At 35.0% G+C, this 144179-nt stretch overlaps 2 protein-coding genes and 3 long non-coding RNA genes across 11 annotated transcripts; 4 read left to right on the top strand and 1 right to left on the bottom strand.

Annotated features, from left to right (window-relative positions):
- Positions 1-30955: 30955 nt before the first annotated feature.
- Positions 30956-40209, top strand: LOC140010404 (uncharacterized). Of its 3 annotated transcripts, XR_011817721.1 has the most exons (3): positions 30956-34609; positions 34710-34756; positions 34870-40209. It is a non-coding gene; the product is annotated as an uncharacterized lncRNA (long non-coding RNA). The 3 variants fall into 3 exon arrangements; XR_011817720.1 differs by having other exon boundaries at positions 30956-32954; positions 34710-40209; XR_011817706.1 differs by having other exon boundaries at positions 34710-40209.
- A 3044-nt stretch (positions 40210-43253) lies between these two features.
- On the top strand, positions 43254-45222 carry LOC140006302 (uncharacterized). Its single transcript, XR_011813941.1, has 3 exons — positions 43254-43445; positions 44556-44613; positions 45209-45222. It is a non-coding gene; the product is annotated as an uncharacterized lncRNA (long non-coding RNA).
- Positions 45223-72458: 27236 nt separating this feature from the next.
- On the top strand, positions 72459-90339 carry LOC113714645 (uncharacterized). Its single transcript, XM_027238656.2, has 9 exons — positions 72459-72935; positions 75750-75848; positions 81255-81466; positions 81890-82092; positions 82186-82633; positions 82707-83066; positions 83140-83318; positions 83413-86379; positions 87612-90339. Exons 3-9 carry the CDS (start codon positions 81265-81267, stop codon positions 90177-90179), a joined length of 6927 nt encoding a protein of 2308 aa, XP_027094457.2. The 5' UTR covers positions 72459-72935; positions 75750-75848; positions 81255-81264; the 3' UTR covers positions 90180-90339.
- LOC113714718 (DNA topoisomerase 6 subunit B-like) lies at positions 90309-98649 on the bottom strand. Of its 4 annotated transcripts, XM_072057201.1 has the most exons (19): positions 98257-98645; positions 98032-98084; positions 97426-97523; positions 97214-97319; positions 96903-97040; positions 96696-96747; positions 96424-96488; positions 96071-96177; positions 95859-95961; positions 95547-95632; positions 95191-95387; positions 94411-94526; positions 94201-94286; positions 94031-94103; positions 92238-92329; positions 91917-92055; positions 91747-91841; positions 91498-91672; positions 90309-90690 (listed from the first exon to the last, which is right to left on the bottom strand). In XM_072057201.1, exons 1-19 carry the CDS (start codon positions 98348-98350, stop codon positions 90544-90546), a joined length of 2022 nt encoding a protein of 673 aa, XP_071913302.1. In that variant the 5' UTR covers positions 98351-98645; the 3' UTR covers positions 90309-90543. The 4 variants fall into 4 exon arrangements, with proteins under 4 accessions (XP_071913302.1, XP_071913341.1, XP_071913384.1 ...); XM_072057240.1 differs by lacking the exon at positions 92238-92329 and having other exon boundaries at positions 94031-94123; positions 98257-98649; XM_072057283.1 differs by lacking the exon at positions 98032-98084 and having other exon boundaries at positions 98257-98646.
- Positions 98650-110695: 12046 nt separating this feature from the next.
- On the top strand, positions 110696-114009 carry LOC140010357 (uncharacterized). Of its 2 annotated transcripts, XR_011817636.1 has the most exons (3): positions 110696-111148; positions 111449-111717; positions 113777-114009. It is a non-coding gene; the product is annotated as an uncharacterized lncRNA (long non-coding RNA). The 2 variants fall into 2 exon arrangements; XR_011817632.1 differs by lacking the exon at positions 113777-114009 and having other exon boundaries at positions 111449-111881.
- The last annotated feature ends 30170 nt before the right edge of the window (positions 114010-144179 follow it).

Genomic DNA, 144179 nt, shown 5'->3' with positions numbered 1-144179 from the left:
CGTTGACACTCCGTCAACCACATAAATATCAAATCCGTAGATACACCACTTTTCTTTGAATCCCGTCACCGTTACACCTCCTTACTGGGCCCGCTCATCAAATTTTTGATAATACTCGAGTATATCATGGCAATACTGCGCGAGTAATTCCGAGCAAGATCTCTCCAATAGATCATGCTCTACGAATATCTCATGGTTTGCTAAGCTTATCGACTAAACCCATGCTGGCTCGATTCGTAAAGTTAGCCAACGAGTTTGGGCGTCCTCCGAATACGAATACGAATATAAGTCGACGAGCAACGTTCAAATCGACAATTCCAAATAAGAATCACAAATACGGATCACATATACGAATCAAAACAAATACGAATCATATCCACATTACCATGTACAAGTCGAATATGAATTCACATAGCAAAATTTGAATATAATTTCATTTGAAAGAGTACGAGTGCGGTAAAATACACCCTCGTCTCAAAATTTCAAATTTTCATAACGGATAAGAAACAGATAACCACTTAACATCAAGTTCATGCACTTGACACTCACCAATCAAAACAAGGGAGTAAGTGCGTAAACAAGCCTTTAGGTGGTCCCTTCGAGATCCTCTTGAAGGTCTCCTTGAGCACCTGAGCAAATAGTAATTGTCTATTACACACTATCGCTTAAAACCCCTAATTATCGAGGAAGATTGCACACTTGGACAATCTACGAAAATTTCACGAAAATTAGCCTTAATTACTCGTAAATTGAGGCTCAAAAAATGGAGTTTTAAAACACAAGCAAAATCTGATTTTCATCTTTGAAATCAAGTGTAAAACGGTTTAGCAATATCGAAGGAAAATAGAGAGTTCGCAACCCTCAATTTCCTTTAAGTTCGGAAATTTCAGATTTGTCACCCATACTTTGAAAAATCGTATCTCATTCTCTACAAGTCCAAAATTGGAAAAATCAGTGCCATTGGAAATTATTTCCAAAGTGCTAAAAGTTCCTAGAAGACACTTTTCCATGATTCTAATTGAAAAATATTCGAAATTTAGCCCAAAGTTGTTGTTTTAGAAAGTCAAGACAGATTTGGGTTGATTTTCGACAAAGTTTAAAAATTTGGCAAAATTCATACAATTCGAGCTAGCCTCTGAAATTTGGAACTCTATTAGAGTTGTAATCCAGGTTTAAAACAAAACAAGCAAAATGAGAATTGAAATTTCGAGCACCAAGATATGGTAGCTCAAAGTTACCCAAATTTCCTTGTTAAACAAGGATTTTCCAAAATCAAGTCACGAACTTTGGAAGTTTAGTTGAGCAATGAAACGGCCTCAGAATAACACCAAAATTAGCATTATAATACTACCATATAAGGGTTGTTCCTCTACCAAATTTCATGGAGAAATAAGCACAGAAGTGGGTTAACAAAACCGTTGAAATCACAAGAAATTCTAAGGCTAAGCTGCCTTTGAACTTCCGTTTTGCCGTTTCCAAACATTTGGTCAAGGAACATCTCCAACATGGTTCATTCCAGTAGGAAATGTCCAAAATATGTTCAAGGTACATTCGATAGATGATTTACAATAAGAGGCTTTGGATAACAAGTCCCAAACCATAGTTAGTTTCAAATCTGTCCAAATGCATGGTTTTCCTTCACAAAACCAGTTTCGAATTTTGATCATAAATTACTCAATTCAACTCCGAATTGAACTTGGTTGGTGGCGTTGGAAAATAGATTCATAAGGTTACATTTTCTCAGAAGAAACCATTTTCAAAATCTATCCATAACCAGCTCATACGTGAGCATCAAATTGCAGTTCATAATCTGCCTCCCAGTGACAAACGAAACAGGATAGAAATTTTCAAATGAATGGTTTGGCTCACTCGAGTGGAACCAGAATGTGAATTTTATACCAAATGAAAGCTGGGAATGTCTAGTTTCCAGTGCTGCAAATGGCACTTGATTCCGACATCGGAGCAATGAATTATAGCCAAAACAAGATGACTGTCTGGTAGTGACGGGAATCATTTTCCAGTTTTCTAAACTTTGGAAATCACTTGATTTAACCAAATCATATTATTTTTCCATGAAACTTTTTACACAATTAGTATAACATGTAAACAACATAAACGAGCCATTAGAATCTCAAAATCTTGCACGAAAGTGGTCGAACAAATCAGGGGCAAAATGGTCACTTTTTCCCATTGCACCTCATTTGAGTTTCCATCAATAACCCAACATTAATCCACTAGTTTAAGCACTAAATAAACATTATTACCATAAAAACATCACAAATCAGTCCATATATCCAAGGTGGGAGTTCATAGAGCCCACACAACCAAATTCTCCATCAAAACAAACTACCCATATGCAAGTAAGAGTTTAAAGGTACACTAGAACTTCCATAAATTAAGTTTCCGAGGTTTGATCGTTACCTACTTGCTTTGATGTGTACAACAGAAATTTTTGGTCCTCTCCTTGGCCAAGAAAATCGTGAAAAGCTCCCCCTTTTTCTTAACTAGATGTAATCTCCAAGAGTTAAGCTAGGTGCGGTCAAATTTTGAAGTGAAACGGAGGAAGTTTGGTGGAGGAATTTGAAGAAGAAAGTTGAAGCTTGGAGCTCTCTCTTCTCTTTGTGTTGTTCGGCTGATGAGAGCAGAAAAAGAAGAGCAATTGCTGATAATAAGCTTCCATGAGAAGCTTTAAGATTTGGCCAAAGTTTGTTTCAAAAGTCAACTAGGAATAGTGTGCGTACGCGGGCGTTTTGTGCTCGATTCCTCTCGAGTTTATTTCACTAGTGCACTAAACCTCTAATGCACTTATATTCATATAAATATTATTCACTCTTAATTGTCCCAAAATAATGGTCTAAAGGCCCTCAATTAAATGCGCACGTGAAAACGCGTACTTCCGATTTATACGTGATAGAGTGAAATTTCTAAGAAATTCTTATAACGATAATATTACTAACTAATAGTTGAGAATTTAAACATAAAAATACCTATTTTGAGACTAATGTACAAGTTTCCAATTTTTTTCAAACTTATTGTATCCTCAATTCAATTATTTATTCCAATCGCGTATTCACTATTTTCACTTAACGAGTCTTCAGAAATTAAATTTTGAAACGAGTCACTTTAAAAATATAACTAAGCCATAGATCCCTTTAATTAGGTCTAAAAAGGTTAGAAAATAATATTTGGGGCAATTGGCCAAATAAATAATTAAATGGGCTAGAATTTGGAGTTTAAAATAGGTAAATTTTTGTGAGTCTTTACATGAATCGAATATTAATTCCTCAATGAACCTTTCTTAATCTACCATTGATCATTCTTAACTCTCTAATATTAATACACTCTCAATTCAAATATAATCTCAAAAAACGTGCACTTGTTGTTCCGAACTAAATGAGTTTTCGAAAAGTGAATTTTTCCAACAAAACGCTTTAAAAAATATAAAAGAGTCTTCGTTCCATATAAATAGATTTTAAATGATCAAAATAAATAATTTGGAGAAAAATGAGTAAATAAGTATTTAAGTAAACTACTAATATTCGAGAAAAAAAAAATTCGGGTCCTCACATCCTCTCATCCTTAAAAAAATTTCGTCCTCGAAATTCACACTTAGGATAATAGTCATACCCCTTAATAGTCATGCCTTTCAAATTAATCACTAACTTACACCCTCCGATCCATATTTCACAATTTCTATTTACCCAATTAGTAGTCAAACTTTGATTCTATCTTATGAATCTAGGGTTTTGTAAAAAGTGTGTACGGTACTAGATCACTGAGAACCTTAGATAGACAAATAAAAGAAAGAATCATACCTCCAATGACTTTAGTAGAATCGGAAACGTGTTGATAGCCTAATGCATAAACCCTAGCTGGTGCTTTAGATCGACTTCCTCTAACACTAGGCTGCTTAGCGGCTGACTTTTCAGGCCTTTGGGTACTACCTCCTTCTTTTGGTACGATCGGACATTTCGATATCTGGTGCTCGATACTATCACAATACAAGCACTTCCCTTGTTTCCTAAAACAATCATTCTCCGTATGGTTGAACTTGCCACAATAACCACAAACGACTTGAGGAGCCACAGATTGACCACTTGGAGGTGTCCCACTCGATTGACCTCGTCCATTGCGATCTCCTCTTGATTGAGTCCCTTTTGGCATGTTAGATATCTCTACTCCACCCATTCCTTTTCCCTTTTTAAAAGGTGGGGCCCTCTTATCTGCCTATCCCGAAGGGTTACTAGAAGTGCCCCTCTTCTTAGCATAAAGGTCTTTAACTTGCTGCCTTGCACTCTCGACTCTCTGTACTTTTTCTAAAACTTCAGTGAACATAGAGATTTGGGTTGCGACCAAGCCCTCCTGGATTTCTATATTAAGTCCCTGCACGAACCGTCTAATCCTCTTCCGTTCATTGATCACCAATTCAGAAGCATACTTAGAAAGCTTAGTGAACTTTCCCTCGTACTCCGTTACACTAAGGGTTCCTTGTTTCAACTTGATGAATTCATCCTCCTTTTTCTCTTGGATTAAGGGCGGAAGAAATTTCTCATTAAATTTTCTCGTGAAATTCTCCCAAATCCAAGGGGTTTGAGCTCTCTCCCACTTTCCCTTTATCAGGTCCCACCAAACGCGTGCCACTCCCTCAAATTGGAATGCAGCAAAATTCACTCGCCTATTCTCGGTACAGTCTAAGGCGGCGAATATATTAGTCATTCTCTCTAACCAGTTTTCAGCTGCCTCAGGGTCGGGCTCTCCAGTGAACTTAGGCGGGTTAAATTTAAGGAAACTCTCCAAGGCTCTATCTTCTCCTCTATCTTGTCCCCTAGGTTGGTTAAGCGGCCCTGGACCCTGTCTTTCAGCTAAGCGTTCTAGGATATCAGTCATCCTATTGATGGCAGTAGCCATTTGGTTAACCTCTATATTCTCTTGTCTTTGGGTCGGTCCAGTTGCCGATCCTTGTTCATCCCCTTGAGGTTGGTTCTGTTTAGTCCCTCGCCCACGGTTTCGACCACTCCTTAGTCCTTCCATTATCTTAAGGGTGCCTAATGCAAGAAATAAAAGCGATCACGCAAGCAATTTCTTAAAACAAGAGTCGATCTTGAAAACATCAGAGATAACAATAATTAACATGTATTTACACTTTTAAAATTCATACAATTAGCAAGTTGGGGGGATATTACAAAAAATACAGCACACAGATGCCACAAAAGTACTTTTAATCACATACGACTAAAGTAAAGTCAAGTGCATCAAAAGTAGGCCACACAGTCATACAAAAGGCAATGACCTCAGTACTAGCATCACCCCAACTAATTCTAACTACATCAGTCAAAAGGGGCTAGTAAATTTTTTTTTCTCGTTCATTTCCAACTCATATCAAACACTTGGATCCTATTGAGTTACATAGGACCATCCATCAATCTTTCTCTATCTCTCTCTCTTAGACTCAACTACATTCCACTTCTCTCTAGTCAATAGTGTCCCACACTCAGTTAAAATATTCTCCGCCAGATGTCTCACTTCTTTCACTACTCGAACTAGACGTCCGTTAACCTCTTACACTTGCTCTCACAAAACATTAACCCGTTCTTATTCCCCACAAATGGAGATCTCAAGTCCAATACAAAAATCCTCCGTGCTCTGACCTTTGCCATCAGAACTTATCTCAAAACCACTCATGATTTCTATTCACATCGTAATACACGTGATTATATCCCTTCCTAAGTCACAGGTATTTCCTCAGGAAAAGTATTTAGTACTCAAGTACAAGAATCCAAAACTAAGAGAATTTACAACTCAGGCCGTACGCTCCCAAGTGCAAGTCAATATAGTTTAAGATTCCTAACTGACGTACATCTCTATCTACCTCAAGTAGCATGATAAAGGTTTTACGCTTACCACTTTCATAGTTCACAACTTACGCACAAGAAGAGCAATTAGTCCTTTATAGATATTCACATAATTGGGACCATATCACCATTTGGCCCAAGTTCACTCCTCCCAGACACCACGTGAAACTGCTTTGATTTTTATCCTTATAAGTGGTCACTTAACTTTCAAACCAGTCCCACAATTCGGCATCCTAAATTTCAAACCTAGGATACACTACAAAGATCTAAACCCTAAACTCTGATACCAATTGTGATGCCCCCACTTCTCCCAAAGGCAAACCCAAGGGTATCCGCGAGACGCCTGCCCAACTCTCGCCAGGACTCAAGACAATTCAAATTGAACTTAACAATACATACCAAATACTACAAGTCGAAATAAAGAAAAGTCGCTTCCTTAACTAAATATTCAAATCTTACATCATGTTCACAAAAGATACATCAAGTCCCAAAATACAACCATTAAAAGTCGACTACACATTTACAGCCCAGATTCCAATCAAAAGTATAATCTAGTCGGCTTTTCCAAAATCTTCCAATCCAACCTGTTAAGGAAAACAAACTAATGGAATGAGCCAATACTCAGTGAGACCAAGAAACACACATGCAAACACATAATCCAAATAGTCACAAATTACATAGTAAGTAAAGCTATAACGTTCGAATAATTAACATTTCGAATAGGAAAAATAAACAGAAACAATTCAAGGATACTGTAGCTCTCAGGGGCTAAATTCCACGTAGTCGAGTCGAAGTCTTGATCACATCTCACGTTGATACTCCGTCAACCACATAAATATCAAATCCTTAGATACACCACTTTTCTTCGAATCCTATCACCGTTACACCCCCTTACCGGGCCCGCTCATCAAATTTTTGATAATACTCGAGTATATCATGGCAATACTGCGGGAGTAATGCCGAGCAAGATCTCTCCAATAGATCAGGCTCTACGAATATCTCATGGTTTGCTAAGCTTATCGACCAAACCCATGCTGGCTCGATTCGCAAAGTTAGCCAACGAGTTTGGGCGACTCCCGAATACGAATACGAATACAAATACGAATGCGAATATAAGTCGACGAGCAACGCTCAAATCGACGATTCCAAATAAGAATCACAAATACGGATCACATATACGAATCAAAACAAATACGAATCACATCACATTACCATATACAAGTCGGATATGAATTCACATAGCAAAATTCGAATATAATTTCATTTGAAAGAGCACGAGTGCAGTAAAGTACACCCTCGTCTCAAAATTTCAAATTTTCATAACGGATAAGAAACAGATAACCACTTAACATCAAGTTCATGCACTTGACACTCACTAATCAAAACAAGGGAGTAAATGCGTAAACAAGCCTTTAGGTGGTCCCTTCGAGATCCTCTTGAAGGTCTCCTTGAGCACCTGAGCAAATAGTAATTGTCTATTACACATTATCGCTTAAAACCCCTAATTATCGAGGAAGATTGTACACTTGGACAATCTAAAAAAATTTCACAAAAATGAGTCTTAATTACTCGTAAATTGAGACTCAAAAATGGAGTTTTAAAACACAAGCAAAATCTGATTTTCATCTTTGAAATCAAGTGTAAAACAGTTTAGCAATATCGAAGAAAAATAGAGAGTTCGCAACTCTCAATTTCCTTTAAGTTCGGAAATTTCAGATTTGTCACCCATACTTTGAAAATGGTATCTCATTCTCTACAAGTCCAAAATTAGAAAAATCAGTGCCATTGGAAACTATTTCCAAAGTACTAAAAGTTCCTAGAAGACACTTTTCCATTATTCTAATTGGAAAATATTCGAAATTTAGCCAAAGTTGCTGTTTTAGAAAGTCAAGACAGATTTGAGTTGATTTTCGACAAAGTTTGAAAATTTGGCAAAATTCATACAATTCGAGCTAGCATCTGAAATTTGGAACTCTATTAGAGTTGTAATCCAGGTTTAAAACTTGGCCGGATTCTGGGTCGGATTCCACGAACAGTAACTTCTCCAAAATGTTTCTTTCCTTGATCGATCTTCGTACTCAACCGAAACACAACCGAAACAAGTACACTTTATCCAACACTCATGAAAACACTAAAGAAAATAGTTCACATATACAAGAGTAAACACTTTTATAAATCCACGTTCATAAGCTTTACAAATCAGAGGGAACTTGGAATCAAAATATATTTAGGGTTTTCAACTACCGAGGAGCTATACAAAAGAACAATTGAATGCCTAACTAGCTCAACTCGCTTCTCAAAACATGGTTCCGAAAGTTGTTCATGTAAAGAAAACAAATTAACGAGAACGGGGTGAGTTAGAAACTCAGTGAGGTACCAAAAGTATAACAGCCACAAATCATGATATTTCTCTTTAAGACACATAGACACATCAAATAAAAGAAATGAATGAACACCACAAATTAAAGGATACAGGTGACTCTCAGGAGCCAAATCTCCGTAGCAGTACTTGATCCAACTACGTTGACCCTCCGTCAACTTTCAAATAAGGAAACCAGTCCAATAGAACACTACTTTAACGCCAAATCCCATTCACCAATCATACTCCCTTTGGCCCAAATAATAATGGAAATAGCCCAATGGCCCAATTTCTTAAGTGATCGGATGATGAATTTGCTGTTTGGTCCCTGTACTTTTACTTTATTGTATTGTGACCTTAAATGCTTTAGGTTTCTTTCAATTAGGTCCTTAATTAATTGCATATAGGTCCCTAAATTTTATTTTTCTTTAATTTGGACCCTGAATTTTTGTAGTAATTATAATTTGACCTCAAAACTTTGTTAATCTATGCAATTAGGTCCCTGACAGATTTGATTTCTTAAATAGAAGTTGCTTTTCTTCTTAGATTATTAATTATATTTCATTTGAATACTTCAATTGATAGATTTCATGTTATTTTCATTTTTCATGATTTGTTTGTTAATTAAATTGGTGCCTTAATCATTTTGTTCATTTTGGAGCCTAAATAGAGCCAATTTCACCACCACTTAGTCACCACTTCAAGTGAGGTAACATCTTTTGTTATTTTAAATTTTTTTATGTGCTCCAACGTGTTTTATGTGCAATTACATGTTTTGAGTGTTTTCCTTTTATTTATTATTATTCACTTTTAATTTCATTTATTTTATTTAATTTAATTTTTGATTATTTGAGAGGTATTTAAATGCCAAATTGTAATAGTTAGATTACTATTATTATTTTTTATTCTTCTTTATCCCTTTAGATTGTAGTTAGGGTCTCCGAATGTAATAGTTAGGTCTTTATTTATTTTTATTTGTTTATGTGTTTGCATGCTCGTGTGCTTATGTGTGTACTCGCTTTCTTAGAATCTTTGCATCTAGATATCATGTTTACGTGTTATGTGCTATGTGCTCTTGTGTGTTTATTTGTTTTAATTTATTTCTTATTTGTTTTACTGTGTATTATGAATGTATGATGTCACTACACTAGTCCAACGCTAGTTGTGGCTTCTCCCTCCATTTACTTGTTAGTCCAACGCTAGTAAGAACTTTTAGAAATGGGTTAGTCGAACGCTAGACCCTTAGATTGTTCATGCATTAGATTCATTTTTGTGTGATATTCATTACATTTTCATACATATTTCATTTTTTTTTTTGGATCTTTTCCCATTTGCATGATATTCCCTATTATCTACTATTCCCCTATCCTCTATATGTGTTAATTATATCATTTAGAATTGCATCTCATTTAAGAAATTGTGGAATAAATTAGTTCATTTGTTTGTTCATATTAGGAAAATTATTCTTTGAACATGGGAAATAGGTGATTATAACTTTTTAATTTAAATACCCCATTAATCCCTGTATAAGAAAATTATGTCACAAATTTTTGCCCCCCGTACCCATTATGTTGCATTTTCTTTTTCTTTGATCACTTATACTTATATATACAATTTAATTTTCTTTTCTTTTCGTTGATTTCATCATTCGCATACTCGTGACCCTTCAAGGAATTATTTTGGCTTTCGCAATTAATGCGATTGGTACCAATTAAACCCTTGAATGGACATTTTGTCCCTCTCAATATTTTTATTTGCATCCATATAGGAAACATTCAAATGTGATAAATTTAAGGGTTAGATTAAGAAAATTTTGACTAAACCACGCAACTAGCTTAGACTAGGTTGAAATGGTGCCTTAGGTTTGAGTTAATCAAACATTTGCCTTCCCTTTCTTCAACCGTGACTCCCAAACCCATTTTTCTCTGGTTTTTCAAAAATCTGGAGTTGTCAAAAAGGGTTTTATTTTATTTTTGTTAAAAAATATTTTTTGGGTGATTTGGTACACCCAAACTTAACACCAAGTGGTGACTCCTATTTTTTCTTAAAAACCCTTTTAAACTAAATTTTGGACCCAAATTGTCGCATTCTTTAAAGTTCTATTCTAGGTCCTTTTTCACTTATTTTTAAATAAAATCACATCTTTTATAAGCACCTACTTTTATTTGCCCATCGCGAAAAAAATGGGGCGCGACAGCTTGACGACTCCACTGGGGACGCTAGAGAGTCCAAGAATTCGGTTTAATTGTCTTTTCTCTTTTTAACCCTTTTTATTTATCATATTTGGATGTTTTAGGTTGCATTTTTCTAAGATGTTTTGCATTTCACAGTCGTATTCGTTTATCGTTTCTCATGTATGTGATGAATGGTTTATTTATTTACTTATTCGTATCGCGCTTTGCATTTGGGGTGGGAAATATTACCTTAGAGTCTTCACGTGCATTTAATGTTAATCCCTCCCCTCAAAGGAGCACTTTATACGTGCATACGTTATTTATTTATAACCCTACATCTTATTTTCTTTTTAGTGGTTGTCACACCACTCCTCCCTGTTAGGATTAGGATCGATTCACTTGGACATGTGGCCGTAGTACGACGTGCACGTAACAATGTTTGAGGGATCACTCAAACCACCGACCGAAGGCCTTGGGATTAATAACCCTTCGCCTTTTGGTCTGAAGGCTTGGGAGCCTAAACTTTATCGAGTTTAGATGCATTAGTGAACCCAACCTCATGCATCCATGATAGAAAATTGCCTAAGTTAGAGTCAACCTTATCCGAATAGGAACACCAGGCACGAGGGGAAGGATTACACCCTTCTCGATTTAATTGCCTTCTATTTTTGTTCGCACCAATGTGTTATGTGTCATATATCAATTGAACTAACCATTCTATGTTTCTTATTATATTGCACTCATAAATCTTAGAAATAACAGTCCTGACATGATACTCGTTTAGGACAAGACCGCCTTTTATATCAAACACGTTTAAATTTTAGTTAATTGCATATGCATATGTATTGCACATTATTTTAGGCTTACCCCGGCATTTCAATGGGGCACTTTTAGGTCATATTTCAATTATTTCATTGCATATTTACTCGCTTTAATAAACTGGCATCATGTATCAACTTTAGAGGGAATGCCGCATAGGGGATCTCACGTTAGGAATAAGCCACCTTTTGTCTCGAATATATAATCCAATGAGACTTGTACGTTTATATTTTTTGTATCATCCAAAGGGGTAGTGCACAAGGTAAGGTATTGATTCGATCCCTTCCAAGATGACGACATTGAGAATGATGGAACAGTTTTTGTGCATTAGAATATGAGCCTTTAATAATCACTTTTTGGCCATTTTGTCAAAGCTAGTAAAATCCCTTGCATAAAGGACATTAAATTGAAGAAATTCACAAATAATTCCTCATTGTTGGGATGATAAATATATCAAGGCCAAATCTTGATTTTAGAATGCTCATAAACTAATATATTGCAACAAATTTTGTGAGTTTTGAAACTATGAATGGGTAGCAATCCAGTCGATTTTTGAATAAACCGTCAATTCTATCCAATCCATTTGACCAATTTATTCATTTGTAGGACAATATAATCAATTTTATATAAATCATCAATTCCATCCAATTCATTTATTCATTTATTCATTTAGTCAATTTTTTTTTGAATAAATACTCAATTTTAGTCAATCCATTTGATCAGTTTTATTCACTTTTAGAATAATCCAATCAATTTTTGAACTAACCATCAATTTCATTCGATTCATTTAACCCGTTTATTCTCTTTTAAAGTCTCGATCTATGGTTCACCAAAGAAACTAGTCGAGACATTTCAATCCTTTCAAAAATAAGTTTTTCATACTAAATTGATTTTTAATATCACTTTATGTGTAAATCAAAACCATCAATCCATTCGGACTTTGTCCTCATTTTGTTAGTTATCTATCATTTCTGAAAAAAAAATCCAATTAGTCCGAATTTTTTCAAATGCTCTTCAATTGAATCTCAATAAGTCGATCGGATCCATTAGGTATTGTATGCTGCCTACCCCAGAGGATTGCATTTTTCATGTTAGGCCAACCCTTGGCATAAAAGGGCTCCCCCATAGGACATGCATACTGATTACTGATTTTACAGTTTTGCTTACTAACTCTGGATATTTTTCTTTTTTCCCCCTCCCCTGCATTTATAAAAGTTGTTTCAACAAGGTAAAAATATTTTTCTTATATCTGATAATATTTTTGGTCTGATAAATTTTGAAAATTACAAGTGTTACTTGATTTTTGGACAGATCCTACAATGAAAAAAAGAATAAAAAATCCATCTAAAAATGCCAGTCTAAAGTATCTCAAAAATCTCTTGATTCATTGTTTCTAATACATTTTGTCTCAAAAGATAGAAAGAGAAAGTGTGTATATATTTGAAAGTGTATTCTTTAGTGATTTTTATTTTCTCACGTGTATTATATTTGAGGAAAAAAAATTTTAAACATTTGAATAATAAAGTTTTATTTAGACAATTATTGTTTTGTATATATTTATTCTTTATTTGTTCATTGGGAGATTTCATGATAGATTTTAAGAAATAAGGTTAAATTGAGATTTTTCAACCTCTTGTTCGAAAATTCATGAGTGTATGTCCAATTTCCAAAATCCTTTGTATATACTAGATTTGTAGTCTAAATTACTCAATGAGAGTAGTCAAAAATAAAGAAGGGTCATTCAAATTTGATAGTTTGTCATAAAATATCAATCCCGACACTTTTCTTTTTCATTTTTTGTTCACTTTTATTGAACCTCCAAAGTTAGTCGCATTGATTGACTAGTGTCAAAGTGAGACAATTTTTTACCGTGAAAATGTCCTGGGTGTCTAACCAGATTCAATCTATATCTGAGTGAAAACAAAAATGTACATTACTTCTTATTTGTTTTGAAAATTTGGAATGATACTTTAGGATTTCATTTCTCTATCTATATAGATTTTATCATTTGTTTACCCATTTGAGACTTAAAAAAAAATAGAATTTCGTTTCAAATAAAAGCCTAAATGATCATGACCCTACATGAAGAAAATTTTCGAATGTCAAAAGGAAATGGGTTTTCCCAACGGACTATTCTTTACTTTGGTTGTTATGAAAAATAAGAATGATGCTTTGGCTGTCGTTTCTACCATGTAAACATTTTTTATCCTTTGCATCCTTATTTGAGCCTAAATTGGTGGTTCGTTTTAAAAGCACTTATGATCGCACCCCCACACCGGAAAAGGAGATTTTGAAAAAAAAAAGAAGAAGAAAAGAGAAAAACTACAAGTTGGGGGAATTTGACTCTACCATTGATATTTGGTATTCAATAACGGAAAGAAAGAGGGGCCATCTACACTCCAAAATTAGGGAGTTTTCAATTCTATCATTGACGTTTGAGATCTTAGTATTGGTAAAAAAAAAAAAAAAGAGAGAGAAAGAAACAAAGAAAAATGAAAAAAATGATGAAATGAAAAGAAAAATGCAAAGACATCCAATGCTGCATTCCTCTTAGTGATTAAAAAAAAAGAGGATTGATAAGAAAAAGGGAGTCAAAATGGGATTCCGGATTTTAAGTCCAAAACTGGGGCAATTTTTTAGAAAGAAATGTGATCTTAAGTACATTGTCCTTGAAAATTCTATTTTTTTTAGCTATCGTTGTCAAGCCACATTACAATCTCATAAAGTCCACTGCTGACTTATTTTTCATGACAATTTGAAGAAAGAATCATGTCTATAAGGAATCTACCAATCACTCATTATCATAAGGTCATAACCTATTTTCATATATTTAGTTATCGCTTCTACCTATACATTACAAGCCTATAGAACTTATATATTGACTAAGTTTTTTCAAGAAATAAGAGTGATAAACCATTTGCTTTCACTAAAATGTGATATTGAATGTGTTGGATACAATTTGGGCAAAAAAAAAAAACAAATCCTGATATACCATCTCTTTGAATCGCCTCAAAATCATGAATAATATCCATTTGATTGATCCTAAAAAATGAGCTAACAAGAAAGGGACCCATTTTTCCTCAACACCGATCCCAAAATGAGGAAGAGATCTTTTACAATTTGATTTTATTTTGAGAGATTTATCATGGAATCTTCTATATGATTTTGGATATGACATTTAAATTCTTCATTTGAAAAATGTTGTTTCTATTCACATTACATGTGATTATTTTGCAACTAAAAAAAGCCCAAATCGGGGCAAATTTTTTGTAATATATCTATGAGAATTCACCAAATAAGTTCAAATTGAGGCAAAAATTTTATAATACATTTGTAGGGTATGTCCAAGATCAAGTATATATTTTTTAAATCTTGATAAGTTAACACTTTGCATGAATCTTAATTGTTATATCATTAGTTAAAAAAAAGAACTTTGAAAAATTCAGGTGCTTTGAAAAATCCCCCTTGTGCAGGTGTTTACGGTTAAGATCGAGAAAAATACGTAAGTCAAAATCTTGCAAATTTGGAGATTAATCACGAATAAAAATGGAGCAATAATGCTGTGACGCCCCCACTACTCCCTAAGGCGAACCAAAGGTTATCCGCGTGACGCCTACCCAACTCTCGCCAGGACTCACTACAATCCATAATTCAAAAGTTTGGAATATTTCAAATAACTTCAATACATAATTAAAGTACTCTAAAATATCTCACACTTACAATTAATCAGCTTTCAAGCTTAATACAACCCAAAAGAATATTTACTACAGCAATCTGCTGTAATACAACTTAAAATTTTCAAAAGAAGGCAATCTAGTACTATTCACGAGTACTCTCGGTTTCGAACCCTGTTAAAGAAAATAAAATCGTGGAATGAGCTATACAGCCCAGTGAGGTTCCAAGACACTCTAGCAGTTCTAATAAATCAAGTAATTGAACATACTGCATGTATGGTTCAAGGTTGTACATTGGCATATTAACATGAGATAATAATCATTGTACGAGTAATTTGAGCATATCACAGGTATGGCACATTTGCATGAAACGGTTATCATTATGTAAAATAAACACACATTGAAGGATACGGTGTTCCATTGGAACTATTTTGGTCAATTGTACCTTATAACTTCCGATCCCCACGGTACTGTTTGGCTATCACCTTATCCCTCCAGTGGTAATACTCGAGTATACTGAAACGGTGGCCCAGGGTTCCAACCTACCCGACCGAGTCCAGTCTTGGCTCGAGTAGGTCAGTAACCAAGGGTATAACCCAAGTTCAGCTTAGAGCTTACAACATGCACAAGTAATCAAATAACTTGGCTAACGGTAAAAATTTATTCTTTTGGTAGGTCAAGTGAGATAACGTACACACTCGCCTTAAAATGGTGGACAATTTCATATGAGCAATTACTAGCAACAATTAATACAAAAACACATAAGCAATATTTGATAATTTCATGTGAACATGTAATTTACGGTAATCAAGTAATCAAGTACCAGGTAATCAAGTAGATAGGAAAGCGGTAAATAATTACGGTAAACGGTTAACGGTTGACGGTTAACGGTAGTAATCACGATTAATTGGTAGACATTAGTCATTTTAATAGGCCGCCATTGGCCGTTTCCCACTTTTACCACTTAAGAGTCGAGGAGATTCACTTCAACCGACTTATGCAGCCATAGCATAATTAATCCTTTAAACACATCGCATAAATATGCAATTCAAGTATTTCATGTTGAGTAATTCAAATATACATTACTTAAATATGCATGAGTATGGTAAATATTTGACATGTAGCATTCAACACTTAATGATCATGGAATAAACATGTCATAGATTTATTGAAATTACGTACTCCTATATGGAACACTCACCTAGTTAAAACAAGTGAGTAAGCGCTCAAACAAGTGTTTAGGCGTCCGCTCCGAGTCCCTCTTGAAGGTACCCTTGAGCGCCTGAGCAAATAACCATAAATTATTATACACTATCACTTAGAACCCCTACTTATCAAAGAAAGTTGTACTAGTGTACAATCTAAGAAGAATTCACGAATTGAGTCTTAATTATTCATAATCGAGGCTTGGAAGTAGGTTTCAAAAATACAAGAGAAATCTGATTTTCGCCTTTGAAATCAAGTGTAAAACGGTCTAGCAATATCGGAGGAAAATGGAGAGTTTGAAACCCTCAATTTCCTTTAAGTTCGGGAATTTCAGATTCGGCAAGAAAACTTTGAAACATCAGCTCTCACTCTCTATGAGTCCAAAATTGGAAAACTTGGTACCGTTGGAAATTAATTCCAAAGTACTAAAAGTTTCTAGAAGACACTTTTCCATGATTCCAAACGGAAGGTATTCAAAATTTGTCTCAAAGTTGCTATTTTGGCTTGCGAGACAGTTTCGGGGTTGGTTTTCGACAAAGTTTGAAAATTCAGAAAAATTCACACAATTCGAACTAGCCTCTCAAATTTGAAACTCAACTAGAGTTGCAATCAAAGTTTAAAATGGAACAAGCGGAATGAGAATTAAAGTTTTGAGCACCAAGATATGGTAGTTCAAGGTTACCCAAATTTTTTTGTTAAACAAGGGTTTTCCAAAATCAAGTCATGAACTTTGGAAGTTTAGTTGAGTAGTGAAACGGACTCGGAATGGCACCAAAATTAGCAGTATAATACTACAATATAAGGAGTATTTCTCTGCCAAAGTTCATGGAAAAATACATATGGAAAGTCGGTTAACAAAGTCACGAAACGTTTTTAAATTTTCAAGGCAAAGTTGCCTTGTGCTACCATTTCCCTTTCCTAAATCATTTGGCTAATGAAATATTTTCAAACATGGTTCATTTGTGTAGACAATGTCTAAGTAACATTCAAGATACATTTTCTTAGGTGATTAACACCAAGAATTTTGAAATAACAAGTCTCAAGTCAAGATTGGTCATTCGGCTAAGAGAAAAGGAAAAGTTTTCCAGATTCGAAGAGTAATTTTGGGACATCATTTGCATATCAAAATGGTCTTAAAATATCACCAAATTTTGCACAATTAAACCCCCATATGAGAACTACTCCTCTATCAAATTTCATTTTAAAATTCACATGGAAAGATAGTTAACTAAACCATCAAAGTTCAAGAAATTTCCCAAGGCAAAACTGTCTTCTAGCTCTTCTTTCCTTTTTAAACATTTTGTCCAATGCAACCAACCCAAATCTGGTTTATTTGTGAAACAAAGTCCAAGGAACATCTAATATAAAGTTTGGTAGATGTTGGACATCAAATTTTCCAAAACAACAAATCCCAAATCAAGCTAGGCCATTTAACTAGCCAAAAGAGGATTTTCAAGCAAAAATCCAGGTCTGTAATTTGGCCATATCTCACTCAATTCGACTTGGAATTGAACGTAGTTGGTGGCGTTGAAAACTAGATTCATAAAGCTACAAGTTCTAAGAAGAAATCATTATCAAAATCCGTCCACAACTAGCTCACATTTGAGCATCAATTTGTAGTTCGTGTTCTGCCCTGTAGTGAACCAATGAAACAGGACAGCAAACTTCAAAGGAATGGTTTGTGTCACACAAATGGAACCAGAATGTGCATTTTAAATAGAAAGCTGGGAATGTCTAGTTTCCAGTGCTGCAAACGGCACTCGATTTTGACATCGAGTAAAAAGTTATAGTTGAAACAACGGGACTGCCGGGCAATCTGGGAAAATTTTGCAGTTCTGCCATAGTTTGAAAATCAACACATTTGACCAACCAAATCATGTTATTTTTCAACGAAACTTTCTACACTATCCATATAACATGTATACATCATAAACAAGCCATTAGAACCTCAAAATTTCGCACCAAACATGGCAGGGGCAGATTCGGAAGTTTTTTGCTTTTCACCTCCTTTGAGCTTCCTTTCAACAATACAACTTATTTCCACTAATTTAAGCACTAAACCAACATTAACAACATCAAAACTCATGAAATCAGTCCATCAAGTCATTGTGGGAGTTCATAAAGCCCACACACCAAGATCCAATATAAATAAAGCTACCCATGTGAATATACAAGCTTATAAGTGCAATACTACTTCCATAAATCAAGATTTGGAGGGTTGATCGTCCATTACCTCTCTTGAGGAACTAAACAGAAATTTTCAATCCTTATGAGCCAAAGAAAAACTATGAGAGCAGCCTCCTTTCCTAGCTTGAAGTGCTCTCCAAATGTTTAGTAAGGCGTGGTTAAAATTTGAGGTGATTTGGTGGAGGATTAGTGAAGATTTGATGGAGGAAAATTGAAGAACTTGGTGTTCTTCCTCTTGGAGTGATGCACGGCTGTTTAGAGGAAAAAGAAAGAGTTGCATAGCCGTTTGAGGTGATAAAGTGGAGATTTTTGATCTGGTGTGATGCTCCTATGAGAAGCCTAAGAATGTGTGGCCCAAAACGCTCCAAAAGTCAACTAACGAGAGTGCGCATGCGCGTGCGTTTTGTGCTCGATTCCTCTTAAGTTTGTTATACTAGTGCACTAAACCTCTAATGCACTTACATTCATATAAATATTATTCACTCTTAATTGTCCTAAAATGAGGGTCTAAAGTCCCTCAATTAAATCGCACGTGTGAAAATGCGTATTTCCAATTTAAGCGCGATAAAGTGAAATCTCCAAGAAATTCTTATAACGATGGTACTAATAACTATCACTTGAATACTTAAACATAAAAATACCTATTTTAAGACCATTGTGTAAGTTTCCAATTTTTCAAACTCACTATATTCTCAAATCGATCACTGTCTCCAAACGCGTATTCACTATTTTCACTAAACGAGTTTCCAAAAATTAATTTTCGTAACAAGTCATTTTAAAAATACATGTAAGTCATAGTTCCATGTAATTGGGTCTAAAAAGGTTAGAAAATAATATTCGGGACAAACAGGCAATTAAATATTTAAATAAACTCATAACAGGAGTTTAAAATAAATATATTTTGCGAGTCCTCACAACTTTTCTTAATTCACTATTGATCATTCTTACTTTCCAAAATTAATACACTCTCAATTCAAATATAATCTTGAAAAACGTGTACTTGTTGTTCCAAATTAAACGAATTTTTGAAAAATAACTTTTCTAACAAAACACTTTAAAAACATAAGAGAGGCATTTTTCCATATAAATGAATTTTACATAGTCGAATTAAATAATTAATTAAACCAGTAAAATAAAATAAAATAAAATAAGAAAATTTTCGGGTCCTCACAACCTCCCCTCTTTAAAAGAATTTCGTTTTCGAAATTCATACCTTCTGTAATCTCAGATAACCCTGAACCTTATTGTGTGATCATGTCATATGTTCTTGTAGATGGCATTGGTCGGTTTTCTTTTCCATTGACTTGTCGAGGGCTAGTTTTATTTCCTTGTTGAGTGGTAGTCTCTCGGAGATACCACCTTGGACAATCGTGAAATTTATGGTTGGTACTCCCACATCCCATACACTTTCGTCCCTTTAGCCAACAGTTTTCTTCGGTATGGTTTATCCTTCCACAATATCCACAGGTCGGACGATACATTTTGACTTGACTTGCTTGTGAGGTTTCCTTTGATCGTATCTGTCCGACTGGAGTTCCTCGTGACATAGTTCCTTTTTGTTCCTTTATCATAAGTGGTGCGGGGAGTGATAGTCTTACCCCATCCTCTCCTTTTCTAACTTTAGGTGGTGGTCCAATTTCTTTGGGTCTATTATCGGATGTATCTCTTTTCTTCGCTTGAAAGGCTCTCAGTTGAATTTTTGCGCTCTCTACCCTTTGCGCTTTCTCGAGAGCGTCAATAAATGTTTCAATCTGTGTTGCGGCAAAGGCATCTTGGATTTCTAAATCTAATCCCTCGATAAACCGTCTTATTTTCTTCCGTTCAGTAGCACCAATTCTGGAGCATATGTAGATAACTTCGTAAAGCGTGTTTTGTACTCAGCCACACTTAAAGTTCCTTGACGAAGTTTTATAAAATCATCTTCTCTCTTTTCTTGGACAAGCGGAGGGAGAAATTTCTCATTAAACTCACGCACAAAGTTTATCCAAGTTCTTAGAGTTTGACCTCTTTCCCACTTATTTCTTATAACATTCCACCAGGCTTGGGCCGCTCATTCAAGTTGAAATACAGCAAAAGTGACTTGTCTTTCTTCTGTGTAATCCAAGGCATCGAATATATTTCTTATATTTTCTAACCAATTTTCAGTCACTTCCGGATCAGACCCTCCAGAAAATTTGGGCGAAAAGAATTTCTGAAACCATTCCAAAGATCGATCCTCCCCTATCTCTTGGTTTCCACGTTGGTTCTCTTGTCCAATCCCTTGACTTTGTTGAGCTACTAAGAGCTCTAGTATATCTGTCATGCGAGTTAAAACTAACCCCATTTGATCATTTCCTTCCCCAACTCTTGGTTCGGCGTTTTGATCAATATCAGACCCATTACCTACTCTTTGATTTCGGAGTTGTCTAGGTTGACGTCCCTTTCGTTGTCCTCTAGTTTTCATGTTCAAAGCTAATCTATACGCATATGCATAAATCTCACACTAAGCCATAATATGAACTACTCACACATACCAGTAACAACTCTTAAAGAAAAGGAAATCACTTACACAAATAACATTATCACTATGCAAGTAAACACAAATTAGAGCTCATTAAATCATAACACAAGTTTTAGTCAAGTAAAACTCATACCAAATCAAAGTCAATAAACAAAAGTAAACGAGTGATTATTAAAAGTACATTCATCTCCAGGGCATAAACTCCTAAGTTCTATTCCCATCGTCCCACTACGAAAGATCACAAGTAGTGTTTCACTAGATTAATTGGAACTAGATGATTCCTGTTCCCTAACATGTTCAACTTCAATCTCAACATAGGGATCTTTTGGGTTACGATCTTTTCCGCGTCCCACTCTTAATTATTGTACTGTCCTAGCCAAACAATTATTGGTTTCCTGTAACTATTCACGTAAAATATCGATTCATTCTTATTTCCCACAAATAAAGATTTCAAGTCCTTAGGATTGCCCTCAACTCTCAAGTATTCGGGTACAAGAATCCGAAACAAGGTAATTCACAACTCGAGCCGGCCGGTCCCAAGAGTAAATCGCCACATTCGAAATTCCTACCCAACATACATATCAAATTTCCTCCAAGGATCAAGATAAAGGTTTTACAACCTATCGTATTCATGATTCACAGCTTACATTTCTAGAAGGGCACTTAAGCCTTTACTCACTCACATAGTAAGGATCATAACACCACTTGGTCCAAACTCCCCCTACGCAGAGACCACATAAAGTGGCTCTGATTTTTCATTCCTACAAATAGTCATTTAACTTTCAAATCAGTCCCACAGTCCGGCATCCTAAACTTTTAAGTCTAGAATACACTACAAAGATCTGAAACCTAAGCTCTGATACCAACTGTGACGCCCCCACTTCTCCCTAAGGCGAACCAAAGGTTATCCGCGGGACGCCTGCCCAACTCTCACCAGGACTCACTACAATCCATAATTCAAAAGTTCGGAATACTTCAAATAACTTCAATACATAATTAAAGTACTCCAATATATCTCACACTTACAATTAATCAGCTTTCAAACTTAATACAATCCAAAAGAATATTTACTACAGTCATCTGCTGTAATACAACTTAAAGTCTTCAAAAGAAGGCAATCTAGTACTATTCACGAGTACTCTTGGTCTCGAACCTTGTTAAATAAAATAAAATCGTGGAATAAGCTACACAGCCCAGTGAGGTTCCAAGACACTCTAGCAGTTCTAATAAATCAAGTAATTGAGCATACTGCATGTATGGTTCAAGATTGCACATTGGCATATTAACATGAGATAATAATCATTGTACGAGTAATTTGAGCATATCACAGGTATGGCACATTTGCATGAAACGGTTATCATTATGTAAAATAAACACACATTGAAGGATACGGTGTTCCATTGGAACTATTTTGGTCAACTGCACCTTACAACTTCCGGTCCCCACGGTACTGTCTGGTCATCACCTTATCCCTCCAGTGGTAATATTCGAGTATACCGAAACGGTGGTCCAAAATTTCAACCTACCCGACCGAGTCCAGTCCTGACTCGAGTAGGTCAGTAACCAAGGGCAGGGCCCAAGTTCAGTTTAGATCTTACAACATGCACAAGTAATCATATAATTTGGCTAACGGTAAAATTTTATTCTTTTGGTAGGTCGAGTGAGATAAAGTACACACTCGCCTTAAAATGGTGAACAATTTCATATGAGCAATTACTAGCAACAATTAACACATAAACACATAAGCAATATTTGATAATTTCATGTGAACATGTAATTTATGGTAATCAAATAATCAAGTACCAGGTAATCAAGTAGATAGGAATGCGGTAAGTAATTACAGTAAACGGTTAACAGTAGACGGTTAACGGTTAACGGTTGACGATTAACGGTAGTAATCACGGTTAATTGGTAGACATTAGTCATTTTAATAGACCGCCATTGGCCGTTTCCCACTTTTACCACTTAAGAGTCGAGGAGATTCACTCCAACCGACTTATGCAGCTATAGCATAATTAATCCTTTAAACACATCACATAAATATGCAATTCAAGTATTTTATGTTAAGTAATTCAAGTATACATTACTTAAATATGCATGAGTGTGGTAAATATTTGACATGTAGCATTTAACACTTAATGATCATGGAATAAGCATGTCATAGACTTATTGAAATTACGTACTCATATATAGAACACTCACCTAGTCAAAACAAGTGAGTAAGTGCCCAAACAAGTTATTAGGCGTCCGCTCCGAGTCCCTCTTGAAGTTGAAGGTCCCCTTGAGCGCCTGAGCAAATAACCATCAATTATTATACACTATCACTTAGAACCCCTACTTATCAAAGAAAGTTGTACTAGTGTACAATCTAAGGAGAATTCAGGAATTGAATCTTAATTATTCATAATCGAGGCTCGGAAGTAGGTTTAAAAAACACAAGAGAAATCTGATTTTTGCCTTTGAAATCAAGTGTAAAACGTTCTAGCAATATCGGAGGAAAATGGAGAGTTTGAAACCCTCAATTTCCTTTAAGTTCAGAAATTTCAGATTCGGCAAGCAAATTTTGAAAAATCAGATCTCACTCTCTATGAGTCCAAAATTGGAAAGCTTGGTACCGTTGAAAACTATTTCCAAAGTACTAAAAGTTTCTAGAAGATACTTTTCCATGATTCCAAACGGAAGGTATTCAAAATTTGTCTCAAAGTTGCTGTTTTGGCTTGCGAGACAGTTTCGGGGTTGGTTTTCGGCAAAGTTTGGAAATTCAATAAAATTCACACAATTGGAATTAGCCTTTCAAATTTGAAACTCAACTAGAGTCGCAATCAAAGTTTAAAATGGAACAAGTGGAATGAGAATTGAAGTTTTGAGCACCAAGATATGGTAGTTCAAGGTTACCCAAATTTCTTTGTTAAACAAGGGTTTTCCAAAATCAAGTCATGAACTTTGAAGGTTTAGTTGGGCAGCGAAACGAACTCGGAATGGCACCAAAATTAGCAATATAATACTACCATATAAGGAGTATTTATCTGCCAAATTTCATGGACAAATACGTACGGAAAGTCGGTTAACAAAGTCACGAAAAGTTTTTAAATTTTCAAGGAAAAGTTGCCTTGTGTTACCATTTCCCTTTTCTAAATCATTTGGCTAATGAAATATTTTCAAACATGATTCATTTGTGTAGACAATGTCTAAGTAACATTCGAGATACATTTTCTTAGGTGATTAACACCAAGAATTTCGAAATAACAAGTCTCAAGTCAAGATTGGCCATTCGGCTAAGAGAAAAGGAAAAGTTTTCCAGATTCGAAGTGCAATTTCGGGACATCATTTGCATATCAAAATGGTCTTAAAATATCACCAAATTTTTCACAATTAAACCCCCATATGAGGACTACTCCTCTATCAAATTTCATTTGAAAATTCACACGGGAAAGTAGTTAACTAAACCATCAAAATTCAAGAAATTTCTCAAGGCAAAACTGTCTTCTAGCTCTTCTTTCCTTTTTAAACATTTTGTCCAATGCAACCAACCCAAATCTGGTTTATTTGTGAAACAAAGTCCAAGGAACATCTAATATAAAGTTTGGTAGATGTTGCACATCAAAGTTTCAAAAACAACAAGTCCCAAATCAAGCTAGGCCATTTAACTAGCCAAAAGAGGATTTTCAAGCAAAAATCCAGGTCTGTAATTTGGCCATATGTCACTCAATTCGACTTGGAATTAAACGTAGTTGGTGGCGTTGAAAACTAGATTCATAAAGCTACAAGTTCTCAGAAGAAATCATTTTCAAAATCTGTCCGCAACTAGCTCACATTTGAGCATCAATTTATAGTTCGTGTTCTGCCCTATAGTGAACCAATGAAACAGGACAGCAAACTTCAAAGGAACGGTTTGTCTCACACAAATGGAACTAGGATGTGAATTTTATACCAATAGAAAGCTGGAACCAAATGGAACCAAGATGTGCATTTTAAATAGAAAGCTGGGAATGTCTAGTTTCCAGTGCCGCAAACGGCACTCGATTTCGACATCGAGTAAAAAGTTATAGTTGAAACAACAGGACTGCCGGGCAATCCGGGAAAATTTTGCAGTTCTGCCATACTTTGGAAATCAACACATTTGACCAACCAAATCATGTTATTTTTCAACGAAACTTTCTACACTATCCATATAACATGTATACATCATAAACAAGCCATTAGAACCTCAAAATTTCGCACCAAACATGGCAGGGGCAGATTCGGAAGTTTTTTGCTTTTCACCTCCTTTGAGCTTCCTTTCAACAATACAACTTATTTCCACTAATTTAAGCACTAAACCAACATTAACAACATCAAAACTCATGAAATCAGTCCATCAAGTCATTGTGGGAGTTCATAAAGCCCACACACCAAGATCCAATATAAATAAAGCTACCCATGTGAATATACAAGCTTATAAGTGCAATACTACTTCCATAAATCAAGATTTGGAGGGTTGATCGTCCATTACCTCTCTTGAGGAACTAAACAGAAATTTTCGGTCCTTGTGAGCCAAAGAAAAACCGTGAGAGTAGCCTCCTTTCCTAGTTTGAAGTGCTCTCCAAATGTTTAGCAAGGTGTGGTTAAAATTTGAGGTGATTTGGTGGAGGATTAGTGCAGATTTGATGGAGAAAATTTGAAGAACTTGGTGTTCTTCCTCTTGAAGTGATGCACGGCTGTTTAGAAGAAAAAGAAAGAGTTGCACGGCAGTTTGAGGTGATAAAGTGGAGAGTTTTGATCTGGTGTGATGCTCCTATGAGAAGCCTAAGAATGTGTGGCCCAAAACACTCCAAAAGCCAACTAAGGAGAGTGCGCATACGCATGCGTTTTGTGCTCGATTTCTCTTAAGTTTGTTACACTAGTGCACTAAACCTCTAATGCACTTACATTCATATAAATATTATTCACTCTTAATTATCCTAAAATAAGGGTCTAAAGTCCCTCAATTAAATCGCACGTGTGAAAATGCGTATTTTCAATTTAAGCGCGATAAAGTGAAATCTCCAAGAAATTCTTATAACGATGGTACTAATAACTATCACTTGAATACTTAAGCATAAAAATACCTATTTTAAGACCATTGTGCAAGTTTCCAATTTTTCAAACTCACTATATTCTCAAATCGATCACTGTCTCCAAACGCGTATTCACTATTTTCACTAAACGAGCTTCCAAAAATTAATTTTCGTAACAAGTCATTTTAAAAATACATGTAAGTCATAGTTCCATATAATTGGGTCTAAAAAGGTTAGAAAATAATGTTCGGGGCAAACAGGCAATTAAATATTTAAATAAACTCATAACAGGAGTTTAAAATAAATAAATTTTGCGAGTCCTCACAACTTTTTTTAATTCACTATTGATCATTCTTACTTTTCAAAATTAATACACTCTCAATTCAAATATAGTCTCGAAAAATGTGTACTTGTTGTTCCAAATTAAACGAGTTTTCGAAAAGTAACTTTTCTAACAAAACGCTTTAAAAACATAAGAGAGACATTTTTTCATATAAATGAATTTTAAATAGTCGAATTAAATAATTAATTAAGCCAGTAAAATAAAATAAAATAAGAAAATTTTCGGGTTCTCACAAATGCTACATTGCAAAGTGGAGAATCGGCTATTTACTCAAAAGGAGTACATACTTTAGTAGCCAACTTGAAAAAAAAAGAGAGAGAGAAAAGAAAAAGGGGGAATAAAAAGAGAAAAGAAAAAATAAAAAAAAAAGAAGAAAAAAAAGAAAACAGGGGGATAAAATAAAAAAGTGAAAAGAAAAAGGGGAATAAAGAAAGTGAAAAGAAAAAGAAAAAAAGAAGAGAAAAAAAAGAAGAGAAAAGAAAAGGGGGGAGTGAGCAGAAAAAAAGAAAAAAAAAGAGAATTTTTTTTTCTATTGAACTTTGGGAGCATTTCACCTGGAGATTACATTTCTAAGTTGGGGCAACACATTATGCTTTGAATGGAAGTGATAATACCCGCCAAAATTTAGATCCCGTCCTTGCACATTTGGACGAAAGCTCAGGTAGAAGAAATTAAATGGATCAAGGAGCACAATGAGTTGCTATCTCCGATGAAAAAAAAAAAGTTGAATGTTACCTGCCATGGACAATGCTGTCAGCAAAGGATGGTTCATTGTTTATGACAAGAAAGAGAAATCTCGCCTATTTGAGGAAGGAGATACAATTTTGAAACGAATTCTTCCCATTCAAGATAAAGCTAAAGGAAAATTTGCTCCAAATTGGCAAGGGCCTTTCATTGTCAAGAAAATGTTACCCGAAGGAGCATTCATTCTTACAGAAATGGATGGATAGGTTTTTCCTCAACCAGTCAATTCAGATATGTGTAAGAAATTCTTTATCTGATTATGTGATTTTTCTTTTCGGGATACTACCTAAGGTGGATTAAAGGCGGACCTTCTTCTTTTCTTTTTGAACATCTTATCCCTAGTTTCTCCCTTTGAACCTCCAAAATAATTTAATCATTCATTTGATAGCCCTCCCTAAAGATTGCAAACCACACTCTGGGGTAAATTTTTATCTCCTATTTGTCATAAAAAAAAAGAAAAAAAAGAGAAGAAAAAGAAAAAAAAGATTCAAAAGCCAAATTGGGGCAATTTTTTCGATTTTAATACCCTCATACTGGGGCAAATATTGATAGAATACGGTCTTAGGGTTTTTGAAACCCCTTTGAAGATTTTGCTTTGAAGCCTTAACACTTCTTCTACACCCCACATAACCCCATCATAAAAATCATAAAGTCTCGACCTCCGCCTTAGTGGTATTTCTAATAAAAATCACTTAATCAAATGGCAAATGATATCAATACACCTTCACCATTTTTACATGGGAAGGGTTGTCGCGCTGATGTCATCCTTTCTTTAAATACATTTCTGAGTTGATAAAGGTCGTTGACAAGATTTATTCATTAGGTAAAAACCTGAAAGGGTGTCTTCTCAAGAAAAGAAAAAACAAAGAAAGAAAAGAAAAAATAAAAAAAATAAAAAGAAAAAAATAAAAAGAAAAAGAAAAAAGAGAAGAAAAAACAAAAACAAAAAGAAAAAAGGAAAGAAAAAAGAAAAAAGAAAAAAAAGAAAAAAGGAAAAAAATAGAAAATGAAAACAAAATAAAATAAAAATGTGTGACCTTTGTGAAAATCCGAAAGGTTAAGGTCATCAAGGTGAGATTTTGGAGCACAAGAGAATCATGAACGAAAAGCGGGATGCCGATACTTGAAATACTAGCCATTCATTCAAATCTGGTCATTAGAAAAGTTGATTTGTGGTACAAAGTGTGGTATGGCTAACTGATGCTAAAAAATTGAGAAGATTCAAAACAAGTTGCAGCACAACTCTTGAGGAGCAGTTTTGACATCGAAATATCATGCTTGCATAGTTCTCAGGGCCAAAAGGAGCACAAGGAATCACATGGTATTGGTATCATATGATCACTCTTTTTGCTTTTTCGAAAGCACGAAAAATGTGGCCTTCGTTAAATATGATTTACACTGAGGCAAATATCAAAAGGAATAAGGTCCAATTTTGGTAATACATTTTAAATCGGTTTTGGGAAAAAAAAAGTCTTTTAAAATCGAGAGGATAGTGACATATGTATGTACCTCTCAAATCTCTTGAAGAGAGACTTGTCAATGGTATTCTTCAAGTTTTAGAATTAGTCACTTTTGATTTTTTCAAAAAAAAAAATGTGTGTGTTTCTTTAATTTCTTCTAAAGTTTGAAAAAAAAAAGATTACAAATCCACCAACTTGAGCAACAATGTCAAAATGCAAAGCAGATGATTGGTTGTATAAAATTGATTCAAACTGAGTCAATTTTTGAAATGATTTTTCAGGTAAGTATTCAAGAACTTTTTCATGCAATAACGCGTGTTTTTCTATCACCGTTAGCATCGAGTACAAACTCACTAACGTGTGTTTTATTTTTTCATATCCGTTAGCATCGGGTCCAACCCACTAACGTGATCTTTATCACTGTTAGCATCGAGTACAACTCACTAACGTATGTTTTATTTTTTCATATCCGTTAGCATCGAGTCCAACCCAATAACGTGATCTTCCGTTAGCATCGGGTCCAACCCACTAATGTGATCTTTATCACCGTTAGCATCGAGTACAACTCACTAACGCGTGTTTTATTTTTTTCATATCCTTTAGCATCGGGTCCAACCCACTAACGTGATCTTTAGGGTTCAACCCACTAACGTATTTTTTATCATCACGGCAAGCTTGGGTTTTATCCCATTGATCATTTTTTATCTTTGTTGGACTTGGGTTGTATCCCACCAACTCGACAGGTTTGGGTTTTATCCCGCTGACAGTTTTTATTTTGCTGGAGTTGGGTCTTATCCCACCAATCTATTATTTCTTAACAAATTTAAATTCTTGTTGGTGAGTCTCAGCGTCCACCGCACACTCTTCTATCTCCCTTCTATCAAATTTAATTTCCTGTTGGTGAGTCTCAGCGTTCACCGCGCATCCTTCTATCTCTACTTCTTGACAATTTAATTTCCTGTTGGAGCGTAATCGCATCCCTCCGCGCATTTTTTTCTCGAAAATCAAATTTATTTTTTTGTTGGTGAGTCTCAGCGTCCACCGCGCACCTTTCTATCTCCCGTTCTTGAAAATTTAATTTCCTGTTGGTGAGTCTCCGCGTCCACCGCGCACCCCTCTATCCCTTTGCTTGACAATCAAATTTCATTCGAAAATATTTCATTTCACTTGGGCTCAGGTCTTGCCTAACCAATGTATCATTCAATTGAGTTCGGGTTGTATCCTACCAATCTATTAATTGGGTTTGGATCATATCCCACCAATCTATTATCTCTTGATGATCAAATTTAAATTTTTGTTGGTGAGCCTTAACGTCCACCGCGCACCCTTCTATCTCCTATCTATCAAATTTAAATTTCTGTTGGTGAGTTTTAGTGTCCACCGCGCACCCTTCTTGACAGATCAGAAGATCAAATTTAAATTCTTGTTGGTGAGTCTCAGCGTCTACCCTGCACCCTTCTATCTTCCTTCTTGATAAATTTAATTTTCTGTTGGTGAGTCTCAACGTCCACCGCGCACCCTTCCATCTCCCGTTCTTGAAAATTTAAATTTCTATTGGTGAGTCTCAACGTCCACCGCGCACCCTTCTATCTCTCTTCTACCAAATTTAATTTCCTATTGGTAAGTCTCGGCGTCCATCGCATACCCTTCTATCTCCCTTCTAACAAATTTAAATTCCTGTTGGTGAGTTTCAGCATCCACCGTGCACCCTTCTATCTCCCTTCTACCAAATTTAAATTTCTGTTGGTGTGTCTCAGCGTCCATCGTGCACTCTTCTATCTCCTTTTTATCAAATTTAATTTTCGCTGGTGAGTCTCAGTGTCCACCGCGCACCCTTCTACCCTCCTTCTTAACAATCAAATTTAATTTTTTATTGGCGAATCTCAGTGTCCGCCACTCACCCTTCTGCCCCCCTGCTTGGAGTGTAACCGCGTCCCTCCACACACCGTTTTCTAATTATGACAATATACTTTTCTTGACTATTTTGATTAATAATTGTGCTTTATCATTCATTTTGTATTTCATGTTTAGAAGTTCTGACAACTCAGACTTTTTTGACTTTGCAAAAATCACAAACAGTCAATGCACTTCTTTCATTGTGATTCATTTGTATTCGAACTATGTTTGACCTGATTCCCATGGCGGGGTATGTAGGCAACTTTACATGAGTTCAATCACGTGTCTTGTAATTTCATTACATCTTGTGTTTAATAATTTCAGCCAAGTGTTGGCTTGTTTCTTTTAACTCATGTGCAGTTAGAAGAGACATGTAAGTAATTTGGTGTCTACGTCTTTGTCTTGAGTTTCTCCGAAACCCTAGATAAAGAGGGGCAAGCTGTAGATACCAAATTTTTGTCAGTTTTTAAATATTTTCTTGATTATTTTCTATTTAATGAGTTATTTATTTTCTTACATTTACTATGCATTTTTCTTATATTTGCAGGTTTGTTTTAGCAAAAGAAAAAATAACAAAAAGAAAAATCGATTTTGTAAAAACAAAAATTTTTAAAAATTAAATTAAATAAAAAAAATAAAAATAAAAAAAGAAAAGGTGGAAGACATCATGATGTCTCTAGCCCCCATTCTTTTTTGACCAAGAAACGGAACAAAAGAAAGGAGGGAAGAAGAAATTTGCAGAGGAAGTCCCTGGAACTCCCAACGGACAAAACAGAGAAGAAAAGAAAAACTCTCTCGGGGACTTACTCTCAGAGGTCCTTAGGCTGCGAGGTAGAAAACACAAAGAAGCCCTGGCTCATCTCCCTTACTCACTCTCGGACTCTCTCTCGGGCAGAAGAAAAAATTGCTCCAAGGTCCTCAAGGGGGCAGAAGCAGAAAACATAGAAGGAAGAAAAATTCCTTCTGGCTCCTCACTCTCTCCCTCTCTGGGGGACTCTCCTTCTCGACTCTCTCCAAGCATCAGACGAAAAGAACGAAGTTCTCCAAATTTGCTACACAAGTCCTCGGTCTCCATTGGCTCATTCTCTTGGCATCGGACAGAAGAAAGAAAAGACAGGAGAAGAAGAAAAAGGCTAGCAATTGGACAACACATTTGCACAACAAAAAAGGTGGCAGCAACTGGACAATTGGAGCTAGAAATTGCATCGAAGCCTCAGCCAAGAGAAGGTATTTCTTTCTTTTTATTTTTCTAGTTTTTTTTTCTTTCTTAATTAACTAGATTTAATGCATGTTTGGTGGTTTCTATGTTTTTCTTTGGCTGGTCTTGTTATTATTGTCTTGTGGGATAAGTTATAAACTAGATTAAAGGAGAAGGAAATGATTTTTGTATATGCATATTAAATGTTTGACAAAATCCAAACAGAAGAGAAAAATGAAGAGTTGAATTAAATTAGATTATTTTTTCTTTAAGATCATGGTTAGATTGTAGAAGCCACGAGTAATGTTTCGGTATAAAATTTATATTTTTTGAGTGAGTTTTGAGTTATTTTGGAAGTAAAACTGTGGCTATTTTTGGCGTTTTGTCCACCTTCGGGTCGTTTTTCGTAAAAATCAATTCCAGAAATGGAATCCACGCGAAAAATCGAGTGAGGGGGTGTATTTTGAGAATTTTGGTGATCGGAAAAATCGCCGGTCATTGGCAACCGGTGGCACCGTCAGTGGTAGCCATTGCCACCGACAGAATGTTGTAGGATAGAGTTGCAGAAGATGATTTCCGAAGCTTTGCATGATAATCTGAAAATTTTGCAGTTTAGCCCCCCAACTTTCAAATAATTACATTGTGGCCCAAAAGCTTTTGTAATTGAACCAGTCATGTCCCTATTGAGTTTTTATCTTCTTTTTCATATTTTAAGTGTATTTCTAAGCATGTTGTTTATGTGATTTGGGGTATAATTAAACCTTAATTTATTTTAGTGAATTTATTATCTTATTGGGTTTGGTGAATAAGTTTAAATTTTGGATTAAGGGTTATTTGCTTGTGTTTTGATAATGGATTTTGGTTATTTTAGTTGGGTTTGTGATTTGGGTTTAGAGGCCTAAAGCCCACAACTTTGCAGGAACTTGATTGGTGAAAAGATGGGCTGACCTGCTGATTTTTATTGGGGTTTAGGTTAGACCTGTTTGGATAAAATATGGGCTGGCTTGTATATTTTTCCTTAAACCTTTGTGCTGGTTTGATGGCCTTTGGCCCAAAAATAATAATGGGAATAGCCCAATGGCCCAATTTCTTAAGTGATCGGATGATGAATTTGCTGTTTGGTCCCTGTACTTTTACTTTATTGTATTGTGACCTTAAATGCTTTAGGTTTCTTTCAATTAGGTCCTTAATTAATTGCAAATAGGTTCCTAAATTTTATTTTTCTTTAATGTGGACCCTGAATTTTTGTAGTAATTATAATTTGACCTCAAAACTTTGTTAATCTTTGCAATTGGGTCCCTGCCAGATTTGATTTCTTAAATAAAAGTTGTTTTTCTTCTTAGATTATTAATTATATTTCATTTGAATACTTCAATTGATAGATTTCATGTTATTTTCATTTTTTCTGATTTGTTTATTAATTAAATTGGTGCCTTAATCATTTTGTTCATTTTGGAGCCTAAATAGAGCCAATTTCACCACCACTTAGTCACCACTTCAAGAGAGGTAACATCTTTTGTTATTTTAAATTTCTTTATGTGCTCCAACGTGTTTTATGTGCAATTACATGTTTTGAGTGTTTTCCTTTTATTTATTATTATTCACTTTTAATTTCATTTATTTTATCTAATTTAATTTTTAATTATTTGAGAGGTATTTAAATGCCAAATTGTAATAGTTAGATTATTATTATTATTATTATTTTTTATTCTTCTTTATCCCTTTAGATTGTAGTTAGGTGTTTATTCGTTTTTATTTGTTTAAGTGTTTGCATGCTCATGTGCTTATGTGTGTACTCGCTTTCTTAGGATCTTTGTATCTAAATATCATACTTACGTGTTATGTGCTATGTGCTCTTTGTGTGTTTATTTGTTTTAATTTATTTCTTATTTGTTTTACTGTGTATTATGAATGCATGACATCACCACACTAGTCCAATGCTAGTTGTGGTTTCTCCCTCTATTTACTTGCTAGTCCAACGCTAGTAAGGACTTTTAGAAATGGGTTAGTCCAACGCTAGACCCTTAGATTGTTCATGCATTAGATTCATTTTTGTGTGATATTCATTACATTTTCATGCATATTTTATTTTTTTTAGGATTTTTTCCCATTTGCATGATATTCCCTATTATCTACTATCTCCCTATCCTCTATATGTGTTAATTATATCATTTAGAATTGCATCTCATTTAAGAAATTGTGGAATAAATTAGTTTATTTTCTTGTTCATATTAGGAGAATTATTCTTTGAATATGGGAAATGGGTGATTATAACTTTTTAGTTTAAATGCCCAATTAATCCCTGTATAAGAAAATTATGTCACGAGTTTTTGCCTCCCATACCCATTATGTTGCATTTCCTCTTTCTTTGATCACTTATACTTATATATACAATTTAATTTTCTTTTCTTTTCTTTGATTTCATCATTTGCATACTCGTGATCCTTCAAGGAATTATTTTGACTTTCGCAATTAATGCGATTGGTACCAATTAAACCCTTGAATGGACATTTTGTCTCTCTCAATATTTTTATTTGCATCAATGTAGGAAACATTCAAATGTGATAAATTCAAGGGTTAGATTAAGAAAATTTTGACTAAACCACGCAACTAACTTAGACTAGGTTGAAAGGGTGCCTTAAGTTTGAGTTAATCGAACCTTTGCCTTCCCTTTCTTCAACCGTGACTCCCGAACCCATTTTTCTCTTGTTTTTCAAAGATCTAGAGTTGTCGAAAAGGGTTTTATTTTATTTTATTTATTTTATTTTTGTTAAAAAATATTTTTCGGATGACTTGGTACACCCAAATTGAATACCAAGTGGTGACTCTTATTTTTTCTTAAAAACCCTTTTAGACTAAATTTTGAACCCAAATTGTCGCATTCTTTAAAGTCCCATTCTAGGTCCTTTTTTACTTATTTTTGAATAAAATCACATCTTTTATAAACACCTACTTTTATTTGCCCATCGCGAAAAAAATGGGGCGCGACAAAATATTTTTTCATGTGTTTCATAATCTCACTTATCGTGTTGGGTTATCAAATGGCAATCCCTGTGATTTATTGAATGTGCCTGAATGCTAAATGGCATGTTCCATCAGCATTGAAAGTTATGAAAATTTAAGGCAGTTCGTAGAGCAAAGTTGAGTTTTTGCAACAGCGGGTAAGAACGTTTAAAGACTCATGTTTGCACATTTTTCGAAAGTTGATTTGATCAAATGGTGGTAGCATTATTTGTTGTTATGATTATTTTTGTTTTACAGGTCCAAATGTCAAAAACATCACACCGAGGCAATTTTCTTTGAGTAGAGTTAGCTTCCTTCATCAGAATCTTCAAAGTTTTACAGAAAAGCATTCTGCAAAAATCTTTCCGATTATCAAGGCAAACTTGGATTGTATCCTACTGATTGATTATCATGGCAGGTTTGGGTTTTATCCCACTGACCGATTATCAAGGTAGGATCGGATTTTATCCCACTGACCTATCATCACGGCAGGCTCGGGTTATATCCCAATGACCGATCATCACGGCAGGCTCCTACTGACCGATTATCACGGCAGGTTCAGGTTTTATCCCACTGACCGATTATCAAGGCAGACTCGAGTTTTATTCCACTGACCGATGTTATTTACGACAAGCTCGGGTTTTTATTCCACTGACCGATGCTTTGGCAGGTTAGGGTTTTATCCCACTGATTTTTATGTTTACATGTTTCAGCTCACTGCAGAACAAGTACAGGTAAATATTTGGTGTCTACCTCTTTGTCTCAAATTTCTTCGAAACTCAGACAAAGAGGGGCAAGCTATAGACACCAAAATTTTAATTTTTAATTCAATTTAAACTTTATTTTTATTATTTATTATTTATCATTATTTATTATTTATTATTTATCATTATTTATTATTTATTCTTGTTTTTATTTTATTTTATTTTATTTGATTAAGTTTGCCAAGATGATAGTTAGTCTTTATTTATTTTAGTAAATTAGGTTAATCATTTTTGTTTGTCAAAACGTTTTTGCATTAAATTTCTGAAAAGGAAAATTTTCACAAAAATTCAAAAAAAAATTTGTCTTTGATCCTTTAACCTTTTAAGATTCAAATTCTTTAAAATAAATGAAAATTTTGCAATTATCCAATTTCAATTAGGAATTTATATTTTTGTTTACTTAAATTGATTTTGAAAAAAAAATAAATAAATAAAAGAGGATAGATGGAGGCCATGCATCATGGCTAGGTGGAGGGCATGCATGTTAGACAAGTGTGTTAAGGGAATATTAGACAAGTGTCTTGGATTTTATCACAACACATGTAAAGGGAGGGGGTAAGTGGCAAGACAAGTGTTGAACCCAGAAGAATTTGAACAAAAAACAAACAAAAGAAAATGAAAAAAGAAAGAGCTGGCGGCGGGGTAAAAAAAAAGGGAGCAAAAAGCAAAGGAAAAAAGGAAGAAAAGGGTGAGCTGCAAAAACAGAGCAAGGAAAAAGAGGGAAACCTGTGAAAATTGACAAGGGAGCTTCGGGACTAAAACAAGAGAGGAAAATGGGATGCTTCAGAGAGGGAAAGAGGTAAACAAGAAAAAACAGAGGAAATGGGGGAAGAAACCGGAAAGAAAAGAAAGAACAGAGGCGGGGAGAAGCAAGAAAAACCAGAAACTGAGCAAGAAGGAAAGTAGGGGAGAGCGAAAGAAAGCTAAGGAATGGAGGAAAAGATAGAGTTGCAGTCGCTCACCGGAATCCACCATCATCACCGACGAATCTTCACCGAGAGAGAGCATTGTAAGCTGTTCTTTTCCTTTAAATTTCAGTTTTCCTTCAAGCACAGATTCTTGAAGCTCTCAAAGCACATCTTCCGTGACTTTATTTATTGCAATTTCCCTGATTGGTTATCCACGAATTTGGGGTATACATGCTTTATGTGTTGATTGGATTGAAACCCCTTTTGTTTCTAACAATTTTAAGGCTAGCCATAACCTCAATTGAGTAGGGAATCATTGAACTTTTTCATGCCCATTTATTGTTTGATAAAATGCCCAACTGAAAGTTTTACCTGAAGGATGATTGACCTGCATTTTGCATGTGAGAAAAATGAATATTCGACCAGTTCAATGTTTGTCTAAACATAATAGTTGATTTTCAGGGTGGAAACGAGAGTTTTGAAAAAATCTTGATGTGCTTTCTTTTCGCGCCTTTCCTGTTTTTCTTTTTCTTATCCTTTCCTTTGTATGAATTCGAGTTGCATCTTGAATTTGTGTGAGAGAGAGCTTGTGCGAGTTTCGTTTCTTTTGGGAGTGACCAGAGTTGAGCTTTCTGGTGTTCTTCGTCTGCAAAGCATGACGAAAACCACAGCTGATGATTAATCTGTTTAGAGAAGATGACTACTTGTCTAAATTTATAGTTTCAGTCCCTCCATTTTCTTTTTTTTTTGTGATTTAGCCCCAGAGTTTCAGAATTTCATAATTTGCCCCCCAAAATTGTGATTTATGAAATTTTCCAAAACTTTTGCAGTTTAACCTCTCAATTTTTGCCTAATTATACTATGATCCTAAAAACTTTAGTTTCTTTCGATTAAGTCCTTTTTTAATTGCAATTTGGTCCTTTCATTTTAGTTTTCTTTAATTTTGACTCCTAAGATTTTGTAATACTAATTTGACCCTTAAAACTTTTATAATTGTTCAATTAGACCCTTGCTTGTATTCAAATTCTTAAATATAAGTTGTTTACTTTCGTTTAAATGTTTTGATTTTTCAATGTCATGTTTATTTCCATTTCTTGTGATTATTTGTTAATTAAAATGATGCATTGACCATTTTTTTTGGTTTTGGAGAGTAAATAAGAAAATTGTATTTCATTAGGTCACCAAATCAAGAGAGGTATACTCTACTCCTTTATTTTGATTTTACTTGATCCTATGTGCTCCTATGTGATTTTATGTGTGTAATTGCATGCTTGTATGAATTTTTTTTATTATTTCATTTATTCTCTTTATTTATTTTAATTTTGTATATTTATTTTAATTTAATTTTGGTTATTTGAGAGGCATTTAAATGCCAAAATGTAATAGTTAGGTTTTATTTTATTATTTATTTTATTCCTTCCCCCTTTAGATTGTAGTTAGAACCCCCTCAATGTAATAGTCAGGTCTTTATTTGCTTTGTGTGTTTTGCATGCCTATGTGTTTACGTGTTTTGCCCGCTTTCTTAGATGCTTGTATCTAGATATCATGCTTATGTGCTATGAGCTATATGTGATTATGTGTTTATTTGCTTTATATGATTTATTTGATTATAATAAATGCATGACGTCACCACATTAATCCAACGCTAGTTGTGGCCCTCTTTTTCCGATTTCATACTAGTCCAACGCTAGTTGTGACCCTTTTTTCGATTTCTCACTAGTCCAATGCTAGTGAGAACTTATTGGCATGGGCTAGTCCAACGCTAGACCCTTTGGGACCATCCACGCGTTATATCATGTTGTGTGACAATCACTACATTTCCATGCATATTTTCTATTTTTTAGGGTTTTTTTCATTTTGCATGACATTTCCCTTATATATATATATATATATTCCTTAACCCATATTTCCCACATATATATATATATTACCTACCCCTATGTGTGAAACATGATCTGTAGACTTGCATTCCATTTAAGAAAATTAAAACTAGATAAGATCATTTGCTTGGTTAGATAGGGAAACACCCCTCGAATATGGGATATGGACGAGTGTGGCTCTTTAGTCTTAGCACGTTCATATTCCCTCTATAAAAAGGAAAATCTAGTCACGAATTTTAGCCTCCCTACACCCGTTATGATGCATTCCTCTAGGTCATATATATTTGTATAATTATTATTTTCTTTTCTTCTTCTCTTCGAGTCTCATATCTTGCACATTCGTGACCTCTTCAAATAATCACTTTTGAGCATCGCAATTAATGCGATTTGCACCAACTACAATTTGAAGAGACATGTTGACCCCCCGATATCCTCCCAGATTTAGGTTTTGCGTCAATTTAGTAACATTCAAATGTGATAAATTTTTAGGTTAAAATAAGAAAATTTTTTATTAAATCACGCAACTAGCCTTGGCTAAGTTGAAAAGGTGCCTTGGATTTTATTCTTGCCTTCCCTTTCGTCAAATGTGACTCCCGATCCCTTTTTCTCTTGATTTTCGCAGACTTGGAGTAGTTTAAAACGGGTTTTCTCTATTTTTTTATTTTATTTATTTAAAATTTCATTTTTAGATGACTTGGTACACCTTAACTCTATATGAAGTGGCAACTCCTACTTTTCATTAAAAATCCTTTTTAAACTATTATTTTTGGATCAAAATCGTCGTATTTTTTAAGTCCCATTTAGGCCCTTTTTTTATTTTCTAAAAATCAAAAGCTTATTTTTCACTCAAAAATTAAATCAAAAATCATTTTATATAAAACCTTGTAATCGTAATTATTTATTTTCATTCAAAAAAAATGGGGCGCAACAGCTGACCTATTCTTTAAGGAAATTGTTAGACTACATGGAATGCCACGCACCATTATTAGTAATAGAGATGTCAAGTTCTTTAGTTATTTTTGAAAATCTTTATGAGTAAACTAGGAACTAAACTCTTATTCTCTACTTCTAGTTACCCTCAAACCGATGATTAAATTGAAGTAGTTAATAGGACACTTTCTACTTTGTTGCGTGAAATTATCCAAAAGAATCTAAAGTCATGGGAAGATTGTTTGCCATATGTTGAGTTTGCCTATAATCGCACAGTCCATAGCACCACACACTACTCACCATTTGAAGTCGTTTATGGTTTTAGCCCTCTCACACCTTTGGATTTATCACCTTTACCTATAACTGAGCAAGCTAACTTGGATGGGTTGAAACGATCTGAGCAAGTGCGTGCCTTGCACCAAAAGGTAAGAGATAATATTAAGAAACGCACATTTCAATTTATTCGTCATGCTAATAAGGGTCGTCGCAAGATGATTTTTGAACCAGGTGACTGGGTGTAGATTCACATGCGCAAAGAGAGGTTCCCCGTACAACGATGCAACAAACTCTTGCCTAGGGGAGATGGACCTTTCCAAGTGGTGGAGCGCATCAATGATAATACTTACAAATTAGATTTGCCAGGTGAGTACGGTGTCCACACTACTTTTAATGTGGCTGACTTAAGTCCTTTTCTTGCAGATGATGAGCTTGATTTGGGGACAAATCGCCTTCAAGAGGAGGGGAATGATGCAAGAGGGATGGCTAACCATGAGTCTGTGAAGGTGGACCAAACCGAGTTAAGTGGTCCAATGACAAAGGTACGTGCGAAGAAGCTCAAAGAGTCCATGCAAACACTAGTTTGTACCACCTACGAGGGAGTTGACCATGCACACATTAAAACCGAGCTTGAGCAAGACAAAACAATCCGCTATACTCTCATTCAAGCTCTTGAGCCAAGCGAAGTGGAATTAGGAGCTCCATCCAAAGTTGTTTGAGTGTCAAATTTCTATTTTAGTGAGTCGTGTGTAATAAGGGCTTAATGGCCCATTGCCTTGCCTTATTTAATTGTTAGTTAAGTTCGGCCAAAGCCCACATATCCACAAGGGCTGAATTGAGTCCTTAGTTTTAGGAAATAAGTGATTACAAATCACTTTAGGATTTCTAGACCAATTCCACATCACTTTAGGTTTTCTTCTCTATGTAAGGCTATAAATAGCCCACACCTCCAACCGTTTTTTTCATTCAATAATACATCAGAAATTTGAGTGTTTACACTTTTCTCTTGCCTAAGAGAGTCCCTTTTGAATACTTGAGAATTGTTCGAGAGTATTCAACGAACTTATCAATCAAGTACACACCTTGATTGTGGCGTTCTTCTACTCGTAACATCGTTTCACTTACTCGAGTGCTTGTGGGTTGAGGTTAAGTCCAAGGTTCACATCATAGAGGTAGCAATTCTAGGGTTGCTTCGCAAGCCAACTTGATTCCTTCGTCTAGATCGGGGACTATGTGGGATACAAGTTCATACCTCAGGGCGGGTTAGTATCATACTGCATAATTAAAGGTGGGGTTATTCTTCTATCCTTGAGTGTACATGTTCGAATAAGGATCAAATCTCCTTTGGAGGGGATTTGCAAAGCCTCCAATAGCATTCATATGAGTATTCAAGTCTTCTTGGAGTATGGGACACATATCAGTGGGATGACTCTATGTATAGCAAATTTCACATGTTTTAACTTGCTGTCCTTGCCTTATAACCAATTTTTTCACAAGAGATATCAGAGAATCTAATCTTTGTTCAATTGAAGAAGCACTTACCTCATTAACTTTACAGGAAATATAATCTTGTCTATCAGCAAACTATTGATTATCGACAGCCATACTCGAAATTAGTCTCCTAGCTTCCATGAGCATTTTATTTGCTAATGCTCCTCCACTGGTAACATCAACTGTCTTCCTATCCATTGATGATAATTCCTCGAAGAAGTACTAGATGAGAAGCTAATCATGAATTTGATGATGCGGACAATTTGCACATAACTATTTAAATCTTTCCCAATATTTGTGCAGGGTCTCTCTATTGAACTATCTGATCTCACAAATATCTTTCCTAATGCTTACAGGTCAAAAGCAGGAAAAAGTTTTTCAAGAAACTAATTCTTCATCTCAGTTCAATTGGTTATTGATTTAAAGGGCAAATAATAGAGCCAATTTTTAGCTTTATCAACTAAGGAAAATGGAAAAGTTCTGAATTTAATTTGCTCCTTAGTGACTCCTTGAGACATTATAGTCGGACACACCACATGAAATTTCTTGAGATACTTGTGAGGATCTTCACCTGGAAACCCATGAAAACAAGGAAATTTTTTTTTAAAAAAAAAAATCTAGTTTTTATTCATAAAAGAATCGAATACAAGACATAGGCACACAAAGTTCGAAACACAAGGAAAACTTTCTCCTGTCACAGCTAAATGTCTCCTCTCACGGCCCTTCTCCCTCTTCTAATAGCTGGTACTCCCAATTGATCAAGTCGAATTGCCCCCCTAGCCAATCCCGGAGCCGCCTGTAGGGTGTCATAAATTCTAAGCGGATCCTGGACATGCCCACATTAGCCAATACATCTGCTACTTTGTTCGTCTCTCGAAACAATGCGAAAACCTGCCCACCTCCGTAACCATTTGCCATATCTGCTCTACCTCGGCCCGGGCATGCCACGGGCAATGAAATCGTCGTTGTAGAACTCCCACTAAGACTGTAGAGTCTAATTGAACAAAAGGAGTGGCCACTCCCCTTCCTACACACAACCGGAGCCCTATTAATAACGCTAGAATCTCTGCCCATAAGCTGGTTTCTTCACCAAGAAAGGCTGAGAATGCAAACACTAGGTGACCATCGGAATCCCTAATTACTCCACCTCCACCACTCATGCCAGGATTCCCTTTGGAATACCCATCAGTGTTGAGTGTTAGCTGCCCAATTTGTGAGGGCTCGAATTTTTACTTATTTTAATTTTATTTTACTGACTTATTTAATTATTTATTCACCCGTTTACCCCAAATAATTTATTTCACCCGTTTTAAGTTCATTTGTATGCAAAAATGTCCCTTTATAATTTTAAAATGTTTCGTTAGTAAATTTAATTTTTCTACCACTCGTTTAGCTAGAAATAGCGAATACATGTTTTTCGAGGCTATATTTGATCCAAGAGTGCAATAATCATGAAAAATTAAGAATGATCATTAGTAGACTAAGAAAAGTTAATTGAGAGATTGGATGTGAGTGAATTCAAATGTTCGCCCTATCGCGCGCAAGTTGGAGGTTCGCGTTTTTCACGTCGGAACCGATAAGTGGAGATTTAAGAAACTAATACTAGGCTACTAAGAGTGGATAATTACCATATTAAAGAAACTACATTGGAGGTTTAGTGTACAATTGAAACAAACCCGAGAGAAAACGGTGGTACGAAACCCTATTGAGCACTAGTGAAGGATTGACTTTTTGCCGAACACATGCTACTATTTCATTCTTTTCCTCCAAGAAAACTAAACCACCAAACTCCCTCACTCTCGGCCAGCCTCAAGACAAGAAAATGAACAAGAAAACCAAATCACAAAACCACTCCCTCACTCTCTGTCTTGGTCGGCAGCCATAGGAAGAAAAAGGAAGAAGGAAAACTCCATTTCTTTGGCTTCAAGCTTGCTTGTTCTTCATCCTCCAACCATTAAACTCCTTGGATTCTTGCTCTAGCTTGAAAGAAAGTGATGGGGATGGCTGGATAGGGGCTGTTTTAAGGGGTATTTCACGCCAAAATTTCTGGTTTCTTCAAGAACTAGGGAAGTAACCACAACTCTTGATTTCATGTTGCAATTTTTTGTTTTGAAGATTGTAGCTTCTTTATTGTTGTTGTTGCTTGGGTTGGAATGGTTGAAATAGGCTCTATGAATTCCCACCTTGGGTATATGTGCTGATATGATGATTGTGACGCCCCGAAAAGTAGGGTTTTCATTTTATGGATATTTTTGTTGGACGAGCGGAGTAGCACAGTTTTTCAACTCGGACAAGAAAAGAAAAGTTTCGAAAAATGGCAAGGGCCAAATCCGGCCGGAAATCCGGCCAGTTTCTGGCCGGATAGATGGCCGGATTGCCTTGCAATTTTGAAAAAAAATTGGTTTCGATTCTGCCTTGAATCCGGCCGGAAATCCGGCCAGATTCCGGCCGGATTGTGACGTGTCATGTCCGGCAGCCACTTTTGACCAGCTTTTGTGCTTGATAAATATCTTGTTTTGGATGTGTTTGCTCGTCATTTTGCACCCTCCTTGCCCGGCTGTCTTGGAGAGAAAACAAGAAAAGAAAAACTCCATTTCTTCCCTTTGATTTCCTTCTTTGAATCTTGAGTTTTAATCGGTGGTTTTGCCAAATATTTCACACAAGTGCTCTCAAAGGTGGTTTAAAGCTTTTAGATGGATTGATTGTGGAGGGAAGGCTCTAAGGTGTTAGCTTCTTGAATTTGTGGTAAGTTGCTTAAACAAGTTCCTTTTGGTTCTAAAATTGGTTAATTTAGGGTTTGTGATGTTTAAATGTGTTGTATTATGGAGTATTTCATGGGTTTATGGAAATTATGGTGATTTTCTGATTTATTGGATATTTTTATGATTTTATATGAAAGTCTTGGATTGGACTTGGATTAGTGGTTTAAATGGTGTTAATGGAAGCTCTTATACGTTAATGGTGATCAATTGCGGAAAATTTACGCTTATAATATGAATTTCCGGTTCTAGGGTTTCAATTGGGGGTTTTTCTAATGGTTGGCTTTAAGCTTTTAATTAGTTTTGATTAAAGGGTTTTGTGGCCCTAATTGGATATGTTTTATCGTTTACGAACCGTATGTGCAATTGTGGTTAATGGCTATATGATTGGGGTATTTGTATGGTAGGTTGGAAATGTGTAAACTTAAGGGGAAATGCTGTCAAATTTTAGAGAGCATTTGATTACTTTGAACTTGAGTTAATCTTGGTTAAGTTTATGAATTCTTATGATTGAAAGTTTGGTGGTACTTCCAGACGTTATCGAAATGATTTTTCCTCGTGGAATTGCCATGTACATGATTAGTATAGACTAGTCTCATGTTAAGTGGGGATTTCTAGGCCTTAATTGTGGTTAGGGATGGTTATACGCAAAGATAGGTTCGAGGGGAATAATTTCAGTTTTCCCCTGTTTCTGGACTGAACTTGGACTGTCATTTTCTCTGTGTTTTAGACCGAACCAGCTTTTGCTCAAAACATGAATTTTGTAGATATATGAGTTAACTACCTACCTGCAAAATTTCAGATTGTTTGGACCTCTGTAGCCTGGAAAAATGACTGATTTGCTCTGACTGTTATAGACTCCTGTTTTATGACAGTTTTCGTTCTTTCTCTAGAATTCAGATTTTGATTTTGAAAATGTATGATTTGGCCTTGGAAATCTTCATAAGAAATGTTGACATATGTTTTAGCTTCGTAACGCCATAAGATTTGTTTTGATCGGATAGGTATAGCTTTACTTGTGATTAAAATGCCAAAAGGCAATAGAAGCTTGTTAATGTTAGAATTTTCCTTTGCTTGACTTGATATTTGGTTTTAGGATTTCAACTTGATCAAGATAATGAGGTTTGCCGGATAAGCTTCGTGAGCCGTGCTTGGTGAGTGTATCATTAAATGGTTCAATGTACTTGTTATATGACTTGAATAGGTCGAGGGTGTACTTTACCACTCTTGACCACTTGTTTGCACTATTGTTACTGTTGGACTGTGAAATTTCATGAATATGTGATTTGATATTTGTTAGGGCAATGCCCTATTATTTCTGTGAAAACTGAGCTCATTCCCTCGGACCGTTATTTGAGTCGAGCCGGCAAGGGCTTGGGCGATTCGTTAACGAGCCTTCGGGTCTCTGATAGGCGAGTGGAGTGTTATCTCCTGGACCTTGTGGTATACTCGAGTATTACCTTTTGAAACTATGAGATGTGCGGGCCCGAATAGGGGGTGAATGGTGGAAGGAATTGGTGCGAAGTGGTGTCTACGGTTTTTGGTTATCCTCAATGGTTGACGGAGTGTCAACGAGTACGATCAAGTATGGACCTCGGAAACGGCCCTTGAGGGCCGAATGTATCCTTTTATAAATGGATGTTTGAATGAAGGCACTTATGCATACATGTTATTTGGCCATATCATGTATTTGTGCATTTGGTACCTCACGAGCGCAAGCTCACCCCCGTTGTTTTGTTTTCCTTACAGGGACACTGTTGGACGCAAATTTTGAAATGAGTTGAGCTTGTTATGTAGCTAGTTTTGAGTTGCTCCTCGAAAACTTGAAATTTTGATGTAAATGAATTCAAGTACTTTTGAAGTGTACAATTGAACCTTTCTCATGTATATATATGTCCTTATCAAGTCTTGGACAAACTACATTATGTGTTTGATGTGTTTATGCGAGTACCGGTTTCGAACAAAGGAGGAGCTGTATTACGTTATTTGTGTACCTGGATGGTGTGTATCTTGTATAGTTTGGATTTGAATCCGTTTGTATAAGAGTTGAGTTAGGGTGACTGTTTGAATTTAGGAATGGATGGATTTCTCTTGTACACTTTGATTTTTTATTTAACTTGTGTAAATTTTGGGCTTGTATAGTTGGCTGGATGTGGATCGGGTGTATGTATACATTTCACTCTTGGGAATTAATTTCCGCTACGGTGATGATATGTAAGTTTTGGAGGATTTGATGTAAAATACGAGATTTATATTGTAATTTACTTGAGGACCGTAGTGAACGACTGAGTCCTGGCGAGAGCTGGGCAGGCGGCCCGTTGACCCCTCTGGTTCGCCTTAGGGGAAGATGGGGTCGTCACAATGATAATATGAGTGTTATTGTGGTTGTGATGAGTATTAAGCTTAGAAATTGAAGGAAAGATGAAGAAAAAATTTCGCAGGAATGCTAGACAAATCTGTCCTGTTTTTGCTATACCTGTATTTCGATTTTTGGGGGCTCAAATGACTGTGAAACTGATGTGTATATGTTGTATATGTTGTGTAGAAAGTTTCTACCAAAAATCATTTGAATTGGTTGAGCAAAAGTTGAATTTTCGAAATTTATAGAAACCTAGAAAACGTGTTCTGGGCTGATAAACAGTGTCTATTTAATTGAACATATCTCTATGCATAAAAGTCGAAATCGAGGGCTGTTTGTGGCATTGAAAACTAGACATTTGTATCTTTCCAACGGTATAAAATTCACCTCCTGGTTCGAACTGAGTGAACCATAGGAGTTCACCAAAATTTCCTGTTCTGTTCTGCTGTTCTGTTCAAATGACAGTGATAAGCTGCATCTTGTCGCTTGAATTCGAACTACCTATGAACTGATTTTCATAACAACTTCTTCTGATGAAATGTAGAATTTTGAATCTAGTTTTCAATTCCACTGACCATTCTCAATTCCAAGTTGTATTGAGTGAGATATGGTACAATTTGTAAACTATAGTAGAGCTGGAAAACCCTTTCTTGTGTTGGCCGAATGCTTAGGCTAATTGAGAGATGCTTTGCTTTGAAAATTTTGATTTCAATTGACTACCAATTACTTTTTAAGTGTTTCTTGGACATTGGTTTCACAAATGAACTAAAATGGGACTGATTTCATTGTGCAAAATGTTCGGAAATGAGCTAAGAGCAAGAAGACAGATTTACTAGGAAATATTTTCCAAACTTTGGTGATCTTGTTAACTGTCTTTCCATACTATTTTTTGGGTGAAATTCGATAGGGGAATAGTACTCATATGAAAATTTAAGTGTACTGAATTTGGTGTTATTCTAAGACCATTTTGATACCCAAATGATGTCCCAAAGTTTGCCTTTAAAATCTGGAAAACTTTTCTTTTTCTCTTGGCCGAATGGTCAAATTTGTTTTGGAATGTTTTGTTTCGAAAACTTTGATGTCAATTACCCTAAATTGCTCATTGGATGTTATGGAACATTGGTTTCAACATTTGAGTGAATTGAGGTTGATTGTGTGGGTCAAAACTTTTAAAAGGAAAGAGAAACTCGAATAGGCAGATTAGCCTTGAGAGTTTCACGAAATTTGGTTATTTTGTTAACCACCTTCCCGTATGAGTTTTTGTCTAAATTTTAGTAGAGATATAGTTCACATATGGAAGATTTAATGTATCAAATTTGGTGTATTTTTAATGCCATTTTGATGGCCAAATGATACTTCAAAGATAGCTTTTCAAATCTGGAAACTTTTGGTTAGTGAGTAATTTTCAGCCGACTTTGAGCTACTATATCTTGATGCTCAAAACTCCAAATTTTATTCCATTTATTGTGTTTGAAATCTTGATTGAAATTCATATTGTGTTATGAATTTCAAAGGCTAGTTCACTTTCTGTGAATTTTGCTAAATTTCCAAAATTTGCCGAAAAACAAGACTGAAACTGCCTTACTTACTCAGATCAGCCACTTTAAGCTGAAAAATGATTGCCTTTCATTTGCAATCATATAAAAGTGTCTTCTAAAAACTTTTAGTACTTTGGAACTAGTTTCCAACGGTACCAAGTTTTCCAATTTTGGACCTACTGAGTGCAAGATCCGATTTTTCAAAAATTGCTCCTTAAAACTGAAATTTTCGAACTTGACGGGAAATGAGTTTTAGAAACTCTTCACTACCCTTCGATATTGAATGACTGTTTTAAACTTGATTTCATGAAAGAAATTAGTTTCCCTTGTGTTATTAAACCCCACTTTTGAGCCTCAATTTACAAGTAATTAAGGCTCTCTTTCATGATATTTTCTTAGTATTGTACAAGTGTATAACCTTCCTTGTTAACGAGGGTTTATAAACAATAGTGTGTTATAGCCAATTATTATTTGCTCATGCGCTCAAGGGGACCTTCAAGAGAATCTCGAAACGGACACTTAAAAGTTTGTTTGAGCACTTACACTCTATTTTGAATTGGTGAGTGTTCCATATAGGAGTACATGACTTGAATGGTTTTACGACATGTTTACTCCATGGTCATTATGTGTTTAACTGTTAAGTGCTACCGATTATTGTTCCTATGAACTTTTTCACCGTTTTAAGGCGAGTGTGTACTTTATCTCACTCGACCTACTAAAATGACAAATTTTTACTGTTAATCGTGAACTACTTACCATTTACCGATTTATTTGAACTACTTACCATTTACCGATCTATTTGATTACTTACAGTTTACCGATTTACTTGATTACTTGCGCATGTTGTAAGCTCTAAGCTGAATTGGATCCTGCCCTAAGTTACTAATCTGCTCGAGTCAGGACTGGGCTCGGTTGGGTAGGTTGGAACCCTGGGCCACCGTTTCGGTATACTCGAGTATTACCACTGGAGGGATATGATGATGGCCAGACAGACCGAGAGGATTTGAAGTTATAAGGTAAAGTTGACCGAAATGGTTCCACTGGAACACCGTATCCTTCAATCTGTGTTTATTTCTGTAGAATGATAACTGTTTCATGTTAATGTGCCAATGTGCAACTTTGAACCATAAGTGTTATGCTCAAATTATTTGATTTATTAGAACTGTTAGAGTGTCTTGGAACCTCACTGGACTGTTTAGCTCATTCCACGTTTTTGTTTTCCTTAACAGAGTTCAAGACCGAGAGTACTCGTGAATAGTACTCAGTTGTTTCCTTTTGGAGACTTTAAGTTGTATTATAGCAGATGACTATAGTACATATTCCGTTGTGTTGTATTTGAGTTTGAAGGTTAACTAATTGTAAGTATGAAATGTTTTGGAGTACTTCGATTATATATTGAAATTATTGAAAGTATTTCTAGTTTTGAATTATGGATTGTAGTGAGCCCCGTTGAGAGTTGGGTAGACGTTCTGCTAATACCCTTGGATTCGCCCTTGGGAGAAGTGGGGGCGTCACAGAGTTGCACTTGGTTTCCATCCCACAATGGTGAACCCATACCTGGGGAAGGGGAGCTTTGCAATCGCATTACACATCTCCGGAAAAACACATGCATCTACCACCCGTGAAAACTGAATCTCGAACGTTGCTTTGATATCCCTGAAGATCTCCTTGCAGAGCTCTTGACTTTGAGGCACAACTCCCTCAAAAACTGAAAACAAGGAAATAAGTGAATAATACTATATTTTAATCAAATGGTACATCTAAGATAGTATATTCAATGCAAAGAGCTTGTTTATTTAAACCTGGTGCAACCAATTCTTTCTAAGTTCACTCGTCTGCCATGGCTTCTTCCGCCGACTCTAAATCACTAGAAAGTTCAATTAGTTAAACTAGCAAAATTGGAGGGGATAAACAAAAAACACGTAATAAAAATTAAAATAAAAATAAGAAAGAAAAAAACCAATGCAAAGAAAATAAATCGACTAAGCACCAGTCCTCAGCAACGGCACCAAAATTTGATGGGTGTCAAACTAGTAAAAATTAAAATTCCTACTCCAAAAATATAATTTCGAATATAGTGGTAAGTAGGATCAGATCCATAGGGATTGACTGATTTGTTTCTTTGAAATTGAACAATAAAAAAATGGGGAAATGTTGAAATTAACCTAAGTAATTTACTCAATTAAAGATAAGAACACAAAATTAACTAAAACTACATCAATAAAAGGCAAATCTCTAGTTAAAGGATTAATCTCCACTTTGATTCAATTAACTAATCATCGATGCAAAGATAAAAATCATTTACTTATAAATAAACTAGTTATGGTTATCAACAAACTCTGATAATCTGTCTCGCCTTATTATCTCGATAATCACAACAAATTATGTGGTTATTTCTCTTGCAATTAAGTAACACTAAACAAATTCTTAGGATTGACAGCATTAATTATTTGAAAGACTACCAATTTTAACCAACAAACATACAAGTTCAGTTCATTTAGATTAGATTATATATTCCCATGACATATATTTGAAAGTCTCTTTTACAATCAAATTACATCACTTGCTAAAAACACTAAAAGTATCAAACAATTACAGATTTGATATTTTAGATGGTGATAGATTATTTCAACAATTAAATAGTGGCTAATTATTTAATCATGCAGAATAACCATTTCGAGAATGAATAGAGAATATATAAATATTTATAAATAAATGAAAAAAATAAAATCAAATTAAATCTCATAGTATTCGATGAACCAAAATTTTGATTTTCCTCTGACTAGTAAAAGAACTTAGCCAATCATGATAGCATCACAGCCAAGAGTAAAACTAGGGTTTATTGCAAAAAAAGAAAAAGGAAAAAGAATTGTTGAACAAAAGAAACCAAAGGAGAAAAACCATTTGCTTTGACCAATATTTTTGGCGTGACTAGTCTCCAAACCCATAGGTACGCCCTCGGAGGAGGTGGGGTCGTCATAGGTGAATCAGAGCCGCCTCGCGTGGTCTCTGCACGAGGTGAGTTTGGGTCAAGTAGTGTTATGGTCCCGATTACATGGATGAGTGTAAAGGACTAAGTGCTCTGCTTGAGCGTAAGCTATGAATCCTGAAAGTTATACGCGTAAAACCTTTATCATGATACTTGGAAAAAATAGCTATGTATGTTTGGTAGGAATCTTAAATGTGGTTGATTTACACTTGGGAGTGGCCAGCTCGAGTTGTGAATTACCCTATTTTTGGATTCTTGTACTCGAGTACACAAGAGTTGAGGGCATTTGGATGAGAGTCAACATTACGACGGCCTTTGAGGTAAATTGTTATGGCAAAGGTCAAGGCGTGGGGGATTCTAGTCTTGGACCTGCGAGTGAACCAATCAAGGAGCGTGAACATGTTTGGCTAGGGTTTCTATAGATGATGGCTAGATTGTCATGTGTGTTTGAGAAACTAACACTATAGACCTCTTTCCCTTCTCTTATGTTTGTGTGGACTTTTAATGTTCACGTGACTTTGAAGCAACTTAACTACAATTTCCCATGTATGTCTACCACTCTTGTGATATTAGAGACCTGTAGTTCGGTCCTTGATGAACTACCCATACCTATACTTCCTTGATACCTATTAATCAGTTAAACTATGGACTTGGCTTGGATTATTATCGTGTTGAGATTGAGAGTTTTGGAATGACGTATGGAGATTTTGATAAAAAAGGATTTGAGTTCTATACCTGTATGCAAAAGTTTGAGGTAGGGTGTGGAACTTTTGATGTACGAAGTATGTTTTAGGGTTTCATTATGTACATAAGTGATAATGGTACCCCTTGTGTTAAGATCCCAGAATAGGAATAAGTGGCATAATATCTTGAGATATTGCCCTACTTATGTTCCACTTTCTCGTATATCTCATTTGAGAATAACTAAGTTTAATCTTTTGTGTGGTTGGATTGGGAGTGAATGAACTTAAAAGTTATATGGCTAGAGTTTTCAATTGTAATTAGTTACTTATTTCGATCATTTGATTTGCCTGGCAGGCTATCACTTGAGTTTAATCGAATTGGTGAGATGACAAATTTGACTGAAATGCATAAGGAAATAGAGATTCTTTGGAAGGAAGTAGAATTCCAAAAGAGATTGAGCACTGGGAAGAACGATGGAAACAAGAATATTCAGAGAAAATTGAGCTATTGCACAAGAACATAGAATTAAAAACAAAATACGAAGGGATCTCGGAAGATGTGCGGAATAAGTTTGAATTGGTGCATTCGTCTAGTGAAATAGCATCTCAAGATATTCCTAGTAATCAGGTTAAAAGAGGTGACGGAAGTTTTCGCGATATTAAAGGAAAACGTAAAGAGATTGGTGAAAATGAACTTACTATGAAGGATAAAGGGAAGAAGAAAGGGAAGAATGAACCTTTCAAGAAGAGATGCATAGCTGCTAAGTGTGAAACATGTAACAAAATTCATACGGGATTACGTTATTTGAAACCTGGTGCATGTTTTAGATGCGGCGAACTTGGACATCAAGTTACGAACTGCCCAAGACAAATGAATTTCACGATGGTGAAGCTGCTGTAATAGTCAAAGTTAGCAATTAGTGATATTTTGCCTGAAGCAATTGTAACTATTAGACTATCTGTAGTGAAATCTTTATGTAGTAAGTTGTATTTCTGTTAGAAACAATGAAATTGGTACCTGGTGTTTTAATTAGTGATATTAAATGTCTATGGTTGGGTGGTGTTGAATCCTTATTCATGAGTCAATTGTTGCAATTTAGCTTTGAATCTAAGCAAGGATTTTTCATTTATGATTAGTAAGGAAGGAATTTTGATTAGAGAGGGTGATTCGGATCCAGTGGTACAATTGTAAAGATGAAAGGGACCTTATATTGTGGACGATTTGTCAATGTACAGTGTATGAGTTTAAGAACTAGCAAGAGTAGTAATCAAGTTTTGTATTTTTTTTCATCGAGTTTGAAGTTTGTGTCACCTTTTACCTTTTGATATCTTCATTGACATTTCTTAGCATGCTACTTTAGCCATTACATTATTAAGATTTTCCCTCCAGACAAGTTTTTCGTAGCGGTATGAGTGAGGGGAAACTTTTGAGAAGTAGAGGAAACCCTACAGGATCGAGTTTTATGAGCAAAGGTGAGAATTTCGAGAACAAAATTCTTTTAAGGGGGAGAGAGTGTGAGAGCCCCAAAAATTAATTTTATTTTATTTTATTTTATTTCTTTGAATATGTGAGGACCTAGAAATCTTGTCATTTTATCCGTTTTAACTCCATTGCCTTTTATTCATTTAGTTATTTATTTATTTGTTTATAGATTTGATAATGATTTTTGTCTTAATGGTTTTATTAATCTTTATATGTGAGAGTTAGTGAGTGAGGTTAAATGCGATTCTTCTTTTGTGGGGTGTGAAAGGAAACTTTGGAAAAAAAGAGGGAGTTTAGTGCAACAAAGAAGAATTGGGATATTTGGAACTAGAAAAAGATGATGAAGGAGATGAAGATAGAGGAGATGAACTCATGTGACAAGGGTTACATTTCCTTCCTAACTCTTTATCTTTTGTACTTGATTCTAAGTTTAGTTAATATACAAATTATGGATTTATATATTATTATGTGTTTCTAAAGTTTATGCCTTGGGTTTGGTTGAACTTTCTATGATTATTAGTGTTTATTATTTGGCTATTTGATGCTATTATTCGAGCAAGTTATTTAGCACTTTAGTTCTTCAAATCATAATTAACTTGGTACCATTAATTGTGATTATCTAAAGGTGTTGTTTCTTCAATGAAAATTGAGATTTAACACTAGTTCAAGAAGTGCTAAACCTAGGGAGTACACTCACGAGAGTAAAGGTGCACCTTTGTGGCTTTAGTGATTTATTTCATGTAATTTCATAGAGGTAGTTAACTTGTAACTAATTTCATAACCACGAGAGTAGGTATGGATTAGTTATAAATATAGTTGATTCACTACGAGAGTAGGTTTCACATGCATAAGAAAATTACGCCATAGCTAGCCAAGATAGTAGTAATCAATGATCCAAAAATAGCATTTGTATGAGTAACTAGGAATACCATAATCTAAGGAGTTTTCATTTGTTATTATCTTGCATAAGTTTAGCATAGTTTTATCTCTTTTAATTCATTGATTGTCTAAATAATTGAGAAACTTTAGTAGTGCCGGTAATTATCCAATCTTTCTCGTGGGATCGACCCGATATATGCCCTAAATTACTAGTTAACCTGTATACTTGCAGTTAAAACGGGCATAAATTGGATTTAAACTTGTACTTATATAAAAATCCCGTCAGTATGCCGTAAAGGGAGGTGGGGTTGTCACAAAGGAGAGGGAAGGAAGGGAAGAGGGGGAAGGCATGGAGAGGGAGAGGGAGGGAGGAGAAAGAAAGGGGAGAAAAAAGGCGAGGGTAGAGGGAGGAGGAGGGAGGGGAACGGGAAGGTGCAGTGGTGGATAGTAGTGTGTGGTGGTGATAGTGGTAGGTAGAAGAAGATAGAAGTGATACGTTTATTTCATTTTATTTATTCATTTATTTGGTTAGTTGCATTTGACATATTGTATGGATTAGGTGTTTTGGAGTTATTTTTGTTTATGTGTTACTATAATATTCTAATTGAAAAACTTGTTTATAAAAAATACATAGTCTAATCCGAACAGAGCCTACCTGTTTAAATAATATCTAGGTTTGATTTGGAAAAATGGGATGGGAGTAAATCATTTACTTTTTAAGTTGTAATTAGCCCTGATAATAAAACTCATTAACCGGATTAAGGCGAGAACCCAACGAAAGCACAAGTGGATTATTGTTCAACCAATGGGTTTAAGTGGCCGAAGTACTTGTGGATCATTATTATTATAATACTTGGAAAAATAAACAGAATAACTCCATTCGAACAACGATGTATATGGAGAAACTAATTTATCAAATTTGTCAAAAAAAATACTAAATTTGTCATAATATATATGTGATTATTTTGCTTCTATAATAGAATTTAGAAGCATCAACATAATTTCTTCTAAATTTTGTTATAGTGGTGATTAACTGCATATCAATTTATTTAAGAAGGGATAAAGTGCAATTAGGCTATAGGCTTAGTAGATTAAAAGGTTATTAGCCCTTTTGTTCCATGTCATTTTAAAGATGACCAAACTCAGTGACAAAAAAAATGTCATATGATTTTTTTTTAATAATTATGGTAGAAAACTGAATACACGTCATATATGAGTGTAATACAAAAGATTGTAGATTCCAAAACATTGTAAAACATAGCACTCAGACTTTTTGAGTCCCACTTTCATCCAGCTTTTTATTGTATGATTTCTAAAGTCATTGACCAAAATATAAACTGAGCATGGAATGTCCAAGTTAGTTCAAGTGCCGTTCTTATTAAACATCTATACTATATCCAATTTGTTTACACTAATGATCTTATCATGAATTTATTAACTCAAGTCAATAAAATCAAACTGTAACAACAAGAATATAATGTAGCTTTGGATTTGTGACAGTTTAGATGTAGGTCAGTCAAGTGCAGGTGACAAAAAGTTATGGAATGTCATTTCCTGATCCGGAAGGATTGATCTATGCTACTTGTATCTTAGCTTAGTATAACTCAATTTAAGTGATTTACTTTAGCGTAAAAAACAAAAAAATAAATCTCTTGTGGTAAACTTAATATGCAGAAAGCCCCCGTAATTTCAAAATGTATAAAACGACACCTCATATTTTGAACTAAATTGTAAAAGTTACGGAATCCATTACACTTAACGGGAACGGACAAAATGACAAAAATGCCCTAATATAACTAAGTAAAAGACAACTAAACAAAATCATTTGTTTCATTCTCTAGCGATAGAGAATTGGATGCTAAGAAGTAGAACAGGTATATTTGTTAAAAATTAGGTCTAAATTTTTTTTTTTAGGTTCCAATAACTCATTTTCGTTAATTTTAACGGATTTCATCACCTTTACAATTTAGTTCAAAATATAAGATGTTATTTTGTGAATTTTGAAACTATGGAGGGATTTTTTGTATATTAGATTTATCACATGAGACTTTTTTAGTTTTTTACCCTTTACTTTAAGTACAACCTTCTTTATATTTCTTTAGAAGCCTCAAGAATAAGGGATAACTATGCAAAGGAGTGGTGCCATTATTCACGCTATTGTTAGAGAAATTATAATACTGAAGCAATTTTAATGAAATGACAAGATTACCCTTCCCTGGTCGATCCCGAAATGTCCAACATTTCCCCCATAATTCTCTATAGGACTCAAACCCCCATTGGCGCCTATCTTTATATCTTTACCCTCTCTCCTCCCAATGGGAACCCATCGGGAAAATATTTTCAATAACATCACAAAGGAAGTTGTTTTACAACCATGGGAGGAAAAAATTTTGCTTGCAAAAATTTTTTTGATCACCAACTTAATTATATCAAATCAAACACCGTAGTTTAAGAAAAAAAAAAAATTTTTGGAAAAGATTTTCCAAACAAACAAATTCTCAATGATGAAATCTGCAACAGAGATGTACAGAAACATTAAAAAATTGTATATTTCACCTAAAAAATATATTTTTTGGTGAAATGAAGATGCATAGATAAATGGATAAAGCAGTTTGCACATAAAAAATATTAGCCGTCCAACATATTAAGAAACGAAAATGACTTTTTATTTATTACACCTAACACGACAAATAAATACAATGAAACTAGGACTAAAGCTTGTTTTATATCATTTCCTACATTCCATTGAGATTCTCTACCGATCCTTTTTTCTCTAGTTAATAATTTGAACTTTAATATTCTGGCACTTCATGCCTTAGGGTGCCCTTACTCCTCTTTTTTCTTTTTGACCTTTTACTTACAAGTTATAACTCTCCTATCTTATCGTCCAATCTAATCCTCCCCCTTTAGGGTGTCCTTACCATGTGGTCAGTAAAATACAAGCTGGTTATATTGTGATATATTATGTGTATGTGTATTATATGAGTTTTTTCTAAACATATTATTAAAATTTTGGCAACAAAATATGAGTTTAATAAAATTATGCGTACAAATTCATAAAGTGAATAATATTAATATATTTGAAAATTACAAAACTAAAAATATGTATAAATTTGTTAATTTTCAAAAAATTATGCTATTGCTAATAACAATTTAAACACTCACTAGTGTATATGAAGCATTAAATTGATTAAAATTTTATCACCTTATTTTTTTATGTATAAATTAACAAAAATAATAATATATATCATTGCTATTTTGTATATAAATCAGAAGATATGTTATTATCCATACACATATTTTAAAATTTTCACGAAAATATTGAAGTACTATATATTTATGAGTACTATTTCAAAAATTTATTATGTATTTTATAATTTTAGATGAAAAATATAAATATTTTTCAGATTATTTTACAAAATCTACAAAGTACGGAAGTTTTTCTAAATTAAACGTGCATTATATGAATGTATTACAAGCTTTACTAATTAAGCCCGGCGGAAGAAAAGAAACTGCACTTTCACAAGGATTAGAATCTGAAGAAAGAAAAAAAAATTCAATATTCAAATCTGAATAGTACGTTGGCGCTTCTTTATCAAAGTCAGCTTTTTTCTTCTCCTTGTGGTTTCCAATATGGCGTCTTCCACAGTTGCCATGGATGAAAAAACTAGAAAGAGCAGAATATTCTTCTACATGGTTTGCAGTCGTTCAGGACCAATTCTTTACTTAATAGAACTCAATAAACCAAAGCAAAACATATTTTCTTGAGGTATGAATAGTCGAAGAGCAACTTAAAAGAATTGTACTTTAAAAAAAGAACAATTCTTTACTGAAAACACACAAAAGAGAAAAAGTCATGCAATATTTAATGCTGCTGACCTTTTTTTAAAAAAAAAACAATTTATGCAAGACATATGAAGGAAGAGAACACACAAACTGCTTGTGAAAATAACGCGTAGAGCTTGCTAAGCCTTGTTTGGATTGCCATATTTTTCTAAATAATTTTATGTTTTTCATAAACACATTTTTCAATCATCTTTTTATACCATATATATCAAATCGTTACAATATATTTTTCAATAAAAATTTAAGAAAATTGCAATCCGAACAGGGATCTCAGGAATTAAAAAAAAAAGAGCCTCAGAGAGTTGACTAATTCTGAGTGCATTTTGAGAACTAATAAGTTTCTTGTTTTCCCTATAAATGGATCTTGGGAATTAGCCTAATTATCAGTTATAACTTCAAAAGGATTTTGAAAATTTTGAGTTTCAGAACCAAAGATAGATATCTTGACTAGAAAACCTTTGCGTTTTTGAAAGGTATTTTCCTTGATAATTAAGAAGAGTAAATGCCAGTTTAAGCTCGCTTAGTGAACATACAGCGTATTACTCAATCTCGTGGTAAGTGTTAATCTCTTCCTTCACTCTCTTTTTTCTATCATTTTTTTTTATAGAAAAACTAGAAAATTGTATTAAGTTGAAAATAGATCCCACAGCAATTGCAGAAGCAAGAAAAGATGGTGGAGAAAATCTCCAAGTACAAATATCTAAAATAGAACTAGTATTCTTATATAATAAATGAGTAGGCACATTTAGATTTCTAGGAACCCAATTAGCCTCCCAAATGACAACATTTTGCAAACCATCGAAGATATCATCTAACAACACTCCATAAGATGAATCATCAATTTCCATATTTTTAAGCATGTTGATGATCGTCAAAGAGTCAGCCTGTAAAATAATCTTAGGAACCTTCAATTGAAGTGATAAAGCAATTTCAGACTTTCCAGCATAGGCTTCAATTACTTCAGGAGTAAAGATACCTAAGATTTTGTGAGAAATACCAACAACAAAATTGCCCCACATCCCTCATGACAACTCCAACTCCAAAGTAGGCGTCTTCATAGAATATTGCACCATCAAAATTGACCTTTAGAAAACTTGCAGGGGGCTTTATCCAAGCAGTAGAAGAATGCATTGGATTAATGTTTGAAGATGTGTTTGCTTCCTGGTATTTCTGTAAGAAATTGAGAGAGAAAGAGACCAAATTGAGAGGATTACGATAGCAACCATCAAATAATGCTTTATTTCGGTTAAGCCATAGATTCCAAAGAATTATCCGTACCAATTTCATGTCTTGCATTTTCAAATGATGAAGAAGGCCAGGCAACAAGACGAAACTTGATTGGTAGAATCTAATCTTATCGTTAGTATAAGGAAGCTGAGCATCCAAGCTTAAATTGCTACTGGACAGCACAAGAAAAGATAATTAACATCTTCAATAGGGACCTTGCATAAAGAGCAAATGGGATCAAGATAAACTTCACGACTATTAATTTGGAAGTTGTAGGTGGGATAGCTTTGCAAATTTGCAACAAGAATATCTTTACTTGGCATTTTGAGTTTCCACAAGTGGAGCCAAATATCATCCACAGAACCATTACTCCTTTGAAGCTACATCTTGCAATTTGTAGATTGTTTTTTCATAAAATGATAGGCATTTTTCACTGTGAAGAAACCATTTTTAGAATAGTGCCAAATAAGCTTGTATTGATTTTGTTTCTCATCCAATGGAATACTCATAAACAGCTCAATCTCATCCTACCAGAAAAGCTCTCGAAGCAACTCATATTTCCATGTCCTGCTATTTTCATCAACTAAACAATCTAGAGTCGAGCTATCATTTGTTAATTATTACAAAGTTATAAGTAATTCTATCTATGGCTTCACGATAAGTTAACTTAGCTCGATATATGTAGCATGCAATAAGTCATTTTTTAAGATCAACTTTTTCATTTTTATTGTCTAAACCACCTTTGGACTGGATAGGAGGTCGAGCCGGGGGAGGGTCTTAGGCATGGGATGGTGCCTCATAAGTTCCATATCAAACCAATTTATCCTTGTATAAACAAATTAGAGTAGGATGTAAATAAATTTAAGTAGAATATAAATAAGTTGAAATTAAGGTGTAAAAAAAATTGTCCTTTTGGGAACATCCAATAAGGCTTAAAAAAATTTGAAATAACAATTTTACTCCGAAATGGACAGGTGAGCCCCGCATCTAATGGGTACTAACACTTCCAGTTTAGTTAAAATTACAAGTAGGGGGTTTAGGCGAGATGGCAATTACATATTTCACCATATTACAAGTCATTTTCAATTAATTTTTGAATTCCTTAGGTAAACGCAAGAAAAATTAGACTATGAGAAGTAAGGTTGCATTTAATTTCATATCTGTAATTAATTTGCTAAAAAAAACCACAAGCTGATTGCCTCCTGTATATGCATTCTTCAATATGAGGTTTTATCCCTCAATCTTCTCTGTATGTGCTGATTTCCTTCTATGTGATATTGTACTAGTGTGTGCTCTCGCACTATGGCGCAAGTATATTTTTTTGAGGTGGTCAACATTTTTATTGGAGTAGTAGTTTTTTTTTTCAGTGTTGTCATAGTAACTGTAGGGAAAAATTCTTCATCTGTAAATAAGTTGAAGTAAAATCCTGTTGATATATTGTGTTAAATAAAATTAGTTATTTGGATCTGATTATGTAATTTTGATTTGATAATTTTATCCTTAAAAAATAATTTTGTACAAAGTACGTCGTAGATTCCAACAAAAATTTAGTTGGAAATTTATATAGAAACCAAATTTGATTAATATAAATTTTTAAGGAACGTAAAAGTACATTTTTAAAAGTAAGAGATGAAAAAGTCATTTTACAAAATATGAGAAACGTTTTAAACTATTTTTCCAATCTTTTACTATGCACCATGTATATTGGTGTGTAAGTGAAAAATGGAAAAATAGAATCGTAACTCTATCAATGACTTCTTTTGCTATTTACATCGTACTATATCTAAGATGCCTCAAAACCGAAAATATGCATATTTGGAGGAGAGATATACTGAAAGGAATCGACGATGCCGTGAAAGGTATGCTTCAGCAAAGGCCAAGAAAGAGGCCGAATCCAGTTCAAGCATCTGTACTCTTGCTCTAACTGGATTCAAGATTCAGGAATCAGTTGAACTTGTTGCCAATACGTGAAACTTCTGCTGCACCAAGTAATAGGGCTCCTACTATTTATCCTATGCCAACCCCATTATGTTGTATATACTCCCTATAAAAGAATGTAGTTTTCAGATTAGATCATCAAGAAGAACTTCTAAGAAGCCAGCATGCTCATCACAATTCTGCCACTCGCATTGATGGTTATGTTAGTAGCGAAGCAACAGCTATGAATGTACAGGCCTCTCATCTTCATATTCCACTATATGATAGTCATTTCATTCATCAGAGGTCTCAGGAAAGAGTAGTGCCATATTCTGGGTAAGGTTTTTTGCCTATGTTTCGGGAATAATTTTATGTATACATGCATACATCTATCAGTACTAATGACTAGGATGATGAACAATTTTAAAATTATGATACTTTCTTTATCTCAATAAACATATACACAGTCGGGTCTAGTTATTGAAAACAGATTAATTCAGAAAATTATCACTTAATCCAGATAGACAAAATATAAATGCTTGCTCCCATCTGCAAAATAACTAATTTTATTCAACCTGGCTCTGATACCACGCTGTTACTAGGTGTTTACTCCCACTAGCAACCCACACCCGTAATGGCACTGGTAAGTCCCTCTACCAGTCAGCCTATGCGACACACTTTCTCACAAGTATTCAGAATGTAAAATACTCAGGCACAGTAAAAGAACACACGCACAAGTTACAGCCAACGCGACCAACCCTGTATTTCACAACAATGATTACAAGGATTTTCTACAAACACTTGGCGTGCAGAACATCTAAAGGTGATTCTCACTATCTGAGATTCTCTGCCTTTAGTCTCTGCCTAGCCCGTTATTTATAGGCACATTTACGGTAGACAAAAGACCCAACCGCTGGTCTTAACTGAACGTCCACGAAATTAGGAACCGGTTAGGAACAAGGGCCGAGTTGGCTGGTAACTGCCAGCAACTCCCAGTAACTGCCGTCGACGGTTATCAACTTGCCCAACGTTCACCTTTGGCGTGCGCAAGCAACCGCTGCACCATTCCGCGCGCTCCGTTTCCCGCCATCGCAACGTTCCGCGCCCAACTTGCCCCAACACTTAGCAATCTTAGGCACCGTGGTTCCTAACCCTTGGAACCACCCGAAACATCCTACCAAGCCATCGTCATTCGGCGGCCTTGGCCCCTGGCTCTTGGCCTTGATTTGGCTTAGCCACAGTTATCCCTCTATATGGATGTCTTAAGGGAAAACTTCCAACCGTTAGTAGAGGCACCCCTCTGTCCCCAACTAACCTAGAGGCACCCGGCGCCCCTAGAACTTTCCCCAACTCATATTTAGGTTAGGAGAACATCATCAACCACTTGTCTACTCATTTCCAACAAGTGTCACCTTCGGCCTTCACGCCTAGGCCATGGCTTGGCCGAACTTGGCCACGGCCGAGCGTTCCGTCTGGACCGCGCCCTAAGGGGCTAACAAACCACCCCCACCTGAAGAGGTTGACGCCCTCGTCAACTTGGCTTGCTTCCACACATTCCTCAGGTACTCAGCAATTTTATCTTCAAACTGCCACAAGGTCACGTCCCGTTCCCAAGTAGCATCCAACTCGGTCTCGCCCTTCCATTGGATCAGATAATCTGTCAGTTTGTTCTTTTTGCTCTGCCCCATCGTTCTGTGGTCCAGCACAGCTTCCACCTCTTTCTAGAATTGCTTGCGGATCACCGGCGGAGCACGTTTTGCTTGCCTCCGTCCTTCATCCATCTCGTCCTAGTTGAAGGGTTTCAAGAAACTCACATGGAAGGTCGGGTGGATCTTTAGTCGGTCAGGCAACTTCAACCGATAGGCTACACGACCCACCTTCTTTATCACCTCAAATGGTCCATCGTACTTCGAGATGAGTCCACGATGGACGGTTTTGCTGCTCACTTTCTTCCAAATTTGGGGAGTCAGTTTCAACATCACTTGATCTCCCACTTGGAACTCCAAGTCTCGTCTATGTTGGTCCGCATTCATGCGTTGTTGCACCACCAGCAAACTATCCCTTGCTTCGTCCACCAGTTCCTGCTTGCCACGAGCAAACCGGTGTGCGGCTGGGCATCGACTCCCGCCTTGAAGTGTAACTTCATGCGGAGTCAGAGGTTGTTGCCCGTTTACCAACTCGAACGAACTCAGCTTGGTTGCGGATGACTTGTGCAGGCTCATTGGCAGGAGTTTCTGGCCGAGTTCGACTTTGACTGGCTGCACAAGCCATGAAAAGAGAATGCGGTTGCCGATACATTTAGCCGAAAGTACGTCGAAGAGTACGTTGCGGTCCTTAGCACTGTGGAAATGGACTTCCGGGACAAGATTAAGGCGGAGTCTCCGAACGATCAGGTGTACCAGACCCTGATCGCCCAAGTCCGTGAAGGCAAAGTTCGTCGTTATTGGCTCGAAGAGAACTTACTCTTTGCCAAGGGTGGTAGAGCTTATGTCCCGGCAGGAGGGGGATTTAGGCGACAGTTGCTGCGAGAGACCCACGACACTCCTTGGGCTGGTCATCCCGGAGTGGAACGAATGAGGGCCTTGCTGTCGCGGAGCTTCTACTGGCCAAAGATGGAAGAGAATATTGTAGCGTACGTGAGAACATGTCTTGTGTGCCAACAAGACAAGGTGGAAAGGAAGAAGGAGCCAGGCTTGTTGCAGCCTTTGCCGATCCCTGATCGACCATGGCAATCGGTCTCAATGGACTTCATTTCGGGATTTCCCAAGATCAATGGTATGGCTTCTGTTTTTGTAATCGTTGATAGATTTTCTAAGTATGCTATCTTTATCGGTGCGCCGAAGGCGTGCCCAGCTGATGTTGCCGCTAAGTTATTTTTCAGAAATGTTGTGAAGTACTTCGGTTTGACCGAATACATCATAAGTGATAGGGATACCAGATTCACGGGGAGATTCTGGACCGTATTGTTCGGATTGCTGGGATCCGAACTTAAGTTCTCTACTGCCGCCCATCCTCAGACCGACGGACAGACGGAGAGGATCAATGCCTTGCTGGAAGAATACCTAAGGCATTACGTGACGGCAAGTCAGAAGAATTGGGTGGAATTGCTGGATGCCGCGCAGTTTTACTACAATCTACACAAGTCATCCGCAACCAAGTTGAGTCCGTTCGAGTTGGTAAATGGGCAACAACCTCTGACTCCGCATGAAGTTGCACTTCAAGGCGAGAGTCGATGCCCAGCCGCACACCGGTTTGCTCGTGGCAAGCAGGAACTGGTGGACGAAGCAAGGGATAGTTTGCTGGTGGTACAACAACGCATGAAGAAGTATGCGGACCAACATAGACGAGACTTGGAGTTCCAAGTGGGAGATCAAGTGATGTTGAAACTGACTCCCCAAATTTGGAAGAAAGTGAGCAGCAAAACCGTCCATCGTGGGCTCATCCCGAAGTACGATGGACCGTTTGAGGTGATCAAGAAGGTGGGTCGTGTAGTCTATCGGTTGAAGTTGCCTGACCGACTAAAGATCCACCCGACCTTCTATGTGAGCTTCTTGAAACCCTTCAACCAGGACGAGATGGATGAAGGACGGAGGCAAGCGAAACGTGCTCCGCCGGTGATCCGCAAGCAATTTCAGAAAGAAGTGGAAGCTGTGCTGGACCACAGAACGATGGGGCAGAGCAAAAAGAACAAACGGACAGATTATCTGATCCAATGGAAGGGCGAGACTGAGTTGGATGATACTTGGGAACGGGACGTGACCTTGTGGCAGTTCGAAGATAAAATTGCTGAGTACCTGAGGAATGTGCGAAAGCAAGCCAAGTTGACGAGGGCATCAACCTCTTCAAGTGGGGGTGGTTTGTTAGCCTTTTAGGGCGCGGTCCAGATGGAACGCGCGCGGCCGTAGCCAAGTTCGGCCAAGCCATGGCTTAGGTGGGAAGGCCGAAGGTGACACTTGTTGGAGACGAGTAGACAAGTGGTTGATGATGTTCTCTTAGCCTAAGTATGGGTTGGGGAAAGTTCTAGGGGCATCGGGTGCCTCTAGGTTAGTTGGGGACAGAGGGGTACCTCTACTAACGGTTGGAAGTTTTCCCTTAAGACATCCATATAGAGGGATAACTGTGGCTAAGCCAAGTCAAGGCCAAGGGCCAGGGGCCAAGGCCGCGGAATGACGATGGCTTGGTGGGATGTGTCGGGTGGTTCCAAGGGCTAGGAACCACGGTGCCTAAGATTGCTAAGTGTTGGGGCAAGTTGGGCGCGGAACGTTGCGATGGCAGGAAACGGAGCGCGCGGAATGGTGCAGCGGTTGCTTGTGCGCGCCAAAGGTGAACGTTGGGCAAGTTGATAACCGTCGACGGCAGTTACTGGGAGTTGCTGGCAGTTACCAGCCAACTCGGCCCTTGTTCCTAGCCGGTTCCTAATTTCGTGGACGTTCAGTTAAGACCAGCGGTTGGATCTTTTGTCAACCGTAAATGTGCCTATAAATAACGGGCTAGGCAAAGACTAAAGGCAGAGAATCTCAGATAGTGAGAATCACCTTTAGATGTTCTGCACGCCAAGTGTTTGTAGAAAGTCCTTGTAATCATTGTTGTGAAATACAGGGTTGGCCGCGTTGGCTGTAACTTGTGTGTGTGTTCTTTTACTTTGCCTAAATATTTTACGTTCTAAATACTTGTGGGAAAGTGTGTCGCATAGACTGACTGGTAGAGGGACTTACCAGTGCCATTACGGGCTAGCAACCCACGCCCGTAATGGCATCTTTACATTTCATAAAATAAATTATATCGTCCCTCACATTTTTAGCTGACCTTTAAATTGGTACCCAGGATGATGAACGCAGCACTAGGGGTGGGCGCGGGTCGAGTACCCGTTCCATTCACCATTTGGCTGACCCGACCCGCACCTTGTGAGTCAGCCATTCTTTGACTCTTACCCGCCCCGCATATCAGTGGGTACTCTATAATCGGGTACCCACTGAGATAGGATCGGGTCAATGGGTACCCGCCCCGCCCCATTTATCATTTAATTAAAAAAAATGATTTATACCAATTTCATTTTATATTTTACACAATCATCTAAGATTTAATAAATTTTTTTTCTAAAAAAAGGTTTCCCACCAAGAAACAAGCATGTGAAGAAAATATAAGATAAAGGAAAAAAATTAAAAGAATTCGAAATCAATAAAAGTTTGAAATAAGTAGCACAATTTTTAATATATATGTTCCACATTAATTAAACTTTTTCTATAAAATATAAGATCATGGCCTCTACAAATGAATCTTGTAAATAAACTATAGTTTCTCATATTTGTAATGCAATTTGTTCAATAAAATTACTTATTTAGTTCTTATTATTTTATAGTGTGTGTATAAAAATAAAAATAAAATAAAAAATATATATATGCGGGGCGGATCGGGTACCCGCGGATTTTTAATTATGTGACCCTAACTCGCCCCACATCTTAGCGGGTACCCGACCTTTTTTTGATCTGATCAAATAATAAAATTGGATATTCTAATTTTCGAATTGAATCGAATCGAATATGACGGGTTTTCGGGTTAGCGGATAGTTTTGCCCACCCCTACGCAGCACAGTTGAGCAAAGTGACGAGCAGAAGAGAAATAGCTCCGGAATTAGTTGACATTTGAATTCACAGCCAAAGGAAATAGATGGCCCAGATTGAGAAACAAAACATCGGACGGCTGAAAAGCATACACAACACATTCCACTACCGTTAATCTTCTAGGCAAGGAATTAAGACACGTGTGAATTCGCAGCCAAAGGAAATAGATGGCCTAGATTGAGAAGCAAAGCATACACAACACATTCCACTACCGTTAATCTTCCAGGCAAGGAATTAAGACACGTGTGAGTGCACCGCATGTAATTGTAATTGGCACCAGGCTCTGCAAGTCTTCAGATGCGTCTCATAGGCTGAAAAGACAAAAAAGCCCAATCTTGGCAGCATATTTACAAAAATTGCTCCGAAAAAGCCCAATCGATCCACCGAGCCTATACGGGAAAAATGCACCTTTTTGATCCCCATTGTTCTGGGTGTTGGATAATTTCATCTCTAAAATTTTACGTAAAACACATTTTGTCTTTATAGTTTTATAATTTTGGTCAATTTCATCCTTAAAGTTTGATGCAAACACATTTCATCCTTATAAGTTCATAAATTTGACTAATTAAGGACAATTGATGCATAGTGAAACAATTTGAATGGAATGTCATCACTTGGCCAAGGCATGCCAGTTAGTAAAATACAGAAAACATTGGATTAATAAAAATCTCAAAAATCGTTTTTAATTCACTTTCTTGTTTTAAGAAATAAAAAATTTTTAGTCACCATTACTGTTTCCTTAATCACAAATTGAACAAAAAGATCGAAAGGAACCAAAGTTGTGGAGAAGAAATAACCCCATTATAGCCAATTGGATAAATTTTTCAAACAATTCCATTGCAACCAATTGCAGAAATATATTAAATTGAAAGAAATAATTGTTTAGATTGCCATTTATTTCCAAAACTTTGTTTTGTTGCATCATATACATGTTTTTCAAGTTACCTATGTATCATCTAATTTATTTTTTATCTCACATATATAACATCACAAATTTAAAAAAAAAGGTTCTTATCCTAACGCACTCATTATTATTTATATAATTTAATCAATAACCGAATTAAGTATTAACAATACAATTATTAACAGAAAATGCTAGTCATGTGATGATATTCCGTCCAAATTGATTAACAATCGTTTAATTATCCTTAATTGATCAAATTTATGAAACTGTGAGAATGAAATGTGTTTGCATGAAATTTTAGAGATGAAACTGGTCAAAATTACAAAAATACGAGGATGAAATGCGTTTTGACTAAAATTTTAGGGCCGAAATTGTCTTGCATCCCAAACATTGGGATGAAAATTGCATATTTCCCCCGAGCCTACGTGCTTTATTTATGTAATAAGGATTGTTATCCAGCGATGCGTAGAACTTGAGAATTAGATGGGTTGCAATTTGCGTTTGCTCCTCAGCCTCCTAAAGAGCCCCTGTGGAGTCTCACCATGAAAATTTGACATCTATAACAAATTTAACTAGGGATGGCAACGGGACGGGGTCCGCCCCATTGCCTATTAATTCCCCCCGTCCCCTGCCTCCCACTACCCCCGCCCCGCCCCGCTTCCCCCGCAGGTGCCCCAGCGGGGTTAATAAAATTTTTTCTTTGGGGTTAATAAAATTTTATTATAGCTAAATTTTAATAAATAATCAAGTATTAAAATATCAACACATCATCAAGTTATTATTTATTGTAATTTTACAATTGAAACTCATAAAAACAATCAAACAAAAGTTATTTGAATACAATCCAACATGATGAAATAAATACAATTAAAATACTTAAGTTTTCACTTTTAGTACAAATACAATCACTAATTCATTATAGTGTTTGTGCTTTTTTTTTTGAGAAAAAATATTATTCTATTAAGTGTAATTAAAAATTTAGTATAAATGTATTAGTAAATTTAGTATAACTAATTAATAAATTCTATTAGTAGACATGTCTAATTATTCGTATAATTGATAATATCAATTACATTACATACACTAATATACATTAGATAATACATTTAACTAATAATATCATTATCATAAGTTTATAACTAATTAAATTACATATTATATATAATTATATCTATATATATTTATATATATAATTTTTTTTTGCGGGTGGCGAGGCGGGGGATGGGGCGGGGGTATACTACCCCGCCGCCCGCCCCATTTCTAAAAGGAGGGAAAAAATTCCCCCCCACCCCACCCCCGGCCCCAACCCCCGCCCCGCCCCCGTTGCCATCCCTAAATTTAACATCTACAAACAATTTTTTTTTCATAATAGGAGAATGATTTTTTAGAATTCCAAGTGAAGTAAATCACAGTTATTTGAGTGTAATTTTTTGGAATTTCAAGTTAATCACAGATATTCAAATTTAAAAAAAAAAGTGAAAAGAGTGACGGAAAACATTTGATGTTGAAAGCGTTGAAAAGAATTCTGATTATGGATTTAGAATTTATAGATTTTTGTTTGATATGATTTCTCATTGGTTAGATCATTGATACATTAGTTGGGTTTCGTAATATTCAAGACGGGGGAATAACCAAATAAGTTTCGGGATAGGATTGGATTAATGAAGACACATGAGTTGTTATAGGTGTCAAATTTTTAGGGAAGGCCCAGTAAAGGGGCTCCTTCAGGAGGTTGAGGATCGGATGTGGTTGCAATTAGGTCAAGTCAAAAGCACAATCTTACAAGATCAACTTTTTCTTTTTCTTTTTCTTTTTTCTTGTGCATTTTCGAACCATTGTTTTGTTAAATTCGTTATCTCAATTCTTATGATCCATCCAAAAGGAATCCGACAACGAAAATAATGTGTTTAGCAATTTGTATGGACTTTTTAGGTTGATAACGAGGCTTTGTTAAATTAAAACTCAAAATAGGGCAGGCAAGTATATCATTAAGAACCTTGGGGGTGTCAAGTACAATTGTCAGAAAGGGAACATTTCATAAGTTATCCTTCGTGTGTAATGCTCCGCTTCTTGCTTCTCTAAACTCTATAGTTATTCATCACTGAATCAATAAATCAGTGGAACTGAACTAATCCTACTCTTGATCAGTTTCATTTTTGTGAATTTCTGCGATACTAATAGCGGCTTCTGGAGAATTAGCGGTTCAAGGATCTCAAATTTGGCAAAAGTTTGGGGGGAGCAGTTTTTGACAAATGAGAATTTTGACATCTAACAACTGCTAACGTTGCTTTTGAATAAAATCTTAGAAAACTATCTTTTAATTGAAGAAATCTTATAGTTGACGTTTTATAACTATTGTTCAAAGTTTGCATCATTAATTTCTTAAAACAAACAACAATACTGATACCTTGATTCAACTAATTAAACAAAGGAAAAATTGCACTAAAGCCCCTGTATATGTACCGTATTTGACTTTGTCCCCTATATGAATTGTAGTACGCACATTTTTTATTTAAGAAAGTTAACTAATAAATAACTAAAATAATTTAATATTTACCATACTTTCAAGAAGGTATGAATTGTCGTGTGCACATTTTTATGTTATTTTTTTTAATTTTTAATGAGATCAATATCTCGATATTATCTCAGACTAACCCATAGTTAAACTAGAGAAAGGGGAAGTAGATTATCTATAATTAAGATGTGACAATACCAAATAAAATTATGGTGTTCGATTTCATTTTACTTATTGAATCATTTCTGCTTTCTCTTGAGTATGCTATTCACCATTTTAATTCAAAATTCAAAGAAAAAAGTTGGATCTCACTAGTTGATAAGCAAATTTTACTTACACAGAATTGCATTGTGAAAATATCCATAATATGCTGAAAATCTGAAAAAACCAGACTTCAAATTCAACAAAGTTTAAGTGGCCTAATTCCATTTGCTCATCCTCATAATCACAATCAGTGTTGTACTTGCAACAACCCAAAGTTTTTCAACGATTCAAAGTCCACACAAAGAAGTGTCATGTATCAATTAATCTGACCATATCCAATTCTGCTCTGCAAGTTTCATTGATCACCATAAAACTGTGTATAAATAGTCAGCTTTAAGCTCCACAAGCTCCTAATCATTAGAAGAATTAGCCATACTGCAAACTTAGTCTAGAGGTATACGCTCCTCTCTCTCTCTCTCTATACATATATACATATATATATACAAGCTATCTTAGGCCATTAACTTCTTCATTAGTAGTTCATCTTTAGTGGTTTACTCGAAGAGAGACATAAGAGGCCTTTAGTGTATATGAGACTTGGGGTAGGAATGGTTAAATTTTCGTGACGTTCAATGCAGTTAGCGGTATTCTTTACATAATTGGATATACTCTTACACCTAAAATTTATTCTCTCAGAAAGAATTACACTTTTCAATGAGGGGCGGCCTTTCATTTTTGGCTTAGAGTAAGAAGCCAAAAAGAGCAGGATAATCCTGTTAAGATTCGGAATATCAAACGCCAATTGTTCATTTATTAGAAGAAAAAAAAAAACAACAAGGCAACATATTTTGTCTTGAGGCAGGATTGTCGAAGAACAATTCCGGACTCGAAAACAGACAAAAGAGAAAAAGCCATGTGGTGTCTAATGCTACTGACATTTTTATGTAAGATATGAAGAAAAGAAAAACCCTTTAGTAAGGGCGAAATTAGGATTTTATTTCGGGGTAAAACAACCAAACTATGAAAAAAATATATATTGTAATAGATAAATTTAAGCTCAAAACTTATGACATTTATTAGTATTCAAATTATTTTGTTTACTTAAACAAAATCTAAAGTAACGTTCTGAAACTAAAATTTTTTAGGATGTTAATAAATACCAATAAAGATTTCCTGAGTAACTTATCAATGTAACCAAATCAAAATGGAATCTAGTAAAAGCATATGCTTAAAAGGCTAGAATGACGACAAGTGTGTTTGGATACCCCAATTATCCCAAATAATATTTCGCTTGCATCATAGATACATTTTCCAACATACCTTTTTATATTCCCAACCATTTTTTTATCTCACATACAACACATCACAAAAAAGTGCTACAGTAATTATTCCAAATAATATTTCAAATAATACACTATCCAAACAAAAAATGAAAATTTTTAATTTGCATTAGGATAAATTGTCATGATGTTCAGTGTAGTTACTGTATTTTCTTGAAATAGAATTTGATGACCTCTTATCTTACACCTAATATATTGTTTTATCACAAACTATTGGCGTAAAAGATTGTGCTCTTAATTTGACTCAAAGATTTCATGGAATCATCCACTATACTTCACAAAATTTGTGAATAATTAACTTTGGATAACAGTGAAAGGCATGACCACTGCTAAATCGATTCATATAAATAAACGAGTATTTACCTTCTAGAAGTCACAATTAAAGAAATACTAGGTTGTTTATTATGTAACACATACATTCAGAGTATTAAAAAGTTAAAGTTAAAAGTTTGCATTGTATAGGCAACTGGATCCTCTTTACGTATCACCTTTTAGTTTCAAATGAACATTAGAAAATTTTTTATGCTATATGTGAGATAAAATAAAAGAATTGACAATCTGATCTCTCAGTTTTAAATGATTTTCATTTTGTTATGCTAAAAAATCCTACACGCACACAAACAAAAAAAAAAGTAAATAAAGAAAAAGAAAACATTCAAATCTAAATAGTTGACCCTTCTTTTTCAAACTCAACAATTTCCATTCTTCCTTCTCCCTTCCTAGGCTGTGAAGAGAAAACTAGAAAGAGCAAATTTTCCCAGAGATTTGCAATGTCAAAGACTAATTCTTATGTAGAGCTAATATGGATATAGAAAACATATAAATTCAGCATGGAGAATTGTTGCAACCTAGAATATATTCTTAAACCTGAAGTAGAAGTACTGGAGTACGTTCAAATTCTATTAATAGACAATTTGTAAAGTTAAAAATTATTAATTAAATTCATTAGAAGTTAAGAAGTTCCAATGGACAATTCCAAATTAAACATGAAACCCAAAGAAAAATGGAGTCTAACAAAAGCATTTGATTGAAATGTTAAACATTAAATAGAATGAAAAAATGAAATCTATAATTTTCTATTGATCTTCTTATGTTGTACCTCTTATTTTAAACAAGATTTGTTGTTTATATTATTAATAACCAAACTATAAAATACAAAAGAAGATTCTAAAGAAAAAAAAAACAGTTTCGAGAAGTGGAGAAGAGTCGATACTTGAAAACAAACAAAAAAGTCACAAAATTTAGTCCCTTGTTTCATTCGTTAGATAATTTTTATACTTGCATTGATTAATACTCCTCGTAGTACAAACGACTTCTAATGGGCTGTATTGTCTTTATCTTTCTTTTCCTTTTTTAATTGCATTGTCCTAATCCTATACAACAAGAGATTAGGTGTTCGATACTTGGATTGTTATAAGAAATTTATATTGAGAGAAAAGAAGAGCAGAATGTAAACATTAAGCAGGTTAATTTGAGAGGGCAGATCAGTGTAGTTTCAGCAAAATGTTTTAAATACTAAAATTCTCTCTGATATTTGGATAGAACCTCAGGGACGGCTGCCCGGCCGTCCGAGGTTCATATAGAATTTAGAACATTCCTTCCGAAAACAACGAGCATATTCCCCAAATTCTCACGGCCAAAAACTGCAGAAGCAATTTGCTGACTAAATCACTCGATCTGCATTTTGAGAAATGATTTAAGTTTCTTGTTTTTCCCTATAAGATAGATCTTGTCAACTGGCTAACTATCAGTTAAGCTTCACATAGAATTTAGAACATTTCAGTTTCAGAACTAAACACGATTAGTGTTTCAAAATCTTGATTACCAAAACATTTGTTTTTGAAAGGCATTTCCAAGGATAAGGAATAAATGCCACTTTTAGCCAGAGTAGATGTGTGGATTGTGATCTCTGAACTCCTTCAACCCCCTCAGCGCTTTAAAGAATCAGAACATTGCAAACGGAATCTCTAGGTAAATGTTCATCTATTCCTTCACTCTATTTTTTCTACCATTTGTTAGTTCTTACAAGCTATGAGCAATTCTCACAAGGGTTTCATGAACACCTACCTAGCTCTTTCTAACATTGAATTATTAATATTTCAAGCCAACTTTGGATGGTGGTGGGTTTGCATTCCCTCCGCTAGTTTATTAGATAATTAATTGTGGAAATGTAGGAAGTGTTAAAGAAACAAAACCTCCTCAATCTTCTTTTTGAGGCGTTGAACAATTGAACAAATAGTGCACGTAGTTTTTCCTCATACGCTCAGATAGAAGCTGAGAGTCAAGCTCCGTCCGGACTGCAATTAGATTAAGCAATAAGCACAAATTGTCAAGATCATTCTTCTTTTTTTTTTTAATTTTTTTCCATCAAGTCAATTTTTTAGTTGAAGTTGTTAATCTCAAATGGGATGAGCCATGCAAAAGTAATTCGGGAACTGAAATAGTTTTTAGCAATTCATATAGATTTTCTATATGTAGATGGTCGGCCTTTGTTCAATTAAAACTTGGATTGAAGAAAAAAAAAAAATCTGAGACCTACATTTGAAACCTTATAGATCGATTTGAAGTGAAATTGTCAGAAACCTTAATGAAGGTTTTATAAATTATCATGTGCTATGCAAAGTAACATTTCATGCTGCTCTGAACTCGATAACCATTAATCATGACTGAATCAATGCGTCAATGAAACTAATCTTCTTTTAGTTCTAAATTAATTTGATTAATTTCATGCTTGCAAAGATTTAAGACATTAATAAACAACCTTTGGAGAATAACAGTTAAAGGATGTCATATTTGGCAAAAGTTTGTGCTGAGCAGCGTTCGATAAGTTTTGTGAGTTACTAATAATCGAAGCACAACTCAGAATAGTAACTAGAGTTGAGGCTTTATTCGAAGTTTGCACAGTTAATTTCTCAAAACTAATGAAAAATACTAAAACTTTGGTCAAATAATTACGCAAATAGTCTTTATTATGATGTAGTTTATACAAGAGGGAAGACTTCCAAATCGAGTAAAAAATTAGAGAAATGATGTCCTGATCATGTCTAGTAGTTGAAGAACTTTGATTGTTGTGTGTTTTTGTTTATTCCCAGGACTGCTAATACTTGTAGCCATGCTTTGGATCAATTTGCAGTTAAGTCAGTTAGGATAATTGAATGGGAGCGATCATTCCCATCTTGGTTGTCAGAACTAGCTAGAAAAGATATGGGGGTAGTTACCCCGTTTTGTAATTAACTCTTGTAATTTCAAGTGTTAATATATATAAAATTGGTATCGTTTGTCAAAAAAAAAAAAAAAGATCAAGCCTAGTAGTTGATAGACTCATTGACATAGACAAATAAATTTAGTCTATTTGGACTTACCAAAGAAACCTTCTGCATAAGGGTGACAATAAGTTATGTTGTATCGCGTTCGTGTAAATAAACTCATGACTTGTTTGTTATTGGATTGGCTTATCCGAAAAAGCTATTAAGCATTTTACACATAATAATTGTAGTAACACGAACCCTATAAATATACACTTTATTTTTTCTATTTATGAAACCCTTTTAACTCTTGCTATTAAAACCTTTTTAATGACAAAAATACACAACGAGTCTTCAAAGTTCAAAACATATAATGAAGTTCAAATTTCAAGGCTAATTATCAACCAAAACAAAATTTCTACTAAAATATAATAATACATAGTAATATAACATAGAACTTAAGAGTCTTCAAACTTCATGTAAACATAGTATGCAATAAAGTCTCGTAAGTACAAAACAAATGTCATAGTTTAGAGTTTTTAAAAGAAACAAAAAGTCTAATACTATCATACATAAGACGTAAAACTTGCAACTTGCAAACCTATAATGCAACCATCCATCCTACAAGCCTTCATTATTTTTTAATCTTTGAAAGAAAAGCAATAACTTGTTACTAAAAAAACAAAAATTCAAGATAATTTAATAATGTTTAATTATTATTGGATCTGCATGTCAAATTGTAGGTTGACTCAATCCACCCCATTTGCATTCATTTCTATTACAGGTTGATCCAATAATAACACACTTCTACTCTAATCGTGTTAAACCTATTAATTTCGAGTCATTTTATAGTGCCATATTAAAAATTGTTACCCCTATTCGTACAACTAATTTTTTAATTTGTTTCTTTTTGTATAACTAGGTAATTAAGCTGGTCATCAACAAATTAAGTCCTCTTAGTTTTTGTTGTCTAAGGTGGTTAATGCATTAATGGCGTTACTTATGCAAAGTATATATAGGGAGTGCTATACTTGTAATATTCCCATTGAAAGGATAGGAAAAATAAATAAATTGACCGTGATGATTTAATATTTACCGTAGCTTTCAAGCAAGCAGGAATTGTATGATGTTGTTGTTTCTTTAGGGAATTTTACTCTTTTTTAATGGTATAAATGCCATCAATATCTTGGTATTACATCGGAATAATGTCAATGAGACTAGTTTAGGACAGAAAAAGCAAGAATGTCGAACTAAACTACAGTTCCCGATCTGGACCGCACGCAGACTTATCTAATCTATTGACTTGAATTAATAATTCATTTTACATACTCAATTTTATCTGCTTTCTCTTAAGCAGGTCATTCACTTCTTTAATCAATGTACAATTCTTACTTCTATATAATTGCATTTTTGGCACGTCCAGAATATATTTGACGTGGCTTTATATCATTTGCTCATACTCATACTCACTATACTATTCGAATCCACAATTGTGTGTCACGAATCATATGATTTGACTATATCAAATTATGTATCCCAGGTCTCATTTTATACTAAGTTCCTTAAGCTCTTGCTGCTGTTTGAAGAACCAGCCGTATTGCAAACTCAATTTTACTCTTCCCTTCCCGTAGACAACTTGGTAAGCGCTCTTCTCTTGCTTTAGTCTCTTTTTCTACGTACCATTTGCTACTCCTTAGGAGGTATAAGCAATTAAACATCTTTAGAAGTAATCCATGTTATTAATTTTACCTCAAAAAAAAAAAAGAAAAAACATAAGAGGTATTTTACATATTTATCGTGACACTTGGCGCTGTTAGTATTGTTTTTTTACTAAATTTTATGCATACTTACACTTAATGTTGATATCTTAGGGGGTAAAATGCGTGTTTGAATAAATTCAATAAAATCAAATCAATTCCATGTATTAAATTATATCTCAGTCTGTGAATTTGCACACTCCTAATGTTTGAATCCGAAGTGCAAAAGTTTAACTTTTCGTAGGAAGTTCATCTGCAAATAAGGATGCTACACGAGCATATGTTATCATTGTTGATCTATCTAAACTTAGGGTAAGTATTCAATGTAAGCTAGCAGGTCTTTAGAATTGTTATTTTTCTACGTCTCATTAGTCTTAAAAATTCCATTACTATATTTATGTTTCAATATCAAGTCAATTAGTCCTTAGAATTTTCTTTTATGAAACAATGAGTTGTATACTATATATATATATATATATATATATATATATATATATATATATATATAATACTTTTAATTTGACCCGCAATTTTTACAGAATCATTCAACATAGTTCAATGAGAAGAGTCAACTTTGGATAAAATGAGTGACTAGACTAAACTGGTTCAGAAAATTAACTGAGTATTTATCTTCTAGAAATCATAATTAAAAAAATATTACATTGTTTACGATAAAAGACATGCATTCAGAATAATAAAATAATTATCTTCTAGAAATCATAATTAAAAAAATATTACATTGTTTACGATAAAAGACATGCATTCAGAATAATAAAATAATTAATTTTTAATGCTATGCCAAATTAATGCGTAAACAGTATCCTTTATTTTTCCTGGTCTATGGGACAATATCTTCTAGGCAAATTGGAAGACCAATTCTTCACTGAATATAACACAAAGAACAAACAAAATAATCTTCAATAGATCTAGTCTTGCAGCAATATTTGACACAACTTTTTTTTTTTTGTTTAAAACTAATATGAATCAAGAAATTATATGCACTGGTTAGGAGAATGACGGATAAATTGACCAAATTCTCATGCTAGAAACTGCAAAAACCCAATTATATAGTACTAATAACCTGTCTAATCTAGAAGTGAGATGCCATATCTCATAAAATTCAGCGAATTGACTAATTCTAAATACAATTTGAGAAATCAGTTTCCCAGTTGACTAATTCTAAGTGCATTTTGGGAAATAAGTTTCTTTTTTTTTTTGAAATAAGTTTCTTGTTCTCTCCTATATTTGGATCAGTTGCACTTTAGGCAGAGAATTTGAAAATTTTCAGGTTCACCCTTAGAAGAAGTTGTGTTACAAAACCTTTGTTTTTGGATGGTGATGCATTTAAGCTTTTGGTCTACCCTTTTGTCTTAGATCTTAATGATTATAAAGTTCATCAAAACACTAAACTATTCTCTCGTGATAAATTCTATTAAACACTTTCATTTTGAACAATTTGCTCCAATTAATGCACTTGTTTTGCTACCTCTTTGTCCAATAACCAATTTCTGTGGTTTGACCAAAAAAGGCACACCAAGATTGCGTAAAACTTTTTTGTCCAAGTAATTAGTGGTAACTAGTTGTTTCAATACAAACAGGTTTCTGTAGTTTGAAATGTATCTAATTGCTGCAATGTAATATTCAAAAGATCATTTGACAAGTGGACTTTGAAATTTGGATATAGAGCCTAATAAGGTGCATTTTTTTTTTTTTTGGGTGCGGAGATTGGGTCAAGTTGGAAAAAGTAGACAAACATTGGAACATGGATTTTCTAAATTAAGAGTTTTGGATGTAATCTCTTGACAAAAATGCAAAAAAATACATAGATTAATTGTTTAAGGACTAAAAATGATCATTTTTGCATAACAACTAGTGAAAATAGATTTCTAATACAAAATTGCACAATGGTTCAATAAACACAACTATTCTAGCAATGAAAATAAGAATGGAACGATTTTTCATTCACTTGAATACTTTTTCGCACTAAAGTTTGCAAAATTTTGTAATTTTCATTGCAAAACTATTTCCCGATGTGACGCGTATGATTATGGAGGAAAAATGATCAAAACCTTCTTAATTTCCACTTTCTTGGGATTGATTAGTGAAAAAGAAGTCAATCAAAGAAAGGCACACATATTTCACGAGTACAAATAGTTCAATTACTATATAGAGGACCAAAATGTTAGTCATGCACTCATGTGCTTATTTCGTAGAATAAGAAAGCAATTTTGGTGCCCGGCAACGCAAAATGGTTTCTTAAATACTCTAATCATCAACTTTTGAAAAATAATTTCTAAAAATGGAATGGTAGAATAGTTTTGCGGGTACAAGTCATTGAGAAGTTAAAACAAGAAATGAACCTTTTTAAAATTAATTGTGTAGTTTTCTTGATTAATGGTAGCAAACTTTTATAATTTTGAATTGTAAACCTATTTCATCATTCAGTTGAAAATTTCTAAGTGACATGAATTAAGTAAACTAGAAAGTCTTCCTGAAAAAATTGAAAAAAAAAACTAGAAAGTCAAATTACTTGGTACCGGTGGTTGCGTCACAATGATCATTGAGAATATAACTGAACTTGACATGTATGCTTACATTTGGCTGTTCCCTGACCAGATCCTTACATTTCCACTTGCGTGTTTGACCATCAGCTTCTTGTAACGTACCATGACTTGCATGCGTAAATAAATGAGTCTCATCTCTTGCTTTAGAACTAGAAATATTTGGAACAATTAAATAGCTTCTTCCCCATTGCAAGTTTAATTGCAAGGCTACATCTCGAGGTATGTCTTCTTAATTTGATCTATTGTGCTTGCATTCTTTTGCTTTCTACAAAATCATAAGTTGTTGTGGTTGTTTACATGATGAAATGTTGAGTGTACACAAGTAGTGAAATGCTATAGTTGTAAGACATAGTTTGAGTTGTGTTTGGATTGTATTTTCCATGATTTTTCCTAGAAAAATTACTGTAACGATTTGATGTATGTGAGGGAAAAAAATAATAGGGAAATGTGATCACGGAAAACGATATAATTAATTTTCTTTGAATTCGCTACAAATTTTTTAGTTCAATTTTGTAGAATCTATGTCTTTTTTTGAGCAAAGAAAAAGAAGACATTAGATTCTATGAAATTGAACTCAAAAATTTGTGGAGAAATGCTCATTCCATTTTGTCTAATTGTTTCCAATGTTGTTGTCTGATGATGTTAGGCAATGTTGCACTTGAAAGATGGAGGGATATCAGATAGACTAGAACAAAACTGATGATGTTAGGCAATGTTGCACTTGGGAGATGGAGGGATATGAGAAAGACTAAAACTTTTTGTTCTTTATTTTTTTTTTTTTGTTATAGTGTTTTCGCTGCTGCTTCTTGGAAAATTTGATAAATAGTCGCCAACATATTTTGAAAATTTCAATTTCTTGTTGAATATTTGAAATGGAGCCATATGGTTATGAATGTTTTAAACTCATAAGACCATATTCCCTTCTATTATATGGGTTACACGTGTGCGTTAAGAAGAGCATGATTAATTTTTGTAACTCTTTCTTAAAGTTTAGGAACTGCTTAGAAATTATTTTAAATTTTTATTTTTTTTATTGAAAATTTTAAAAATTTCATTTGTGTCCTTATATAAGTCATTTTTTGCCTCCATTCCCCAATATCCCGTTAAAAGTAGGGGTGGCAATTCCTGACACGACCCGAAAACACGACACGAACCTAATACGAAATTAATGGGTTTGGGTTGAGGTTTCGAGAGTTCGGGTCAGAATCGGGTCGAACCCGATGAACCCGAAAAAAAAACAGGTCAATTTCGGGTCAACCCGTGGTGACCTGATATGATCCGATGTGACCCGTTTATGAATTAAAACTAATTTAATAAACATAAAAATTATTTTATCTAACTAAACTAAATCATTTTTTTTTTCCAAAGGCATTAATTACTTAATCCTAAATGAATTTATTTAACTTGTGTGAAGTTAAAATTATTATATTTGGACAAATAATATATTATGTTATTTTTTACTTTTATGCTGTTTTAATTTATTTTATATTTGGTTTGGGATAAAACACTTTTATGGTGTTTAATTTATTTTAGATTTGGTTTGAAATTATTTATTTAAATTTTTATTACTTGATGATGTAATTAATTTTGTGAAAAATTGATTTTATTAGAAATTACAGTGATAAATTAATAAATTAAAATTAAGTTTCGGGTCATTTCTGGTCGACCCGCCAACCCGCCAACCCGAAATTTTCGGGTTCGTGTCAGGTACCCTGACCCATTTCGGGTTGGCGGGTCGGGTTCGGGTCAGCAGGTTCTTTGTTATACTTCAGCATCAACCCGACCCGCCAACCCGAACCCGACCTGATTGCCACCCCTAGTTAAAAGGTTAGAGAAAAAAACCTCCCAAAAAGTACCCCATTAATGCACATTTCTAAGTAGCGCCACTCCAGACTTCTTTTTTTTTTTTTTTTTTTTTTTTTAATCTTCATCTTCTTTTATGATTTATTTTTACTAGGAATTACATCTTCTTTAATGCAAATCATCATTTTAATCTGAAGTTTGAAATACACATGGCTTTGCTGGGAGTGGACAACCAATTCAACAAAACTGTGAAGACAAAACTTGTAGCGTATTTATTGGAAGAAAAGCTAAATTTGGCTATTTCGGAGGCAAACGTTTTACACATAAGGTGTGAGGAAGGGTTGCCTTTAATCGAATACAATTTTGTTATCCTTTAAAGTACTTTCAATGAACATTCAAATTAGAAAAGACTTGCAAACTTAAGCTTTAATCAGAAAATCAGTTTATTTGTTAAACCAATTTGGAATAAAAAAACTTACTTTTCTAGCATTGCAAAATAGTTAATTTTTCAATTTTGTGGTCTTCTCTAGAAAAACACTTGTTCTGCAACAGAGGAGCATGTTAAAGTACTCCTACGTTACTATTCCTAGTTTAACGAGTTAAGATAATTTTGCTTGTCACTGAGAAATGTTAAACCTGCATCCATAGTTTTAGAATCTGAAGGATTACGCTTTTGATGATATCTCACATATTGAAATAAACCGAATATTGTGTTTTTCTCGGAGGAAATAATTATAATTTGAGTATTTAGACTGGCATATCAACAGTAATACTTGTCAAGCAGATCCTAGTTTTCTTCATAATACTATTAGAGAGGCTACTTGTTAACCATATCAGATTATGATCAAGAAAGCCATGTAACATGTCGCATTTCAGTTATGTACTAATATTAGTAATTGATTTTGTGCTTGAATGTTTTAGTTGGAAGAATATGGATCCATCAGTATCAGTTGATGATTTGTTCTCAAGATTGCACCCATGCTTTCCTGTCCAAACAAGAATCGCAATAGTGGGAGCTGGTCCGAGTGGATTATCTGCTGCATATGCTCTATCCAGACTTGGTTACTGTAATGTGACAGTTCTTGAGAAATATCAATCTGCTGGAGGAATGTGTGAATCTGTTGACATTGATGGTATGACTTAAATTCACAATGTTGATGCTATATCCAAAAGTAGTGTCCTTATCAGTTCTTTAGGCATTGTAAATTGTATGTATAATTCAAGAATGTCTATTTGTCTCATAGTAAGATGCTTAAATTGACTAACCAAGATTTCATCTTCATACTGTTTGAGGCCACAGAGAATAAATGGGGAGAACTTAAACAATAGATTGATCTTTCCTGAAATTAACCTAAATGAAAATAAGAAAACAGATAACAGAAAACGAATGTAGCTGTACAGAATCAAATCTTATGTAGTTCAGATTATTAGTCCATTACATGATAAGTTCTGTCTGAATTTTTTAACGATCACTTGAAATTCATTTGCACAAGCTAAAAAGGCCATGACCATAAAACACTTGAAACTGATTAGGAGATTGCAATGATGTCTTACAGGAAGGATTTATGATTTGGGAGGTCAAGTTCTGGCTGCCAACAGTGCCCCCACTATTTTTCATTTGGCAAAAGAAACTGGGGCTGAACTGGAGGACTTGGATAAAGATATCTTCGCTCTAATTGATAGTAGAGGAGGAACAATTCGTGACATGAAATTGGTGGATGACTATGTCTCCATGATCTCTCTTACACTGAAACTTCAGGTAAGTTATGACTAGGCCACAAGAGACTAGTACAGACTACTGTTTTTAATTAGTTTGAACTACTGATTTCTGTTTATGTTTCCCTCTTTGCAGGATGAAGCGAAAGAAACTGGTCACCTTGGGGTGCATGGTGTCAGTAAAATTGCTTCAGATTTATCTCCTGCCTTTCTCAGGAATCATGGCCTAAAATCGTTTCCTAAATCAGTATCATATGGTTTCACAGCTTCAGGGTATGGATTTGTAGAAGACATGCCTTATGCTTACGTCCATGAGTTCACAAGGACCTCCATGGCTGGAAAAATCCAGCGGTTTAGAGGAGGTTACATGGGTTTCTGGCAGAAGTTATGTGAGCGCCTGCCTGTAGAATTTTGCTGGAACACTGAAGTAATATCAGTTAGGCGCAACTCAGATGGCATCATTCTTAATGTTAAAGATGAGAATGATATTGTCCAAGTTATGGAGTTTGATAAAATAATTATCTCAGGAGCTTTCCCTTTCAAAAGTGGAAAGATTTACAGATCACCTTCCACGAACCTTCCAGGTTTGTTGAACTAATAACATGTATAATTCGCTGCTGTTATTTCTTTGCATTATTTAACAGGTTTCAATTGTAGGAAGTATGAATGAGTGCCTGCACATGAGCATGCTTGAGAAGGAGTTATTCAGTAAAGTAGAAACTATCGACTATTATACCACCGTTTTGAAGACAAAGGGATTGGAGCATATTCCAAAGGGATTTTACTACTTTGAAGAATTTATGATTGATCCTGCAACTTTAGGAAACCCTGTTGCAATGCAGAGATTTTATGGAGACACGGACATTTTTCTTTTCTGGTCTTATGGAAATTCTTCTGATATCAGGGGTTCAACTGTTACTGATCTTGCAATAAATGCTGTAGAAAATATGGGAGGTCAAGTTCAGAAAGTGGTTTTGCAACGGCAATTTAAGTACTTTCCTCATGTCAGCAGTGAAGGTATGTGGGTAGATTTAAGGTAAAGATGCCTATTTCGCACTAAACATATTCTGATCTTTCCCTTCTAAAACAGATATGAAGAATGGGTTTTATGATAAGCTGGAACATGAATTGCAAGGTCAGAATAGCACATATTTCATAGGTGGGCTCATGGCATTTGAGCTAACAGAAAGAAATGCATCCTATGCAATGGCTCTAATGCGGAAGCACTTTGCAAGCAATACTCCTGTGCCAGATTTTCCATATGTTAAGGCATGAGATTCCACTTCACTTCGTATACAGCTTCATATTCTAGAAGTTTCAAATTAGCCACCAATTATGCTGACTTGAAGCTTGTTCTTTGCAGAGACTACTTCCATTGAAATCAAATAGGCTGGCATTAGCTTGTAAGCCATCAATTGAATTCCCTGGGATACAATTTCCAGATCTCCCTTCCCTCAACAGCTATTTGAGACACTGGGCAACTCATACTGTTACTCAAGATAAGATTCTTTACACATGGATCAATGAAAAAGGAGACAAGGTAGCTCAGAGAACATTTAAAGAAATGGATACAAATGCTTCAGTCATTGCCTACAAGCTCTTAACAAGCCAAAAGCCAACTATCAATCCTGGTGATAAGGTTCTCTTAGTCTATCTCCCTGGCCTTGATTTCGTTGATGCCTTCTTTGGGTGTTTGAGAGCTAGAGTTGTCCCTGTACCTGTCATTCCTCCTGATCCTCTGCAAAGAGGAGGACAAGCACTTCTCCATATCAGCAACATTGCAAAAAGGTGCAATCCAGCTGCAATCCTATCAACTTTTAGTTATCATCTCACTGTTCGTGCAGCTTCTGCAAAGAACATGATTTTATTGAATGGGAAAAGCAAATCCTCTCTTCACTGGCCCAATCTTCCATGGCTTCACACTGATGCTTGGATCAAGAAATCCATAATTTCTGCAGAATATAATGACATGGATGATCTCAGTGAACCTAAATCAGATGAGTTGTGCTTTCTTCAATTCACATCGGGTTCCACTGGGGAAGCAAAAGGAGTCATGATCACTCATGGTGGGCTAATCCATAATGTGAAACTTATGCGAAGAAGATACAGGAGTACATCAAGGACCATACTTGTAAGCTGGCTGCCTCAGTACCATGATATGGGACTGATTGGTGGACTTCTTACAAGTATGGTTAGTGGGGCATCTGCCATTTTGTTCTCACCAATGACATTTATCAGGGATCCACTGTTGTGGTTGCAGGTTATCAGCACAAATCATGCAACTCATACTGCTGGACCAAACTTTGCCTTTGAACTTCTTGTTCGAAAATTAGAATTGAACAAGGTACAGAATTTTGATTTGTCCTCCTTAGTTTTCCTCATGACTGCAGCTGAACCAATTAGGCCGGCTACTTTGAAACGATTTATTGAGCTGACTCAGGCTTTTGGACTCTCCCAAGAGGTAATGGCTCCTGGATATGGCTTAGCAGAAAATTGTGTATATGTGTGCAGTGCATATGGAGAGGACAAGCCAATTTTGGTTGATTGGCAAGGACGTGTTTGTTGTGGTTATTTCAATCCAAATGATAAGGATGTGGATATCAGAATTGTAGATCCTGAGACAGGTAAAGAGCTTGAAAAATCAGAAAATGAAGGGGAAGTTTGGGTTAGTAGTTTGAGTTCTGGAGTTGGTTACTGGGACATGAAGGAGCTAAGTGAAACAACATTCAGAAACAAGCTTGACAACCACTCAGGAAAGCTATACCTGAGAACTGGAGATCTGGGGCGAGTTATTGAAGGCAAATTATTCATTACTGGAAGGATAAAAGATCTAATCATCATCGCTGGACGAAATATTTATTCCTCAGATATTGAGAAAACAGTTGAGAGCTCATCTGAAATTCTTCGTCCTGGCTGCTGTGCTGCTGTTTCTGTTCCAAGTGAGATCTTATTGGCAAAAGGCATATCTGTTCCTGATGTTTCTGACCAGATTGCCTTGGTTGTCATTGCTGAGGTTCGAGAAACTAAGTTCTCGTCACAGGAAGTTGTTAAGAAGATTGAGACCCGTGTGGCAGAAGAACATGGTGTCATTGTCGCTGCAACTGTACTGATCAAGCCAAGGTCCATTAGCAAAACTACATCAGGAAAGATAAGGAGGTTTGAATGTGCCAAAAAGTTCATCGATGGGACATTGAGTGTAATAGTTGAGCCAGCAAGTAGAGACAACAAATCAACTCCTAAGTCTAAAAGAAATTCATCACATCCTCAAAAAACAAGAGATCTTTCTTCAACAATGGGTACTGTCAGTAAAAAAGACATTATAGAATTTCTCAAGGGGCTGCTATCCGAGCAGACTGGAATTTCTAGTGCTAAGATCTCCACCACTGAGAGTCTGGTATCCTATGGTGTTGATTCCATTGGTGTGGTACGAGCAGCTCAAAGGCTTTCAGATTTTCTTGGAGTTCAAGTTGGTGCAATCGACATTTTTACTGCAACTTGTATTGAAGACTTGGCGAATTTTGCTGAAAATCTTTTAGTCAAATCCCGCTCTATTCCTACTTTGCCTGGTTCTACCTTGCCTGGTTCAACTGCTACACAAACAGTACCAAACCGAGCTGAAGTGGATTTCAAAGTTTCAGAATCACAAAAGTTGATTATTTGGATAGCCCATCTTATTGCTCTTGCTTATATTTCCTTGTTGCTGACATGTCCTGCATACTTGTCAGTTCGTGGTTATACAGTTCTTGTCTCTTGGACACGTCCATTACTTCAAAGAACTCCTCTGATTGGATACTTAATTTCCCTTGCATTTGCTCCTCTATCTTGGATATTCTGCATTTGCTCGACCTGCTTCTGCATAGCATTGTTTGGGAATTCAGTTTTGCAGCCAAATTATTGGTTGTCTCCAGAAATTTCAATTTGGTCTCTGGGATTTGTTAAATGGTGGTCACTTTACAAGGCTCAAGAAGTTGCTTCAAAAGTTTTAGCAGTACACTTGAGAGGAACAGTTTTCTTAAATCACTGGTTCAGGATGCTTGGAGCTAAGATTGCAACATCTGCTGTGATTGATACTATTGATATCACAGACCCATCTTTAGTCTCTATTGGAGAAGAAGATGTTATTGCGGAAGGTGCATTGCTTCAAAGTCATGAGGTGAGAAATGGAATCCTGTCATTCTCTCCAATCCGAATTGGCCAAAAATCCTTTGTCGGTCCTTATGCTGTAATTCAGAAGGGAAGTACTATCGGAGATGGTGCTGAAGTGTTTGCCCTGCAGACATACGAAGGCAACGGAGATTTTAAGAACTCAAGTGCCAATGTGGTCCAGAAGGTAAGTAAAACCTACAAGCATAAGGTTTAAACTTTATTGCAAATGTGATTGCTTTTATGGAATTGCCTTGATTATTTTGCATTCTTCTTATTCACTCAGAACTACTTGGCAATCTAAGAAAAGACATCTTATTTTTCCATTCAGCTTTTCTGTTTATGCTGGATCTGAATTCACATTTGGTACAAATACAGCTAACCTTTCAACTTCTTGTGCGAGTAATTTCATTAGTCATACCAACAAATTGGAAGTTCCTGTTAAGAAAATCTGTCGTAGTTAATTAAGCTATGAATGGATCTAAAGCGTAGAGAAGCTTTTGATGTTTCATTTTAGTTACTATAGATGCTTTTTACTTTTTAATAAGGAATGCTCAGCTTACAAAATACAATTCAGACCCTAGACACGCATTATGTAAAGCAACATATCATGCAAGTCACTTTAATGAAATCAACACAATCCGAGTGTTTCATTTAGGACATTTTGACTAGACACCTCAATCGTTTATTACCAATATTCACAGAGAACATTTTGAGCAGACACCCGAGCTCGTGTCTCAGCCTTCCATATCACTTGACATTTCAAATTTTTTATTTGAAGCCTGTAGGTATTCTAGTTTCTTCACCTTGCTTCTTCTGTAGGATTTAGGTCTTTCTTTAATTATGTGGATTTGTTCTTTTGGTAAACTTTTTACTTTTTCCCAACAGATATGCAAAATCCAGAAATCTACTTGTTTCATGAACTGAACCTTGGATTGACTTTGATTACTATTATTTTGGTTTGATTCTATTGGCAACTATGAACAAAAGAACCAAGTTTATAATGGCCTTTTCTTAAAGCATATCCTATACCGTATCTTCTTTGTCATGTTGCCAGCAGATATACACATGTTATCCTGATGACATAATGGCAGAAAATGTTGGAGAGATAGATTGACTTTACTGTGACAACAAACATTTCTGGATAAATAGATTTGCCAAACTAAATATCCATGTTTTTGCGTTCTCGTCTATTGACTTCTTTTATGAATGTTCCATTTGCATTATATTCTCGGCAATGTTTTTTGAAACATATGAATCTCAATTCTTGAGAAACTCAAATCATCTAAGCACAGATGCCATGGGCATGAAAGATTATCTCATGTTGTCTAAAGTAAGAATATGGATCAAAAATCCAATTTTTTTCATTTGGGATACATAAACTGACCTTTGTGTTTTCTACATTCATGATGGCTTTAGGGAAAACTGTGTGAAGAAACCATAAGAAAGCCTTCCGGAAGTGAGTCTACCATTCAGTTTTTGGGTATCTACATGGTTAGTTGTCTTAGCAGCTTATCAGCAGCCATTATCTATTTATTCTACATTTGGATTTTTGAGAAGGATATTTCACTTGACCACTTCGGATACTTTTGCATTTGTGGGGCTTTTCATTGGTTGCCTTATACAATGGTGGCCTATGCAGCTATTTTCGACAGTGCCCCTTCAAACCCAATCATTTCTGCCTTTTTAGTTGCTGCTGGTTATGCAGCTCATGGCTTTATCCTGAGCATCTTCACTGGCATCTTGAGTTCTTATCTTCAAAGAGGAGAAGCAAATGAAAAATATCTTAGCTCTTGGTTTGCTCACCGATTGAATGTTGCTTGCCATGTAAGATTCGCCAAGTTCCTCTCAGGAACAGAGGCTTTTGCCATGTATTTGCGTCTTCTGGGAGCAAAAATTGGTCAGAACTGTTCCATCAGATCCATTAACGCTGTTTTAGATCCAAAATTGATCTCAATCGGTGATGGTGTACATTTGGGTGACTTCAGCCGGATCACTCCAGGATATTACTGCCAAGATGGATATACTTATGGAAAAATTGAAATACAGGAGAACTCAGTTCTTGGGAGTCAAAGCCTCATCCTCCCTGGTGCTGTGGTTGAGAGAGATGTAATTCTTGGTGCAATCTCAATTGCTCCCAGCAATACAGTTCTTCAGAGAGGTGGTGTATACTTAGGGTCGCAAGCTCCAGTAATGGTCAGAAACATCATGTATTCCTTGGATGAGAGGATAGAAGAGATGGATGTGAACTATAAGAAAGTTCTAGGAAATCTTGCTGCAAATTTAGCTGCCACAACCCTGAAAGTAAGATCAAGGTACTTCCATCGGATTGGCGCAGCTGGAAAGGGATCACTTGTTTTCTATAAAACCATACCAGGCTTCCCAAACCATAAGATCTTCTCTCCTGGAAGGTGTTACCCCATAATTATCCGCCACAGTAACTGCTTGAGTTCTGATGATGATGCTAGGCGCGATCCACGTGGTGCAGCAATAAGGATCCTGTCAGAAGGAAAAAGTCCTTTACTTGATTTGACGCTGAAAACAGGCAAGGCGTTCCACGCTCGTACAATAGGTGATTTTGCTACCTGGCTCGTATGTTCAGCTGCTGCACGAGAAGAGCATGTAAAACATGCTCCTCATGTACGGGATGCTATGTGGGGATCTCTTCGACAGCCAGACTCTTATGCTGAACTTCATTACTACTCCAATTTCAGCAGACTATTTAGATTCGAGAATGGACAAGAAATGTATGTCAGATTCAAGTTGAGGCCCTTCAACAAGAACATCGCTGAGGACTCGGGCAAGGTGGAGCCTATGGGTATACTTCCACCCGATACTGGTTCAATCCCTAGAGATGAGAAAGACACTCGCCCCCTACTCTTTTTAGCTGAAGATTTCCAGTGTCGCGTGAATTCTCCTGACAAGGTCCGTTACGTTCTTCAGTTGCAAATTCGGCCTGTTCCTGAGGATGCAAGTATAACTGAGATTGCACTAGACTGTACCAAGCCATGGGATGAAACTGAATTTCCGTATATGGAGGTGGGAGAGATAATTATTGATGAAATGCTGACCAAGGAAGAATCGGATGGCCTGGAGTTCAACCCATTTTTTCGATGTCACGAAGTGGATGTCATCAGGGCTACATCTTACAATCAAAGTGCCTCACTTGATCATGGCCGTTCAGTAGTCTATGAGATATGCCAACATTTAAGAAACAGCAAGCCACTTCCAGAGACATGGAGGATTTTCCTGGATCGAACTGATGTTAAACTGGATTTCTCAGGCTGTCCCATGGCAGCGAGGTTAGAGAAAAAGGAATTGAGCAAAGTGACATTGGCTAGAACCTGGTACACAACATTGTGGCTTATGTCTGTTCAACCCCTGCTGCAAATTTTCCTGCCATATTTTCTCTTGGGACTAGTGATCAATATCCCATTTAACAGCATCTTTTCAATAAATGAAAGCAAGAAAATCTGGGTGTTGCCTTTGTTCTGGGTTTTCTCGGGACTTTTAGGTGGACTTTTATGCACTCTGACCAAATGGATTCTGGTAGGGAAGAAGGAAGAAGGTGAAACTGTTCTGATCTGGAGTAAAGCTACCTATATGGACACCATATGGCAGGCTATAAGGACTTTAGTTGCAGAATATTTGATGGGAATGACAAGTGGATCGTTTCTGTTTGGGATTTGGATGAAAACTCTGGGTTCAGAAGTTGCTTGGGACCAAGGAGCATACGTAGACAGCACAGAAGCTTTGCTCAATCCTGAAATGGTGAAGATAGAAAAATACGGTTCTGTAGAAAGAGAAGCTTTGCTCTTTGGACACATCTATGAAGGTGAAGGAGGCAAAGTGAAGTATGAAAAAATTGATATTGAAGATGGTGGGTTTGTAGGAAGTAGAGCTGTGGCCATGCCTGGTGTGACTGTGGAAAGTGGGGGAAAACTTAATGCTCTCTCCTTAGCCATGAAAGGAGAGATTGTCGGGTAAGAGATCCCCGAGCTGTGGAATGTGATGAAATTTGAGTTTCACATACAACAAAAATGCTGCAGATGTTATTACGCAGCAATAGAGGAGGCAAAATTGAGTTGGCACTCCCATCTTTGTAACTTCTACCAATAAAGAATCAACTAATCTATTTCATTCGAAATTCAGGGTTCAAAGTTGAAATAGGTTTAATACAGCAACGTCATTTCCCTGACTTTGATAATGGATTGGGATAGAGTACCTATCTAATATACCTTGGAAGTTTGAAGTAAACTCAATACATGTCTGGATAAGTAAACAAGAAGACTACCTGTAAGAAAGGAGAAAAGTTCCTCATCCCTTAACGCAGGGATTTGTATAAAATAATCTATTGGAAAAGTCTGAAAACAAATACAGGACTCTGGAAATCAACAAATTTACTTTCTCCTTCCAGTGTTTGTATATAGATATTTTCCCTGGGTTCCTCATTCACTCCGCTTTGTGTGGCATATTCCAGAGCCATTTCATAGTCCACCTGGAAAAATAGCGTTAGTCAAATGGAACCAAAGATGAGAAATCATGTTCCAAAATAAAATTAACGTCTAACACAACATAGGGAGATTGAGAATTTCTAGGCATCAAAAGTTAAATTACAGGCATCAGATAGATGCTTTTGATATCGCAGGAAACAAAACTAGTGATATCAGCTGCTTCACATGCTTTGCAGCCAAAAGAAAGGGAATAACCCTTGTATTTTCTCACAACTGAACATTAAGGGCTGATAAATAAAATCTATCCAGCTATTAATGGATGTTTTTCCATAGATATTGGCTAGCATGTAGCAATCAAAATAATCACATGAAAACAAACAGAGCACAAGAAAATAAACTGGCATTCCACCAGTTAGAAAGAAATTTTTTTATGTTTTTGGAAAAAGGCCAGTAGTTCAAGGTGCTTGTGTACCTTCAATATATATATATATATATATATATATATATATATATATAGGCTTAACGTATATTCATGGAAAAGCTAAAGGAGTAGTCATGAAATTTTTCATACTGATCTTTGACTCTTAGCATTGGATCATTTTTTTGGAGAACTGAAACGGAAGAGGTGGCCAGAAAAGACAGGTTGAAAAAGAAATTTTGCCAGGAAAAAGGAAAAATCAAGTATATAGTAAATGTTTATGTTTTCGAACCAAATAAACTATGCACAGGAAAATAAATTAAACAATAATTGACCATTGTCAAGCCAGAGAGACAACATAAGATAGACAAACAAGAAAAATGCTTATGCCTATTTGAACAGAACTAGAGGACAATAATATAAATCAGCTCACCTGTTCGACATGCTGTGCAAGCTTTTCACCAAGTGTTTCTCTTGTAATTATATGATTTGAAACCTTATTCAGAACTTCTGCATCCTCATTAGCATAACGCTTCCTTTTAGATGCATGCAAATGTGACATCTCTTTCAGAACGTCGTATATGGCACCTGTAACATTAGGAATATACCTGCAGCCAGCAGAGATACAATTCAGCTTAGCAAGTACAGTTAAGATTAGTTACCATTCAACCAAATGACGAACTTGCTCAAATTTCGCTTCCTCTCCTGCTGCTCCCGAGCCTGAATTCTTTTAAGGATCTTGGATTTCAGTTGAGTACAGCACTGCTGAATGGATGTCTGTTTTTATAATAGTGTGAGGCCCCAAAGAGTTTCTGACCACTGCAAATAGTATTCTTACAATTTAACCTATACCTTAACAGCAGCAGCTATCTCACTTATGTCATCTCCAATGTATTCCTTCCCGGTCCCTTTAAAAGGTATTTTGGTGCTTACAATGCTGACAAATACACCAATCTTGTCCTGCACCTGGTTTATTTTGTAGCTATTCCAACTGAAAAACAGAATTCAAACCAAATTTTGGCTAAAACATTATAACTTATTCCTTTCTACACATCTTTCAGTGGGAAAGGAAAAATGCCCAAAATTATGAACTTATCCTTTTCTACATTAATATAGCAAAAAAGAGATATACTACAACCAAGAAAAATGTCTAAAAATTATAGCTTATCTTACTTAATTCTCTTCAAAGCAGTTCGAGTGACAACATCAGCACCTTGCTCGAACAGAAGTGGAATCCGGTTAGCAAATCGGAATATGTTCACACCCTATAATAACCAGGTTTATGTAAAGTTTAAAAAAAACACACACACACACATTCATGTTTACTTAGAAAGGGTCAACTGGTCCAGTAACTTGGAAAATAATCGATCGAGAACCAACAAAATTGCTGTTCAACGTACTAAGGGACAAGATATCATACAATTAAGAAACTAGATATGTTCAATAGATTGGCAAGCTACTCTTTGATCAAATCATAAAAAAGAACTTGATAGAGCATCAATTTGGAAGAGAGCTAAGGTTTCTATTGACTTCAAACAAGGGCATGGGGATGCATTAATGTAGCCAAAATCTATTGCAACATAATTAAGCCGATCTAGAAAAGTGGAGGGTCTGTGAAACCCAAAGTTATGGGAGATAACTGATGAAAATTATATACGAATTTCCAAGTCCTGGTTTTGTCTATGTCTGAAGGTTTCTAGCATATTTAACCCCTATCAAATGACATCAGTTGAGACTTGAAGTAATAGAGTTTATGCTTTTAGTATCTCATAGCCATGCCAAGTTGTATAACCCAAAGAGTATCATATTTCTACATTGATCTCCATCAAGATTTTCTAATGATCATGCTGACCTCACTAAGAATTTACACACATTTGCAATCCCTTTTTCTTTTTGGGGGTGGGGGTGTTGGGGGAGGGAGAGAATTCTGTTGTTGGCAATCCAAAAAACTTTCTTGCAAGTTAAAAGTTGTTCATGTGATCAATAGACGTTCTTTATAAATTCTGAAATTAAACCTACAAAATTGACAGACAGAAGACCATAATGGTCAGTTCAAAACATTGATGGCTGAGAACCTACAGCTTCAAAAAAGTTTGAGAGCAAATCCAGGTGAACCTCGGAGAAGTCAGAGGAGATCACACAAGCTTATCCTCTTAGTATGCACTTTAACTTTGGACTTCATTGTAAAGGAAAGGAGTGGAAAGATTAAAAGATTTGTAGGAATAGAGTTTCATCAATCACTCTTAAAAATTGTCATCACTGTTCTGTTTTCTTTGACTTGTGCATTCTTTTTACAAGGCAAGGACGGATAAAGACGAAGGTAACGAACAATAAATTTTTAAAAGATCCCCTTTCTTCTCCTCAAGGAAAAAGGTTAACTGAATTACTGAAGAACTTGGACACAATATTTGAGATTGTTTTTCATCATTCTGGTTTTCAGTATTACATTGGGCTCATTGTAGTGTGCTTGTGGACATGATGAAATAGCCGTTTCTAACATCAATATTTCAGGCATTGTAATACTTTCCCTCACAGATCAAATCTTAACTGGACTACTACAAACAGATTAAGGAACTTGCTACTCTACTGTGCTTGATCCATGTTAACCAAGTCTCAGAGACCAGACGGTTGAACTCCCATTTACCCATTAGTCAATGCAATGCTGGTGCAACTTTTGAGAGACCAATTGAAAATTTCAGCTTGAACTTTTAGAAAATAAAACAGGTTGATTATATCATCCTAGCAAGATATATCACCATTTCTCAAAAATCAGGATTATTTGATCAGAAATATAAAGCAATTTGCCGCATTTACAGTCATGAAAAATTTTCAATGTGTGGGTAAACCACTAGTATACTCAATTTCATGTTCCAAACACAATATTTGGATAACATCATGAAAACAAAAGTGGACCAGATTATACATGTATTACCAACAATCAAAAATAGAAGAGATCAAGAACTAACTTGCTTAACATCTTTTCCACCAACACTGACTCCAGCTTCGACAAGAAAGGGGTGGCCTTCAAATACTTGAGCACTGAGCAAGTTGCAAACCCACTGTTCAACTTCCACTTTTATATCTTAAAAGTCAACAAAAGTAATATTGATTTAGAAATGCAGCTAAAAGGTACAACCTTCCTGAATAAGTAGCAACCATGTCTGGATGTAATTCCTTGATAATTCCCAAGCGCAAGTTGTATTCCCCTGCAGGACTAAGACACTGCAAAAGGCAGAAATTGGAATAATTTACAAACAAAATAATTGAAAAATCAGCCAGAAACATATTGTTCTAAATAACAAAAGCAAGAGCAAAGGTGTGTTCTTTGACAAATGGATGAACCTACATCACCACTTGGATCATCAAACTTGGCTTGACGAAACAACTGATGGATACGAACTATTTGCTGCGAAGTCAGTGACTTGACCAGCATTTTGTGACTGAAATCTGGTCCCATTTCCCCTAAAATTAAAATGCTAGATATATCAGTCACCTTTTTTTTTTTTCATTTGTGAAGGAACTCATGAAGATCTCATCATATACTCATCAGTAACTGAATATCCATTTAAAAGATACCAAAACATGTTCATTCAAGAGTTACAGAATCAAGAAAATATACACCATGGAAGGAACTGATTCGTACCAGTTCAACTAACCAAAGTTCACTGTCATCCAAGGCATTCATCTTCAGAATATACATTTCTTTTTAACTCTTTTAATAAAATTTTTCTTAAGCCGTACATATATGAACAGCGGCCAATGAATATATTCGGCACAGTATAAACTTAAAGCAATTATACTCATAGATAACCCTTTGATTACATCACCATATATGTGTGTGTGTGTACACAGTATGCATGTGGGTTGTAAGTATATTAATTTCAAAGGTTGTACTCATAGTTAACTCACTCTCTCTCTCTCTCTCTCTCTCTCTCTTTGTGGTATGTATTTATACATATATATTTACATATGAATATCTGTTTCAGCATGATTTAGCCAACATAAATCTGCTCGCACTTTCACCAACCCGTGGAAGACACCAATTCACCAGATATTGTACAATAACATGAGCATTTTTGTCTTCTCAGTTGTATAATCAGACATCGAGGAATCAAGTTTGTCTTACCAATTAGTCGCTCAGCATGAGATTTACTAATGTTCACAAATTCATGCTGAAGGAATTGCAAGAGATTCTGCTTCGAAGTCTCTGCAATAAGACGCTTTATCAGGAGCAAATCAACAGCTGATGGATGGTACTTGGTCTCAAGAGGAACCGGAGGCATTATGTCTGTCCTTCTCGCAAATTTTACCGTCACATTTTTACTTTACAAAAATTGAAGAAATTATTAAATCAGTGATATGAATCTCAAAAAACAAAAAACTGCATCTCTTTTAAGTGTGTCTGCATGTATGCATGAATCTATACATGTATGTGCCCATAAGTGTGTTCGTGTATGTTTGAGAAAGAGTGAAAGAGCATACTCTGGTGCATCTGACAGAAATCTGAAAAGAAACTCAGCATAGGGTGTTATAACAGCCATTTGACGCATGTAGTGCAAAATCTTGGACTGCAACAAAGTAAAAAACAGTTAGCATGAGAGGCAAAGTGTACATAGTTCCAATTGGCCATCTTTCCACACCTCAACCCCAATACAATAGGATAAAAGAAAAATGACAGAGCAGTCTCACTTAGAAAATTGAAATGTTTCTGAAGGGTAATTGCAAGTGCATGTATTGTGCTCAACTTGAATTAGATCCAAAGCATATGAATTACTTCACCTAAGAAATACATACACGATATGTTGTCCAATTCCCCTCAATAACTATCTGAATTTCAGCTCCATGCCACCGCTCCTTCTTGTCTTGTTTTTCATGTACATGAATGTGAGGGATGTTCCTAGCAAAAGATTAATCACAATAGTGTACTATATTGTCAAAGTAAATACAAAATATAGACATGTCAGGTAATGATAGCCCAAATTGCTGGAAATTAGAGAACATTGTACCTATGAATATCTATGTCTAGCCTGCAAAATGAAGTATAATTTTGGCCCTTCATTGATGATGTGATTTCAATGGGAAGTCCTGTACTCATCTTGGACCAAATTAGGGCCTGCCAATGTCAAAACATACATCAATTTCTATATCAATGAATGACAGAATTAGCTCAAAATCATTTACAACTAAACAGACATGCAAAGGCAAGTCCAAAATACTTCATAAACTCCACTTTTTAGCAATTACTATTGTCTTCAAAACAAAAGCAACAGACAAAGCCATAACCATATTGAGCATAACTTACAACCTTTAGATGAAACATGGTAAAGGAAATGGCTCAATGCCAAAAATTCAAACCTACCATCTTAGCACCAAGACCAAATTTCCCACGAGTCTGCTTCAAGCCATATTTTGTCCCAGACAAAACTGCATAAGTATATATAACTCTTTTAAATCCAAAATCATGCAGGCATTATGGGAAATTAGATCTCACATCAGGAATTTTACCCAGCAGCATAGGCAACTAGCAGTAAAACAACAGAAAGAGGGAAGGAGGGAGGGAAGGGGAGAGAGAGAAACTCAAACGGATTCACAAGAGTTTGCTGCATAAGATACAAAACATAATGTGTATACCTCGTCCAAACATATTGGGGATATCATCATGGGGCATCCCTTTTCCATTATCCTGGATAAGATAGAATGAACTTTCAGTGGAGCCTTGCCACAATCAGTTCTACAAAGTTCTATGTACATCATAAAAGATAGATCAATGCATATGGCTCTTTACATGATAATGAAAACAGAAAAAGGCTGTAGCAGCTCAATACTTTTGCATCATACCTTACAAGTCACCCTATAGTATGAGGTTTCACCACGACCCCTCATGGCCTTTGAAGCAACTGGCTCTTTCACTTTTTTTCCAAGATTAGCATTCTTTGCCTGGATCTCCTGAATGCGAGCTTCCTTGGCAAGTCGTTTCTAAAAATCAAAGACAATATGACATTATTTCAGTGGACAATATTTTAGTGGCAAGCAAGTTTCATCGTTCATGCTATGAAAAAAAAACCATATAAACTATTCTGATTGCTTGGACCAAGTGCAAGTTTTCCTACACAGAACTCCTTAAATTGATGCTAAGTTCGCATACACACCTCTCGAGCCTTGGCCGACTCAAAATCATCATATAGCTCTTCATCAACACGTTCATGTTCAGCAAGCCCAATCATGGAATTGAATTTGCTTCTCACTATCTCTTCACTAGAACGGTCAAAAGCTCAGATCAAAATCAATTTGCAAAATAATTAAGATTATTTGTTTCCAATTTTGTCAAGGAAATCCGAAAAAAGATGTTCAGTAAGCTCACATCGTTATTTCAACAATAGGAAGCTTCGAGATTGACTCTGCAGAATCAAGCGCATTTTCAACAAGCTCTCTTACAGTTGTGTATAAACATTTTCCCGGCTGAATAAAATAAACAAATTATCAAAATCCATTCAAGTCGTTAAACAAAAATGCAGAACACCTTACCCCGTTCAATAATTACTTCAAAACTGATTATTATCCCTTTCTTTCATTTGTTTCTGGAGCTAAGTTTCTACTAATTCACAAATAAATGATTCCAATCACCGCTCTTCCTTCCCATCCAATATCAAATATTTTCTATCTCCGCCTAAGTACGAAGAAACACACAAACATAACAAAAACAACAATCATACAGCAAAATACCAAACAAGCACGCTTAAACTCAACACGAACTCTCCAAATGCAGGGTTTTCAAACACATTGCGGATCATTTCATTCTACCACAAACCTTCGAATTTCAGCTGAATGCATCTCCCTAATCTGAAATTGACATCTCCGTCCACACTTCTCACCAAAATTACAATTACACAAACACAGGCATGCACTGCCACTCTCAGATTGTGTCTGTGTGAAAATGAAATACCCTATTATAAGTAAATGAACTTACATTGTCAAATCCAGCAATATTCTTATTATCTGCAAAAAACTCAGCTGGAGACTCTGCATAAATCCCACCAAAAAAAAAAACAACAAAAAGAGAAGAATCCCTTAAATTAAAATTAAAATCAAAATAAGATAAAATCATCACCCAGAAGAGAGAAAAACTCGAAAAAAAAAAAAACACACGCACACACACACACACACACACACACAAAATAATGGTTGAACTTACTCTGTTTGAGCACGCTATCTTTGGGTTTTCTGGGAGTCTTTGATTTGGATTTCTTTTTTCCTTCTGGGCTCTCACTACTTTCTCCAATCTCCATTAATTCTAGAAATTTTCCTTCCTAAAAATTCACCTGAAAATTTTGAAATTGAAAATACAGAGTCTTAAATTTTCCTTTTTATGCTTATGGCTTGTTTGATAACAGGCTAGGGTTTATCAGTTATAACTGATTTTGGGAATTTAAGGGAATTACTAAGGTGCCTCGCATCTGTTTTGCTAGTGATGGTATTTTTGCTTCTTTGAAAGAGCCGATGATTGATCTAGAATCTGGGCCCCGTTATCGAAGGGTTTAAATGGTCCTATAGAGGAGGATATCTAAGAGCCGTTGGATGGAATTTTTTTGTCATATTTGACGGTCAGCAAGTTGAAAGGAAATGATTGACTAAGGTGAAGGAGACATCCGAACTTCTCCTTATTGCAATGCATTAGTCCATCTCCCGCCTTTTCTTTTCATCTCTTTTTTCCTTTTGTTTTCATCTATTTTCCTTGAAATGAATTTCTTTTTCGAATCAATTTTTTTAAGCAGCATCATTATAGCATTTTTTTTATAACAATTAATAGGCATAAATCATAGTTATTAAACCCGGCCCAACAGTTCAACTAGTCAACCCGATGAACCGGCCATGAAACTGAGTCGGGTGCTTCATAGGATCGTTTCTGCATTCAAATCGTTGACTTTTAAACCGGTCAATCCGATGAACTGACCGGTCTTACGAGGAACCCGGCCTACATGGAAAAATTTTGTAAAGATGTGTGGATGGAAATTGGAACACCCAACCTCAAGCATACAAATTGAATACAATTCCGTTGGACCAACCACCAACTTGATTGTTATTCTGTCATTCTTATATCATATAGTATACTTTTATTCTTATTTTGTTTCTTCAAAAGAAAATTTATTTAGACTTTTTGAATAGTAACATTTTATTATTTTCCAAACTCTATAAATTATGAAATTGACTTAAAAAATAACATATTAAGCAATTCCTTTTAAAGGAAAATATCTAAACTTTTGCACTTAAAATTCATAAATAAACTAGATAATTACACTTAGATAAAATTTTATACTTGAAATTTGGTAGATTACTAATTAAATTTAGGTTGTTAATTCTTATAAGAATCAATGATTCTATAATAAATTAAACTAATTGAATATTTATTATGGCATAAAATTATGCGACATCATATTTAAATATATTTAGTGACCCATCGGTTAGACCACTCGTCCACTGGTTGAACCAGTAACCCGTTGACCCACCTCTTTCACCGGATTCCTCCCCGGGTCAGGTTTAATAACTATGGCATAAATACACCAAAGACCCCAATTAGCGTTGGGGTAGGCGAAGGGGAGGATATCATCGCCCGATCTCTTGTCCCTTCTCCGATATCATTTTATATATATTGTACGGCTTCTCATTTAATTCATTTAAGTTCATTAGATTCCTTTCTACATATGAGGATCCCCCTTCTTTCATTTCACTCCACTCTGCAGAATAGAATAGGTTTAATTTTAGAAACTTCCCCTGAAGTTTCTTATAGTATCACTTAGCTTCTTTAAGGTTTTTAAAATCTCACTTACCTTTTCTATCAGCTTAACAAGACTAAATATTTCCATCAAAGGTCACAAATTAACAACATTATCCTTTCTCTTAATAATTATTTAACCAAAAAATAAAATAAAATTTTAAACCAAAATATATAGATTAAAAAAATAAATTGATATCTAATAATGGTCCATATTTTTCTTTATCGAGCTTGTGATGGGACAACAAAGAACATGGATATATTAAATCTAGTTAGACTCAACCACTTAGAACGATTTTGATAAGTAATTGACACTTTGAAAAAATTCATGGACAGTTATAAGGAAGTCAAGAAATTTTTTTAGGAAATATATTTTAATACATGATATAGTATGAGTTGTACTAAAAATTAAAATAATCTTTTCATATGTGTGAATTTTTTAAGAAGAAAATTTTTGTTTTCTTCTAATAAAACAAAAATAAATAGTTCAAGTCAAGAAATTTACACCGTACAAAAATTTAACCTTATTTGATTTTTTATTGTTGGTGTAAACTGTAGACACCAAAAATTTTGTGTCATTTATTCCTATTTTATTTTTTATCTATTCATTTAATTTTATTTTTATTTCTTACTTGTAAGGATCGAAGACAATCAAGTGGAAGAGATAAACAATGTAAAGATCACAAACGTAACAAAAAGTAAATAAAAAGGAAAGAATTGCAAACCAATTAACTACACAGCTCTTTTTGAGCTTGTAGATTAATTCAATCAAACTACTTCAATTTGATGAATTACAATCACTCTTGTGTACAAAGGAAGGTTCACCTCCTCCTTGCCCCGAATTCCACTCGGTCAAATTAGGACGTTTTACTATCCCTCAGGACAACCCTCATAGAACTACACTCATGAAATATTCACTCACAAATGAAAAGCTTACAATGAACCTCACACCACTAAAACTACAAATCTTCTTTGAAGAGTATTTTCTCACTAAAATCACTCTAGATCTTTTGTATCTTCAATGTGTCAAAATTGTTTGAAATATCTGACCAACCACTATTTATATAGGACCAAAAAAGTGCCACATTAATGCTTCCAACGGATAGAAAGTAGTTGAAGAGTCAACTAGCCGTTGGAGTATCGGACGTCCGATACTCCTATTTTTTGCGTCCGACAGCAGGCAGTGAATTTGAGAAATTTTCTTCAATTATATCGGACGTTCGGTGCAAGCTCTTTGTGCGTCCGACGGACGTCCGACAGCAAACAAAGAGATTTGAGAAATCATCTTGTTTCTATCGGACGTCCGGTGGAGACATATTCAGCGTCCGATGGCTTTATCGACTATGAAGGATCCTATCGAACGTCCGATGCTTACGTCCGATGAAGATCAGTGAGTCAGAGAGAATGTCTTATTTTCTTCGGACGTCCGGTGGTGGAGTTCTTCATGCTTCCGAAATTGCGCATTGATTATCGGACGTCCGATCCAAGCGTCCGACAGCTTTCAACAGTGTTTGTCCCTTTCAATAGCACTTGATTTTTGAATCTGATTTGCTTCACAACTGAAAATATTTTTTGAAGAGATATTAGAATTATCCATTATTTTGTAAATATTAAAAGCTAGGGATCAAGATCAACATTCTCCCCCTTTTTTATGATCACAAAATAATGAATGGAAGAAAGAAAAAATTTTGGATATGAGTATAAACTCCCCCTCACTCAATGCATCAAAAAATTTTATAAACTCAGAATAACTCCCCCTTTCACATAGCATCCCTTTCTCCCCCTTTTTGTCATCATAAAAACTTCAATAATATTCAAAAATATCAAGGAAAAACTCAGTTCAAAATATCAGAAACATCAAAAGAAAATTATAAAAAAGCATTGAACAAGAATCTCATCAATCTTATCATATCTCCTATTTGTTAGAGTTAGCATCATGTCTAATTATCCACATGCATTTCATGCCTCTTTTCATATTCTTTCTCACATAACAATCACTTTTTATGTAATCTTTTTGACAACAAAAATTACACATAACCAAAGAAGTATTCACATGAATGGGTTTAATAAATCTGACTTGACTTTTCCTATGGATAGCAAATTCATTTGCATTTTGATTCAGTCTTATCTAATGAGTGCCAAAATGAGGTTTTGATTTATTACTTTGAAAACAGTCTTGTTTTTTATATTGGAGCAACTCATTTAAATTATCCATTCTTCTTTTCAAATCACCTTGTTCTTTTTTTAACATTTCACAAAGTCTTGTTTTTCTATCAAACTCAAAGTGTAAAACAGTCTCACTCTTCTTTAAGAAATCACTTTTTGTTTTCTTGAAAAAAACGTCCATTGTCCTGAAGAAAAAAGCTAATTTTATGTTCTAATTCCTTATTTCTAGCATAAGATTCTTTCAAACTATCATACAAATTTATAATGAAAGATTCAATATCATCATCAGTTTCATCATCACTTTTAAATTAAGAGTTAGAAAATGTTATCTCATCATCTCCAATGGCCATGAAAGCCAATTGAGCAGATTCATCTTCCTCTTCAATTTCACCATCAGAGTTGCATCCATTCCATGTGAACTGGAAGTTGTTGAATCTTGGTTTTCTTTCACAGTTTCTCTTCTTCATTGGACACTTACTTGCGTAGTGTCCAAGTTGGCCGCATTCAAAGCACTTATCAATTTATTTTTTGTTGAACTCTATCTTCCCTTTGTTTCTCAGGTTGTTGAACTGATTTGGGAATGAATTGCTATTTCCTCCTTTTCTGAACCTTCGTTTGTGAGAATTCTCTTGAAACTTTTTGCGATGAGAGATAGATCACTATCATCAGTTTCCGCATCTTCTTCATCTAGGGAGGCAGAATCATCTACATCTTGAGATGCCTTTAGAGCAATACTCCTTCTTACTTTCGCATCCTCTTCCTCTTGCATTTTGGACTTAAGTTTCAGTTCATAAGAGGTTAGAAAATTAATAAGAGATTCAATAGGTGAGAAATTTAGATCTCTAGTTTCTTCAATGGCAGTCACTTTACTCTCCCAATCATTGGATAAGACATTCAGAATTTTTCTATTTTTCTCACCTAGAGGGTATTCCTTTTCCAGCACCTCCAAATCTTTAATGAGGTCATTGAATCTACAATACATCTTATCAATGTTTTCATGAGATTCCATCTTGAACGATTCATACTTGGTAATCAAAATAAAATTTTTTTGTTCTCTAACATTCTCACTACCTTCATGAATTTTTCTCAGTTTATCCCAAATTTCCTTGGTTGACTTGCAGCCTTTGACTCTAATAGATTCATTTCAGTCTAAAGCACAATACAACTCATTCATGGCTTTTGCATTTAAGGTGAGATGAGCTCTATCTACAGCAGTCAGTTCACTTCTTATTTTTGGTCTAGATATGTGAGTATTTTCATCTAAAAGAGAGGCATCATATGGACGTTCCCTAATAATAAATCACAATTCAATATCAATAGATTGCAAAAACATAATCATTCTTTCTTTTCAACTCACATAATTTGACCCATTAAACATAGGTGGTCTAATGACAGAATATCCTTCAAAAAAATAACATTATTGGTTGTCATAATTACTCCTAAGTCGATTGAGTTAATCTCAAGAAGACCAATCTCTGATACCAATTGTAAGGATCGCAGACAACCAAGTGGAAGAGATAAACAATGTAAAGATCACAAACGTAACAAAAAGTAAATAAAAAGGAAAGAATTGCAAACCAATCAACTACACAACTCCTCTTGAGCTTGTAGATTAATTCAACCAATCTACTTCAAGTTGATGAATTACAATCACTTTTGTGTACAAATGAAGGTTCACCTCCTCCTTGTCTCGAACTCCACTCGGTCAAATTAGGACGTTTTACTATCCCTCAGGATAACTCTCACAGAGCTACACTCATGAAGTATTCACTCACAAATGAAAAACTTACAATGAACCTCACACCACTAAGACTACAAATCTTCTTTGAAGAGTATTTTCTCACTAAAATCACTCTAGATCTTTTGTATCTTCAGTGTGTCAAAATTGTTTGAAATATCTGACCAACCACTATTTATATAGGATCAACAAAGTGCCACATTAATGCTTTCAATGGATAGAAAATAGTTGAATAGTCAACTAGCCGTTGGAGTATCGGACGTCCGGTACTCCTATTTTTTGCGTCCGACAGTAGGCAGTGAGTTTGAGAAATTTTCTTCAATTCTATCGGACGTCCGGTGCAAGCTCTTTGTGCGTCCGACGAACGTCCGACAGCAAACAAAGAGATTTGAGAAATCATCTTGTTTCTATCGGACGTCCGGTGGAGACATATTCAACGTCCGATGGCTTCGTCGACTTTGAATGATCCTATCGGACGTCCGATGCTTGCGTCCGATCAAGATCAGTGAGTCAGGGGGAATATCTTATTTCCTTCGGACGTCCAGAGGTCGAGTTTTTCATGCGTCTGAAGTTGCGCAATGATTATCGGACGTCCGATCCAAGCGTCCGACAGCTTTCAACAGTTTTTGTCCCTTTCAATAGCATTTGATATTTTAATCTGATTTGCTTCACAGCTGAAAATATTTCTTGAAGAGATATTAGAATTATCCATTGTTTTGTAAACATCAAAAGTTAGGGACCAAGGCCAACATTACTTTTTCTATAGAAAATCATCTCAAATTCATTTTTTAGAAACTTAGAAAGAAAATAAAAGAAAAAAATTAAAATTAGATTTTGTAAAAAAAAAAAAAATCCCTTCACGCACGTGCGCTATTCTTTTTCATCATCGTACAAGCCAGATGCAGGAAACCAGAATTGCAGCTGGCATGTCAAGGCATTTTCCGTGCAATTTCTGCTCCATTTTCTTTCCCTCAAAGCCCCCAGTACAAGGGCACCTCGCATTGATCCGAATCACCAAGAAAAGATATAGAAAAACAAGCCATCTAATGGCTCTAAATTGCCCAGCTAACCTGGGTTTCATCCTCACCTTTGAGGTGAGGGTTTAGGAGCCTTGGTTTCGTGTAAAATTCCATCAAAATGCAACATTAGGGTAAGAAAAAGGAGGGGAGGTGGAGGAAAAAGAGGGAAAACAGAGGGAAAAAGAAGAAGAAAAAAGAGCAAAAAAATTTTGTGTAAAATCTTGAGCCAGGATTGAGTATCCTGTCTCCTTCGTGAGCAAAATCCGACCTCAATTTCAATCCTTTGGGTGATTTTGTTTCTTCACCATCAAACTAAACTTGGTGACATCCTCAATGAAAGTATGATGACTATAGAAACTAAAAATTTAGATGCTCAGTCAGAATCTTCAATAACAATAGTTAAGAATGAGGAGCAGCATAAGAAATATACAGGCATGCCACAAACCATAAAGGAAAACTTTTAAAGAAGTACAAAAAGGCCTAAGCTAGCAAAAAAATTCAGCAAAAGAAAGGTTTTACAAATTACCATTCTCCATCATGGTTTGCCGTCGCGGATCTCGGTCGCGTCACGGTCTCGATTGTTCCATATCCGTCGCGACATATCGGATGAATATCGGGTGATACATACATTATAGTATATAAAAATTTTCAAAAAATATGAAAAAATTACTAAAAATAGAAAATACCATAAAAAGCACAATTATAAACTTAAATTTACTAAATACCTACATTATCATATATACTTACTAATTATTAAATAAAATAATGCTGTCATTACCATAAGGCCTATAGCATTAGCAATAAATGATTTTAGAATAAAGTGTACGTTCTGATTCTATTTCATATGAGATAAAAAGTATATATAAGAATAAAATTATCATATGTCACATAATACAATACAAATCTCGGTACACAGAGGAAGCAGCGGTGTTTAGTTTAATACAATAAAAAAACAAATACCTATCAAATAATATTATGAAATGCAAAAATATAAAGAAGCAAACATTTTCACCATATTTTCAATAAACATTTTCACCCTATATTGATCCACTGCAGTACCCAGATGATTGATCTCAATTTCCTAAAGTATAAAATAATAAATATCACTGAAATATTAAAATTAATGAATTATGTACAACTCTTAAATTCTATCAAACATAATAAAAATACATTTTTACTTTGTTTACATACCTATTAGCACCATATAGAATGACGAGGAGGTTCAAAATCATGCTCATCTTCCGACCAATTAGAGTAAGAATATGGCATTTGCATTTAATTTTCTTCATGTGAATGGAAAGAAATATATGAACCATATTGTTCATCTCTTAAGTTTGATGACGCACTAGATGAACCATGATTAAAATGTGGCAATGGTGGTGGATTTGATCCAAATTCATCACCTCTATGGTAGTAACTGAACTCTCGATAGTGTAAACTATCATTGGTGCTACTAGATGAACCATAATTGTGTCCATAATAACCAATACTACGTGAATCAAATGCAAATTCATCATAATGTATTCCAGTTGGCCGATTATAATATCCACTAGTAGAAACACTAGTGGACCTTTGAAGATGGCTAGGTCCACCATATGATCCAGTAGAAATACTAGTGGACCTCTGAAGATGGTTAGGTCCACCATATGATCCGTATTCAGAGCAATAAGAAGTAGAGCCTGCAAGTGATCGCTCAAATTCATGTCCTGACCACATAGTACCCAAACTTTTACCAGAATCATAGACTCCATATGAATGACCTATATTCAAATCTTGCATGTGCTCATGAAATTCAGAATATCTCCTAGAATTTGAGTTGTAAGAAGAGTCACCTTCACTTGAAAATTCAGTTATTTTGCTCAAATGTTGCCGTTGTGCTTCTATACCAGGACAATATCCATGATCAGTGTCTTGAGTAGCATAATAGTTATCATCTCCTTGACCCTATGACATGCCACCAGTATATTGGCTATCATGATAGTTACCACCACTACCACAACCATAAACATTTTTTAGTTGAGAATGTCTCATGTTTGCCCCTCCATCATCATCATCATTACTAATGTCATCTTTTTCACTACTAGAACTTTTGGTAGAGGAAGATGAAATGGATTTTGATATAACTTTTTTCTTCCCAGTACCCTTGCTTTTGCTCGTAGATGCTCGCTCCTTATGTTTCTTTTTCATACCAGTTATGAATTGGGATAAAGGCATATCATTATCATGATTATTGTTATGACTTTGTTCTCTCCCTTCACTTTCACTGATAGCCTTATCCAACCAATTCAAATCATTTTCATGAATTAATGACGGCTCATTTTCTTGAACCCACTCATCTAATATATCATTTTCATCAAAAATGTGATTTAAATCAATTGGATCATAAAAATCATCAGTGTCATTTTTGTACATCAAATTCTTCACTCTAAGCCGCATGTTGTAATGCACGAATACCAACTTGTGCAACTTTTCAATTGCCAATCGATTTCGAAGTTTTGTATGTATCAAAGACCATGTACTCCAATTTCTTTCACAGCCAGATGATGTACAAGTTTGATTTAGAACTTTAATTGCAATATTTCTTAAATTAGGAGCTTCTTCACCATACATATTCCACCATTCAGCTATTAAAAACATATAGCGTACAAAAAAAATACAATTTTAGTTATGCATATATAATAAGTATCATTAAAATAACATACTAATGCATAATATAATTTAAAGAACAAAATCGTAGTTATGAACATAGTAAAGATGCAGCTACTGCCTTAATTGCAAGTGCACTTCCAAACTCTCCAATTTTGTTCATGAATGTGTTTATCTAAGAATATTACAGAGTTAGAATATTAATAATTTTCTTAAATTTATACAGTAATGCAAGTTAATAAACAATAGTTATTTTTTGTACCTCGTTCATTGCTTTTGCTTGTACTTCTAAATTTGGTTCAAGCCTTTTGATTACTTCTTTCAATCCCCTTCTAACTTCAGACGTGTTAAATTCACAAGTGCCGGAATATTGAAAAACGAGATTTAAGAAATAGTCTGGGCCAATGGCATAAAAAAAATCAAGTGAGTAAATTTTTAACACAAAATAATTTGTTTAAAAGAAATATTTATTTATAACTGTCAAATGCTTATTACATGCTGCATGCAAGTTTCGATATAATTGCCTATACCATCTGTCATCAATGATATCCCAATACTTTTCATAGTCTTTCACTACACTTTTGGATTACCATTTTAGCCCTATCAATTGCCTCATATATAATAGGTAGTGTGGGTTTTTTATTCTGATCAATCACTTTTAAAACTTTTACTAGCGGCTCCATGATTGCACATACCTGCCGTACCTTTTTCCAAAATTTTTCTGACAAAATCAAGTCAGACACTTCAGCAGCTTCTTCCCTTCTTTTAGAACTGCTATTATACTCCTGCCACTCATTTGAGATACACATTCGTTTCAATTCGATAGAATGATGAAGAAGACTTTCCATTACAATGAACTCGGTAACAAATCTTGTTATGCCGGGTCGCAATAACTCTCTATGATTTGTATATGTCTTCATTAGGTTGACCACTTTGTCACTATTATATATAAAACTGGTAATTCTCTTACCTTGTTTGATAGCATCCTTTATTGACTTCATTTGACCAATGTTTTCTAGCATCAAATCAATGCAATGTGCAGCACATGGTGACCAAAACAAATGCTTCCTTTTCTTCATCAGTTGCTCTCCGGTTGCCTTCATGCTAGATTTGCTATCAGTGACAATTTGTACAATATTTTGTTCTCCAATGGAATCCACAACTTTATCCACTAAGGATAAGACAAAGTTTGTAGTCTTTACCTTGTTTGTACAATCAATAGAGCTGTGGTATATCATGTCTTTATCACACTACACCATGAAATTAATGATTGGATGCTTGTCCGAGTACTCCAGCCATCACACATGATTGTGCACCCATATGTTTTCGATTTATGTTTAATGGAACTAATGTATTGGTCAACATCTGTCATCTCCTCATTCAAATATTCACCTCCAATTTGTTTACCTGTTGGCCCTTTAATTCCCGTTCTAGCACTAGCAATTGTGTCAATCATCGATTGATAATAAGGACCACTATCAGCCGCATGAAATGGTATGACATTAAAATGAAAAAATTTTGCAATTGCCTTACCAACTTTTTTGGTATTTTCTTTGGAAAACAAACTTTTTATTGACTTATTTTTGGAGGGAAACATGCATGAATCAACTCCTTTTGGCCCCAAAACTCCTTCCTTGAGTTTAAAACTCTAAGACAAAGCTTTTTTATTTCTAGAGGACAATATATTCGGTATACTTGAACTGGTACTCCTTGCAATATAGCACATAAAAGATTATAATTTTTTTATTAAATAAGTCTTGTAATCTAAAAATGTTATATTAATTCTTAGATATTTCTACATACATACCAGATGTAAAATCCATAGTTGGCTGACCTCCAGATATAGAATGCCTACGTTGCTCTTCCATAAATCTCATGTATCTACTTTCTTCCATAGTTCGCTTATATTGATTTCTTTCCAAAACTTCCATTTCTTCTTCATTAAGCTCGAAAATATTATCATCTTCATCATCCTTATTTTCATTTAGTAGATTGATGGACGAAAGCAATGATTCTTTTTTCTTTTGTGTTGCAGCTCTTGCATAGTGTTTCTTTAAAAGCTCTCTTACATCTCTTGGAGCTGCCGGACATGCCTCTACTTGTCCTGCTACATGTCCAATATGTTGTTTCATTCTTGTAATTCCTCCGTGTACAATTTTACCACAATAATTACACTTTGCAACCTTTCTGTCATTACCAACTAGAGTAGCATAATCCCAACCAATGTCTTGATTTGGAGCCACTTTATACTGTCCCTACATTAATTAAATAATTGTAGATGTGATGTTAAACATATCAATATGCATTATTTAGATAATAATAAAATTATTTTTTATTATCTAAATATATTAAATTTTTTCTAATCAAGTTTAATTATGCAAGGTAATATGCATTTTTAGATAATAATAAAATTATTTTATATTATCTAAATATATTAAATTTTTTCTAGTTAAGTTTAATTATGCATGGTATGATGCATTATTTAGATAATAATAAAATTATTTGAAAATTATCTAAGTATATTAAATTTTTTCTAATCAAGTTTAATTATGCAAATCAATATGCATTATTTAGATAATAATAAATTTTTTATTATCTAAATATATTAAATTTTTTCTAATCAAGTTTAATTATGCAAGGTAATATGCATTATTTAGATAATAATAAAATTATTTTTTTATTATCTAAATATATTAAATTTTTCCTAATCAAGTTTAATTATGCAAGGTAATTTGTATTATTTCGATAATAATAAAATTTTTTATTATCTAAATATATTAAATTTTTTCTAATCAAGTTTAATTATGCCAGGTAATTTATACTTTGACAATTTGCCCAATTCAATTTTTTGTTTAACTAACTGCAACAAACTCTTTTTTTTTTTACTTTTTCTAATTAATTTACCTAAAATCATTTTAACCAACATAATTGAGATACATGAAAATAAATAAATTACATTTATGATCATTAAAATGTATCCAAATAATCACTACATATTTTCTAACTAAAATTTAGATAAGAGACTACTAATACAAATTAATCATATACTTAATAATATGTAAAAAATGTCAAAATGCATTACTTAAATTTACAAATACCTAAATATCATATCTGATTGCTAAATTAAAAAAATTAAAATTGATAAGTTATTTTGAAAGAAGATGCGGACCTTTTGATTGATGCTTGGGTTTAAGATTAGGAGCCTAATCTCTTAATTACTTGGGCCAAAGCTAGACTTTACGTGCTTCTAATTTTTCCTTTAATTTTTTCCCTATGGCTGGCTTCAGTACAAAAGCCCATCTTCTGTTTAGTGCAACCGCAGCTCATTGGAGTTTTCCCTTCAATTTTAGCCATATCTTCCTCTGTCTCTTCCTTTCATTTTTTTTCCCAATTTCCGTTTCTCACTTTTTCACCTCCTTCACGGCCAGATAATGTGGAAATTGAAGAGCCGGCCATCACCTTTACTTTTTCTTTTGCTTTCCCTTTCTATAATTGAAGAGCTGGCTCATTGAACAATATTTTGTTCTCCAATGGAAATTTGAGCTGGCCGTCAATAGATATGAGTCGTCAACAGATGTGAGCCGCAGCCGGGCATCAACAGATGTGAGCCGGCTGTCAACAGATCTGAGCTACAGCCGAACGATGAAGAAATTGAAGAACCAATCGGCGTGTTTCTCCAGCCGGCCGTCACCTTTATTCTGGAGTGAAGCCCAAAAACTAGTGATAGATTACGGAGGAATTGCTGGTATGGTTCTCTTTATCCCCACTTTTCCCTAAAGCTTGTCTTTGTGGCTGAAAAATGAAACAATAAAGCATGGGAAAAGACTGCAACAACCGTGTGGACCACCTTTGGTAATTGTAGTTTTGTTTGGTTTTGTAAAATGCTCTGCAACAGCCGTAGCTAGCTATGGTGCGATGCCTTTTGTGTCCTTTCGGTGTTGGTTCTTTTTTTGTTTGGTGTTGGCTTCCCAATTGCTGTTTAAACTTGTTTACTGGTACATATTTGAGTCGAATCTGAGAATTTGGCTGTTATCTTGCTACACAGTGCTAATTCTGAGGATATCGGCTGATTCGGAGCGATTCAAATCGGATATGGTGTAATCGACATTTCGGGTATCAGTATCGGAACGGCAGGTGCCGTTCCGGTTATGACTCGGCTGAGTCATAACAGACTCAGCCGAGTTGGCGAACCCTAATCTCCATCTGGCAAAGCAATGGCCACTTACATAATAAAACGCAAGAATTACCTGCCTAGGTAGAACAAGAGATTGTTGGAGAATCAAACTTTAGTACCTCAGCATCAAGAGCTTGAAGGTGAAGTTGCACTTAATATTTCTCCTCTTTAACTTTGTTCTATATAGTAATCCATATTTAAATGTCGTGAAAGATTAAGATTCTGAATTAGAGTTGGTATTAGATTCTTGTCTGGGTTGTGGGTCTTTAGATTGCAATAATATAAAGGTGTAAGTTTTGTTAAAGATGCAAATGATTGTTCTTTATGTTTTTTTGTGAGATCTACTTTAGTTGTGTGCTTTTTTTTGTCTAAAATGCTATGCAATGGATTTAGTGGATATGTTTGATCTTTCCTCAGTTTTTGGTAATGGTCTTTTTTTTTAGTTTCAAAAGATTCTCTTTGATTGTTTTCTATCATATTTAACAAAAGTTGTTTTAGCCTTTTTGTTTTTTGGTGGTATTGCTGAATAGGCATTGTTTCTCTATAAATATTATCATAGAAAATCTTTTTGTCTTGGATGTTATTGTAATATTGGATCAACTATATCGTGATTTCTTTGTTTAGGTTTTGATGTTTCTGTTATGTTGTTTTGATGATTTGGATAGTATTTGATTACATTCAATTGCGATGCATTTACATTAATTAGGTGAAGTTATTACCTTTATGTGTTTCTTGAAATTATCTTGGTTGAACCAAATGTGCAAGAAGTGACACGGCTTTTGTGTTTTCTTAAATATTGGGCCTATTTTGCAAAGGAGTTTTTGGCTAAGTTTGTCGCCTACCAGTTTTTTAATAACTTTAGCTATAGTAATTTCAAAAAATTTCTCAAAATTTTTAAACTACACACTTTAAAATACCCAAAACAATCAAAATAATTTCCCTTCCTCATTTCTTCTTCCACCCAACCCACCACAATCTCTTGCTCCAGCCAAGACCGGTTCCGGTGCCAGCAACCTCTTTTTTTTTTCCCTTTTTCTTCTCCTTCTTCCTCTCCTCCTTCCCTCCCTCCTTCCTCCCCCTCTCCCTCCCCAGCCACCCTCCCCCACCCTTCTAGCAGTACTATCTGGTCACACAACCAGATCCGGTAGTAGGGGCAAGGAAGGGGAAAGGGAAGGAGAGGGGGGAGAGAGGAAAAGGCAAAAAATTTTGTTTTTTGTTTCTATTGCTGCTTCTGACGGGGAGGGAGAGTGGTGGGGGAGGGGGAAAGGGAGAAGAAGGGGAGAGAGGAAAAGGCAAAAAAAATTTTTTTTTTTGGTTTCTACTGGTGCTATTGCTGCTTCCAACAGGGAGGGTGAGTGGCAGGGGAGGGAGAGGGAGAGGCGGATTGGGAGGGGGAGGGGAGAACAAGAAGAGAGGAAAGAAAAGAAAAAAGAAAGAAAGAAAGAAAAAGAAAAAAAAAAGAGAAAGAGAAAAAGAAAGAAACGAAAAAAGTTTCTCATTTTAAAAATTTTTTCTACAACTTCTAAGGTAAAGTTTTAGACAAACACTCAAAAAAGTCATTTGCCAAACGGGGCCACTGTTCAAGTGTGTTACTTGGATTAATGAATATCCTATGCTAATATCTGGAATAGTTTTGAAATTTTGTGCAATTAATGTTTTCTTTACATTTTACTTCTATTAATATCAAATGTTTTTATGGATTGTTTTTTCTTTTGAACATGCTCCTTTTCTTGATTTTGTTTTATAAAAGTTGTAAATTTTAAAAATTGAGATTCATAGTTATATGCCAATTATGGTTATGTTTCCTACTGATTGGATTAGATGGGCCTAAGGTATTGATTAACTCTCCATAGCCAATGTACAATTGACTTAAATGTGATTTCAGTCATTGTTGGTCAAAGTTTCAGGGAAAGGACAAATGGGTTGAGGAGTTAGGGGTTAGGGAATAGTTCGTAGCTACACCTGGAAATTAGTAAAGTTCGCTCTTGATCCATTTTAATTGCTCGATTTTCCAAAATTATTGATTTCCTTTGTTGATTTTTTTGTTTTAATAGTATCTAATTCTTGTTTTTCTTTTATCCCCCATTAGTTTCCCTTCTCAATACAAATACATATTGATAAATACTTTCTTTTATAAATTTAATACACGCCTTGATTTGTTAACAAATTGATTAGGACAATATGTATATTCATCTACAGGGCCTTCCACAATTTGCAGATCCCAGGCTGCATGAGAGCAAAACACCAACACTGGATATAAAAGCCATGGCATTGGCATGGTTCAAAGGACTTTTCATCCAAATTGGAACGACTTCGTTGTTAACCGCGATTTTCAACCCAACAAACTACTCCTTTTTATTCCACACTCCCACTATTCCTTTGCTACGCTTATATTCAATCGAAAAGAAATAAAAAAGAATTAATTTTTTCTACACTGACAGTGTATACACTGTCAACATTGGATGAATGACAACTATACAAAATTCGAATTTGAAATACAATTTTCGCATATGTGTTATAAATCCAACGGTGATAGTATATACACTGTCAGTATATATAAAATTTACTCAACAAAAATGTATACCATGGTATTTCAATTTCAGGATTTAAGATAGTAGTGATACATTGATGTTTAAGAGCCTAGTTAGGTCCGATCACATTCTTGAAATGCTGCCATTATCTATGGATGTTTTGAGATACATAGCAATATGATACTGATGATACTTCAAGGATCAAGCATTTATTTACAAAGCATTCTACTTCATTGTGCTTTAAGTTTGTAATAGTTGCATCAGACATGATAAAGTTTCTCACCTTCTTTCTGTGTTCTACCAATTCAGAATGTTTGGCTACAATGACTTTTCTTAAGAATGCATATATACACTATAAATGAAGATATACAGACACAAAAACAATAACAAGAGAGGAGTGTCTTCATAAGTTATGTTTAATTGGACACATGTAACTTAGCTGCCATGGCGCATAATGCGGTTTATGCTTTCTAATAAATAAATAAACAGCATGTTTAAATGGTATATGTCATAGCTTGGTTTGGGCCGGGCTCAATATGGCATAAAATGAAATCACATTGAAGTCTTATTTTATCATAGCTTGGCTTGGGCCGGGCAAAATGTGGCATAAAATCAAATCAATTGAAGTCATGCCTAAAAGATTTTAGGCCCTCACTTAGCCTAACTAGCTCATTTGTTTGTAAAGCATTTTTTTGGTTGGTGGAGAATGGGTTAACTTGGCCCATTTGATATTCAAACTAATGCTAGTAGTTAGGAATTAATGTTCGTCTTAAATGCATGCAATTTCTCTTCCTAGTTCCTGTGGCACTAGTTTAGCAACAAATATATACAACAAAGTAAGATTCTCCACTAAGTGAATTCTCTCTAGTAAAATTGTTAATTAAGTGGATTCTGCCTCCTATATAACATGGTCGATTGAGGAAATTTATAGGTCAAATAGAATTGGACATGACGATATAGTTTTTCTCTCAAGTAATTAATCAAATGTAATCCTTTATTCTAACAACTTTTAAGTCTTTATTTTAATTATTTGAATCATATAAAGTACAACTTAATTTGGTAGATGTAAATTTACTAACACTCTGATACACACAAGAGTAACTCTATATACTGCTGGACAATGAATATCACTTAACCTGCCTTGAAAAAGTTACATCAGTCAACTTGTCCAAAAAATAAAATTACATTATTCAACTTATATATTTTAAATATCTTTATAAGAAAATTTTTCCTGGAAGTTAAAAATAACACACAATTGGAATGATAATTTATTATTTCATATGAAACTATTGTTTAAATGGCATAAATAAATATCATATGCAACTAATGTAATGATTATTAACTAAATAAATGCATTATTTCACGAAATATATGTGTAAGTCAAAATATAGTTGTTTCCTTGCCTCAAGGACTTTAGTGAACCAAATTGGATAAGGTAATTTCCACAAGAAAAATTGATGCCACAGTCATACGATTTAGGAAATAGTTTAGGAAATTGATTCAATTGATTTATGCAATATTAAGTGAAATGTCACTTTAGTCTTTGTCAAAATCTTTTAGCTCTCATGTGACAATGATTCCATAAATCAACTTCCAAAAATTTGAGTATGACTGCACAAAATTGTTGAATGCTAATAATTCATCTGAATAGAAACTAAAAGATGTATATCCAGGTGATGTTTTTATGTGAACATGTTGCTGAAAAAATGCATCGAATTCGAGTGTTGTCACAGATTGAAATACAGCATATATTCAATGGCATAGCAAAATCTCGAACAAGTTCACCCATACAAAGCATCAACATCCAAGGGCATATTAAAAATGTCAATGTCTCTAGTAAATAGGAATTTTGTTAAATTATAAAATCTCAAGATCCACACCATCATAAGAAACTGTTGGAGGAGAGTACACGAATAATTTCTGATCTTCAGAACTAACTACCTTGAAATTGACAGCTACTAAAAAGTTCGGTAGGGTTGAGGCACATAGAACGCTCTCTTTAAGATGTTACACACCCCTACGGTACTTTTCAAATCGATGCAGAAGGTCTAGCGCACCGCCTCCAGGATACAACAGCCTAACTCTATAGTTGTTACTTTCCTTTAATCTGCACAACCAAGAGAAGCAGAAGCTTCCCAATATCTTTCTTTGTCCAAAGAAAACAGAATGATGGAGAAAGAAATGAGTGTGAGGAGGATAGTATTTTAGAATGATCTTTTGTTGAGAGAAGTGTGTGCAAAATTCTTTAGAGAATTTCACTACTTATCGGCTACAAAACCTTAAGAAAAAAAGGGTTGAAAATCCAATGTGTAATGGATTTTTCATATTAAATTGTAGTTAATTGGTAGAATTTGTAACCTAAAAAATTAATTCACATTTGAATGGGTTATAAAGACTCAATTTGATCAAATAATTCTTTTGTAACTCTTATTCAAATAATTATACAATAACTCCATTCAAAATGCAATTTAACTCCCATAATTATAATTCCGATAACTCATCAATAAATTCTATCGTAACTCCTTGTAAAGATTTAGCCAAAAACTAATTAAGATTTTATTAAAATACACTAATAGAAACTTCATAGTTGCTTAAAATTCTCCAAGTGCTTCCAAATTACAACTCTTAACTCTAGTATAAATGATTGACACCACATGCCTAAGAGGTCTGCTATTACACATATTTGTTTTTGTTCTAATTACATAGTTATTTTCAAGGTTAAGAAATTACATCTAATCAGTTGTCTTGTATATGACCCAAAATCCATTCTTAGCAAAAGCATTACGAAATATATGACCAACATATCAAACAATTAATAAAAATGACCAATAACCTATCATTGAATTGTTAAAGAGGAAAAACAAAACCTTATAGGCTGTATATCAGGCATTTATGCACGTTAAGTAATCAGATGATAAGAATTTCACTTTATATATATATATATATATATCAAAGTGAACATTTTATTACTGAACTTGCTAGAAATCATATAGCATATATATATATATATTTGACAAATTAGGAGTTGAATTTCAAAAAGTCTAAAGCAAATTGCTAGAATTAGCATAATGCACAAAAGCATGTGTAATTGTTTGATTTGGTTGGTGTCCATCTTATACAAATTTTACTTAGATCTAACAAGGAAACTCATATATGATCAATTATTGTACCTATGATAGAAAAATCATAATCTATGTCGTATGCTAGAGCTGGAAACCAAAGATGCATCTCCCTAAATGATGAAGCTTTTCAAAAGAAATAGTTTCTCTGGGAGCAGTAGCTTCAACTACTTGCTGTCAAGTTTTTTATTTGAAGAAGTTGAGAGAGATAACAAACATTTGTTATCCGAATGTGTTGTGAAAATCTCAAATATATAAACATACGGTGGCAGAGGAAGGCACTAGGAGCCAACCGCCCAATAAGCTGTCAAAATTTGTTTCCATTCATGTTAAGTTTTGGAAGTCTTACAAAAATCCTCACTTTCCCTTATAATTTGGATAAAATTCCATTGTGTGAGAACCCGAAAAATTTCTTATTTTTATCGAGTATTATTGGTTTATTTAAATATTTATTCACCTGTTTTCTCCAAATAATTTATTTCAACCATTTTAAGTCCATTCATATGGAACAATGTCTTCCTTATGTTTTTAAAGCGTCCCGTAAGCAAATTTAATTTTCGAAGGTTCATTTAAGTGAGAAATAATGAGTACATGTGTTTCAAGGTGATATTCTATTCGAGAGTGCATTTACCTTGGGGAGTTAAAAATGATCAATAATAGATTAAGAAAGGTTAATTGAGAAATTAAAGGTGAATGAGTTCTAAGTAAGTGTATACCGCTTGCGATAATTTTTCGAAAGACGCGCTGATACAAATTTATTGGAGATTTGAGGAAGTAATACAAAACTCATGTGAAAACTCACAAAATTTATCTATTTTAAACTCCTAATTCAAACTCATTTAATTATTCATTTGACCAATTGCCCTGAATATTATTTTCTAACCTCTTTAGACCTAAATACAAGGAACTATAGCTTCATTATATTTTTAAAGTGACTTGTTTCAAAAATTAATTTTTGGAAACTAGTTAGCGAAAATAGTGAAAAAATGTTTGGAAATTTTAATCGATTCGAGAATACAATAAGCCTGAAAAAATTAGAGGCTTGCACAATGGTTTTATAATAGGTATTTTTATGCTTAAGTACTCAAGTAATAGTTATTAGTACTATCGTTATAAAAATTTCTTGAAGGGTTCGCTTTATCGCGCTTAAATTGGAAATACGCGTTTTAACACGCGCGATTTAATTGAGGGACTTTAGAGCATTATTTTTGGACAATTAAGAGTAAATAATCTTTATATGAATATAAGTGCATTAAAGGTTTAGTGCACTAGTGAAATAAACTCAAAAGGAGTCGAACACAAAATGCGCTCGTACACGCGCGAAGAAGAGTTGACTTTTGACAAACACATGGGCCACACATTAAAGCTTCTCTTGGAAGCCACTTTTGGACAAACACTCTCTCTCTTCTCTCTCATTTGGCCGCCATCAAGCTTGGAAAAACAGCCAAGAGTTCTTCAACTTTCATCTCCAATTCCTCACCAAAACTTGCACTATTTTGCACCAAAATTTAACTACACTTAACTTATTACTTGAAGATCATATTAAGCTACAAAAAGGGGGAGCTTTTCACAATTTTCTTGGCCAAGGAGAGGACCGAAAATTCTGTTCTTGCACACCAAGTGAAGTAAGTAACGATCAACCCTTCAAATCTTGCTTTAGGGATATAGTGGTGTATATTTAAACTCATGCATGCTTCTGGGTAGCTTGTTTATGTTGAAAAAATTGTTATGTAGGCTCTATGAACTCCTACTTTGGTTGGATGAACTGACTTGGTGATTGATGATGAAAATAATGTTGGTTTAGTGCTTATATTAGTGGTATAATGTTGGGTTGTTGATAAAAACTCAAGGATGGTGCAATAACCAAAAGTGACCATTTTGCCCCTGCTTTGTTCGAACACTTTGGTGCGAAATTTTGAGATTCTAATGGCTTGTTTATGTTGTTTACATGTTATATTAAGTGTGTAAAAAGTTTCATTGAAAAATAACTTGATTTGGTCACCCAAATGTTGGAATTTCGGAAACTTAGAAATCTGGAAATGGTTCCCGTCACTGTCAAGGCAGTCATCTTGTTTTGGTCATAACATTGTACTTCGATGTCGAAATTGAGGGACATTTGTGGCACTGGAAACTAGATATTCCCAGCTTTCTATTGGCATAAAATGCACGTCCTGATTCTACTTGTGTGAGTCAAACCATTCGTTTGAAGTTTGCTGTCCTGTTTCGTTAGTTCACTATAGGGCAGAACATGAACTACAAATTGATGCTCAAAGTAAGCTAGTTGTGGATGGATTTTGAAAATGGTTTCTTCTGAGAAATTGTAACTTTATGAACGTGTTTTCCAACGCCACCAACCACGTCCAATTCTGAGTTGAATTGAGTGATTTGTGGCTGTATTTCGAAACTGACTTCTTGAAGGAAAACTCTCATTTTGGGCAGAATTGTTACTAAACTCGATTGAGACTTGTTAATTCGAGATTCTTGGTGTTAATCACCCAAAATTGTGTTTTGGGATACCTCTTAGACATTGTCTATGTAAATGGACCGTGTTTGAGGAACTTTGTAAGCCAAACGTTTTGTAAACGGAAAACGAGACTCACAAGGCAGATTTGCCTTAAAATTTTTGGAACTTGGGTGATTTGGTTAATCAACTTTCCGTGCTTATTTATCCATGAAATTTGGTATAAAAATAGTCCTTATATGGTAGTATTATACCGCTAATTTTGGTGCTATTCCGAGGCCGTTTCATTGCTCAACTGAATTTTCAAAGTTTATGACTTGATTTTGGAAAACCCTTGTTTAACAAGAAAATTTGGGTAACTTTGAACTACCATATCTTGGTGCTCAAAACTTCAATTCTCGTTCCGATTGTTCTATTTTAAACTTTGATTGCAACTCTAGTCGAGTTTCAAATTTGGGAGACCAGTTCCAATTCTGTGGATTTTGCCGAATTTCCAAATTTGGCGAAAAATCAACTCCGAAACTGCCTCGATAGTCTATAACAGAAACTTTGAGCCATATTTTGAATATCTTCTATTTGAAATCATGGAAAATTGTCTTCTAAAAACTTTTAGTACTTTGAAAGATATTTCCAATGGTACCAAGTTTTCCAATTTTGGACTTGTAGAGAGTGATATACGATTTTTCAAAGTGAGTGCACCAAATCTAGAAAATTCATAACTTAAAGGAAATGGAGTTTTTCCAAACTCTCTCTTTTCCTGTGATATCACTTGATCGTTTTATACTCGATTTCAAAGATGAAAATCAGATCTAGCTTGTGTTTTAAAACCTTACTTTTGAGTCTCAATTTACGAATAATTAAGTCTCATTTTCGTGAAATTTTCTGAGATCGCACAAATGTGCAATCTTTCTTAATAATTGGGGTTTATAAGTGATTGTTCATTACTAATTGTTCAGGCTCGCACAAGGACCCTCAAGAGGATCCCACGGTGGACGCTTGAACTTCAAGTGCCCTTTTCTTCCTCATTACTTATATTGGCGATTGTCAAGTGTATGTAAACTTGCTACATGCTTAACTGCTATTAATGATTGAAGATTTTGAAAATAGAGTCGAGTGTGTACTTTACCGCACTCGTTCTCATTAGAAATGTTATTTAAGGATTGAAATGCATTGAATGAAATGAATGATTGAAATGTATTGAATGAATGAATGAAATGTAATGGTATGATATTGCTGCATACGTCGCTGGAGTGAATTTCTTCGACTTATAAATGTTAATTGGGGGACGCCCAAACTCATAGGCAAACCTTGGACTCGAGCTGGTATGAGTTTGGTCGGGAATCTTGGCGAGTCATGAGAATTACATGATAAATTTGATCTATTGGAGAGATCTTGCTTAGCATACTCATTGAAGTATCGCCTTATAAATGATGTTCGGGGCCGGTGGGAGTATGTACGGTGGATGGATGGAAGTAAATGGTGATCTGCGGATTGGAAATACCAATCCGGTTGACGGAGTGTCATCGCGGGAAAGTATACGAATGACCTTGGCAAAGCAAGTGGAACTTAGTTCCTGAAAGCTACCATATCCTTGAATTGTTTCTGTTTACTTCTTATTGGAATTATCAATTAACCTGTTATTTGGGTTTGTTACTTGGACTATGTACTTGCATGTGTGTTCTTGGCCTCACGAGCGTTTTACTCACCCTGTAGATTTGTTTTCCTTAACAGGATTTGAGTTTGGAATGAGGTTCGGAGAAAATTCTCTTTTGTGTACTCTTATAATAGGGTTTCAACTCTTTTGTCTAGACTTTTGACTATTATATATTTTGGACTATATTATAGAATTTCGATGTAAGGATTGGATGATTGTTATATATCATTAAACTTGAACGCTTCCGCACTAATTGTATTTATATTATCTGGTTGTTGACTTCTAGTACCGCTATAACCTTGAATAGAAATTGCTCGAGTCCTGGCAAAAGTTAGGCAGGTGTTCTGCGGATACCCTTTAGTTCGCCTTAGGGAGAAATGGGGGCGTCACAGTTGGTATCAGAACTTAAACTTCAGATCTTTGTAGTGTATCCTAGGTTTAATAGTTTAAAATGCCGGATTGTGGAACTGGTTGAAAAGTTAAGTGACCACTAGTTGGAATGAAAATTAGAACCTAGGTTCGAATTAATGGACGATTGGGGTTCTCGATCTTGTAAGGGACATGTGGGATAGTATGAGATGATCAAATCCAGTATATTTAGTATATTTGGTCCCATTTAAGTTTTTAATTTTAATTGTAAATTACAGAAGGTAACGGTGGCATTGAACCGTCTTGGGAACGCATTATCGTGACCATGGCCGTGAAGGGTCTAGAGGAGGGCTCGTTGGAGGTATCATCCAACTCGCCGAACTAGGATTTCATATGATTTTCAAAGGATTTACTCGTACCCAAATAATGGAGTGTTTGTAGTAGCCGATCATCGGAAGTGGCTATCCGAGGGAAATAGGTGATTCGAGGGGATAATCGAGAATTGAGGGCAATTGTGGATGTCTAGACTACTAGAATTCCTGAAGTGGAGATTGAAATACTTAAGGAGCAAGGAAGACAAAGGCTTCTTGTGAGAAGTTTTAAAAAACTAAGAATCGACTTGTTGGGGTAGTGTCCGAAATTAAAGACACGATGGATAAGTCGATGGCGGGGTGTATTACCCTGGTTGAACAAGTGGAGAATGACAAGATATTTGATAAGAGACTTGAGATCTAAAACTCCTAGTGCTGGAAATAAAAATGATCCTACGGATGTAATTAAGACTTTTGGCTCCGCCAATCACTGAGATAGTGATTTAAACTATTTTAAAAGTTTTTGCCAAAGATAGACAGGGTGGCGCTCGCTTAGAGGCCATTGGATTTTGTATCTTGTTTTACTATGTTTCCTATCTTTTGAGACAATTAAACGTTATTTATGACATGCTTGACTTTACTGCTTCATGATTTCAAATCCATGATTGGGTTGTACCCATTTGCGATTATTTCGGTGTCTTCCCTTTTGATTCTTGTATTTGTTTGGCGTGATAAAGGTATCACTTTTCAAACTCTATTTATGTGCACTTACTTTATGTCATGCCTTTAAACATGTTAAATTTATGGGTGGCTAAAAGAGTGAAAAAGGATCGAGAGCGAGGGGTTAAGCAACCCCAAGTTCAAAGGGACGATTATAGAGTGACCGCTGGACTGAACCAAAACCCTAGCAATGAAGGAAAATAATCGCGTAGTTATTACTATTAACCAGAAGATTGATGCCCTAGCACGATTAGTGAAGCACTAAAGCTCTAAACCAATCAACCAACCTAAAAATCAAGAAAGGTGTGAAAAATTGAACAATTCTTGAAGTTCATCCATCTAAATTCATGGAAAACCTAATCTCGAAATAGTGAGATTAATTTGAGAGGATACAATAAGGCACTAGTGAGAACAAGAGGTTACAATTTCTTCTCGAATGACCTTGTAGATAAGTATTGAAGAGTGAATTGAGACATGAAATCTTTATATTAAGGAATAAAGTTCCCTTACCTTGTTGAGATTGTACTTACTGATAGTAATCTCATAGAGATTTAAAAGCTCGCCTGTGTTAAGTAGAGAATGGTTAAGGTTTGTATTCCGAGGTAACCTATAAGCAAAAGAATGAAAGAATATTATGGCTCGGGTTTCCATTATGAATAGCTACTTATTTGATCCTTTGATTTACCTGGCAGGCTAGCATTTGACTTGAACCAACTGATAAGATGACAAATTTGGAAGAAATGCGTAAGGAAGTGGACCTCCTTCAAAAGGAGGTAGAGTATCAAAAGAAGTTGGCTGACTACTGGGAAGAGCAGTGGAAACAAGAATATGCTGAGAAAATTGAGTTGCTATATAAGAACGTAGAACTGGAAATAAAATACAAAGAAACTTCTCAAACTGGTCAGGCCATGACTTCTCGTGCGACTTGTGGATACTGTGGTAAGCCTAACCACACGGAGAATGAATGTTGGGAGAAATCGAGAAAGTGCTTGTATTGTGGTAGCACCGAACATCAGATTTCAAGTTGTCTCAATGCCCCTAACAAAAGAAAGAAATACTCAGCAGCCAATTAGATTCACCCAAAGCAATCGAATGCCAGATGAAAATAATTAGTACTAATGGTTATGCAAGGGGTTCTAGTAGTGAAAGTTTTACGAGTGAGGATGTTTTGATTATATTGAGGGATAGGGGTTATAGTTTATCATAGACTAGACTAGTACTTTTGGAAATTTAATCTTTTGAAAAGGGAAAAAGTCTTTTGTTGTTTTGCATCTTGGCAATTTGGCACGTTTTGTTACTATCTTGTTGTTTCTCTTTTTCTTTTGAAATGATTTGATAAATCTCTTCCAACTTGATGTACCTATTATGATCTTTATGACATATGAAACTTTACACCGCTTTTGATTGGTTTTACGACTTACATGTATGTTCAAATCTTGCCCCCACACTTTTAGATTAATAATAAGACATGAACGGTGTTAGACGCAGTCGAGATTGGCTTGAGAATATAGACCACCCTGAGGTCTTGGAGGCGACCAGAGATCGTGACCAAATCGAGGGTTTGGTGTTGAAGTGGGGATCCAATGTTTAATTGCCAATTTGATATATTAATATGGTGAGACTTGGGTTAGTGAAAGAAAATCTTTGGTAGATTTGATGAGCATAATGATTTAGAGATCGGATATTACATTTGGAATGGAAGCTTGAGACTATATATATATATATATATATATATATATATAGATTATCGAGACTTGAACGATGTGACCATTAAGAACAAATACTTCATTGTCTCACATAGCCGGAGATTTTGACCAATGGCAAGGAGCTGTGATATTATATTCAAGTTGAATTTAAAGCAGAGCTATTACCAGTTGAGAATCCTAGAAACTGATGTGTTTAAAATCACTTCCAATTCAAGATACGGACACTTTGAACTTTCCATTACGCCGTTGGGTTGACCAATGCACTAGCAGCAATTATGACCTGGATGCATCGGGGTTTTAAATCGTAATTAGATTAATCTGTGGTGGCATTTATTGATGATATAGGGGTATACTCTAAGGTTTGAGGAGATCATGAAAGATAGTTGATGATGTTTTATAAACCCCAAAAATGCACTAACTTTCGTTAAATTCGATAAATGTAGGTTCGATTAGAGGAAAATAGCCTTTCTAGATTATACAATATCTAAAGAAGGAATTGTTATTGATTCAGCTACAGTGGAAGTTGTTTAAGAGGAAATGACTAGAAAATCCTACCGAAATTTGGAGTTCTTGGTGGTAGTCAAACCTTTCCTTTAGTTTGATCAAGGAATTTTCTAAGAGTGTAAGACTTGACAAGTTATTTGGGATTTTAAATGTGAAGAAGAATTTTAAAAGTGAAAGGTGCTTGACCGATGCACTTGTGTTAGTCCTATCGAGCGGAAGATGTAGTTTTGTGATTTATCCAAATGCTATAAAGGATGGATTAGAATGTATACTAACGATACATGGTGAGGCGATTGTGTATGTCTCTAGAAAGTTAAAAAATCACGACAGAAAATAGCCAACTCATGATTTGACGTTAGTGACGGTAATAGTAGCATTAAAAGTGAAGACGTTACTTAGGTGAGGTAGGCATAAGGCCGATTATGTTGCCCTATGATCTGAGAATTAAAATGGCTAATGAAGAAAATCAAGTTTTGATTACTAGTTGAATGAATAGAAATTGTGAAGTATAAGTTGGAAAACGTAAGTTAGTGATTGGCCTGATAGGCTTGACCATGAAGAGATTGATTTGTAAGTGAATTTCGAGGGCGAAATTCTTTTTAAGGAGGGGAGGATGTGAGGACCCGAAAAATTTCTTATTTTTATCGAGTATTATTGGTTTATTTAAATATTTATTCACCCGTTTTTTTCAAATAATTTATTTCAACCATTCTAAGTCCATTCATATGTAACAATATCTTCATATGTAACAATACATGTGTTTCAAGGTGATATTCTATTCGAGAGTGCATTTATCTTGGGGAGTTAAGAATGATCAATAGTATATTAAGAAAGGTTAATTGAGAAATTAAAGGTGAATGAGTTCTAAGTAAGTGTATACTGCTTGCGCGTCGATAATTTTTCGAAAAATGCGCTGATACAAATTTATTGGAGATTTGAGGAAATAATACAAGATTCATGTGAAAACTCACAAAATTCATCTATTTTAAACTCCTAATTCAAGCTCATTTAATTATTTATTTGATCAATTGCTCTGAATATTATTTTCTAACCTCTTTAGACCTAAATACATGGAACTATAGTTTCATTATATTTTTAAAGTGACTTGTTTCAAAAATTAATTTTTGGAAGCTCGTTAGTGAAAATAGTGAAAAAATATTTGGAAATTTTAATCGATTCGAGGATACAATAAACTTGAAAAAATTAGAGGCTTGCACAATGATTTTAAAATAGGTATTTTTATGCTTAAATATTCAAGTGATAGTTATTAGTACTATCGTTATAAGAATTTTTTGAAGGGTTCGCTTTATCGCGCTTAAATTAGAAATACGCATTTTAACACGCGCGATTTAATTGAGGGACTTTAGACCCTTACTTTGAGACAATTAAGAGTAAATAATCTTTATATGAATATAAGTGCATTAAAGGTTTAGTGCACTAGTGAAATAAACTCGAGAGGAATTGAGCACAAAACGCGCGCATACACACGCGAAAAAGAGTTGACTTTTGGACAAACACATGGGCCACACATTAAAGCTTCTCTTGGAAGCTACTTTTGGACAAACACTCTCTCTCTTCTCTCTCATTTGGCCGGCCATCAAGCTTGGAAAAACAGCCAAGAGTTCTTCAACTTTCATCTCCAATTCCTCACCAAAACTTGCACTATTTTGCACCAAAATTTAACTACACTTAACTTATTACTTGAAGATCATATTAAGCTACAAAAAGGGGGAGCTTTTCACAATTTTCTTGGCCAAGGAGAGGACCGAAAATTCTGTTCTTGCACACCAAGTGAAGTAAGTAACGATCAACCCTTCAAATCTTACTTTAGGGATGTAGTAGTGTACATTTAAACTCATGCATGGTTATGGGTAACTTGTTTATGTTGAAAAAATTGTTGTGTGGGCTCTATGAGTTCCCACTTTGGTTGGATGAACTGACTTGGTGATTGATGATGAAATTAATATTGGTTTAGTGCTTATATTAGTGGTATAATGTTGGGTTGTTGATAAAAACTCAAGGATGGTGCAATAACCAAAAGTGATCATTTTGCCCCTGCTTTGTTCGAGCACTTTGGTGCGAAATTTTGAGGTTCTAATGGTTTGTTTATGTTGTTCACTTGTTATATTGAGTGTGTAAAAAGTTTCATTGAAAAATAACTTGATTTGGTCACCCAAATGTTGGAATTTCGGAAGCTTAGAAATCTGGAAATGGTTCCCGTCACTGCCCAGGCAGTCATCTTGCTTCGGTCGTAACTTTTTACTCCGCTGTCAAAATCAAGTACCGTTTGTGGACTGGAAACTAGACATTCCTAACTTTTTATTTGTATAAAATACACATCCTGGTTCCACTTGTGTGAGCCAAACCATTCGTTTGAAGTTTGCTGTCCCGTTTCGTTGGTTCACTACAGGGTAGAACATGAACTACAACTTGATGCTCAAATGTGAGTTAGTTGTGGATAGATTTTGAAAATGGTTTCTTCTGAGAAATTGTAGCTTTATGAACGTGTTTTCCAACGCCACCAACCACGTCTAATTCTGAGTTGAATTGAGTGATTTGTGGCCGTATTTCAAAACTGACTTCTTGAAGGAGAACTCTCCTTTTGGGCAGAATTGTTACTAATCTCGATTGAGACTTGTTAATTCGAGATTCTTGCTGTTAATCACCCAAAATTGTGTTTTGGAATACCTCTTAGACATTATCTATGCAAATGGACTGCGTTTGAGGAACTTTGTAAGCCAAACGTTTTATAAACGGAAAATGAGACTCACAAGGCATATTTGCCTTGGAATTTTTGGAACTTGAGTGATTTAATTAATCAACTTCCCATGCTTATTTACCCATGAAATTTGGCAGAAAAATAGTCCTTATATGGTAGTATTATACTACTAATTTTGGTACTATTTCGAGGCCGTTTCATTGCTCAACTGAATTTCCAAAATTCATGACTTGATTTTGGAAAACCCTTGTTAAACAAGGAAATTTGGGTAATTTTGAACTACCATATCTTTCTGCTCAAAACTTCAATTCTCATTCTGCTTGTTTCATTTTAAACTTTGATTGCAACTCTAGTTGAGTTTCAAATTTGGGAGGCTAGTTCCAATTCTGTGGATTTTGCCGAATTTCCAAAGTTGGAAAAAAATCAACCCCGAAACTGCCTCGATAGTCTAGAACAGAAACTTTGAGCCGAATTTTGAATATCTTTCGTTTGGAATCATGGAAAATTATCTTCTAAAAACTTTTAGTACTTTGAAAGATGTTTCCAACAGTACCAAGTTTTCCAATTTTGGACTTGTAGAGAGTGAGATACGATTTTTCAAAGTGAGTGCACCAAATCTGGAAAATTCATAATTTAAAGGAAATGGAGTTTTTCTAAACTCTCTTTTCCTGTGATATCACTTGATCGTTTTACACTCGATTTCAAAGATAAAAATCAGATTTCATTTATATTTTATAACCCCACTTTTGAGCCTCGATTTACGAATAATTAAGGTTCATTTTCGTGAAATTTTCTGAGATCGCACAGGTGTGCAATCTTTCTTAATAATTGGGGTTTATAGGTGATTGTTCATTACTAATTGCTCAGGCTTGCACAAGGACTCTCAAGAGGATCCCACGGTGGACGCTTGAATTTCAAGTGCCCTTTTCTTCCTCATTACTTATATTGGTGAGTGTCAAGTGTGTGTAAACTTGTTACATGCTTAACTGCTATTAATGATTGGAGATTTTAAAAATGGAGTCGAGTGTGTACTTTACCGCACTCGTTCTCATTAGAAATGATATTTAAGGATTGAAATGCATTATATGAAATGAATGATTAAAATGTATTGAATGAATGAATGAAATGTAATGGTATGCTATGGCTGCATACGTCATTGGAGTGAATCTTCTCGACTTATAAATGTTAACTGGGGGACGCCCAAACTCATAGGCAAATCTTGGACTCGAGCCGGCATGGGCTTGGTCGGGAATCTTGGCGAGTCATGAGAATTACATGATAAACTTGATCTATTGGAGAGATCTTGCTTGGCATACTCGTTGAACTATCACCTTATAAATGGCGTTCAGGCCTGGTGAGGGTATGTACGGTGGACGGATGGAAGTAAGTGGTGATCTACGGATTGGAAATACCAACCCGATTGACGGAGTGTCATCACGGGAAGGTATACGAATGACCTTGGCAAAGCAAGTAGAATTTAACTCCTGAGAGCTACCATATCCTTGAATTGTTTCTGTTTACATCTTATTGGAATTATCAATTACTTGTACTTTATCAATTGACCTGTTATTTGGGTTTGTTACTTGGACTATGTGCTTGCATGTGTATTCTTGGCCTCACGAGCGTTTTGCTCACCCTGTAGATTTGTTTTCCTTAATAGGATTTGAGCTTGGAATGAGGTTCGGAGGAAATTCTCTTTTGTGTACTCTTGTAATAGGGTTTCAATTCTTTTGTCTAGACTTTTGGCTATTGTATATTTTGGGCTGTATTATGGAATCCCGATGTAAGAATTGGGTGATTGTTATATATCGTTAAGTTTGAACGCTTCCGCACTAATTGTATTTATATTATCTGGTTGTTGACTTCTAGTACCGCTATGAATTTGAACAGAAATTGCTTGAATCCTGGCGAGAGTTGGGCAGGTGTTCCGCGGATATCCTTTGATTCGCCTTAGGGAGAAGTGGGGTCGTCACACATTGCCCCCGGCCCCTTCTTCTAGTTTTAATCTTATAAAAAGTCTAAACTTATACACCTGATAAGATTCTTTATTTGGCGCAACGTATTATTCTACATATTTTTACTTAGCATCTCATGTTAGCCTTTAAAATCTTTATTGTATTAGCAAAAACTCTCTGAATAGTTAAATTGCATTGCATATTTGAATTATTTATTTTACAACTCATCTACCACATATCCATTATTAGGTTCTTAGGTCTGCAGTGTTTTTCATATCATTTATAACTATTAAAACAGTCAATATTTGGGAATTGTCCTCATTGAAAGGCTTAGAGACATCAGATAGTGTATAGTCAGTATACGAATTGGTATTCATGCTGAAGGTGAAATGCAAAAAATGAAATTGTAAAATTTGAAGCATGACTTATAGCCCAAAGTTTTTCACAAAATTCTAGTTTGAATTATGATGAGACATACTCGTATGAAGTAGATGTGATCACATTTAAATATCCAATGGGCCTAGTAGTAGTGCATGAGAAACTTGATAGGTATCTAATGTACATGGTCATCACTGTTTAATTTATATAAAACACTTGATAATGATATCTAAATGAGAATTCTTATAAGGATTCAAAATGTTTGAAGCATGTAAATTAGATTCTCAAGAAATTTAATCTACCAAATTGCAAAAGTCTTTATATGGGTTAAAACAATGTGGATATATGCAATATGATTGTCTTAGTGAATGCTTATTTTGTCTAAAATTTGTTTCAACTCGTAAAGTTTTTATAAATTTCTTACTTTTGCCCACCTAAAATTTGGATAGAATCCCATTAGCCCCTTTCTCGAGTGTTTGTCTAATAAAAAGATTTAGCTTATATGCCATATAAGTTTTTTTTTTCTTAGCATAGCATATGTTATTCTAAATTTTTTTTTAAGGTTAGATGCATTAAATCCCCCTGAATTTTGTCCCAAATTGCATTTTACCTCCTTGAATGTTAAGTAAAAGAAATGTTAAGTAAAAGAAAGGGTAAGTTTTTTTATATACTATCAGTGTATAATTTTTTTTTATACTGAAAAGTTTAGATCATGCCACTTAATATAAATTCAAATTTAAAATTCAAATAATGCACATGTGATATATATCCATTACTGCTAGTGTAAAAATATTACTATATTATGAGTGTATAAAAAATTAATCCTAAAAGAAAATTATAAAATTGTGATAAACATATCAATGGTATTATTAATATGAAATTCAAGGAAATAGTGACACTAGAGAAGTGAAAAAAATAAAAAGGAAACCAAACTAGTGCAAAAGAGAAAGAAAACAAAGGAATGAAACAAAAAAAAAGAAAACAAAATAATATAGAAAGGGTATTTCGGTCCTAAAACATCAAACAAAGGGATAAAGTAACTATTTGGACATCAAACAGATATCGATGTTTATTTCTTAGTTCTTCCTTTTCTTTGATATCATTTCTGGCAATTAAAACTGTCAATATTTGGACATTGCCACAACCAAAATTTTTAGGGTATCAACCACCGAATAATTGTACTAAGCACGTAGCTATAATTGAAGACTTGATCAAGTTTTGCACAAAATGATAAAACTCAGCCATCCGAGTCTAAGAGTTGCAAGACTGGTAGAATTTAATGAATTCCTCCAACATTTGAAACTGCAAGAGCTTCTGTCACATGGAGCCAGGTTACACTTGGCGTAATAGTAGGAGAGGTTTCTATGCTACCTAATGAGAGATTGGAAAGACCATTTGTGAATGAATTTCGAAAATTTACCAATTATGAGGTCTTATCATGTAGAAGATATTGGCATAAGCAGTGCCTTGATGTCAACAATAAGCAGACTATGGACCATATTGAAAATGCCAAGTAGGGCTAATGCTGTTACTCACGTGGTTTCTTATCTTTGTGATCACCTCGATTTCTTTTGCAATGCAAAGAGGAATATTAAAAATCCTTGTCCACATTTTAACCACTTCGAGTTTCAATCAGTGTTAGTACCTAATCTGATATTTGGACCCTTATATTGTACCTCTTCTGAGATTTGAATTCAAGATATTTAAAACAGACTGTTGGTTGATTATTAATCTGAAAAATTAGCTATTATTCGAAACAGACAAAGAAAAAGGAAACAAAAGTCAATCAATACTACTTAGCTCATAATTTAGTGATTGGTTATAGAACTCCACACCTTATACATGATATTACAAGTTCTTTTTTTTAAAAAAAAAAAAAAAGAAAATATTATCATTCATCAAATCTGTACTAATGACAAAAATTGCATCAATCATACATAGATACAAATAAATACTAAGAACAAAATTAGATATTACAGATCTGAAAAGTTAAAAGAGAATATTACACTGCGAAACTTGAAAAATACTTTAAAAAATAAGAAAAATAGAAGAAATTGATTATATGTTTGACGGACTTAAATGTGCTCCAAGGTCCATTTCCACGTGATGGAATGTGGATGCATGGGATCAATAATTGCGGTGGCGTGCATGGGCTGATTATGTTGATTGACGTATCCAACCAAGGACGGAATGTGGACCAGAACTCTCTCATTTTTTACGACTAGTGAAACGGCCTACGCGACGCGTAGGGGATTAATATTTCCCGTGTTAATTATTTTTTGTTGTATGAGTTTATTAGTATACATCTCTGTTATTATTTAATTCATGCGGATCATTAGGAAAATATAGTTTTTGTTAAAAGCTAACTGTTATGAAATATATAGAATGTATGAGGACAATAATACATAAAATGCATGAGGGCACTTGTATAGAATGCATAAGGGTAAATTAGAAAATTGTATAAGGTTATTTTGCATTTAGATCAGGATAATTAGAAAATTGTAAAGTGAATCATTCTGAAAGAGTATTAATCATTGTTGACACAAAAAATAGGGGATCCCAAAAGTCAATTAAGCACTTGAACCATAGAACTTGACATTGTTAAAAATTAATCACCACATGTCACAGTAATAAAACCCATTTTTTAAAGTTACTAAAGCCAACAATAGTTTATTAATTGTTTCCTCAATAATTGTGCATTTACAGAACACTTAACAATTTTATTTCATGTCAAGCCAACAATAATTTATTAATTGTTTCCTCAATAATTGTGCATTTACAGAACATTTAACAATTTTATTTCATGTCACAGTAATAAAAGCCATTTTTAAAGTCACTAAAGCAAACAATAATTTATCAATTATTTCCTAGGTAATTTTACATTTCCAAAATACTTCAAAAGCAAATAATTAATCACAAAAAACCAACTTTCATAGGTTTCACTTTTTACACCACCAATTACGAATTCAGTCAACATGTTCGAAAAATGCACCAAAACTATATCAGCTATTAACAAACAAACAGATTAATTGACGAAAATATCCCTGACATCCAATAACAATTACAGGATAATCGCTTGACAAAAAACACTGTTCATAGGGCAACTTTCCCTTTTCTATTGTTAGATATGTATATCTCTATTACTCACTAAGTTCAATAAATACAGGCCTATTTCTTTTTCCATTAATATTATATCATTATTCCACAGTAAAAGACATGCATTATTACATTATTTTTCAAATTTAGAGTACTTTAATTTTCAAATGTAAGAAATAATCTAATTAATGTTACATGTTTAAATAAATAATAAAAAAGATTAGCACACAACATTGCTTTTCAATTTACAACAATTTAGAGCCATTAGAAAAAACAAATATGCTAAAAATTTTATAATAATTATATATACACTAAATATGGATATATTAGTAAAATAACAAACTAATTATTCTTTTAAAAAGGAAATAGGCTCATAATCTAGCACATATAGAAGATGAAAGTAAGCTCATTTTTATAGAATATATATAGAATGAAAAGTATAATAATAAAAGTAAGGGAATTAAAATTTTTCCAATAAGTATATAGACTAAATATGGATATATAGACTAATATATATCCTTCTAATTGTACGTTTTAAAAAGCTATAGAATTAGAAACCATTTTTAGTTGAAACCTATGGCATCTTAACCGATTTTGCTTACTTCTATGATAACAATGTTGGACTTGTTATTTTTCCCCCTAGCTCAATTTTCGGGAACTACGCAGTCAGAAGATATATTGTTGAACATGCTAGACAACCACTGCATCCACTTATGTGTGCATTTTTTGCAAACAAATTTATTTCACTGTGCCAGTTGGAAACCAACTAAAGATTCAATTGACAAAAATAGCCCGGAAATCCATCAAGAATTACAGGATAACTGCTTGACAAAATCGAACTATTCATTGAGCAACTCCCTCCTTTGTATTATTAGATTATATATAGTTAGATATAAGATTTTTCTATTCTATATTCTTGAAGCACAAGATAAGCATGCAAAATATAATGATGGACCCACTTCAAATTTTAAACATTACCATCTAACGCTAAATTCAGTCAGTAAACTTTAGCAAAAAATTTTAAACTTTTGCAAATAATTAATATTTGGACTCATCTCTCATCATGTGTTCTAAAATGCACAAAATAAAAGATATATATATGCATATATATATACATATAAATATGTGTATATATATATATGTATGCATACATATATATATATATGTACACACGAACACACACGGAGAGACTTTGCCTACATCTAGGCTTGAAAAAGACAGTAGGTGAAACTTGGTTCGTCTATAGCAAAAAAAAAAAAAAAAACTTGGTTTGTCATTTGAAGTGACTATAGCAAAATGGAAAAGGAATCACAGCCCAAGCATACCAATGCACATACTTGGGTCAGGATCCATTTGCATACCTTACAAATCGATCTTTGTACGTATGATTACAATTGCCGATTGACCAAAATAGCCTCCACATCCAACAATAATTGCAGCATAACCGCTTGACCAAAAATCACTATTCATAATCCAACTTTGCCTTTTATAAAGTTAGATATTGTTGACAAAAGATTTTCTTCTTTATTTCTTGATTGAGCCATTTCGTTAATTCGTGGCCTTTCATTGCAGGAGAACATGGAGAGCTTTTTTAACATACAAATATCAAGAAAAAGAAAAGCATATATGGACAGATACATATATACCAAAATATTTAGTTGATTAATTTGACTAGTCCAATACAAATAGCGCAAAAAAAATTGACAAATATATAGACACATGAAATTTTGATTGAGACCTTTACTTTTTGGGTCTAGGGTTGTATTGGATACTGCTATGTCATGTCTTAGTTCAGACCACTTATTACAATAAATGATACTTATTCCCAAAACATAATTAGTTGGTAGGAACATTGTCTGGTGCTCTTTATATTTCTAGTTTGATTCTCAAATGGTCCCATTTTCCCTCCCCCCTATAAGGTTGCAGTGTACTTGGGACCAAAACTCAAAAAAAGAAAAAGACCTCTAACCCCTGAACTCTGCTGTGCCACTTACCGATTTGAGTTTCAAAACATAGGTTAGAACTAGAACAAAACTAAAAGTAGACCAATGATTTGTCAAATTGAAACCATCTATTTTAAGAATGTATATATGTGTGAGTGTGTGCGTTTATATTAATTATAATATGTACGTCTGTAGACATACATGTACCAATTTAATGAGAAATTTGAGTCATTTTTCTCAATTCCATTTCAAGTCCAATAACAAAATTATTTATCTTTTGTTTTATTTAAAATGTTCAATAGATGTGAAGTATTTTCTCATTAAAGTCCATTATTTTCTTTTTCCTGTAAGCTAATAATTCAATAAAAGAGCATTTTCCTTCTACATTCATGCTCTTTAATTTCTTCTTGTTCTAAATTTATTATTATGTTGTCTTATATTTAATTTTGTAACCATAAGTGATGAAGTATAACTAAAATAACTACAACCATAATAAAAAAAAAAGAAACCAGAATCATAATTGGAATGAACCGAAATCATGACTCAAAGGAACCAGAATCGGATCTAAAATCGGAATCAAAGATTCCTTTATCATAACCATTATCGTCCCTATACAGGTTAGTTCCAATTTCACCTTTTCAAAAAATTAAAACTTAGTAATTTTTGAATCAGAACTAATGATTCTAGAACCGTAGCCACCCTCGTTTAGTATAAGTTAGCTAGTTATGCCCTCGATCCTCTTGGTTGAATTTACAAAACTAGCAAGAAGTTAGTCCATGCCACTTGGGAGATACATGAAGGCAGTTATTCTCATAGTAGGTTATTCTCATGATCTTATTCTTATATCGTTTTTGTTTTTCACTTACAAGTTTCAAAAGTTCTCATGATCTTATTCCCTTTTTTTTCGTGGAGGAATTCTTTGTGGAGGGATTTATCTAACATCATCTCCTAATATAGTTTTGCCTATATAATTAAATGTTAATTGCACTTTACCCGTAGAAATTTTTCTACAAGGAGCTTATATTCAACACTAAGGATTTGCACAGAGCGATTAACGACTAGTCCCCATACAATTTGGCTAATGTAACCAAACTGTACCGATGCAATAAATTACTAATCATCCACAGTCCACTCCAAAAGGTTCGGTTCAAGTGGGCCAATCGAGTATGAAGGATAACCTATTATGCACCCACAAAAATTGAAAAGATATAAACTGTTATTGTTTTCAAATATAGTGACAGATATGAGACTACGACATAAAATACATGTCCAATATAAGGAGGAACGTTAACCACTAAAAGTGGACCAAATCTCCTTTTAATCATAAATGCTACTTGTACAGAGCAGCTAAATAAACAAAAAGGAAAAACAAGTCAATAGTGATGTCCGCGTACTTGTTCAAAATTAAAGTTCCAAGAGTTCAGAAAACAAAATTGCCAATTGAAAAATACAAATATCCAGCTAGTGAAACCAATGATGAACAGCTTTTAACATGTTCTAATTCCTTAAAAATCTTCTCACGTTTCCTCCATATGTGTTCTAGATCCACGTATTCCTTATAATTAGCAAGTTGGAGTACGTGGATTAGGATGGCTAACTATGACGCCCCACTTCTCCCAAGGGCGAACCCAAGGGTATCCGCGGGACGCCTGCTCAATTCTCGTCAAGACTCGAGACAATTCCAATTCAAACTTAAAGTCTAATACTAACAATGAAAATCGGAAAAAAAGTACGAAACCATTTCCATACTTAAATATTCAATCTTACATCACAATTTCAAACATACAATTACTTTTTCCAAAATATACAACTTCCAAAAGTTGTCTAAACAAATACATTCAAAATTCTAATCAAATGGGCCACCAAGTAAACTTCTCTATAATTCCTCCCATATTCACTCCTGTTAAGGAAAACAAATCTAACAGGTAAGCGAATGCTCGTGAGGCCAAGAAAACATGCAAGACACGTAGTTCAATAACAATAGCACTTACACAATAATGAAAGTTATAACGTTCAAGTAATTCATGATTTATAATAAATACACTTGAGTAGGATGCATGAGCTCTCAGGAGCTAATTTTCAATTGCTTTGTTCAAGTTCAATTTAATACCTTCTCGTGACGGCACCCCATCATCCGGGTAGGTAATCAAATTCGTAGTACTTTACTTATTCCATTTATGTTTCTGAGACGACTCGAGAGGTACCTCCTACCCAAATCGGTGTGGTACTTGCTATCGTTCAATTTTATAGTTTTGAGACGACTCGAGAGGTACCTCTCACCAAATCGGTGTGGTACTTACTATCGTTCAGAGGTCGATGAGACTCTACTCCGAGGTCGATGAGACTCTACTCCAATCGACTTAGAATACTTTATGGTTCTGAGACGACTTGAGAGGTACCTCCCACCCGAATCGGTGTGGTACTTACTATCGTTCAGAGGTCGATGAAACTTCGCTCCAATCGACTTAAAATACTTTATGGTTCTAAGACGACTCGAGAGGTACCTCCCACCCGAACCGGTGTGGTACTTACTATCATTCAGAGGTTTAGAGTACTGAGACGACTCGAGAGTTACCTCCTACCTAAATCGGTGTAGTACATACAATCGTTCAGTAGTCGATGAGGCATCGCTTCAATCGACTTATGCAGCCATAACATAATTTATCATTTCATTCAATCATTCATTTCATTTCAATCAAGTTATTCTTGATTCAGTCATTTCAATTCAATCAAATCATTCATGATTCATTCATTTCATTTCAATCAAGTCATTCATGATTCATTTAAATGAGACCGAGTGCGGTAAAGTACACACTCGACTCAATATTTTTAAAATCTCTAATCACTAATAACAATTAAGCACGTATCAGGTTTATATACACTTGATACTCACCAAGTAAACAAGGAAGAAATGTAACTTGAAGTTCAGGTGTTCACCGTGGGATCCTCTTGAAGGTCCTCGTGCGAGCCTGAGCAATTAATAGTGAACTATCATATATAAACTCCAATTATCACGAATGATTGTACGCTCGTACAATCTAAGAAAATTTCACGAAAGCGAGCCTAAATTACTCACGAATCAAGGCTCAAAAGTAGGGTTTTTAAAGCACAAGAGAAATTGATTTTTCATCTTTGAAATCAAATGTAAACGTTCAAGTGATATCGAGGGGAAAAGGAGAATTCGAAAAACTCCATTTCCTTAAGTTTCGAAAATTTCAACTTTGATACTAGATCTTTGAAAAAATCGCATCTCACTCTTTACAGGTTCAAAATTGGAAAACTTGGTACCGTTGGAAACTTCTTCCAAAGTACTAAAAATTCTTAGAATACACTTTTCCATGATTCCCAACGGAAGGCATTCAAAAATTGGCTCAAAGTTACTATTTTAGGCTTGCGAGATAGTTTTGAGGTTGGTTTTTCGCCAACTTTGAAAATTCGGCAAAATTCATAGAATTTGAACTAGCCTCTCAGATTTGAAACTCAATTAGAGTTATAGTCAAAATTTAAAACAAAACAAGCGGAACAAGAATCGGAGTTTTGAACACGAAGATAGAGTGGCTCAAAGTTGCTGAAAAATTGAGACGGTTAGGCAAATTTCCAGGTTCAATTTACAAATTTTGAGACTTTGTTTGAGCATCGAAATGAACTCGGAATGGTACCAAATTTGGCAGTATTATACTACCATATGAGAGCTATTCCTCTATCAATTTTCATGGAAAAATACGCACAGAAAAATGGTTAATCAGATCACCAAAGTTTCCAAATTTCCAAGGCAAATTTGCCTTGTACATGAGTTTTCCATTTTCAAAACGTTTGGCCAACAAAAATGTCTCAAACATGGTCCCTTTGTATAGGTAATGTCTAAGAAACATCCAAGATGCATTTGGTAGGTGATTAACACCAAGAATTTCGAAACAACAAGTTCCAATCAAGATTTAGACATTTACTAGCCAAAAGAGGGTTTCAAATCATTGAGTCAGTTTCGGATTTCGGCCACAACTCACTCAATTCAACTTGGAATCGAGGGTGATCAGTGGCATTGAAAACTAAATTCATAAAGTTACAATTTCTTAGAAGAAATTATTTTCAAAATCTGTCCATAACTACCTCATATTTGAGCATCAATTTGCTGCTCAAAACAGAGCTCCCAGAGTAGATGCAAAATTTTATACCGTTGGAAAGCTAGGAATGTCTAGTTTCTAGTGCCACAAATGACACTTAATTTTGACATCGGGGAAAAGAGTTATAGCCATTTGAAAAATACTGCCAGAGCAGTTTCGGGGATAATTCCAGTTTTACTAGGCTTTCGAAAACTCAACATCTACCTATCCAAATCCCAAAATTTTTTGATGAAACTTTCTAAACAACCCACACAACATGTATAATCATAAACAAGTCATTAGAACCACAAAAAAGTGCTCTAAGGGCCACGGCATGTACAGGGGCAGAAAAGGAAAAATTCCCTCATCACTTCCTTTGAGTTTTCCTTCAACAATACAACCTATTTCTACTAGATTAAACACTAATTCTATATTAATAACATCAAAACACAACAAATCAGTCCATCAAGCCATAGTGGGAGTTCATAGAGCCCACACACCAACTTTCCAACATAAATAAAGCTACCCATATGATTATATAAACTTATAAGTGCAAGATAGTCTTCATAAAATAAGATTCTTGTAGTTGATCGTGGTTTACCTCTCTTGATAAACAAAGCAGAAATTTTCGGCCTCTTTAAGCTCAACAAAATCATGGAAAGCAAGCTCTCTTCCTAGCTTGAAGTGGTCTCCAAGTGGTTAACTAAGTGTAGATGAAATTTAAGATGAAATGGTGAAGATTTGATGAAGGAAAAATTGAAGAACTTGGTTGTTTTCTTCTTGAGGGTGGCAGGCCAGAAGAGAGCAAGAGAGAGAGAGGTTTTGGTCTGAAATGAAGCTTGCAAGAGAAGCTTTAATGTGTGGCTACAATTCGTTCAAAAGTCAATCCTCTCCCTGTGCACGCACGCGCGGCTTTTGTGCTCGATTTCTCTCAAGTTTGTTTTATTTGTGCACTATAACTCTAATGCACTTATTTTCATACTATTATTATTCACTCTCAATGATCTAAAAATAATGTTCTTAAGTCACTCAATCAATCGCGCGCGTAAAAACGTGTACTTCCAATTTGTGCGCGATAAAGTGAAATTTTCAAGAAATTCTTATAACGATAGTATCACTAACTAATAATTGAGCAATTAAATATAAGAATACCTATATCAAGACTAATATACAAGTCTCCAATTTGTCAAACTTATTGTATTCTCGAATCGATTATTGGCTCCAAACGCGTATTCACTATTTTCACTTAACGAGTTTCCAAAAATTAAATTTTTAAACAAGTCACTTTAAAAATATAACTAAACTATAGATCCATATAATTAGGTCTAAAAAGGTTAGAAACTAATATTCGGGGCAATTGGTCAAATAAATAATTAAATGATCTAGAATTAGGAGTTTAAAATAGATAAATTTTGTGAGTCTTCACATCCTCTCCCCCTTAAGAAAATTTCGTTCTCGAAATTTATCTTGATCTGCGAATAGGTCTGGATATTTTTCTCGAATGGTTACTTCCCAGGTTGATTCCTCTAGTTCATAATCTCTCTATAAGACCTTTATTAGAGGGGCTTACTTGCGTTTTTAACCCTTTCACTTTTCGATCAAAAGCTTTACCGGTCCTTCCCTCATGTGATCAATTTTCATGACTTTTACTTCTCCCATTCAAAACTCACACTTATGGAACTTAACTATTCTCATGTGCCATTCATGATCTTATTACAGGTCTTGAGACATGGAGCAACAGATTACAGATACATATAAGCTGTAAAATAAATTAAAAGCAAGGTAAATTTTCATATACCATAAAAGATCATAATAGTTATACTAAATTATAATAGGTTCATCAATTTATTTCAAAAGAAAAGAGGAATCAATAAGATCAAAACGTGTTAAGTCGCAATATACATCAAAAGGATGTCATCCCCTATACAAAAGATTACACTCTCTAAAAGTGCCATTTTAGGTTAGGATGAAACTACAATCCCTATTTATCGAGTGGAGTTAGATTTACCCCTACTCATAGAGTTTCTACTACTTGAGTCTCTCTTACAATCATTAGCATTAATTACTCCTTCTGGCACTCGACTGATTTTGCAGTGGATTTAGCAGGTTGTTGAGAATTTCTTCTTCATTTAGAAGATTTAGAGCAATTTGAAAACTTATACTCGGTACTACCGCAGTTCAGATATTTTTCTTGTTTTCTCCAGCACTCGGCCTTAGTGTGGTTAATCTGGCCACAGTATCCACAAGTTACGTGATGAGTCACGGCTTGATCAGTTTGAAATTTTTCTTTTTGTTGATCTCATCCACTCCGATTTCCTTTTGGCGGGGCTTTACTTAATGGAGTTTCTCCGAGTTTTTCATGCATCTTCACTCATCCAACCTCTTTTTCCATAGCAAGGGGTTGGTTAGACCTCTTGAACGGTTTAGGAGTATCGCTCGAGTTACCCCTCTTTCTAGCATGAAAAGCTTTACATTGAGATTTAGCATTTTCTACCCTTTATGCCTTATCCAAGGCATTCGTAAAAGTGATAATTTGGGCAGCTATTAGGGATTTTTGGATTTTTACATTTAACCCCTGAATAAACCTCTTTATCCTTTTCCGTTCCGTGACTACAAGTTCAGGGGCAAATTTGAAAAGTTTGGTGAACCGCTCCTTATACTCGGCCACACTCAATAACCCTTGTTTTAATTTAATAAAGTCGTCCTCCTTCTTTTCTTGTATAATTGGCAGGAAGAACTTGACATTAAACTCCCTCTCAAAGTTTACCGAAGTCCAAGGGATTTGTTTTTTTCCCACTTTGCACTAACAACATTCCACCACGAGCGCGACGCCCCTTCAAATTGAAAAATGGCAAAATTCACTTGCTTTTTCTCGGTATAATCTAAAACAGCAAAAATATCAACCATTCTTTCAAACCAATTTTTCGCTATTTCGGGGTCCGACCCTCCATGGAACTTAGGGGGAGCGAACTTCAAGAATCGCTCGAAAGCTCTATCCTCACTCCTCTCTTGGTTCCTAGATTGGTCAACTGGTTCAGGTCCCTGGAACTCAACTAAGCGCTCGAGAATATCGGTCATACGGTTAATGGCCGTAACTACTTGATCACCCTCTTCGTTTCTAGGGTTTTGGTTTGGTCTAGTCGCCGACTCCTCACCTCTCTTGGGAGTGCGGGGTTGCCGAAACCCACGTCCACGCCCCCGTCCACGTCATTGCCGATTCATTTAGCAAGCTTCTAAATGCATAATAAAAGTAGAAATTCTAAGTATGTGAATCGGAAAAACAGGTACACATTGCAAGAACACTTTAAATCAAAGCATAGCTATTTGCATAAACTAGAAGTCATGTCACATGTCGATGTGCATACAACGAGTTAATAGTATCAAATACGCAACTAAGTGCCACAAATATAGTACTTGCAAGCAAAATACAAAAGATCTCACGACGAGCATCACCCCTACTATATTAGGCAGGATCAAAAGAAAAACCATAAGCCTAGTTAGGGACAAAACTAGAAGAATCCATGATACTAAGCCACATCATTCAATTGATTATAAACTCCAAATTGCACTCAAAAGCCTGAACTACCTCCAAAATTCTTAGCTTCCTCGCTAGATTCAAGGTGAAAGTTCTTGTACAAGTTAGGGTGATAAGTCAAACCAAACGGGATGTAAAGATGTCTCATTTTTAAGTTCAAAGTGGAACCCAAAATTGTTCAAATGGTTCAACTTTTCTTTCGAAATGTTCGACAAGCAAAAGAGTGGGAAAGCAAGGTTTCTAACCCTTAAACTCACTAGATAGCTATTTAGATTTTCTAATCTTGACCTACCTCTAAATTAACTTGAAAAGTAAAGTCTTATAGTGTTTTGTGAGCAAAAATGGTGCTACAACCTCAAGCACCAAAATCACGTTGCACTTAATACACAATCAAATCCCACAGTCCGGCATCCTAAACTTTTAGGCTTAGGATACACTACAAAGATTTAAACCTTAAACTCTGATACCAACTGTGACGCTCCCACTTCTCCCAAGGGCGAATCCAAGGATATCCGTGGGACGCCTGCCCAATTCTCGCCAAGACTCGAGACAATTCCAATTCAAACTTAAAGTCTAATACTAACAATGAAAATCGGAATAAAAGTACGAAACCATTTTCATACTTAAATATTCAATCTTACATCACAATTTCAAACTTACAATTACTTTTTCCAAAATATACAACTTTCAAAAGTTGTCTAAACAAATACATTCAAAATTCTAATCAAATGGGCTACCAAGTAAACTTCTCTATAATTCCTCCCATATCCGCTCCTGTTAAGGAAAACAAATCTAACAGGTAAGCGAATGCTCGTGAGGCCAAGAAAACATGCAAGACACGTAGTTCAATAACAATAGCACTTACACAATAATGAAAGTTATAACATTCAAGTAATTCATAATTTATAATAAACACACTTGAATAGGATGCATGAGCTCTCAGGAGCTAATTTTCAATTGTTTTGCCCATGTTCAATTTAATACTTTCTCGTGACGGCACCCCGTCACCTGGGTAGGTAATCAAATTCGTAGCATTTCACTTATTCCATTTATATTTCTGAGATGACTCGAGAGGTACCTCCCACCCAAATCGGTATGGTACTTGCTATCGTTCAATTTTATAGTTTTAAAATGACTTGAGAGGTACCTCCCACCAAATCGGTGTGGTACTTACTATCGTTTAGAGGTTGATGAGACTTTGCTCCAATCGACTTAGAATACTTTATGGTCCTGAGATGACTCAAGAGGTACCTCCCACCCGAATCGGTGTGGTACTTACTATCGTTTAGAGGTCGATGAGACTCTGCTCCAATCGACTTAGAATACTTTATGGTTCTGAGACGACTCGAGAGGTACCTCCTACCTGAATCGGTGTGGTACTTACTATTGTTCAGAGGTTTAGGGTACTGAGACTACTCGAGAGGTACCTCCCACCCGAATCGGTGTGGTATTTAAAATCGTTCAGTGATCGATGAAACATCGCTCTAATCGACTTATGCAG

The sequence above is a fragment of the Coffea arabica genome, chromosome 1c (genome assembly GCF_036785885.1).
Source record: "Coffea arabica cultivar ET-39 chromosome 1c, Coffea Arabica ET-39 HiFi, whole genome shotgun sequence".
Classification (NCBI taxonomy): Eukaryota; Viridiplantae; Streptophyta; class Magnoliopsida; order Gentianales; family Rubiaceae; genus Coffea; species Coffea arabica.
Note: the sequence above shows the minus strand (reverse complement) of the source record. Positions and strands in the feature narration are given on the sequence as shown.

Bases quoted from the DNA above. Each gene is read 5' to 3' on its own strand.
- LOC113714645 (XM_027238656.2), top strand. From the start codon at position 81,265: ATGGATCCATCAGTATCAGTTGATGATTTGTTCTCAAGATTGCACCCA. The intron at 83,067-83,139 runs GTATGTGGGTAG...CTTCTAAAACAG, and splicing joins TCCTCATGTCAGCAGTGAAG to ATATGAAGAATGGGTTTTAT. The intron at 86,380-87,611 runs GTAAGTAAAACC...TGATGGCTTTAG, and splicing joins GTGCCAATGTGGTCCAGAAG to GGAAAACTGTGTGAAGAAAC.
- LOC113714718 (XM_072057201.1), bottom strand. From the start codon at position 98,350: ATGGAGATTGGAGAAAGTAGTGAGAGCCCAGAAGGAAAAAAGAAATCC. The intron at 92,056-92,237 runs GTAAGATAAGCT...TCTGTTTTTCAG, and splicing joins ACTGCTTTGAAGAGAATTAA to TTGGAATAGCTACAAAATAA. The intron at 91,842-91,916 runs GTATAGGTTAAA...TTATAAAAACAG, and splicing joins AGATAGCTGCTGCTGTTAAG to ACATCCATTCAGCAGTGCTG.